The sequence below is a fragment of the Mya arenaria genome, chromosome 14 (assembly GCF_026914265.1).
Source record: "Mya arenaria isolate MELC-2E11 chromosome 14, ASM2691426v1".
Classification (NCBI taxonomy): domain Eukaryota; kingdom Metazoa; phylum Mollusca; class Bivalvia; order Myida; family Myidae; genus Mya; species Mya arenaria.
Window position 1 is genome coordinate 63089813 of NC_069135.1, and position 138697 is coordinate 63228509.

The following is a 138697-nucleotide window of genomic DNA, read 5'->3' on the forward strand; positions in this document are numbered from 1 at the left end:
CAGTTAGATAACATCAAGCTAAATCAAAATGATTGAGAATGACTTTATCGCTGACACCATTACATGTAGCGTGCATGTCGATGTGCCATAAAGCAGGTTAGCAAATGTGCGTGTATGTGCATGCGTGCACGTATATGTGCGTGAGTCACAGGGGTTGGTCCGGCATTGTTTTCGAGCTACACCTCACAAATGTATCACTCGATGTGAGAAATCGAATGGTGTCAGATAGAATCTTTTAGCACTAACCGACGACGCGTATATAAGTTATTTTAGCAAAAATGCGAAAACAAATCAGACACTTCCTTCTGGCCAATTTACAAAAATATTGAAATATATTTTATATTGAATGCCAATTAAAACTATGACAGCTGCACCTCTTAAACAAATGTTGATATATACTAGTAAACGGATTGTCTTTGAATTCCACGAGTTCCACATCCGTTACAAATTAGCTGTTGTGAGATTGGTTGATTGATATTATCACGCGAAGCTTTCAATTAATTAAGGAAAGGTTCGAAAATCCACAAACTTGTGAATGAGTTCGAGTGGCCAAATTATCGATTTTCTAAAAATATTTGGACTGTGCCAGCTGGGTGGGGGGGGGTTTTCACATTAAATATGCTGTCAAATAAGACCAGAATTTCTTTTTATACAGTCGAAGCCCGTTGGCTCGAACACCCAGGGACCGTCGAGAATACCTCGAAAAATTCGAGCCAAGCGGTAATGCTTTCGTTCAGTATAATGAAATCGGTCGTTTACATCAGTTTGAGCTAACAAGCGAGTTCGAGCCAAGCGAGTTCGAGCCAACGGGATTTGACTGTACTTTAATTGTATCTTTTGCTGTAATTAAGGTTTCAAACAGTAAATTAATGATACGATAACTCAGTTCAGATGCATTACTTGGGAAAATTGTTTTTTGCCATAAACATGAGAGAGTCCATTTAAACCCTTGTTTGACATATTTAGTTACATCTAGTACACCAATATTTGTATATTTTATTCAATAAATATATGAGGAATCAAGTTGCACATTGGTCAATGTCTGTTTAATCATTCAATACATATATGAGGAAACTATTTTAACTATGGTCAATGTCTGTTCAAACAATTTAATCCATCTTTTTGGAAACAATACACACTTAGGTCAATGTCTATAGAATTATTCACTCAATATACATATATAAGGACACGTACATGTATGTTTAATTTCAAAATAAACACATTATAAACAACATATTAACTAAATACAAACTGATTGAAAAATGACACAGCGTGTCTGTTACTCTATAATCTATATTCTGAATCATTCTATTACACACTTACATTGTTTGATTAAAGTAAGAAACCAACGTGTTGGTATATTTCATACACAATCAGCTACTAACATTTCAATTAATAATACACATTTTCATACTCGTATATCTAATGACACATTACTACACGACTTGTCACTAATGAAAACTGTAAGAATTCAAAATAATTTAAAAGTCAAGTTTCAGTCAATTACTTTGACAGTAATTGAATCGCGCGGTATGTGAATAAAGCATTGTGTATGCGTATTGTCAGTATAATATTATACAGTAGAATTATTCTTAAACATTACAATTACTTCACACCTGATACAAATTGCACTCATACTAACTGACTGACATGATCTATACTAAGTTGAATACTTCCACGAAATTCTTCAATTCAGGTCTGCGATAGTGCCAGCAGGTGACAAACATCATCTTCCTCAGTGAACAGTAAGCCACACTGTATGGACACTCTATCCCCTCTTCCTTCCCCAGTAGTTGGGTTATCTTGCCGTTGAGCGTGTCCAGTAACAGGATGTTTTCACTGTCCATCCCTCACACGAGCAGCTGGTTGTCCCCAATGGCTGCCAGACCACGTGGGTATTTCAGTATCGGGTCTTGGTATGACTGGAGCACCTCTAGCGACATGCTCAGCTTGGCTATGGTGTTGGTGCCTCTGTCTGAGACATATATGACTGGAGTTCGGCTCTCTCTGGTCACTGTCAGATAGTTGGGATACATAAACAAAGGTTTTCCACTGCTGTCTTTGTCCACACTCTTCTTCATCTTTCCCTTCATGTCCATCATCACAACCTTACCTGGGTTGGTAAAGGACACTATCAGGTTGTCATCACAGAAATCCATTCCAAAACAATGTCCATCTACTTGAACAACTTCCTGTAGTGTGAAATTTCCCTGAGTAGATACGAACTGTATCTTCTTCAAACCAGGCAGAGTGACGGCTGCCATATCCCCGGGCAGGAGACACAGGTCCCACGGCTCACCTGGCAGCTTCACATTGGACACCAGCTTGTTATTCTCGGTGTCCACCAGCTTCAATGAGCAATTAGTGTAATCTGCCAGTATGAGCCTGTCCCCGGGCAGGAGGGCCATACTGGTCAGGTAGCAGTCACTGCTATCACCTGATGTATTCACTGAAATGTCAGGCTGTCTGCTGAACTTGGCCCGGCTTAGGTCTGCTCTGCTGCTGAAGTGGGCTGAAAGTAAACATCACCATAAATAACACAAATAAAAAAATGTTTTGTTTCATCACATTTTAAAATGAATAATAATAATAATAATAATAATAATAATAATAATAATAATAATAATAAAAATAATAATAATAATAATAATAATAAATCCTTTTATTCAAAATTTCAAAATAAATCCTATTGTCGATAGTCTATATATTTTACCGCAATGATATACAAAATGACGTATAATATTATAAGTAGTTGCCTATCTATTTTTATACAAAATATAAAAGTATGCGAAAATCAATTTTCGCATAACGAGTTTTCATGGAATACAATGTAATTAAAAAAAAATCTTAAAGCACACTGGTCAGTCGAGGACATAACTATATAAGGTAACTAGTTAATCATTTTACTGAAAAAGATCTATAACATTACATTATTTTGGGGAATAGTTAGCACTCTTTTAAACGATGCATCCAACAATTCATTTCAACGAAACCTTCTTACAATAGCGCAAATGTCTATAAACATTCACTTTGGGACTGTGCAGTGTAAAATCGCTTTTGGAATGAGTTCTGTAGACTATTACCTTGTATACACATTAACTTTTTTATGTGTTTTTTACTTTTTAAAAAAGGTTTCAACAAAATAATATGAATAATCATTGCTGTAGCAGTTTTGGTATAAACTGATTAGGGTCAATAGGAAGCAATAAAAAGCAAATGTATTTTTCAAAACCTAATAGGTTTATTAGTGATGCGCTTTGGTCTAGAAGGTTGTATTAAAATGGAGCGGATATTTGCATATTTGGTTTTCATGAGGCGCAAGGCCACTGAAATTAATATCTGCAAGAATCCACGAGAGTCGAATACGATATTCCGGATCAAAACGCAATATAAGTTACACTAATCATATATATTACTGACTTAGTCACTTAAGAGACAGTTGTTTTTCATAATAAATGCAATATCAATTAAAATATTGCATCATGACGTCATTTCAGCATTGTCACATTTATTTATGATGTGACGTCAGCAGAGTAGAATACAGCCGTGTTGTACTGACAGAAGTTGAATACGGACAACCGAATTTTACGATATGTATAGCGCCTGGAATTATGACTGTTTTGTAACAATCACACAGCTCAGTATATAGCATTCAAACAGATACGCCTTAATGTTTTGTAAGTGAGCTATAACAACCCTTAACAAAAAAAAACTTATAGAAACAATTTAAAGTGTTCATTTATAATCAGTGCTATACTGATTAGATCATGTTTACTATTCAGATTTCAACAGAAACAATCAATGTTGAATTAATAACCTCACAAAAAAAAACAATAACTGTAACATATTATTTATCACTGGTTTAGAGCTGCACTCTCATAGATTGAAGGTTTGGCAACTTTATTTTTATTTTTTGTCTTTGAACGAGCCATTTTTTGCGAAAATGCATGGAAACCAGTTATATAAGACTGCTGACAAAAATTCAGTTGGCAGATTTTTATATTGAAATTTAAAAATTGAAGTTTTATGCATTTTTCTTAAACCGTTAGTAACGGTTTAAAACATAAAACCTTAATTTTCGAAAGGAAAAATGAAAATCTGCGATCTGATCTTTTGCCAGCAATCTTTTATCATTGGTTTGCAGATATTTACGCAAATATTTGCTCTTTCCAAGATAAAAAAAAAAAAAATATAAAAACGATAAATCTGTGAGAGTGCAGCTTTAAACAAAACTTAACTTTTATTCTACATAAACAGTTTTCGTAACGTCATGGTTAACGTTTAGATACAATGCGTTTAAAAATACGTTAGTTTATTTAATACTGCGCAAAAACGAAGTCGGTAAGGTACACTTTCGTTATCAAGCGATTTATAATAAAAAAAATGAATGCATGTATTTATAACAAAAAAAACTTAAACGAACAGTTTTGTCACAAATTAAAGAAATGCGCACTTTTTTCAGCGAAACACGACGGCGTTTTTCCCGCAAAAAGTGACGTTTTATACGAATTTCAGATAAAAAACGAAAAACAAGAGAAAGAAAAAATATATGTCCGTGAACGTTTTCACAAGACGTACTTGAGGTGGACATTTCATAGCGATGAACGAACACTTGATGAATATATCGGTTATTGTAGCTGGAACGCCAACAAAAAATGACAGACGTCTCAAAATTAACGTCAGTGGTATATTTTGAAGACTCATAGATTCAAAACGGTTCCGAATATTGAAAAAGTAAAAACAGTCCCTTACTGGACATATCCGTTACTGGACATATGTTCGTCTATTCGTATACCAATTTTCAGACACTGACAGTGTAGCATGAGTGACGTCAACACGATTTTGAAAACAGATTTAACAACTTCAATACGTAAGGAAATGTCAAATTAGTCGGTGGCTATACACAAACCTTTCTGTGATACACCTTGCATGTGTTTTTGTTGTTGCTGCATCGTCTCGAGTTGCCGTGGCTGCTGCTTATTATGTTGTTGTCGTTCTAGCTGCCCTACCGCCGAAGTTGATTCGCCTGCAAATATGATGCTTAGAAAATTTAGTAGAATATATATATATACCGTATTGTTATACCTACACAAGTTTATATTATTCAAAAATATATGCCTTAAGTTTATTGGTATCTCAATTTTATTTGCGAAATATTATTTGTCGAAGTTTCTCATTATGCCATTTTTGTAAAGCACTTGGTGAACTTTACAACATCGTTAACGTGACTGATTAACTAGAGCGCCGTCAACAGGCTTTTGAAAACAGACTAATAAACTGCATTACTTAGGAAATGTCAAATTAGTTAGTGGTTGTACCCATACCTTTTTGGGAAACAGCTTTCATCTGTTTTTGATGTTGTTGCATCGTATCCTGTTGCCGTTGTTCCTGCTTCGTTTGCGGTTGTCGTTGTTGCTGCGCTAATGCCGACGATGATTCGCCCTCGTCCAACCCTCCTACTGCTTTTTCAGAAGCAATCAACTGCTCAATTGCGGGGTCCCTATAAAACTTGTATCGTGGAACTTCACTCCTCCTGCTCACCTCTTCCATGGCTGCCTGGATACCTGTCAGCTCTTTTATAGCTCGCTTCCCTACTATTAATAGCTGGTTGCTGTTGTCGTCCTGCGCTTGTAGCTCCGACTTTAGTTTCTCAATGGATGATTTCATGTTTGTGCATTTTTATTTCAGTTCATTTAGCAGTGTCGTGGATGTTCGTTTCTTCTGATCAATTTCTATCAAGAGTTCGTTTTCCCTTTTATCCAGATACTGGTTAATTTCAGTCCTGAATGTGCGAATCTCATTGATATTGGTTAGGCTTTCTTCGTCAACTGATTTCCTGATCTCCTGTATGTCGTGTGACAATTTGCCAATGACTCTCGCCGTCTGGACAAGTCCTGTTTTCAGGCTGTTGTATTCTGCACCTTCTTTGTACCGCTTTGCCACTTGAGAAATCTTTTCAATAGTGCATAAGGTGTGTTCTTTCTCAGCCAAGCAGTCTCCACACAGAAGTGTCTCGTGCTTGGGACAATAGTATTTTATATACTCTTCGGCATGGCGCTGACATGTTTCCGTAAAATGCTTATTTTCACTCTCTGGTTGGAGTGAAGAAGGCATGGTACTCTTGTCCTGGATGGCGTGGCTTTTGGTAAACTTCATGTTCTTATGTACTCGGGCACAGTTGGAACACAGGAACTCCTTGCAGACGGTACAGAAGGCATCAGGTGGGATGTTCTTGCCATCGTTCGCACATGGCTGGCAGTAGGTGTGGTCAGTGACCGATCCTGTTCCCTCGAGTGCCTTTTTCCCTGAGACTGCATCCATCTTAAGTCTAAAATCATAATTTGATTGTCAAATATACACTCGGTTTACCAAGTTCTACATTTTGACATGCGTGAACCGAAATTTATTTGAATTAAATTGTTGACAGGGGAGATGAGGATACTCCCTACAGAAAGTTTTATAAATTTCAAAGCCGCAATGTTGCGTTATTTACCTTCTTCTCCTATATTGAAATAAAAAAGAAAACTTTGACAAATTAAGTGAGCACGCGCCCGGTGCTACCTTACCCAGGATGTGCTGGTGATCCCTAAATCTTTAACCTGCCCTAAAACTTAGTCCATACAAAGGCCAGGATTTCTTGTTAGCTTTTTTCGTACGGCAAACTGTTGGCAACATGGAAACATAAAAATGTCGGAATGAAATGAAAGTCTTTCTGAGTCCTGAGACTTTGATACCGGCCCTATCGATACCGGGATTCCTAAAAAGAGTATAATATTACCCAGTACCGACTGTGACGTAAAACCCGGTACCAACATAATCCGGAATCATAAACTGTGCCATTTTCAAGTTACTTTAACCTAAATAAATGTTGATATGAAGCCCCTTTATGACACGTTTCACACGTGTTGCCAATTAATGGATGTGTGAGCGCCAGTGTCGGGGTGTTCATTCCATTCTTTAATTGCATCAAACAATAAAATGTTTTTTTTTTAGATTTATTTATTTTACATAATTATATACCACTTTATAATAAAAAGTTCTGATTTCTTTTTGAATCTGAAGAAAATGTTTTAAAAAAATATTATGCTACACCGAGTTGTTTTTAACATTATAACAGTAAGCACTTAGCTAATGCTAAATAATATGCTTATATTATGAAAAATGTTTTAGATTTAAGTGTCTTTTTTATTCATTACAAAATATGTTGTTTTGAGTTTTTCTTAGTTCTATGTATTTTGGAAATACTTAAAGAGATACGTGTTCTGTTACAATTATGCACAATCACATGATTTACACAATATTTCATTTCTTGATGTATTTGAATATTTCTGTTAAGGGTGTAATTTGTGGATCGAAGACAAGGCATGTTGTGAAGTAAGTTTTCAGAACATAATTTTTGAATGAGTCAACAAATGACATAGGGTTTAAGGCAGCAATAAGATACACCAATAAGCCCTTTGATTAGTCTTTTATGAGATGTTCTTTCATGGGTCAGTATAACTGATTACTTCAGAGCCCGTAAACGTCAGATTATAATTGTGTATTTATTAAAACACTTATTTGTTTATAACTCTGATTAAGGTGAAACGCGACTATGATTTTATTTTCGAGTTACTGTCTGAAAATTGGTATACGAATAGAAGAGCATATTCCCAATTAGGGACTGATTTTATATTTTCAATATTCGGAACAGTTTTGACACTATGACTCCTCAAAATATACCACTAACGTCAATCTCGAGACGTCTCTCATATTTTTTCGTTCCAGCTACAATAACCAATAGTTTCACCAATTCTTCGTTTACCGCTAAAAAAAATAAACCTCAGGTGCGTCTTGTGGAAACGTTCACGCACATATATTTTTCGTCCGCTTGTTTTACGTTATTTATTTAAAATTCGTCTTTAATGTCATTTTTCGCGGGAAAAACGGCGTCGTGTTTCGCTGAAAAAAGTGCTCTTTTCTTTAATTCTTGAAAAAACTGCTCGTTTAATTTTTGATTTTTTTAAATACATGTATTCAATGTTTTATTACAAATAGCCTAATATCAAAAAAGGGTACCTTACCGAGTTCGTTTTTGCACAGTATCAAATAATCTAACCCCTATACCTGTTCTTTTTCATTACGTATTGTTATAAAACGTTTAGCATGACATAAATCGAACTACTATTTACGCTAATAAGATCTTAGTTTTGAATAAACCACTGATCAATAACATATAACAGTTGTTAATTTTAGTTAAATTGATAATTCAACATTGTTTTCTTCTGTTGAATTCCGAATAGTTAACATTATTAAATAATTGAAGCACTGATTATAAATGAACTATGGTTAAATTGACATGCTTATCCAAAATCCATGCATAAACATGTATAACAAGATCAATTTTGTCTAATAAAACTTCTTACTCAATTATGCATTTATGGAAAATATTAATTACTGGTTACAAGATTTTAACCGCGTGTTTAATAACAGAATGCACAAAAACATTAAATTATTGGTGAATGCTAAAATATTTACTGTGGTCTACTCTCATAATGTAAAAATACCATGTTTTATGCTCATTTCTTCCAAACCAACTCGGTTTTTCTTATAAGAACCTTTGTTTTCGACAAGATTTCTGCATCCAAGCGTCAGATCACATACGACCTTACTATCATGGAAGTCAAATAGACTTATTTTATTTGCATATAGAATGTAAGCTTTTTATTTATACTTATATATAGCTATATCCTACCTATATAAATATTTTGACAACAATATGCTATAATTTTAAACTGAAATATTATTGTATATAATATTATTTATGTTCTATGTCTATCAATGTTAGGATATATTATAAATATGTCCAGCCATGGGGAAAATTAAGATATTGAGTTGAGTTGAGATGGGAGAGTAAGTGTGCATCTTTAAATAGTTACTATAAGCTCATTTTATTAAGGGTTGTTATAGCTTACATACAAACACACGCACAAAACGTACAATAAAGTCACGTACGCACGCATAAAAACGCACCCCACACACCATCCCACACTCAAGCACGCATGCAGACGCATGCATATATGCGCACGCGCTCGCGCTCTCGCACACACACACACACACACACACACACACACACACACACACACACACAATCTTACGCACGCCCATACACACGCACACACACGCACGCGCACACGCACGCACACGCTCTCACACACATGTACGCTCTCACACGCAGACATATATGTTTATACGCACGCCCGCACGCACGCACGCACGCGTGTACAATACGCACGGCAGGGACATTGAGTGCGGGATAAGGTAGCTATGTTGGTTTCTGTATCATAGGCATTGAATGCATCGCCGGAAGTTGTCTCATGAATTTTCTTGAGCGCACGAGAAGCTTTGATTGCGTGGTAAAGTCAGAAAAACAAAATAACTCGTTATGGATTAAAACAAACAATGCATTGATTAACAAAATTAAACCTTTTACTGCACTAAAAACATTAACTTTAAAATCATCATTTGAGCCCTTTGGAACATATATTTTATCATAGTGTGTGTGTGTGCGTGTGTGTGTGCGTGTTCGTGTGTATGGGCGTGCGTGCATGTACGAGTATGTGGGCGTATACGTGCGTTCATGTGAGTGCATTTGTGTGAACTATAACAACCCTTAATAAGATGGGATAATAGAAATAATTCAATGTAATCATTTACAATCAGTGCAAACACAAGTATTAAACACAAATACGATTTACCACAACTAATACTATTGTTTTAATATGCCTTTAAGAATAAATACATATCGAAAACAATGGTTCCTATGAAGAATACCGAGTTTAATTTGAAAGAAATATGAGACCATAGTAAATCCTTTAGCATTCACCAAAAAAATGAATCATTTTTGTGCTTTCTACTATTAAATAAACAGTTACAATCTTGTAATCAGTGAATAATATTTTGTATGAGTTTATTATTTAGTAAGAAGTAAGGGTTTATCAGTCAAAATAAATGTTTGTTATACATGTGGAATATTGATTTGAATAAGAGTTTCACTTTAAAATTTTAGTGTGTTTTAAATTAACGCCGATTGACCCCGTTATGTATTGACCACATGAGTCATTTTCTTTCTGTTCAAAGAATGACCGATCATTTTTTAACGTCAAGGACTGACCATCCCCCACCCCTCCCCAAACCGTTGCGTAACAAATGACCACATGAGTCATTTTCTTTCTGTTCAAAGAATGACCGATCATTTGTTAACGTCAAGGACTGACCATCCCCCACCCCTCCCCAAACCGTTGCGTAACAAATGACCCTCGTTGAAATGTTCAAGAGTTATATTCACTACCAAACTCAATAATAAGTCAATAATATGGTTACCAATATTTATTAGCGGAATTCATTAATTGTATATGTTTTTATTCAACGATAACCGATTGACTACATCAAACTTATATTCAAAACACTGAACTCTATAGTCGCGTATTTTATAGATCTGAATACTATTACATTTTTCTCCGATAGTGACATACAGAAGAAAATTTGGATAATTTTAAGGGGGGGGGGGGGGGGGGCTGCACCCCCTCTACTGCCGGGATCCGTTTGTGCTTATTACAATGCAGATTTCTGTCGATTAACATTTTTTAGTTTGTTAGTTATATTTTGTGTATGAATTGTGTGTCACACACTGGATTTACTATGCTTTTGCTTAGTTTAGAGCCTTATAACTGCAGATCTCTACTGATACTTATTACAGAAATTGGTAACTAATAAAGTAGTAGAACCGTTTATTGTTGTGTTATTACTGTAGATGTATTATATAAAAAAACAAAGCACAAATCAGCATAGTCACAGCTCACAGCATAGTGACTGGAACGATTATTGATGTGTATTATCAAAATATTATAATTCGGCAAATGAGATTGCTTAATAATTAAGAAAGCCTCTCATTAAAATAGCCACCAGATTTAAGTCATTGATTTATAAAGCTGGTTATTCAGCGCCCGTCTTGTGTGGAATTAGATATTTTGTACAACAACAATAACAAATATCCCTAACATAAAATTGATCAGACACTCTAAGATTTCTAATCTTTCCATTTAATAAACAAAAGCAATTCGATTAATGTCATGATTAACGTTTAAATACACTACGTATTGAAAAAGAAACAGGTATAGGGGTTAGATTATTTGATACTGCGCAAAAACGAAGTCGGTGAGGTACCCTTTTCTTGATATCAAGCGATTTGTAATAAAACATTGAATACATGTATTTATTGCAGATATTTACGCAAATATTTGCTCTTTCCAAGATAAAAAAAAAAACAAATATAAAAACGATAAATCTGTGAGAGTGCAGCTTTAAACAAAACTTAACTTTTATTCTACATAAACAGTTTTCGTAACGTCATGGTTAACGTTTAGATACAATGCGTTTAAAAATACGTTAGTTTATTTAATACTGCGCAAAAACGAAGTCGGTAAGGTACACTTTCGTTATCAAGCGATTTATAATAAAAAAAATGAATGCATGTATTTATAACAAAAAAAACTTAAACGAACAGTTTTGTCACAAATTAAAGAAATGCGCACTTTTTTCAGCGAAACACGACGCCGTTTTTCCCACGAAAAATGACGTTATAGACGAATTTAGAAACAATGACGTTCAACAAGAGAAAGAAAAATATATGAGCGTGAACGTTTTCACAACAGGTACTTGAAGCTGAAATTTCATAGCTGTAAACGAAGAATTGATGAAAATATCGGTTATTGTAGCTGGAACGAAAAAATATGACAGACGTCTCAAAATTGACGTCAGTGGCATATTTTGAAAACTCGTAGATTCAAAACTATTCCGAATATTGAAAAAGTAAAAACTGTCCCTGACTGGGCATGTGCTCTTCTATTCGTATACCAATTTTCAGACAGTTACTCGAAAAAAAATTCATAGTCGCGTTCCACCTTAATTCATTTAGCTATGTTTATTGTTTATACAATAATTTGATGTATATAAGTCGGACAATGAGAGTATCTACTCTGAAAGTGTCAACTTTAAAAGGCCATGTACCAATTAACAGATACACAGGAAAATGACACCATGCTGTGAGACAAGTGCAATAAACAAGGGATGCACAGCGGGGAGTTATCATGCCGCATATACCTGAAGTTAAAATATTATAATATATATATATACATTCTCAACCGTTTCACTGTACTTATAGTTTCCTCATGTTTGGAATGAACAGAACCTTTCTCAGATAGGCATGTTTGTAGCTGTTATATTTGAAATCAGACCAGAACAGACTATTTATTTTGATCTAAGCATTACAAGCGCATTGTCATTATAACACATACACCAGCAAAGACATGTTTTTAAGGCATGTAGACAACAGAATTGCAAATTTATTGTATACCGTATTACGATTTTGCATACATATAAGACCTATTAAACTTTAACTTTAAAAGATCAACACACACTGGGTGTTCATTAAAATGAATTATTTCTTTCCAAATCTATTCCCCAAACAGGGCTTTTTCACCTTCTTTGATAGGGGCCGAAATTTGGCTACTTCACAATTGGGAAAAATGGCATATTTTCCCAATTTCCAGATATTTTTTTTTTCACAATTCCCAGATATTTTTCCCAAAAAGGAAGATCTTACTTAAGAAATTTACAATAATAATTGATTCTGTTTGAACAAATTCTTTGTATCTTTTTTAATTAACATAAGAAGAATGCTGTATAATTAAAACGTTATTTGAGGACCAATTAGTCCGTATATTGTTATAAATTCTTTAACTCGATTTAGAATCAACTCTATGAAGATTAAAACTAATCTCTCTCCCTCTTGTCATTGCGTCATGTTAAAAAAGTGAAGTCAAAGACATGATTTCTCCCCAATCAGATCTACATGTATATCAATTGGAAGTCCATACATTTTAGACCTTTCAAGCTTGACCCTGTGGAGTGTTTGTACACATTTCATATTAAAAAGGTCATAAATTTTATGAAAAAAATCAGCTAGAAGTAGACTCACATGTAAGATGTGAGCCTGTTTTTTGTAACATGAGTTCCAAGTTTCAGATGTAAACCTTGACCTATGTTTAAAAGGTGTCTTCAATCCGCATGTGGAATTTCCCATTTTGAGACGTTTACGCATTTAAATTTCCCAGTTTGCAGAATTTCACGCGTTTAAATTTCACAAAATGAAAAGGCTAGGCCTCTTCAAAATTTTTGGTGATAAACCCTGCCAAATATCACACTAGAATTAAAAGACAATTACTATTGAAATAAATTATATTGTATTTAAGATTTACAGCTTGATAAAAGTGTGTAAATTTAAGGTGACTGTCAACCTACTTATACATGTTAATTATACTATTTTTCGGTCTTGAAATCAAACTCTCTTTTCTGTTGTTTTTTAAGATATTCAAAGTCATAGCTGATTATTGTGGACATTGATACCGGACCTATCGATACCGGGATTTCTTTAGAGAATATTATATTTACCAGTATCGACTATGACGAAAACACCCGATATCGACATAATCAGGTATCATAAACTGAAATACCGGATTTTCCCAATATCGATACCGGGTACCGGGTTTAACCACCACCCGAAAAAATACTATTTTATACTTACTTTTGTTGACTGTTGAAGAAAGTCCTTTCCGATAGTTACTCGAATATCTTAAGAACACAAGTCATTACTTTCACATGTGGTTGTATTAATTAAATAGTTGCAGTTTGGATAGTCAGCGAATTTCAGGCGTCTTCAAAAACGAAAGTAGTAACTTCCTTGATAATAAATAAGGGAGGTTATCATGGTTGGTGCTAAAACCCGGTATCCGGGTTATGTTGATACCGGGCTGCGTGATCAGTAAGATCAGATGATAAATCCCGGTATATCATGGTCCGCTTTTTATTGCCGATTGAAGTAATGATGATTCGATTACAAAATCTGGTTTTAAAGGCATATGTTAAAGTTTTAGCACCTCCGTTAATCCTTATGAATCCTATGATACATTTAAGTGTCTATTTTCCTTATGCTTGTTCTATAGAAAATAATATTATTTAGAAGACATATTTAGCCTACCAAATAAGACCGACCCCTGCGCAACTCTTTGCAGACGGGACTTAATACATTAGGAAGGATGTTCTTTCAATCGTCTGCCAAGGCATGCAGAACGTGATTCCAGAAGCTGATCCTGAAGCCTGTGGTGCCTTCTTTCTGGGAATCTGCATCCATCCCGAATATCCCGCGGCAATTACAATTTTAAAATCTACATTTGCATACGTTTTACCATCTTAAGTAGGACAAGATATGAATCTCACTCATGACTTTTATCCGTCCGACCCGCTTTTGTCTCCCGTCCAAAACTTTGTCATTCGCTTAATACAAGTATGCGATTTGAATTAAACTTTCAATTAGTGACCACTGTAAGACGACACTTGAGTTCTTTTACTTCAAGGTGAAGGTCAATGTCAATCGCATTGCTGGGTCAAGATCTCTGCGCGAGTTTTGTTCTTTGATCTTTATCAATTTCTGAATTAAGAGCTTATCAGTAGATCTAAGTATAGCATATCAGCGGAATTAAAATCCCTCTTATGTTGAAAATTTGAGGTTGATCATGTGTCAAATAAAAATTAATAGCTTTCTTATTATCTTCAAACTTATAATTGCATTATGAATTTAATATCAAATATGTGTCTTAGTCAAGTATATGTACTATCATACTGTGTAAAGGCGGCGTGCGTATTTATCACTTCTGTGGTAGCTCTTGTTTATTTATTTTATAATATAGACTTAATTTTATTTTAAGGAAAATGTTTTTTACTTTGAAATCTTAATATATTACTGTCGAAATTTCTTTAACGGATATGTTGTTCACTCTCAATATTATTCTAAAAATTGCATGGACATGCCTGTTATTTGCAGACCTTCAGACAAATTTCGAGACAAATGTTCCATCAGCATACATGCGATATTTCTGAGAGGCTTCCCAGGGAATTTTGGTCTGAAATCCAGGGGATTTTGATATACGATTAGGGTATTTTTACGAAACGACATTAAGCAGACATTTTCAAGACTAAACACAGAAATCTGATTTACATTTATTTATATTCTAATTTACATACAAGAAAATAATTTGTGACACACTATAAAATCATAATTAGGTCAATTTATAGCATAAAACATCATCATTATATAAAGAAAAACAACACATTGTGAATTGATAAATTGATATATGCATTGATATTGAGTAATCACATTATCCAAGAAGGTGATAAAGCAACTGTGATTAATCAGACATGTTTTGTTGGCATTGTAAAGATAATAATATGACAGTTATCTCAAAGAGACACCAGATGATTCATATGCAAGGATTTTTTGTCAAACACATAAAATTCCATCGTTATGTATAATAATTGATTCCTACCACTGATGTATCAGATCGCTTACGAAACATGTTTCTTTCGCAGCTTTTGCGCTTTTTTTCCAAATTGAAATTTACTTGGGTTGTCTACCATGTTAATCTGAGTAAGTTTAAAAATAGCGCAGATATATTTTTCTTCACTCATAAACGCATATCCATGATCAGATTTGGAGTTATCGAAACAGACTTGGGCGGGGGGGGGATAATTGTTGAATAACTCTATTTTCTTTTCTATTAGGTACAATATTTTATTTATCTAACAAGTCTATATTTTAAAAGTCTTCAATAAACAGTCTGAAAAAGTAAGCTCTCAACACATGCTACTATGCTTATATTTGTTTGGAAAATGACAATAGCTAGGCAAGGATTTTCCGATATAGCCTGCTGTATTTTCACTGATGGATATAGAAAAGGAAAGTTATAGGAATATAACAAAATGATATATGCATATATATTGAGTGTTTATTTTATCATAGGTGATCAAGCAACTGCGAATAATAAAACCTTTTGTCGGCATTTTAAAGATAACAATATTACCGCTATTTTAAAGGGACAAGACACCAGTCCATACATTTGCAAGAAAAAAAGAAAGATGTCGAGCAAATAAAATTGCCTTCGTTGTCTACAGTGCATTGAAATTTACTTACTGATGTATTATAACGCTTACGAAACATTATCTTTGAATTCGAAGTTTTTGCGCATTTTCTAAATTTACCTGGATTGTCAAATCACAGTAAGTGTAAAAGTAGCGTGAATATATTTTTTCTTGACTCAAAAGAAGATACGATTTAAACTGGGAAACGATTATCCACTATTTCTAAACATGAAACTCAGATGGGACAGCAACATGATTGGTGCATTTATTGTTCGAATCATGTAAACTGGTGTATTATAAGCCTCCGTCTAGCTCGCATTGACAATTCCAGCCTGTTTTGATAAAATACAGTAGTTGCCGATTTTGGACCATCTGGTGTCTAGTCCCTAGTCCAAAAAAGGCATATTACGTTATAATACAATTTATACATCATCATCTATTTAAAGCTGCACTCTCACTGATTGGTCGTTTTGCCTTGTCGGAAAAGTAATGACTGCTGACAAAAGATCATAAAACAAATTTCTTTTACAATTACGTTCAAAAGTGTTCAATGCATAAAAGCATTACTAACGCTTTTATGAGTTATTTGGCAGTTTACCAAACAATTGTGATAAGTTTTATTGTGAGTTATCTTATATGTTTGAGTTGAAGGGATTAATGCAAAAAAATAGAATATTAGGAAAACATGTGAAAACGGTAATTCTGTGATAATATTGCAAGTTTAAGTGACATAGTCATTAAAGCATACATCAAATATTCAAAGTCGAAGCAATTGTTAGGAAACTTTGAAGATTTTCACGATTGTTTTCCAATTCAGGTCTGTCAAGATGACTGCATGTGACAAAAATCATCATCTTCCGTGAACAGTAAGCCACACTTGTTGACAGAGCAAAGATAACAGTATAACAATAATTTCAACTGTTCAACATTAATTCAAGTTATCGGCAAAGTAATTAAATAATAAAATAATTTATACATAAGTAACACTTGAAAACATGCATTTTCATAAAGCCATAAACCACATTTTAACAATGATATCAATTTATGTTTAAGTAAATGCTATTGGTACGTTACTTTGAATACTCTCATGAAATTCTCCAATTCAGGTCTGCCATAATGCCAGCAAGTGACAAACATCATATTCTTCTGTGGACAGTAACCCACACTGTGTGGCTTCTATATATCCTCCTTCTTCCCCAGCAGTTGGGTTACTGAGCCGGTGAGCGTGTCCAATACCAGGATGTTGTCACTGTCCCTCCCACACAGCTTGTTGTCTCCCACCGCTGCAAGGCAAGACCATACGGTGATCTCAGTATCGGGTCTTGGTAGGTCTGGAGCACCTCTAGTGAGATGCTCAGCTTGGTTATGGTGTTGGTGCCAATGTCTAGAACATTTAGCAAACTAAGATATGTTCATATTCCATATGCAGTCGAACCCCGTTGGTTCGAACTCAAAGGGATCCGCAAAGCATACATCGAGCCTCGGAAAATTCGAACCAAGCGGGAAAATGTACCTTCAGTTAAAGGAAATAGGTCCTTAACATCGGGTTAACGCCAACGAGGAATTCGAGCCAAGCGAATTCGAGCCATCGGGATTCGACTGTATTTGAAACTTTTCTTAGTTTTGGTGATAAAATATTGTTTTCAAATGATATAACAAAAATCATACTACAAAGTGTGTTTTGATTAATCCTCCATTTTGAATACGAATATGTACATAAACACACTTTTAGATTTTAATGGAATCAAAAGACTGTTACAGTAAATATTTTGCAACATTGGTGTCATAGTTTGTGAAACATCCAATAAGCTGTAACAAAACAGTCTGTTTCCGGTTTCCCGCCGTTCCCTGCTTATTTCCGCCCGTATTTTTTATGATTATCAGCTGCTTTGTCTAAACGCGCATGGAAAAAGTTATCTTAAGGACTATAAAAATATTTTCTACCACTCTTATTTGTTTATTTATCACAAACAAGTTTTACTTCTATCATTATGACGAAACAGCCTCCATAGAGGGTAGTATCAGCCAGGGAATTATACGGTGTAATCATATGGGACAGTGTTAGTCAGAGATGTACACAGTGTAACCATAGGGGGCAGTTTTAATCAGACATGTATATGATGTAATCATAGGGGGCAGTATCAGTCAGGGAAGTATACTGTCAAAACATAGGTAGCAGTATCAGCCAGGGAAGTATACGGTGTAACCATAGGGGGCAGTATCAGCCAGAGAAGTATACGGTGTAACCATAGGGGGCAGTATCAGCCAGAGAAGAATACGGTGTAACCATAGGGGGCAGTATCAGCCAGAGAAGTATACGGTGTAACCATAGGGGGCAGTATCAGCCAGAGAAGTATACGGTGTAACCATAGGGGGCAGTATTAGCCAGAGAGGTATACAGTGTAACCATAGGGGGCAGTATCAGCCAGAGAGGTATACGGTGTAACCATAGGGAGCAGTATCAGCCAGAGAAGTATACGGTGTAACCATAATGGCAGTATCAGCCAGAGAAGTATACGGTGTAACCATAGTGGCAGTATCAGCCAGAGAAGTATACGGTGTAACCATATGGGGCAGTATTAGTCAGAGATGTAAACTGTGTAACCATAGGAGACAGTATCAGTTGGAAATGATTATAGTGAAGTATACGGTGTAAACATAGGGGGAAGTATAAGCCAGAGAATTACACCATAGGGTGCAGTATCAGTCAGAGAATATTGTGTAACCATTGGGTGCCGTATAAGTCAGAGAAGTATACAGTAGCAATAGGGGAAAGTATCAGTTAGAAAAGTATATAGTATAATTATAGGGTGCAGTTTCAGCTAGAGAATAATACTGTGCAACTAGAGGGCACACTATCAGTTATATAAGTAAACAGTTTAACCATAGGGAACGATATCATTCAGAGAAGTATTATGTGTAACCATAGGGGGCAGTATCAGTCAGACAAGTGTATGGTATAACCATTTGAGGCATTTTCACTCAGAGAAGTATAAAGTGTTATCAAAAGGGACAATATCAGGAGGATATGTTGAAACCATAGGGTGCACTATCAGTAAAGAGAAGTATACAGTACAAACATATTGGACTGTATAGGGGGCAGTATCAGTCAGAGAAGTGTACGGTATAACCATTTGGGGCATTTTCAGACAGAGAAGTATAAAGTGTAACCAAAGGGTCATTGTCAGTAGGATATGTTGTAACCATAGGGGGCAGTATCAGTAAAGAGAAGTATACAGTGTAAACATAGGGGACAGCATTATTTAGAAAAGTTCTATAGCGTAACAAAAGGGGACATTATCAGTCAGAGAAGTACAGTGTAACCATAGAGGGCTGTATCAGTATGAGAATTGTACGGTATAACCATTTGTGGCAGTTTCAGTCAAAGTTTAAAGTGTGTATATACACTGTGTATAAGCGGTATCAGTAAAGAGAAGTATAAAGAGTCACTATAGGTAACAGTTTCATTCAGAAAATTATATAGTGTAACAATAGAGGGCAGAATCATTCAGAGAAGTATACGGTGCAACCATAGGGTTCGGTATCCTATCAACGTTATACAGTGTAACTATAGGGGAAAATATAATTTGAATAGTCTACAGTGTAACAAAAGGATAGAGTATCAGTGATAGAAGTATACAGTGTAACCAAAGGGAAGAGTGTCTGTCAGAGCATACTGTGTAATCATAGGGGAAAGAATCCGTCTAGGAAATTTCAAAGTATGAGAACAAGCTTTTCAGTTTCTTTTCCTTGGCTGAAATGGCTGAAATACCTATCATTGGGGTGTTAATATCTATTGCAATAAATCATGGCGGATAAAATTCTATACAGTTTTACTGATCACTGAATATAATGAAAATCAACGATTTCTGATTTAAATTATCTTTAAACTTTACATTACATAATTATCAGGACGTTGAATGAACCAATTCAGGTAAAAAGACAATTTTATTTATTTATTATTGATTTTGATGTTTAATTTGGATTTTATTTCTAAAGAATATTCTTTGTTTCGCTTTGGGAGTCGGTCCGATAGTCGGACCCGTGGGTAATAGTGAAAAAGGCCTGATATATACCAAACAATTAAAGGCAAATACTGCCGCCTATGATGGCAACGAGGTAATTTAAACTAATGTTTGAACCATCTTTAAAAGTAATAATGTACAACATTTTATGTTATGTTTGAAACGAACGCATTTAGTATTCATACTAAAGTCTGGGCGGGCAACGAAACACTGACTGTAGATGATTAAACTAATATTGAACAAAAAAAACACAACTGAATACCCTGAGTAGAAATTTTGAATTATCATTTAAACTTGAGATAAAAAAAAAAATTCTTGAAGACAACCAGTCAATGCTTTGCAAAAATAGTAAGGCTGATTTGAAAATGATGTCATTTTGTTCTCATTTCCTATATTCACATAGTTCAAATCAATACATACACATATCAATTTCTAAGTTAAAAATAGTAACAATTTTTAGAAGTTAATTTTAGAGCACATACACACCAACAAACGAAATGCACAAACACACACATGTACATGCACTCACTCAGAGACACATGACATCGCACATGACCACACATATGCACGTACATACACTCACAAAACACACATTCATTCACACACACACACGCACACGCACACGCACACACACACACACACACACACACACACACACATGTACATGCACTCACAAAACACACGTTCAAACAAACACACCCACAAACACATCGCACTCATCGCACAAACACTCATTCATTATATAGTGTTGTGCCGATGATCGATTATTATCGACAATTAATCGGAAAGGCTACGTCGGCGACAATCGATAGTGAAATTTGAATCGATTATAGAAACAAGAGACGTAATAGTTACAAAATAATACTTGTTTTTCTGGTTAGTGTTAGTTAACTTAATGTCAGAATGTTAAGGTGTTACTATGTTAAGTTATCTAGTCATATACTTATCATGTCAGTAAGTCACTACAGTAACTGATTACATATTTTCTTTGTACATTGTTATTCAACTGCTAAAGGATTGGTTCTAAACTAAACTACTTATGTTTGTCGTGTAACATGCCGGCTGAATGTTCAATCGGTGATGTAGAGCTTATATGGATCGCTCTTAAGTAAATTTTCCTTAGGCTACTTTGCCTTATGATTGAAAAAAAATGATTTGAAAAACGATTGGTAAGTTAATACATAATCAACTAAATAATCAGGGTTCAAAGAGTATGCATTGGTCTATTTGAAGATCAATCACTTTTATGATGAATGGCTTTCTCGTACGGGAGCTTGTTAATCTGTGTTTGCACATTACCTGCATATTATTTGAAGTTGTCTAATAACTGCAAATACAGGAAGAGGTAAACCCAAAATAAAGTGTGAATGTATAAATACTTTAATGGAGTAATGACCAAACTCTTGAATAGGAAGTCCAACATGTTACTCGACTTGATACGATTATTAGTGCTTCAGAACCTTGAAATATTATGTTCACTTGCAAACCGTAGTATTTGGGAAATAACAATACACGTTATGCAGTTTCAAATAAGTAATCATAGTTATTTTGTATTCGAACAGATTTTAGGCATACACCAAAAATAATTGTAATAAAATTCTTATATTAGTCAAGCTTGACAATTCTTTCCAATATGAAATAAGGTAATGTCAAACCCCTCGTGTGATGTCGTAGACGTCATGTTTATTCTGTAAACACTGATCATGAATATTTTGAGATATGTTTTAGACAAGTATTACATATTTTAGTGCTTCGCTTATTAATATATATCTTCTTTCAAATACTTTCAAATAACATAAACAATGTTTGATAAAACAGTTTTTTGTCACTTGAAGAAAGATGATTTCTTTAAAACTAGCTCAAGATAAAGTTCTCAAGACTATGCGAAGTTTGCATATACATTTATATATGTATTAAAGACCACACTCAATATTTGTTGCGCAATGTTTTGAAAAGCATTTACATTGCAGTTCTAGATTAAGCGTTGTTTTCAAAATATATACATATTACTCTTAGTAATCTTAAAATGTGGCCGTTTTACAAGCTTCTTACATACTTTCGCTATACGGTTTCATTAATTAAGCACAGGGCCTCTATAAATGAAACAAAAATCGGAAGCTTGCAAATACAGGAATGGATCTTGCGTAGAAGGTAAAAAAACTCTCTGTTGAGTACGAAATAAAGCATTTATGGAAAATATTAATAACATAAAAGAATATTATAACTGTGTATTTAATAGGTAAAAACGCAAAAGTATTAAATGACTTGTGAGTGCTAAAAGCATTACAATGATCAACTATAATCTCATTAAGAAGATATTCCGTATTTTGGCATCTTTTTTTCAAACTGAACACAGTACGTGTTCTTCATATGTACCGCGATTTTACATATTTACTAATCCGTTTTCATAAATTAAAAAACAATTGTATAAATTGTTTTAATTGTGGTACATTTTATTTGGGAGTTAAAAAGTGCATCTTTAATTGTATAAGATTCACCGAGCAGCATTGAAAATCCTATAAATATTCACATATTGGAATTTACAAATAGAGATATTTACTAGTGACAGGATAACCCAGGACAAACAAATGCATACAACTTTAATTCAATTTCCATTTTGTTAGGTTAAGTAGGTAATCCGATTTCAACTTTATATCAATTTAGTAGACTGATACTTTCGAGCATAGATTATTATGATAATTCTTTAAACGAAGTTCTGAGCTAAACCTTATTTATTTATTTTTATATGTGATCCTCATTGAAACACCAATATGTACAGTTCCATGTTTACCAGAAATTAATGTCCTGTTACAGAAGATTTCATGAGGCTGTCTGTTAGTGGCCTTTTTCTGGTTCAGCGACAATGCGTATCTTAATTATATACTAAAAACTAGTAATGCAATTTGTTCATATAAACAACATAAACACTGATGCCTATTGATTTAAAAGCAACTGCTAAGCATGCTAACGTCATATATATTAGAAACCCATACCGTATGGTATAATTCAGGTTACACACCACCTACGTTGAACCCAGAGAAAAGCACTTTTCATTCTTATTAAAAGTTGTGTGTTAAAATGAACTTTATTGGATCAATGTTTGCACAATACACTTTTACTGATTTACACACCAGGGCGAGTATGCATCAACACTAACTATTGGCGGGATTACAGCACCGCGAACCGTCTAGGTGATGGGTAATTGTGGTGAGCGTTGTCCGTATTTAATAGCATGAAAAAGCCGAACATGCAATTCAATTTCATTTGGCGGACATTATATTGCCAAACTGATAGTTATTTATGATTGTTTATTATAGAACGTTTAATGACTGTATGGTGGACCTCAGTTGCGGTTACTGTTTTAAGGATGATAATGGCACAACAATCAATAGCTCTTCCTGCCTACCGATTGGAACGGACAACCCCTGGGTTTCTTGGATTGACAGTGTAGCCAACAAACACTCCCGGGGAGGCTGACCTGGACTTATGACTACTGCCCACTTCCATCTTCCTGGATGCCCACGGTCGGCTTCAGTCTGTACCTTGTCACCTTTGCCCAACGTTTGCAGATTTTGAGCTTGTCTTTATGTATCTTAACACATTTGAATCATGTTTTGTGTGTCTAAGTGTACCATAAATCCAGGTCTGCAGTTGACACCATTGGTGGCAGTTTTGAGCGCTTTCAAGCCTGTTTTTAGATATGTATCTTATCGAAAAAGTATCGCGAATATTAACTAAATAGCCGGTAAATTATCGCGAAAATTAAGGTTTTAACACGAAACAATTCGCGAACGCTATCAGGTTATCTTACGGCAGTTATATGCCACCACAAAATTGTGTTAAATAGCGTATGGTTATTCTAAAATGTTCAAAAATTGATCAACCATTGTTGTGCTGTTTTAGGATAAAATATTACGAATTTTGACCATCATTTAATTTGCGTATTCAGGTTTAGCTAAAATGGACGTTGGTAATGCCTACTATGCCGGACAAACGCCCGTTGTAATACGCAGGCCGGACAACAAGTTTTATTTAAATGGGACTCGTTCATGGTTGAATGCACTTTTTCGGATGTTATTTTAAATACGAATATGAGTGTGTCAACTCATCAGGAGTTTAAAACTAAGACAGCTGCATCCCTTTAACAAATGTTAATATATGCTAAAATCAGCAAAAGACTGTAGCGATAATGGTTGAATGATATCATCACGTGATACTTTCAATGTATATAAGAAAGGTTAGACTATCCAGAGAATTGCGTATAAGTCCAAGTATGAGTCCCAGTGGTCGAAGAGTTAATCTATCGGTTATATATTTTTTCTTGGCTCTACAAGCGTAGGTTTTAGACCAAATTTTCTTTTTTTAATTTTAATTCTATTTGTTTGCTGCATTTTCGGTATCAAAAAGTAAACTAGTTATGATATAAGTCATTTCAGATGAATAACTTGGAAACTATTTTTGGTCCATGAATATGAGCGAGTTCCTTTGAATCGTTTATTACATTACATTATTTAAACAAAAGTGTGGCATCTAGTACACAAACAGTGGTATAATTTAATTAATTATTATATAAGGCCGATTATCGATTATCATTTTGAGGGCCGTAGACCGTTCGCACGTGAATTCCTTTTTTGCTTAAAATCAAATTTGGCGACTGTAAAATAATGTCTTAACTGAATGATCACATTTTATTGAACTGCTTGAACAGATTTATTATGAAAATCCTTAAAGAAGGCAAACTCGAACAAAGTGTCGGAAAATATGCAAGTATTTCATAACCAGTGTGGATTATTAGGGTGGCGTATATACATGTTGACATCAATAATACGAGGTATGTGTTAATTTAAGTACAAACAGTCGTTGTACTTGCTACGAGTTCATGATTTTTAAAAATAAATTGTGACATTCAAGACATGAAAAGACAGATGCCAATGATTCGTACAAAACAATCAGATATACCGTTATGTAGTGGAATTTTCAAGGTGATCAATTGAAATTGATGGGAACATGAAATGACAACAAACTGTTGTTTGTCTTTATGGCTTAATCTCAAAAAACTACTTACTCTCAAAAACTAAATTTAATTTGAGAATGAGTTTACTCATCGCAATGAAGCCAGAAGGAAATAAGAATGCACAACTGGATTTCAGGTGAACCTGAAAAAGATGACTTTAAACTTACGAAATAAAACAAACAAACATATGTATTAGACTTCGTCTCGGGCCATTATGAGTCACTCGGGCCAATGATCACTCAACGGCCAGGCTATTAACCTCTAAATAGTATACATCACATTTAGTAAATACAAATTGATAACAGAAATGACAAACAGTTTATATTATACTATATTATTTAACAATCATTACACAGTAACATATAAAATAGTTAAGCTTTATGACTTTCAAACAGTCCATTTAATTAAAGATATCACCATTTACGCACATTTCGTTCTCAAGCGGAGGGAAGCCAACTTGTGGTTATAATTCATACACAATCGGCTTGTTACATTTAAACTAATAATACACAAACATATATTATTTTCTTATAACAAGTTATTAAACGACGTGTCACTTTTAGAAATTGTTAGAATTCAACATAATTTAAACGTCAATTTTTTTAGTCAAACCTTTTAACGTGGAATTATTTAGAATATATTTAAAAATAATTAGCATTGCAATTGTTCCTACACACTCCAATTAGTTCACACATTACGTTTGCGTTACAAAACATCTAACGCATTACAATAAGTTCACATTGGATATATAAATTACACTTATATTAAGTTGAAGACTTGATAATAACCTGTACAAAGTTAAATACTTTCACGCATTTTTCAAAATCAGGTCTGTTGCGTGTGACTAACGTTCTATTCTTCTTGTTGGCATAGCAAATATAACAGTATACATAATATTTTGTTATTAAAATACTCTATTAAATAAGTAAAATTTGAAAAAGTATGTTTTTTCACAAAGACATAATTATACAATATTTTAAAATAAATAACTTCAATTGTTACACATTTTTGAAGACTTTCACGGAGTTATTCAACCCAGAGCAACATGCAATAAACACCATCTTTTGCTTTTGGCAGTAAGCCACACTATTTGGCCACTGTATCCCCTCTTCCTTCCCAAGCAGTTGGGTTATCTTGCCGGTGAGCGTGTCCAGTAACAGGATGTTGTTACTGTAACACACGAGCAGCTGGTTGTCCCCCACGACTGCCAGACCACGTGGTGATTGTAGTATCGAATCTGTGTACGTCTCTAGCACATCTAGTGAGATGCTCAGCTTGGTTATGGTGTTGGTGCCCCGGTCTGAAACATAGATGGCCGGAGGAGTGTGGCCCTTTCTAGTCACTGTCAGATACTCAGGAAACATAAACAAAGGTTTTCCACTGCTGTCTGTGCCCACACTCTTCTTCACCTTTCCCTTCATGTCCATCAACACAATCTCCCATGGGAAGGACACTATCAATTTGCCATCACAAAAATCTATTCCAAAACATTGTCCATCTATTTTAACAACATCCTGTAGTGTGACATTTCCCTGAGTAGATAAGAACTGTATCTTCTTCTTCCCACGCAGAGTGACGGCTGCCCTGTCCCCGGGCAGGAGACACAGGTCCCATGGCTCATCAGTCAGTTTCACCTTGGATACCAGCTGGTTATTCTCGGTATCCACCAGTTTCAACGAGTAGTTAGCGCAATCTACCAGTAGAAGCCTGTTCCCAGGTAGGAGGGCCGCACTGGTCAGGAAGCAGTCACTGGTATCACCTTTTGTCTTCACTGAAATGTCAGGCTGTGTGCTGAACTTGGACTGGCTTAGGTCTGCACTGCCTTTGAAGTACACATAATCATAAATAACAAAAAGAAAAAGAAAAGTTGTTTTTGTCATCACATTTGAAAAGGAATAATGATAATAATATCATTTAAACAAAATATTCGGGGATTTTTTAGCATGAGATCTTTAGACTACTTAATTGTATAAATATAGTATTTAAATTGTTTGTATTTACTTTTAAAAATACGAATGGATCAAACCTATCGCAACGGTTTATATATTTTTATGAATCATCATTGCTGTTGCGGTGTTGGTATAAAATGATTAGGGGTAATATTAAGTAGTACAAAGCAAACGTCCTTGCGTAGGAAAATAAAAGGGTAATAAGTGCTGCGCTTTCGTCTAGAATATTGTATTAAAATGGAGCGGATGTTAGCATATTGGGATTTTACGAGCCACTAAGCGATTGAAAACAATATCTGCAAAAATCCACGAGAGTCGATTACGAAATTCCTGATGAAAACGCTATATTAATTACACTTTTATAATATATATATGTGGCTAATACACATGTTTTCATAATAAATGCAATTTTGAATACGCAATGTTTTGTGTTCTGACGTCATTACAACATTGATAAATTTGTTTATGTTTTGTAAGCGGATTAGAAAACAGTCGTTTTGCACTAACATAAGTTGAATACCGACAACCGCATTTGACAATATGTGAAGTAAAGCGCCTGGAATTATAATGGGTATACAATAAGTATAAATACCGTATTATAGTACCCAAACAACATAACATTTATCCTTCCAAAAGTCATGCCTTGCGTATATTTGTATCTTAATTTTATTTGCTGAATATTATTTGTCGTATAATCTTTTTGTTTTGCTTTTGATTAGTACTGGTTACCTTGAGCGACGTCAAAAGGCTTTTGAAAATAGATTTATCGACTGCATCACATATGGCAAAGTCAAATTTGTCTTCGGTTGTTCACAAACCTTGTTGTTGCTGCATCGTTTCGTGTTGCCGTGGTAGCTGCTCCTTCAGTAGTTGTCGATCTTGCTGCCCTACCGCCGAAGCAGATACACCTGGAAGTATGATTGAGTATATATACCGTATTGTTAGACCAAAACAATTAAAGTTCATGTCATTCAAAAATTTGCTGACAATTGTTTGTCCAAGTATTTCATCTGTTATTTTTGTTAAGCACTTGGTGAATTTACAAAAAAATTTTTTTAACGTAACGTTAACGTGCCTGGTTAATTTGAGCGACGTCAACAGGTTTTTTAAATCAACCTTTTAAACTGCATCACTTAGGAAATGTCAAATTAGTCAGTAGTTGTACGCAAACCTTTAAATGATAAGGCTATAAAGTGTTGATGGAGTTGTTGTGGCAAAGTCCTCTGTTGTCGTTGTTGCTGATCTAACGCCGACGTTGATTCGCCCTCTTGAAACCGTCCTATTGTCTTTTTAGAAGCTATTAACTGCTCAATTGCGGGGTCCCGGTGAAACTTGTATCGGGGAACTTCACTCTTCCTACGCATCTCTTCCAGGGCTGTCTGGAGACGCGCAAGCCATTTTATAGCTCGTTTTCCTAATATTAATAGCTGGTTGCCATTGCCGTCCTGTGCTTGAAGCTCCGACTTTAGTTGCTCAATGGATGAGTTCATGTTTGTGCATTTTAATTTCAGTTCATTCAGCAGTCTCTTGGATGTTCGTTTCTTCTGATCAATTTCTGCCAACAGTTCGTTCTCCCTTTGATCCAGGTACTGGTTAATTTCATTCCTGAATTTGCGAAGCTCATTGATATTGGTTAGGCTTTCTTCGTCAACTGATTTCATGATCGCTTGTATGTCGTGTAAAAGTTTGCCAATGTTACTGGCCGTCTGGACAAGTCCTGTTTTCAGGCGGTTGTATTCTGCACCCTGCTGGTATTGTTTTGCCACTTGCATGATTTTCTCTACTTTGCAAGAGCGATGTTCGTCATTCTCAACTAAACAGTCTCCACACAAAAGTGCATCATGACTTGGACAGTAATATTTGATAAACTCTTTAGGATGAAGCTGACAAGTTTCTATAAACTTTTCATCTTCACTCTCTTCGCGAAATGAGGGAGGCATAATGTTTTTGTTTTGGAGGGCGTGGCTTTTGGTTATTTTCTGATTCCGGTGTACTCGGGCGCAGGTGGAACACAGGAACTCCTTGCAGACGGGACAGAAGGCCTCAGGGAGGATTTTCTTGCCGTCCTCCGCGCATGGCTGGCAGTAGGTGACGTCTGTCACCGATCCATACGCCATTTGTGCCTTTCGTCCGGGAACAGCATCCATCCTTATGAGTGCCTGAAATATTTAAGGAATATATGGCGTAGCTGCAGTTTGAACCATGAATCTATAATGATGGAAAAACTGTTTTTATTTCTTAGCAACATTAAATTCTTCCCTCTTTGTCCCTCCCTCCCAAATGTTCCTCCAGTCTCTTTTTGTCCCTCCCTCAATTACCCTTTCTCATCTTTTACCTTCCGTCTCTCTTTCTATGTCCATCCCTCTCCCCTCTGTCTTATCCACTATCTCTGTTCTTCTCTCAATCTCATCTCACCATCCATCCCTCCATCTCATCTCATCCTCTCTATCTCCCTATTTCTCTCTCTCTATCTCCCTATTTCTCTCTCTCTCTCTCTCTCTCTCTCTCTCTCTCTCTCTCTCTCTCTCTCTCTCTCTCTCTCTCTCGTGTGTGTGTGTGCGTGTGTGTGTGCGTGTGTGCGTGTGTGTGTGTGCGTGCGTGCGTGCGTGCGTGTGTGCGCGCGCGCGTTTGCTGTGTGTGTGCATGTGTGCGTGTGTGGGGGGAGTGTGCGTGTGTGAATTTGTGTGGGAGGGAAAGGGGATGCGTGTGGGGGGAGAGGGAGTGCGTGTGGGTGTCCCCGTGTGTGAATGAGAGGGGTCGCACGAGCTCGCACGTGTGTGCTTGTTTATTTACATCCCGGCAGAAGAGCGTTTTAAAAAGGGGATGCTCCGACGTGTATGACGTCGTCCATCGGGTGAAATCCAAACTGCCACCTGTGTGTATTATCTCAGATGTCAGGAAAATACACAGGAGATGCTCCGACGCTAGGTAAATACACAGGAGATGATCCGATACTAGGTCTATGCACAGGGGATGCTCAGACGTCAGGGCAATACCCCAGGAATGCTCTGACACAAGGGCACTACACAGGAGATGCTCAGATGTCAGGGCATTACACAGGTGATGCTCAGATATAAGGGCAATACATAAGGGATGCCCAGACGTCAGGGCAATAATCAAGTGATGCCCAGAAGTCAGGGCAATACACAGGGGATGCTCAGACACTTTGACAGTAAACAGGCGATGCTCAGACGCTAGGTCAATACACGGGAGATGTCCAGATGTCAGGGCAATACAATGAGGACGCTCAGACGTCAGGGCAGTACACAGGATATGCTCAGACGTCAAGGCAATACACAATAGATGCTCAGACGTCAGGCTCATACACAAGGGATGCTGAGACGTCAGGGCAATACACGGGAAATACCCTGATACATTAGCAATACACAGGGGATGCTCCGACGCTAGGTCAAAACACAGGGGATGCTCCGACGCTAGGTCAATACACAGGAGATGGTAAGACTTCAGGGCAATACACAGGAGATGGTCAGACGTCAGGCCAATACACAGGGGATGCTCAGACGTCAGGACAATACACGTGGGAAGCTCTGACACCTGGGTAATACACAGGGGATGCTCCGACGTAAGGGAAATACACAGGAGATGCCCAGATGTCAGGGCAATACACAGAGGATGCTCAGACGTCAGGGCAATACACAGGAGATGGTCATACTTATGTGCAATACACAGGGGATGCTCCGACGCTAGGTCAATACACAGGAGATACTCAAACGTAAGGGCAATACACAGGAGATACTCAGACGTCAGGGAAATACACAGGGGTTGCTCAGACACCTGGACAATACACAGGGATTGCTTCGACGTCAGGGCAATACACAGGGGATGCTCAAACGCTAGATCAATACACATGAGATGCTCAGACGTAAGGGCAATACACAGAAGATGTTCGGAAATCATAGAAATACACAGGGGATGCTCAGACATCAAGGCAATTAACAAGGGATGCTCAGACACCTGGGCAATACCCAGGAATTGCTCAGACGCTATGTAAATTCATAGGAGATGATCCGACGTCATGGCAATACACAGAGGATGCTCAGACGTCAGGGCAATACACAAGGGATGCTCAGACGTCAGGGAAATACACATGGGATGCTCAGACATAAGGGCAATGTACAGGGGATGCTCAGACACCTCAGCAATACCCAGGAATTGCTCCGACGCTTTGTAAATACATAGGAGATGATCCGACGTCATGGCAATACACAGAGGATGCTGAGACGTCAGGGCAATGCACAGGGGGTGCTCAGACGTCAGGGCAATACACAGGGGATGCTCAAACGTCAGGGTAATACACAGGGGATGCTCAGACGTCAGGGCAATACACAGGGGATTCTTAGACACAAGGGCAATAAACATGGGCTTCCCCGAAGCAAGAGCAATACACAGGGTATGCTCTTATACCAGGGCATTAAATAGTGGATGCTCAGAAACCAGGGCAATAACCACTGGGTTTTCCGAAACCAAGGCTTTACACAAAGGATGCATCCGACAACAGGGCTATAATACACAAAGTTTTCAAAAGGGCATATAATTATTATATATAAAAGAATATGCATAGCCAATGTATATCTTTATTTTCCCCATGTGAAATAAACAAATAAGAGTTATATAATAGTGATATAACTGCTATATTTCTAACCTTTTGGTACATGGTCAATATTGTAATATCCAAATTTGGATTCACTATGGTTAAATCATATCAATGAATGTAGGACAAAATATACCATGGAAAAAACGTCCATGTCATTTTTGATAAAACCTCCCCCTTCAGGGTGAAAAAAGCCTCCAACTTCATTTCGACAGGATGGAAAAAAAGTCCCAATTCACTCCCAAAAAACATCCAAGATCCATGATATGTTTTGTACGGCTTTCGGCTATTAAAAAAGACACTCAGATCTGTTATCTGATAGACAGCAGACAAAAATAAAAATTAAGATCAATACACATAAGTTGTGTAATATAAACGGGCTTGGGAGAGGGAAAGTCACTTAATAAAGGCTTAAATATGGTATTTTATGTTGTTTTTTTGTTGTTGTTTTTTACGTGAATTGTTGGTGTCTACTTCAACGAAGGGATCAAACAGAGCACAATGCAAATGTTGGTCGTTATGTTGAACGTAAGAATGGGCGTCCATTCTACAAAAAAAGCTACATAGACAAGCCATGTTGTCAAAAAATCAAATATAAACCCGGTTTAGAGGCAACAGTTTTTTAAGTATCGTCACCACAATAACTGTAAAGCGAATCAACGAAAGACGAATTAGTTACCGTGAACATTCAGCTGTAGCTGCCCGTGACCAGCTGTTTTGGGGGAGCAAACGGTCAGAAGATATCATGGCTAATAGTATGCTGACCAATAACCATGACCGTTCACTTATAGGAGCTTGTGACCAGTAATGATTTTGGAACCAGACGATCAGAAGATGTCAAATCACCCAACCTAAGCTTTCAATACACTTAAGAACTAATATCATGATCGTTCTTCGATCCAAGCTTATCGAAAATTCTCTGGTATATATTCTCAACCAAGCTCATCATTTATAATCGTAGTATAATGTTAGGGAAAAGGAACTAAAAGTTTCTTATAGCATAGTTTTTTATATATTATTTAACCAATTTCATGTACTTAGTAAGGTCGTTAAATATACAAAACAAAACTGAGTACTCAAGTACATTTCTTGCTCTTAAAGGCACACACTACAGGTTGATGAAAAACATGTTAGTTTTTAAATTCAACGCAATGTCGTGTTTAACTTATTTGAAATTAATACTAAAAATGCTTATGATTCAGGTACAGATAACAAAAAATCGCGAACGCTCGGTGATTTTTAACTTGGTTATTTTTGACCACGAAGCTAATAATTGAACAAAAGAATATTGATAAAGCTATTGTTTTATCTGTACCTAAGTCTTATGCTATTGTATTTCTATATATTTTGCATCAACCTATATTGTGTGCTTTAAACCCTTATTACTAAAACATTCATCAAGTTTTACAAAAGAACATATGTATAACAAAAATATGATAACTAAAACTATGCTATGATATAAACTAAATTAATTGCTTTAAGTAGTGATTGAGTTCTTTTGCTTGCAATCTTTATACTATTATGCCCATGGTAAGTTGATATCCCTATATTGTATTAAAAGCTAGCCACGAGATATAGCGTGTTTAACATTGTGTCCGTAAATAGAATCATATGACTTCAATAGGGCTGCCTTTGACAGTAGACGTAAGGTATTGTTTGTGTGATCGTGTGAAGTTACGGATAATAAGTGACTGAAATATTTTGTCAATGATAAACACACAATGATTTTATCAAAGGTCATAGAACTTCAGTTGCTATGAATAGTTAACATAAAGACAAAACTATTGTTTTATAAAACAGCATGAAAAACAGTGCGTGTTTTTTCCTAATATTCCTCTGCAAAAAAACTCATGGTTCGCTTCAAACGAAGTGGTACAGTTGCATATGACCATTAGCTGACCCATTTGGTTGTCACTGTCAGTAGGTCGAATATCAAGGTTAGGGTCAATCATTATGTATGCCAAATATGTCATATGTTAGGACACACTGACTGTACTGTGACACATTGTTTGCGCGATTACTTTAGGTTGATCTTGATCAGTAGATGACTAGGGGTTCGTAGGTTAACGCTGAAGGTCACTGACACCGTATTTGTGAATATTTATGAAAACATAGAGTAACGATCAATGGATTATGAATAGATTAAAACAGAAGTTGATTTGTTTAACATTTCACAACGATTGCAAAAAAATGATATTACCTGTGGTAAGTCAATGTCACTGGAACGATGCTGTACGAGAGTGTGGTCTTGTGTTGTAGAAGAAACCTGAGCGCCCGGATAAACCCGATTGTCCGGCTTGGTGACAACCAACCAAACTCACAAACGCACAGGCCGGATCGAGCCCGAGAGGCCTTGGTAAGAAGCGAACACTACCCGGAAAGCTGAAATAAGTATATTGTCCATGTATAACATTTACCTATGAAGATATTTCATAGATGTCTTATAGCCTGAAAAATATCTGTATATATATATATATATATATATATATATATATATATATATATATATATATATATATATATATATATATATATATATATATATATATATATTAACAACTATTTTTTTGAAAAGATTGTTATTATTTGTTGCCTTACATTGTTTTGTCTATCGGCTGTTTTGATGTTTGTATGTCCTAGATAATTGTGTCAATCAATCAGGATCTTGGTTACATTTAATGTTATTATAAAACTTACTTGGCTTGTAACATTTGTTTGTACTCGACCACCCTTTCTTAAACTTTTTTAATCCATTCTTAAACATAATTTCTACCTAGTATGTTATGTTCCATGTATTGTAGCATTTGTTTTCTCTCTTGCTTAATGCTTGTTTGACCTCGATCCTTTTGCTTTTGCTTTTTATCAGGATCTTGTTGAGGATAATGTTTTAGGCTAGGAGGCTTGTCTCTGTTATTACGATTGTTGTATTGGACGCAGAAATCATGTATAGTCTGTGCTCAAGAAGAGTGGTGCTCCAAGGTTAATGTGCACTACCAATGAATGATGTCATATGAATCGTTATTGGTCACATGTGACAGCGGCATTTCAAACAACTCGTACATCGACTCCTAAAAGTATGTTTTTTATACACGTTCTACTTAAAAATATAAATACACATGCTTCAACTATTTTAAATACGATATATTTAAGGTAGCACATCCCTTATGAAAGCATTCAGTTGAAACTCTTCAATTTGAATGAATTAGCCTAAGTTGTTCATTACATAACTACAAATCGTCTGAGAGTTTTAAGGTATAGGTTCGAATCCACCCAAAAGCACGAATATTATTGTTATTATTTGTTTTAGTTTTAAATTATCATTTTGAATTTTCATTAAACAGTAATTAAATATTGTAATATTTAATATAAATAATATATAATTTAATAATAAATTTGCTGGCTTGGCTTAAATAGGTATTTGGGAAATTCAAACTCTATAATATTTTAATCGAGACAGTAAAACAATATGTTAAAATTGTAAAACCATATTGCTATTTTTAGTACAGTTTGATTATATTTGTTGATGATGTGATCAACAATGATTTATTTAGGAAAAGAAGTGAACTTTTGCTACTATGATACCAAAGTATACCAAAATGTTGAAAAGGGTGTGGAACAAAGGATTCTTACTGTATCTTGCGTAATGATCTAGACTTTCGCTCTTCATCGTTTAGGTTACTTTTGGCTTACACGGTATGAATTCAAAACATGAACAAGACATGATTATATATAATTATGTATAACATAAATAACTGTCAAACGTCTTAAAATGAGGAGTGGTAAATGATATAATAAAACGATGTTTCATTCACTCTATATAAGAATATGTAAAGATGCATAGTTATCATACAGTATTATTCATTTGTATTTTATATAGTCATTCTTCATATCTTACATTTTCGTTTGTTCAATAAAATTAATGTCAAGTTTTGTTCTGTATGTTTTCTTTCAATTTGTTCTGATTATAATGTTCCATGTCTGTTCAGATCGGAAGAAATAAAAAATCTCTCTCTCTCTCTCTCTCTCTCTCTCTCTCTCTCTCTCTCTCTCTCTCTCTGTTTTAACAAGCATTTTGAAATGGGTGTAGGCTAATTAAAGTTCAAATAGAATTGTTACTTGACGAACAAAATCTTTTAAATTTTGGTTTTGAATTCAGTAAATACGAGTACATATAAATTATCAAAATGATCATAATTTGAAATAATGCCCATTAGGGTCTAACTACCTTAATTTTACGTTCTATTTAAAATGAAAAATGCATAATGCACTTGCCATAACACATTTCAACTTAAGTATCTAGTCTTTCTTTTCCCTGACTTTAATTTAGATGTATGCGTTTTTAATCCTGGCGTTTTAACAAATCATTCCATCTAAACTGATTTATTCTCTTACATCTCCATTCAAATCTTCAAATCACATTGGTGGGTATAGACATTGAAGGAGCTGCCAATCTTGTCAATCGTTGAATACTGCTGTATTAAGTTCCGTTTTAAATAATTGTATGTATTTTTAAAGACTTACTCAAATTTCATTTGATACTGAAAATATAATTTGCAAATGTTAAAACCTTCATAAATGTATATAATAAAATATATAAAGGTTAAACAATACATTTTGATAATGTCCACAAATAAACAAGCAGAATTAGATGTTAAAACGCGGGGTTTTAGGGCGTATCGTTTGATGTGCGCCCCTCCTACATAATTAAATAAATGATTTGCTGCATATGGGCGTGTCCGATATTGACTTAGATGCACATAGGCAATTATACGGGGTGGGGCTGTCGGGAACGTCCCTTCCCCTTAATTTGCTAATATTTTAGTGGTTTATATTTTTTCCCAAAAAAATGTTATCAAAATGCATCGCTTTATATGGCAAAACCATCATTTTCGTTAAGCGCAAGTTTCGAACAATTACTTTCATTAAGATTTTATTATGATATGTCAGACATTATGTCGCCTTATAAGCAAACATAATAAATATGAAGCGCAATGATTTCGAAAATTTATGCGGAAGTCAATTCTGATATTAAATTTCCTATTTCAAATCGAATTATACAATTTCAAACTAATCTAAACATAACGTTCACTAGAATATAAATGTAAAGTATACTTACAAATACTATTAGCCAATCTGATAACTGTCCAGTGCCAGATTTTATTCGGTGTAGTCTTTATATTTCTGCTCAACAAAACTTCTGTCATTTAACAGAACGTAAACATGAATTGACAAATATTTTTGAAACGAAACTAGTAACTTCCTGTTTTAGGGTAGAGATTACCTTTCAAGCTTAGTATTGTTTTTGTTTAGCTTTATCTTCCCTTAATAATTGTTTCAAACTGCTGACAGTATCAAAGGGTAGTGCAAACAATTATGTACACAAATATGCACCACTTACTTCTCATTGTTTGCAAATAAATTTAGTAAAACGTAAATTGATTCATATCAATCCGTTAAACAAAACACACCCACTTGACAGTGCTGCCTACTTTGAAAGCTCCGCCTTGTGTACTTAATGAAGTGATATGGAACGATGCAACTCTACAACAAACCCAAAACAAAACAAAAACAACTCTACAACAGGTTAATAACCCAATAAGGTAGGTGAATGAGAAATCTTAATAACTGGCCTTGTACAATTTTCCCACATACTTTCATAATACGGTTTCACTAATTAAGCACAGGGCAGCTGTATATGGACATCTGAAAAAAAGAAGCTGACCAGTGCAGTCATGTTTCGTGCGTTGAACTGTAAAACCTCTGTCGGAGTCTGATTACTGAGGGAAGCAAGATTGACAAAAGGTCATTCGAGGATCAAGGACTGGACAAACATTCATTAGAATTCCCCCTACGATGCAATAATACGAATATCACTGAATTATATATAATTCACCGAGTATCATTGAAATGTAACCATTCATAGCTGTGAGAACAATGTAGATATTTTCTTGCCACATTATGACTTAGGGCAAACGAATGCGTGTAGACTTAAATTTACTTTTTACTTTTGTTAGGTGAAATCGGTGTCAACTTTATTTATTCTGTGGACGAAAGCATAAGAGCATATATTATTATGCTACGTTACAAATGATTATTTTAGTAAAGGAGTTCTGAGCTAATATTTTAGAAATTATAAGTGATCCTCATTGATACATCATACGTCTACAGTATCAGGTTTACCGGAAATGTCCTATTAGGGCAGCATTCCATAACAGACACGCATGTGGGCTTTTGATGGCTCTATTTTCCGATTCTGCGACTCGAACAATGCTTACATTAACTCTAAACTAAATAATGTATCAGCAAATTTGTTCACATTAACATCATAACATTGATGCCATTTGGTTAAAGCGCACCTGATTAGCCAATCGTAACATCACGGTCATCTCCGGCCAGCTTCGAGATAGACAAACACATGCTTTTGCGTAATTTAAATGGCAGTGATTATGAAAGCATGCATGTGTATAAAGTGATTTATCAAGTAAAATATATAATAAAGTGTTATAAAATCTGCGTTTTGATTTGGAATGTTGTATTTGACTCTCTTATATCTTGCGCCTTGTACAATTCAATCTGCAAATTTGCCCGATAAACTGGTGAGGATGGGGGTTATCAATGTCCGGACAACCGCTGAGGATCGGGGTTATCAATGCCCAGGCAACTGGTGAGGATCGGGGTTATCAATGCCTGAACAGCTGGTGAGGATTGGGGCCGAAAAACTGGTGAGGATTGGGGTTATCAATGCCCGGACTACCTGTGAGGATCGGGGTTATCAATGCCCGTACAATCATTAATGATGCAGCATCTAGGTGGCGTACAATCATTAATGATGCAGCATATAGGTGGCGTACAATCATTAATGATGCAGCATCTAGGTGGCGTACAATCATTAATGATGCAGCATCTAGGTGGCGTACGATCATTAATGATGCAGCATTTAGGTGGCGTACAATCATTATTGTTGCAGTACCTAGGTGACGTACAATCATTAACGATGCAGCATTTAAGTGGCATACAATCATTATTGCTGCAACATCTAGGTGGCGTACAATCATTAATGATGCAGCATTTAGGTGGCGCTCAATCACTGATGATGCAGCATTTAGGTGGCGTTCAATCATTGATAATGCAGCATTGAGGTGGCGTACAATCATTAATAATGCAGAATTTAGGTGGAGTTCAATCATTGAAGATGCAGCATTTAGGTGGCGTAAAATCATTAATGATGCAACATTTAGAAAGTTTACAATCAGGGATGATAGGGGGCGTAAAGTCAAAGTTTCTGTAGCATTTAGGGGGGCTTACAATAATTTATGGTGCCGCGTTAAGTAAACGTACAGTTACTGAAATGTAGAGGGAGAACAATCAGTGATGATATTTAAGCGTTGAAGGGGCATACATTCACTTATGATGCAACATTTAGGAGCCGCACTATCACTTATGAATAAGCGTTTAGAATGCCTACAGTAACTGTGAATACTGAGATAGCGATTATTGGGTATACATTCACTGATAATGTAGCAGCTATGGGCTAAATCACTTACAGTCAAGCGTAATATAGGCGTACATTTACTGATTATGTAGTGTTTATGGGGGCATACCATCACTAATGATGCAGCTTTAGGGGGCGTAAAATCGCTGATAATGTAACCTTTAGCGGGCGTACACTCACTGGTGATGCAATATTTAAGAGACGATCATTTACTTATTATGTGGCATTTAGGGGGCGTACAACCGCTGATAATGTAACCTTTAGCGGGCGTACACTCACTGGTGATGCAACATTTAAGGGAAGATCATTTAATTATTATGTGGCATTTAGGGTGCGTATAGTCACTGACAGTGGAATGTTAAGTAGGCGTTCACTGGTGATAAGACATAACAGGGAAAAACACTCTCTAATTGTGTGGCATTTAGGGTGCGCATAGTCACAGATAATAAGGTATTAGGGGTGTTACCACTACTAATATAGTATTACGGGATGTTACATATGCGATAAAGCTGCGTATACACGACAAACATTCATTTAAATTGCAGCATTTAGGGGGCGAACAGTGATCGATAATATAGTATTTGGGGATGGTGTAACCACTGCTGATATCATATTTAGGGATGGTACAGTGATAAAGTATTTTATAGGCGTGGGTGGGGAGGGGCGGGTCATTTTTTTACTGTAGGTGGTTATATCGACACCTGAACTATTGATGTAAATGGGGTTGATATAAACGCCTGAAGAATTGGTTTGGTTGTGGGCATATATTGGGTGAGTTCATTATACCGACGACGCCTGGACAATTGGTTATTTAAATGCCTGAACAATTGGTTAAGAGGGGGTCATATCAACGCCTGAACGATTGGCGTCGGTGGGAGGATCATTTGTTGAGATAGGTTGATATATTGACGACGCGTAAATAATTGGTGCGGAAGGGGCATGATATAAACGCCTGAAAAACGGGTTTAGATGGGGTCATATCAATACTCGAACAATTGTTGGGGATGGGGTTGTCATATCGACGCCTGAATCAATTGTGTGCATGGGGGTTATTTCAACGCCTTAACCATTGCTGTGGATGTGGATATGCCAATGCCAAATCTACGCCTTAACAGTTTGTGGAGTTCCGTGGGTGGGGGGGGGGCGTCATGGGCAAAACCTGTCCGTGTTTTTGTGTAATATATACCATAATAAACAGTCTATCGGTGTATTTTGTTCTGAGCAGACACGTTACAGAGAATTCAATAAACTACAAAATCTATAAACAAAAAAATAAATATTGCGAAAACGCCCACTATTGTGGCAAGTGAAACTAATCATTTTATGATAAATGTATGGTAGACTTACGCGTTATATTATACGGTCTTCTTATTGTTGAATATCATTTCTTTCGATCGATTGTTTCGAATAGACTAATTTCCTCCGTTTTATTTGTTTTGTGCAAAGCAAAAACTTTATCAAAAAAGGGGGAGTAGACCAGTCACATGAATAAACAAATCTTTGCAACCGAAACTAGAAACATAACGTCAAAGAGAACTTACCCCGTAAGCAAAATAATGTTCCTGTTTTACCATACTTTCCCTTGACGGTTATTGTTCAAGTGTTTATATGAGAACAACAGTTACACTGAATAGATATGCGTATTAGTGTAATAGTCTAATTTACTCAACCATACGCTCTTATCAACCGTTTAAAGCACTTTTTGTTATATTACATAATGGTTGTTTAAGAGCATCCAACATGCACTTATGATGGTATATTTAGCGTGCGTACATTCCATGATGCATTGAGTTTCAAGTTTTAAGTTTCAAATTTATTCAGTAAACGCATGTCATACATGCATCACAAAATGAGAATTGCAATGAACATATTATACAGTTACACATAAAGAGGCTTTGAAAATGAACTTCAACCATAATATAATGATTAACATCATGGTATAAAAGGGAGTACACTATTTTCTGAAATTAACTTTTGTAATGATACATTTCATAAATTTACACAATTATGAAACATAATACATTGAGGGAGCGTAATGATCACATTCACTGATCTTATTTTAATTTAATTTGGAAGCGAACGACATGATCATTCTGTATTCAAGGGTGTATATTTACTGATAATGGATCATTAAGGGTAAGGATTTTGAGCCAAGGTTTAAATATTATAAAAATAAAATAAGAATAAATCAAAAAAGGAGTTAAATATGAAAAGTAGCATTATTAACAATTGAATATAAAATTGCTTGAACTAGAAGGCTATGAGGTGGGAGTTATGCACTGCCTGTTCTGAAATATGTTCATGTTTCACTGTTTTATTATCAGTTTTGACCAATAAACAAGTTGTGACATAGGTAGGGTGTGGTCATACGAGAAAAGGATAATAAAAAACATCTGTTTAGTACGAGGAAGTGAGGGTCATATCAATCCCTGAACAAGTTGTGTTAATGGAGCGGGGAGGGGGTGGGGTGTAAATCAACGCTTGAACAACTGATGAACTTTACAGGGACTGTGAATATGATTTGCATTCTTAATACACTAGGTAAGAGTAACTGCTAACAATTCACTTAGTTAAATGATTGTGTCAATCATTTAAAGCTAGATTACCAAACATTTCAATGTTGAATGTTATACCCACACGTGGCAGTTTTTATTACTATGATCAGCCCAAAACTCCCCCACTCATCTCTCACCCATTCCCCTTTCCAAAGCCTCATATATATTATAATGAATCAAATCCTGATGGTCAAGCACCCCCTCTACATATCTTATAACCAGAGATTGTGTAAAGTGTAGGGGCCTTTAAAAGTTCTGTACCTCGCCCCCTTTGCCCCAGGTTTACAGATGTTGACCTTGACTTTATGTACCTTAACACTGTTGAATCATGTTTGGTGTGTACAGTTTACATTGTCACACTTAATCAAGGTCTGCAGTTGTCACTTTTGGTTGAGGTATGTGTTTACCTTCAGTGTCTCTTTTGCTGCAGGTCTGCAGATGATGCATGTCTTTGTGTACCTTGTCATAATTTGTCTAAGCTTGTGTTTACCTAATCGCCTTATCCAGATCTGCAGATGTTGAATGTCGGTATGAATTTTGTTACCGGTGCACAAGGTCTGCAGATGATGTGTGGCTGAATATATCTTGCCACGTGTACACAAAATATACAGATACTGTGTGTGGCTGTATAAACCTTCTCACATGGTCTCCAGGTTTGCAGATGATGATGTGTGTATGTCTGTATATACATTGTCAGCTGAATACCTGGTCTGCAGATGATGTGTGTGTCTGAATATACCTCGTCACTATTCACCAGGCCTGCAGATGATGTGTGAATAAAAACACCTTGTCAACTATACACAAAGTCTGCTGATGATGTGTCTGAAAATATATTGTGAACTGTTCACCACATATCACATACAGATGATGTGTTTGTCCGTATCTACTTTGACACCTGTACACCAGGTCTGCAGATGATTATGATAACCGTATAAGTATGCCTTTTAACACTTTTAAAACAGTAATATTTTATGATTTACATGCAGGTATTGGTCCAATGCCATGGACTATCAACTCTGAGATTTACACTCCCAGATGTCGTAATACAGCTGTGTCAGTGGCAACATTCACGAACTGGATCTTTAACCTACTCGTCTCCATCCTATTTATAACTCTCACAGAAAACCTCACGTGATTCGGTAACAATGATATCACATGACTCTAACATAAACACACATAAAATTCAGTAACGATCAAATAACCCAGAAAAACTTTCAATGTTTTGGTAAGAAAGATATCACTTTTATAGCTCTCACTGGAAATATCACCGACTAATATTACCATTAACAGAAACATCCTCAATGTGAATTGTTCCTAGATTTTGATTGTAAGATAAAGATATACTCGTAAATGTACATTTCTGAGGCAAATGTATGCTGCGTGCGAGCGGGGCAGAGTTGAGGGGCTGAATTTTATACAATTTATCATTTCAGGCACTTTGCTGGCCTGACAGTGTTTTGGGCCTTAGTTCTCTTTATCTGGCTACCGGAAACCAAGGGAAAAAGTCTTGAGGAGGTCGAAGGTCTATTTGCCCAGTCTTGGTGTGGCACCGTTAATGGTGCGGACTACAATACCAAGACAATACAAAATGTAAACATCCGGGGACTCAATAGAGACGGCCGAGAGTCGGAACTTGACTCGCCAGAGTGACATGTCCATCCATAGTGTGGCGCGGTGAAAGTCACGGGTTCAAACATCAAAACAATACTGTATGAATTCGGGAACTTAAAAGAGACACTTGGAAGACAGAATTCGACTCGCAAGAGTGAGCTGAAGGAAATATAGAAATGTATGAAAACGTTAATACGATCTGTAAAAAGAATATAGGATTTTCCATTGAAAGGTGTCATCTTAATGAAAAGGTTTTTTTTTATTTAGTTTTTATTATTCGTATGATAATAGACAAAAACAAATTCAAAATGTGTTTACGATATTTTAAATGTTGACATTATGAATGTGGATATGTATGTATGTAAATGTATACAGGAGTGGTCATCTCATATGAAAACAAATGACCCAGTAAATTCGAATATATAAGAGATTTTTTTATTTATTTCAGTGTAAGACAATTTTCTGTTTCTTAATGCTTATTCCAGAGCTTTATTGATATTATAAAAAAAAATTCTAAATACCCTTTTTTGAAAAGAGTGTTTCTACGCCGCTACTTATGGAACGCCCCTCACTCAAGTATTGCTAATGACGTAGCTGTAAAACGAAATTCAAACGGTTACTTGTTGTTTCAAAGCATATATTTATTTAAACTTATGCGGCCTTTTTTAAATACACACTGTTTATTTTTAAAGTAGTTCTTCAAGTTGATATTTTAACTCATTAATTTGCAGTGAGATTGTTGTAATATCAAATGATCAAATGTAAAAATATGTTATTGTTAATTGAAATTTAGTATCGTTGCATTGCCAAAAAAAGTTATTTGATGCTTCAAATGATGTAACGCCTTTATGATGATTTTCAGATATGTGTGGCTAGTGAAGGAAAATAGTGCATGTACAGTTTATAATATGTCTGTTGATTAAGACGTCTTTTTCCTACTTTTTGAAAAAGCCGTGTTCCCTTTTCTGTATGTTAAAACCTAATATTGTTGTATTGTTTTGTCTTTTACGACATGTTGGAAAGAAACCAGTAAATCATGTAGAGTATTAAACAGGAAGATGGTAAAAAACTTATGTACGTTATTTTCTTCTTGTTAAAACCTATTTTTTCTGGGTTTTTTTTGTAAAAATGCTGATTTTCTTTCGAGATCTCTTGTTACCGATTGCCTATTTAGATTAAGAGTTGCATATCTATAGTCAATTTGATCCTTCCCAACTATTTCACTTGGCCTGATGGCTATGAACATTTCAACAACTAAACTGTCGTTCAAGGCTTAGTTAATCACAGGTTTGATGAAACAGAAAGACGCTATAACAAATATTTCTTAAGAAAGATTTTATTTTGTAAAATGATCTTAAACTGATGTGCAAAAGAATTTTTTTTGTTTAACCTTATGTTGCCAGCACTCCTACGTTTGCCTAATATTTTACCATAAAAGCTTATACATATTTTCCCACTTTTCCATGGGATAATAATGGAGAGCTAATAAGTGTATCTTTTCTTATTGGATATTTCCCATAGAACCAGAATGTTAAAATATACTAAATTTGATTAAAGGTAAAGTACCACAATGTTTTATTTCTGATTAAAAGAAACATGTTCATTGTCTCCTATTGTTACAATGATGAGATGTTCCTTTTCACGATGAAATGCACATGTAGGGGTGTCTCTTTTATCTCTGAATGAGATGCTCCCTTTAACGATGAGCTAAAGCATGTTAAGGTTTCTCTTTTATCTCTGAATGAGATGCTCCCTTTAACGATGAGCTAACACATGTTAAGGTTTCTCTTTTGTCACTAAAACTCACTTTGTTTTGATGTCCCCTTTGTTCGAAATATCAGATTTGAGGTGTTGATAATGTTAAAAGGCCCCCTTTCCCTGAGAGTGATAATGTTAAATTGACGCTGAGTACTGTATATAAAATTGGCCTTTTGTTTGTCTCTGATTGTGATCATTTTAAAATGACATCGTTGTCTTTGCATGTTCCCGTTTGTCTCCAAATATGATCAGTGTTTTATTACTCCTTTATCTCTGATTGTGTTACTGTTAAATATTCTCTTTGTCTTTAATTTTGATCATTGCAATTTGTCCCTTTGTGTGATACCGATGTATTTTGCTTAGTGTGATAAAGTAAAATTGTCCCCTATGTCTCTAATTGTGACCATGTTGAATTTTCAGCTTTGTCTCCGTGTGTGATAATGTGGTAATGTACGCTATATTTATGAGTGAGATCGTGTCGAATAGCTCGTTCTGTTTCTTATTGTGATGATGTTGAATTGTTCTCTTTGTTGCTGAGTTTACAACTATATACTTCTTCCTCTTGTCTCTGAATGTGATCATGTAATTTAGCTGCCTTTGTTTCTGAAAGTGACTCTTGTTGAATTGTTCCTATTGAAGATAGAGTTCTCCCTTTTGTCTCCGCATGTGATCATTTTAAAGTTGAATAGCTTACTTTGTTTCTAAAAAGTGGCTGTTGTTGAATTGTTGCATTATTTCTGAGTGTTATGCTATGTAATTATCTCCCATGTGCCTGAGTGTGAGCATGGTAATTTATTTTTCAATATTCTCTTGGTATGACTGTTATGTTGATGTGTTCCATTTGTCTGAGTGTTAATGGTGATGTGTTCCATTTGTCTTGATCTCATGTGATATTTGTTCTGGCATTAGTTTGTTATGATATTGTCCATTGTTTGTTAAAATATATATGATTTAATAGGAGTTGTTCAAGATTATCAGAATTTCATTGGTTGTGTCTTTGGCACAGAAACGTATCAATTATGCCAAAAACATGTCTTAAGACATAGGTTTATAATAGAGTACAGCAGAGTACGAATTATATAGATAAGCACCATGTTCATTAAAATAAATTTACAGTAGTTTTATCCCCCAAACTATATTTTAAATAAATAATGTAAATGTGATTTATCTAATGAGATGAAATGTGTTTGTTAGTGTATCAGTATTGTAAAATCTTCAAAAAGTTGATCAACCCTTGTTGTGCTATTTTTGGAATAAAATGTTGTGAAATTTGATCATATCATTTGTGTATTCGAATTTACCTGAGCTTAATAGGGTACGTTCCTAAACAAAATTTTGCCGTCAAAAATGAAATATTTTCTAAATGTACTGAAAATTGATGAGCATAAAGAGGTAGGCTTGCTTTAATCATTTATGTGAACAAATATCTTTCCGATGAAGGTAAGTGGAAAACCCCGTTATCATTAAAGGCACCATAATTTCTTTAATTTTATCCTGAATGGCGTCAATAAATATTAAAATTTTATAGAAAAAACCTCATGTTAATTGATAAAAGATATGCACTGAAAAAATTATAATGAAATTCAATTTTAAAATTTGTACACATACAAATTCAAAATATCAGAATAACTCGCATTTTGCGTATTTTATGCTCAACGTCAAATGTGTTCAGTGCTTCAGACGACGTCGCTCTCTATGACTATTTGTATCATATAGCCAAATGTTCAAACTTTCGATATGTAAAAACAATGAGGTTTCGGGGCTAAATTTTGTGTCATTAAACCTCAAATTTAAAACAACAAGTAACTTTCAAGTAAATGACGTTACGTTCCGTAACATCTGAAGGAGTTGAACAAGCTTAAGTAAATATTCGAATCAGTAAAATAAATTATGAAGGTGCAATTGGTTTAACCAATTTTACTATTCTGTTTTAGAACTACTGATAATCGCACCCGGAAGCGTGGCACGCTGCTTGGAGCAACTGCCCATGCAGTCCAGTACCGGCCTATATTTTAGCTTCGGAATTTATTTATAACTTCAAAGTTATAAACTTATCAAATTTCCGCAGGTGATTCTTTTCATTCTTAATTCTTGTTATTTTATAATGAGGGTCACGAAGAACGTAATCTGAAGCTTCTGCGGAAGAGCGTCGACTGTCTATTGCAGGGCTGCGAATGCGGCAACATCAGCGTCCGCGCTGTGAGCTTTTTAGTATATGTTCAATATATTTTGGTCGATTGCAGATAATTTGTAGCTTGTACATTCAGGAAAGATTACTTTGCATAGTCATAAACTATCCGCAAAACCATAAATGTGAGAATGGCTTAAACTATAGCTCAGACATTTATTTATGATTACTATTGTGTCAAAAGCTGCATCGTGTGCTGGGTGGGACGGGGTGGTTAAGGTCTTAACCACTCGGAAAACGAATACAGGCCAGTAAACACGTTTGCACACTCAACCAGTGTCTTGTAATAAAAAGAATGCTCTTCATGTATCGCAATTCCGGTAGTTACATTCTAAATCAGTTGGATAACATGAAGTGAAATCTAAGTTTTTGAGAATGGCTCTGTCGCTAACGCTCACTCTGCCCATTCCTTAGCATTATGATCTATCTGAAGGCCATCTAACTATTACATAGAATAATGGTTTTTGTAACTGGAATACATGCCATACGAATTCAATTCTTCAAATCATCACAATTTAACACCAGCATTACGACTACGTACATAAAACAATGTTGACGTCAACAACGTTAAAAATACATTTTTGAACGCTTTGTTATAAATTAATTGCCAAATTAAACAAAACTTTACCCAAATATCCATGTATTTTATCACATACCTTCCAGCGAAAAGCTGAATATCAGCCTAGAAAATAGTTCATAAAAATATAGGAAGTGCCAGGCATTTAACGAAGCTATCTTGAACACATAATTTAAAAATTGGTATTGATATAGTTATATGAATTTAGGCATCTCTCAAGGAATTTCCAGACCTTTATGATGTAAAACTATATTCAAGTGGCGCCAAATGTATCACTTGATGTGAAAAATGGTATGGTGTTAGATAGCGCCTTTTTGCACTAACCGACGCCGCGTATATAAGTTATTATAGCAAAACATGCGGACAAAAAACATCTGAAACTTTATTATGGCCAATTTACAAATTATTTGAAATATATTTAATGTTGAACGTCAATTGGACATGGGTGATGCCTTCGATGCCAAACAATTACCCGTAATGCAGGACACACAACAAAAGTTGTATTTTAAAGGGACTCTTCCATGGTTAAGATAATGCACTATTTCCTCATTTTATTCATACGAAATAAAGTGTGTCAAATCATCAGGACTGTTAAACTATGCCAGTTGCACCTTTTTTTTTACAAATGTTGATATATGCTAAACAAATTGTCTTTGAATTCCACGATTTCCATACCTCTTACAAATCAGCTAAAGGCTGTTTGTATAATTTATTCAATAGATATATGAGGAAACAAGTTGCACATTGGTCAATGTCTGTTTACTCATTAATATATAAGGGACCTTTATTACTATGGTTTATGTCTGTTTAAATAATTCAATCCATTTTTGGAAACAATTCACACTTAGGTCAATGTCTATAGAATTATTAATTCAATATACATGTATAAGGATACGTACATATATGTTTAATTTCAATATAAACACATTATAAACATCATATTTACTAAAAATAAAACTGCATGAAAATATGAAACACCGTGTCTATAACTCTATATTCTTGATCATTCAATTACACAATAACAATGTTTGACTTAACATTCAAACATTTTACATAAACTTCGTTTATATGTGGTAAGAAGCCAACTTGTTAGTATAATTCATACACAATCAGCTACTACCATTTCAATTACTAATACACATTCTCATACTCGTATATTCATGTCTTATAACAAATTACTACACGACTTCTCACTTATGAAAACTGTAAAAATTCAACATAAAAGTCAATTATCCGTCAAATACTTTCGAATGAATTTAATTACGCGATATGTGAAATTAAGCATTGTATAAGCGTATATTCAGTATGATACTATACATTAGAATTATTCTTAAACATAACAAATACTTCACACATGATACAGATTTAACTCATATTAATTGGCAAGCTTGATCTATACTAAGTTGAATACTTTTACGAAATTCTTCAGTTCAGGTCTATATAATAGACTGCAGGTGACAAAGATCATCTTCTTCTGTGAGCAGTAGGCCACACAGTATGGCTTCTCTATCCCCTCCTCCTTCCCCAGCAGTTGGGTTATCTTGCCGGTGAGCGTGTCCAGTAACAGGATGTTGTTGCTGTCCCTATCACACAAGAGCAGTTGATTGTCCCCAATGGCTGTCAGACCTTGTGGTGATTTCATAATCGGGTCTTGATAGGACTGGAGCACCTCTAGTGAGATGCTCAGCTTTGTTATGGTGTTGGTGTCCCAGTCTGAGACATATATGGCCGGAGGAGTCTGGCTCTCTCTGGTCACTGTCAGATACCACGGCTTCAGAAACAAAGGTTTTCCAATGCTGTCATTGTCCACACTCTTCTTCACCTTTCCCTTCATGTCCATCAATACAACCTTGACTGGGTTGGTAAAGGACACTATCAGGTTGTCATCACAGAAATCTATTCCACGACATTCTCCATCCACTTTAACAACATCCTGTAGTGGGACATTTCCCTGAGTAAAAACGAACTGTATCTTCTTCTCCCAAGGCAGAGTGACGGCTGCCCTGTCCCCGGGCAGGAGACACAGGTCCCACGGACCACCTGGCAGTTTCACCTGAGACACCAGCTTATTCGCGGTGTCAACCAGCTTTAATGAGCGATTGTAGCAATCAGACAGCAGTAGCCTGTCCACTGGCAGGAGGGCCATACTGGCCAGGAAGCAGTCACGGGTGTCATTCAATGCCTTTACTGGGACGTGATGCAGCTTACTAAACTGGGACTGGCTAAGGTCTGCACGGCTCTGTTTTAAGGCTGAAATATCGAAATAAAACTGTTGATGAACAACAACTTGCACTAGAGTTTATTTTTGCCCGCTTCGCTTGTCTTCAACATTTAGCAAACTTAGATCTGTTCATAATAAACACATATATCAATAGATGTGTCTATGACCTTGACAGAAAGTGCATGTATGAAACAATATACGAAATAAAGCATGGGCATGTTTACAAAGCTAATAATAAATTGTCTTGAATTGTTTTCAAATATGAACTAAGTAAATTGTTTAAACATAATTAATATGATACACCACAAATGCCGCGTGTTGTGTTTTCATATATCTGAAACTTATAACTAAGTTTTGGTGATAAAAAAGTGTTGTCAACTCAAATGATATTATAAACAAATCATACTCAAAAGTGTGTTTTGATTAATCCTCCATTTTGAATACGTAAATGTATATAAACACTATGGATGGCAACGAGTAGTAAAATTGGTACTCGAGTACTCGTACAATCTTTCGATCGAGTACACGGGTGCTCGATTACTCGGAAAAAAAATGAATTCGTTTTTGGGAAAGACAAGATCGTGTAAACATGAATATTATTGGTCATTTTCATCTTTAGATAAGACTTTTATTATGTACTTTAACAGACAATTAAATAAAAGGAAAACAAATGCTGTTTCATTCGTTTAATTTTGTCTTTTTTATTTCACTTTAATGATTATATATATAAGTATGTACTGCAAATTAGTTACAATATAGCTGGAAAGTTAAACCCGTATTTATTCAAGCGTTTAGATAGTCGAGATTTATAATGAACATCAATCAGAATTACAATGAACGAAAATTAACAGCGTACATAAAAATAATGAACGAAATACTTTGTACTGTATTACTGCTGTTTACCTCATTAATATTCATAATTCTTGAATTAAAATATCAACCAATCAATTGTGATAATCATTGCAAAAATAGTTACAATACGCCCATTAAGAAATCAATGCTCGTTACGTTAGCGTCCATTGTTTGGTGAAAGGTCTCTAATTGTTAAAAAATAGAATTGTGTAGGTGAAAGTACCGCTATCAAAACTTCGCTAAATGACATCAGTGCTAGGACGCTTTGTTGACAGTCTGCATATCCCAACTAATTTATTAGGGTCAATTGTGTACACAGCGGGGATAAGTGGGACCGTAAATTGTCCTCTTGGCAACTAACCAGACCTGTTACTTCGTCTGTAAATCGTGTATTTTGTGATTTTTGTAGATTGTTTATTTTTTCCGAGTACTCGAGTATTGATTTGGACGTTCGATCGAGTACTCGGGTATTCGTTGCCATCCCTAATAAGCACACTTTTGAATGAATTTAAAAGGTTTTTATAGTAAATACTTTGCAAAATCTTGGTGTCATAGTTTGTGAAACACCCAATAAGATGTAAAAAAACACAAGTTCGTTTCCAGTTTCCCGCCCTTCTTATTTTCGCTCGTTATTTTTAATGATTATCACCTGCTTTGTCATAACACACAAGTAGTGATCACACTGACACTAAAATACTTTATGCCACTCTTATTTGGATATTACTCACAAACAAGTCCTAAAGTTATTTTTATGAAGAAACATCCAGCATAGGGGGGCAGTATCAGCCAGGAAGTGTACGGTGTAACAATATGGGACAGTGTCAGTCAGTGAAGTACACGGTGTAACCATAGGGGGCAGTATCAGTCAGATAATGTATACAGTGTGACCATAGGAAGCAGTATCAGTCAGAGAAGTTACAGTGTAACCATAGGCGGCAGTATCAGTCAGAGAAGTCTACAGTGTGACCATAGGGTGTAGCATCAGTCAGCGGAAGTATACAGTGTGACCATAGGGGCAGTATCAGTCAGAGGAAGTATACAGTGTAACCATAGGGGGCAGTATCAGTCAGAGAAGTATACAGTGTAACCATAGGGGGCAGTATCAGCCAGAGAAGTATACAGTGTAACCATAGGGGGCAGTATCAGCCAGAGAAGCATACGGTGTAACCACGGAGAGCAGTATCAGCCAGAGAAGTATACGGTGTAACCATAGGGGGCAGTATCAGTCAGAGAAGTATACGGTGTGACCATAGGAAGCAGTATCAGTCAGAGAAGTTACAGTGTAACCATAGGGGGCAGTATCAGTCAGAGAGGTCTACAGTGTGACCATAGGGTGTAGTATCAGTCAGCGGAAGTATACAGTGTGACCATAGGGGCAGTATCAGTCAGAGGAAGTATACAGTGTGAACATAGGGGGCAGTATCAGTTATAGAAGTTACAGTGTAACCATAGGGTGAAGTAGCAGTCAGAGGAAGTAAACAGTGTGACCATAGGGGCAGTATCAGTCAGAGGAAGTATACAGTGTGACCATAGGGGGCAGTATCAGTCAGAGAAGTTACAATGTAACCATAGGGGGCGGTATCAGCCAGAGAAGTCTACAGGGTGACCATAGGGGCAGTATCAGTCGGAGGAAGTATACGGTGTGACCATAAGGGCAGTATCAGTCAGAGGAAGTATACGGTGTGACCATAGGGGCAGTATCAGTCAGCGGAAGTATACGGTGTGACCATAGGGGCAGTATCAATCAGAGGAAGTATACGGTGTGACCATAGGGTGAAGTATCACACAGGGAAGTATGAAGTGTTACCATAGGGGCAGTATCAGTCCAAGAAGACTACGGTGTAACCATAGGGGGCAGTATCATTCAGAGAAGAATACGGTGTGACCATAGGGGACAGTATCACTCAGAGAAGTATAAAGAGTTATCACAGGGGCAGTATCAGTCCAAGAAGACTACGGTGTAACCATAGGCGGCATTATCGGTGAGAGAAAAATACGGGGTAACCATGGGGGTAAGAATTAGTAAGGGAAGTATACGTTGTAACCACTTGGTAAAGTTTTTTATCAGAGAACAATACGGTGTAACCACACAGATTTAGTATCAGTCAGAGAGGTATATGGTGTAACCAGAGGAGACAGTATCTAGGCAAAGAAGAATACGGTGTAACCTCAGGGGAAACTATCACACAGAGAAATATAAGGTGTAACATTAGCCAGAAAAATATATGGTTAAACCATTTGGGTCAAAATCAGTCAGTGAATTAGTGTAAGTTATGCATAAGAAGCAGTTTCAGTCGGAGAAGTATACAGTGTGACCATAGGGTGTACGCAGAAACCGTAGGGGACATTGTCAGCCAAGGAAGTTTACGGTGTTAGGTTTATGGAAGTATTAGCTATATGAATAAACATTAAAGTCCTAGGGCGCAGTATCAGTCAGAGACGAGTACTGTTTAAGCATAGGAGGTAGTATCAACAAGAGGAGAATACAATGTAACCATTGGGGACACTGCAAGTCCAAACAGTAAACGGTGTTACAATAGGGAGCAGTATCAGTCAGATAAGTATACAGTGTTACCATAGGGGGCGGTATCAACATTAGAAGTAAACGATGTAAACAAAGGGGGCGCTATCAGTAATAGAGCAGTGTACAGTGAAGTTTTAAGGCATTAATATACAATTTATTTATTAGGGTCAATTGTATGCACAGTGGGGTTTAGAGGTACCGTAAATTGTCGTCTAGGAAATGCGTCAGATCGTATACTTACGTCTGTTACAAATCGTGTATTTGGTGAGTTTTATAAAAAAAAAATTAAAAAAAATTGAGTACTCGAGTAGTGATTAGGTACTCGGGTACTCTGTTGATTGATCTAGTACTCGAGTACTCTGGTACTCGTTGCCATCCCTAAAATATATAACAAATATAATAAATTTGTGACTGAAACTGCCGCCTATGCTAGCTATAATAATACAGCGACATTTTAATAATAGATAAAGATACATGAAATAATCTCTGACCGATACTGCTACCTATGATGACAACGCTGTACCATTAATAAGTGTTAATACCTTCTTAAATAGTCTAACAAAGTGAAATAAAGTGAATTGATGCAATGTTTTAAAACAACGCATTTTGAGGTCATGCCAAGACATACACTGTGTACTTTACACTGCGGATAATTAATTCAATATTAAACAGAACACATAGAACACTCACAGGCACAACACACATGAACACACACACACACGTTCAAGCACACGCTTCCGATTTTGGATTAACTTCTGTTTTAAAGGAAATTATACGAATCCCAAGTGACATGGAGAATGGAGGGCAATAAAGTCATATGGCGTAAAATAAAAGATTTAAATAAAACATGAAACCTAATTGTAATATAACTGCTTTGGTTGCTTACCTGACACCTGAGGTTTTGTCTGCTGTCCTGCCAAATCTGACGCCACCTGGTCTGCCAAATCTGACGCCACTTGGTCTGCCAAATCTGACGCCACCTGGTCTGCCAAATCTGACGCCACCTGGTCCACTCTGCCAATTGCTGTGCATGAAGCCAGCAGCTGTTCTGTGGTGGGGTCCCTTGTGAACTTGAAGTATGACACACTTTTTTTTACCTCTGATGTCTTTAAGGGCTGACTGAAAACCGACTAACTCCTGAAATGCCCTTGTTCCAGATATGAACAACTGGTTACTGTTGACCTCCTTGGCTTGTAGATCGACCTTGAGCTTCTCAGTGGCAGCTTGTATGTCTTGGCAATTTGATTTTAGTTCACTCAACAGGCTTTGTGATTTTTGTTTCTTCTGCTCAATTTCTTCCAGTAGCTCTTGTTCCCTCTTATCCAGGTATTGGTTGATATCATTCCTGAACTTTCGAAGCGCATTGATATTTGTAAAGCTCTCTTCATCAATATATTTCATGCTTGCTTGTATGTTGTCGGAAAGGTTGCCGATATCATTGACCACCTGGACAAGTCCTGCCTTCAGACCGTTGTATTTTGGGCCCTCCTTGTACCGCTTTGCCACTTGAGAAATCCTTTCAATAGTGCATGAGCTGTGTTCTTTCTCAGCCAAGCAGTCTCCACACAAAAGTGTCTCGTGATTTGGACAAAAGTATTTTATGTACTCTTCGGCATGGCGTTGACATGTTTCCGTAAAATGCTTATTCTCACTCTCTGGTTGGAGTGAAGAAGGCATGGTAATCTTGTCCTGAAGAGGGTGGCTTTTGGTAAACGTCATGTTCCTGTGTACTCGGGCACAGTTGGAACACAGGAACTCCTTGCAGACGGTACAGAAGGCATCAGGTGGGATGTCCTTGCCATCGTTCGCACATGTCTGGCAGAATGTGTGGTCAGACACCGATCCAGTTCCCTCGGGTGCCTTTTTACCTGAGACTGCATCCATCTTGAGTCTAAAATCATAATTTGATTGTCAAATATACACTCGGTTTACGAAGTTCTAAACGATTTACAGGAGCGGACCCAGGAGTTGATGTTCGAGGGGGAAAACAAAGGAACGTAATATTTAATATTCGCAACTCCCTCAGAACCGAAATTTATTTGAATTAAATTGTTGACAGTGGAGGTGGGGGTACTCCCTACAGAAAGTTTTTTAATTTGAAAGCCGCAATGGTGCATTTTTTGCCTATTTTATTACCTTCTTCTGCTATATTGAAATAAAAGAGAAAACATGGACAAATTAAGTGAGCATGCGCCCGGTGCTACCCTACTCATAATGTGCTGGTGATTTTTGCCGTCAGCCTGGCACCACCCCCACAATTAATTTCTACAAATAACCATAGTTGAAATCTAGTGAAGAAAATGTGCGAACATCACACAAGAATGCACCATTTCAAATTGAAGGTAGCTAAAAGTTTGGTTTGAGACCTCGTGGAAACACTAACAAGACTCGACTACGCCGCTTTAACTTAGAAGTGAATACAATAACGATGTAATATGTGAACAAGAATCGCGATGTGACAAAACCAGGTTTTTAATGATTGGCAGAAGAGATTCAGTTTCAACTGCTTTCTTTTATTTTTTTGTAACAGTGACCTTGATTCTAAGGGCCCAAACACAATCTCATAAAAATCCTCCATACACTCTTCCTACATATCAAGTTTGGTCACAGTATGTCAACCATAATTGAAACTGTAATCTATTTTTAGTAACAGTGACCTAGACCCTAGGGGGCCAAAAGGCAAACCATGAAAGCTCTGCATAAACTTGTCCTATATACCAAGTTTGGTCACACGTTGTCAACCCTTACTTGAGTTAATCAGTACTTACAATGTTTCTTTTTTAACAACAGTGACCTTGACCTAACCAGAGATCTCGGGGCCCAAAACACAATCTCAGAAAAGGTTTCTATAAACTCCTCCAATACACCATGTTTGGTCACAATATGTAGACCCTTACTTAAGTAATTCAATACCAACCCTTTTTCTATTAATAGTTACCTTGACCTTAATTGTAGGGGCCTCAAAAGCATTCTCATAAAAGGTATCTTCGTATATACCAAGTTTCGTCTCTTTATGTCAACCCTAGCTATAATTGTTCGATACATAAGATGCCTTTGATGCTGCCCTCCCACCAGCCCGCCCGAACAATGACGCAAGACATTCAAATAATATGTTTTCCCTTTATGAAAATGGGTTAAGAATATAAACATGTGTTTTTAGAAGGAAATTAAAATAAAATTTAAAAAATAAAAAAAATCAAGGGCCATAATTTGTATTCAGAGTTAAAATGGAGTTATGTTTCTTGTTGTAAGGTGGTCGTTAATAATTTTGAATTTTATTCCGTGCATTGAATGAAAGGTGTAGACGTTTTTTTTTATTAAAATCCCAACTTGCCCTTAACTTTAACTTGACCTAAAACTTTAACCGAAGTCAGGTAGGGGCAATTACTTGTATTAAGGATAATATGGTATAATGTAACCTCATTGTGTGATGGTCCTGAACAATTGTGTGAAGTATTAAGTCAATTGAATGAAGGTATAGAAGTTATTAATAGCTATCCCAACCTGCCCTAAAACTTAAACCTAAGTTTCATAGTCAATCAGGGGCCATAATTTGAATAAAAGATAACATGGGGCCGTATGCAATATGCATCTTAGTTAATATTTTCAACTTAGTGAGAATTTCGTAGCTTTTGACAAAGATTATTTTAAATACCCGCTCCTTTATATCAGATTTATTCATATGCATATATTGTTTAGACCATTTTCTTTCTTATTTTCAGATTTTTGTTGTACAAACATTGTTCGTTTTCTTAAAATTCAAATTAAAAAAATGGCAATTTTTCACTTAGTTGAAAAATATTATTAAGATGCTTATTGAATACGGCCCATGAAGTTATCTTACCTCCTTATGTAATGGCTCTGAACAACTGTGTGTAGTATTAAGTCAATTGAATAAATGGTATTGGACTTATAAGTGAAAATCCCAGAGAAAAAACCTGCCCTAAAACTTAGTCCATACAAAGGCCAGGATTCCTTGTAAGCTTTTTTGGTACGGCAAACTGTTGGCAACATTGAAACATAAAAATGTCGGAATTAAATGAAAGTCTTTCTAAGTCCAGTGACATTGATACCGGGCCTATCGATACCGGGACTTCTGCAGAGAGATTTATATATTACCGTGTACTGACTGTGACGTAAAACCCGGTACCAACATAATCCGGAATCATAAATTGTGCCATTTTCAAGTTACTCTAACCAAAACTAATGGTGATATGAAGCCCTTTTATGACACGTGTTACACGTGTTGCCAATTAATGAATGTGTGAGCGCCAGTGTCGGGATGTTCATTCCATTTTTTAATTGCATCAAACAATAAAATGTTTATAGCAATATTTATTTGCATATATACCACTTTATAATAGAAAGTTCTGATTTCTTTTTAAATCTGAAGAAAATGTTTTAATAAGATATTATGCTACACCGAATTGTTTTTAACATTATAGCAGTTAGCACTTAGCTAATGCTAATATTATAAAGAATGTTATATGATTTAAGTGTCATTTTTATTCATTACAAAATATGTTGCTTTGAGTTTTATGTATTTTGGAAATACTAAAAGAGAAAGTGTTCTGTTACAATTATGTAAAATCACACGATTTACACAATATTTCATTTCTTGATGTATTCGTATATTTCTATAGGGAGAAATTTGTGCATCGAAAACAAGGCATGTTGTGAAGTAGTTTTCAGAACAGCATTTTTGAATGAGACCACAAATGCCATAGGGTTTACGGCAGCAATAAGATACACCAATTAGCCCTTTGATTAGTCTTTCATGGGTCAGTATAACTGATTACTTCAGAGCCCGTAAACGTCAGATCATAATTGTGTATTTATTAATATTAAAACACTTACGAGTGTTAAAATATTTACTCGTATTTGTTTATAACTCTGATTAATTCATTTAGTTATGTATATTGTTTATACAATAATTTGATATATATAAGTCGGACAATGAGATTATCTACTCTGAAAGTGTCAACTTTAAAAGGCCATGCACCAATTAACAGATACACAGGAAAATGACCCCATGCTGTGAGACAAGTGCAATAAACAAGGGATGCACAGCGGGGAGTTATCATGCCGCATATACCTGAAGTTAAAATATTATAAGATGTATACATTCTCAACCGTTTCACTGTAATTTTCTCATGTTTGGAATGAACAGAACCTTTCTCAGATAGGCATGTTTGTAGCTGTTATATTTGAAATCAGACCAGAACAGTCTATTTTTTTATCTAAGCATTACAAGCTCATTGCCATAATAACACATACACCAGCAAAGACATGTTTTTAAGGCATGTAGACAACAGAATTGCAACTTTATTGTTAGTATACGATTTTGCATACAAATAAGACCTATTACACTTACCTTTTAAAGATCAACACACACTGGATGTTCATTAAAATGAATTATTTTTTTCCTAATCTATTCCCCAAACAGGGCATTTTCATCTTCTTTGCTATGGGCCGAAATTAGGCTACTTCACAATTGGAAAAAAATGGCATATTTTTCCAATTTCCAGATATTTTTTTCACAATTCCCAGATATTTTTCCCAAATAGGAAGATCTTACTTCAACAATTTACAATAATAATTTATTCTGTTTGAGCAAATTATTTTTATCTTTTTTAGTTAACATAAGAAGAATGCTGTATAATTTAAACGTTATTTGAGGACCAATTAGTCCGTATATTGTTATCAATTCTTTAACTCTATTAAGAACGAACTCTTTGAAGATTAAAACTAATCTCTCTCCCTCTCTTGTCATTGCGTCATGTTAAAAAAGTGAAGTCAAAGACAAAATATCTCCCCAATAAGATCTACATGCTTATCAATTGGAAGTCCATACATTTTAGACCTTTCAACCTTGACCCTGTGGAGTGTTTGTACACATTTCATATTAAAAAGGTCATACATTTTATGAAAAAAAATCAGCTAAAGTAGACTCACGTGTATAATATGAGCCTTTTTTGTAACATGAGTTCCAAGTTTCATATGGATACATTGACCCGTGTTTAAAAGGTGTCTTCAATCCTCATATGTGGAATTTCCCATTTTGAGACGTTTACGCATTTAAATTTCCCAATTTGCAGAATTTCACGCGTTTAATTTTCCCAAAATGAAAAGGCTAGGCCTCTTCACAATTTTTGGTGAAAAAGCCCTGCCAAATATCACACTAGAATTAAAAGACAATTACTATTGAAATAAAATATATTGTATTTAAGATTTACAGCTTGATAAAAGTGTAATTTTAAGGTGACTGTCAACCTACTAATACATGTTAATTATACTATTTTTCGTTCTTGAAATCAAACTCTCTTTTCTGTTGTTTTTTAAGATATTCAAAGTCATAGTTGATTATTGTTGACATTGATACCGGGCCTATCGATACCAGGATTTCTTTAGAGAATATTATATTTACCAGTATCGACTATGACGAAACACCCGATATCAACATAATCAGGTATCATAAACTGAGATACCGGATTTTTCCAATATCGATACCGGGTACCGGGTTTAATCACCACCCGAAAAAATACTATTTTATACTTACTTTTGTTGACTTTTGAAGAAAGTCCTTTCCGATAGTTACTCGAATATCTTAAGAACACAAAACTCATTACTTTCAAATGTGGTTGTATTATTTAAATAGTTGCAGTTTGGATAGTCATCGAATTTCAGGCGTCTTCAAAAACGAAAGTAGTAACTTTCTTGATAAGAAATAAGGGAGGTTATCATAGTTGGTGCTACAACCCGGTACCCGGGTTATGTTGATACCGGCCTGCGTGATTAATAAGATCAGATGATAAATCCCGTTATATCATGGTCTGCTATTTATTGCCGATTGACGTAATGATTATTCGATAACAAAATCTGGTTTTAAAGGCATATGTTAAAGTTTTAGCATCTCCGTTAATCCTTGTGAATCCTATGATACATTTAAGTGTCTATTTCCCTTATGCTTGTTCTATAGAAAATTATATTATTTAGAAGACATATTTAACCTACCAAATAAGACCGACCCCTTTGCAACTCTTTGCAGACGGGACTTAATACATTAGGAAGGATGTTCTTCCAATCGTCTGCGAAGGCATGCAGAGCGTGATGCCAGAAGCTGATCCTGAAGCATGGGGTGCCTTCTTTCCGGGGATCTGCATCCATCCCGAATATCCTGCGGCAATTACAATTGTAAAATCTACATTTGCATACGCTTTACCATCTTAATTAGGACAAGATATGAATCTCACTCATGACTTTTAACCGTCCGACCTGCTTTCGTCTCCCGTCCAAAACTTTGCCATTCGCTTAATACAAGTATGCGATTTGAATTAAACTTTCAATTAGTGACCACCGTAAGACGACACTTGAGTTCTTTTACTTCAAGGTGAAGGTCAATGTCAATCGCATTGCTGGGTCAAGGTCTCTGCGCGAGTTTTGTTCTTTGATCTTTATCAGTTTCTGAATTAAGAGCTTATCAGTAGATCTAAGTATAGCATATCGGCGGAATTAAAATCCCTCTTATGTTGAAAATTTGAGGTTGATCATGTGTCAAATAAAAATTAATCAAGTCTCATGTTTGTTGACTATTTCTGGCTCCTTTGGGGCTGTTTGTCCTCATTTTGGACTCGTAATGGGCCTTCGCGAATGTCAAATCCTGGTCCGCCCCTTAAGAAACTTACCTTAGTTTACGCTTCTATCGTATGGTCACACGAATATCTTAAGTGAACAAAATCAATACTTTAACTGTGAATATATTGTGATTAAAATATTTGCTATAATTAATAGGAGACAACATATTTCAGAAGATCTAAAAACGGAAATAATGACTTCCAGGTCAAGAAATAAGGAAATTAATCAGTTTAAACTCAATCTGTTCAGCGGGTTTTTTTTTCTCCAAAGTATGTTTGTAGAATCATATTCTTAGACAAGATCGACGTGTGCAACTGGTTTGCACCTCCAGTTAACTCGTGTTCCAGTAAACTCGTGTTTACTGAGTGTTTTAATACGATATTATTCCATCATTTATTGATGCAATAGTCGTCTATTTGTAGTGCTTTTACGGCTGTGTGGTTTCGACCCTTACCTTATTCCCCTTTTATTGTTTATTTTCGAAATTTTGACCACGGGGCTTGGCCCTGTATATATCATTGTATTGTATCATTTCTGTTCTGTTCATGTTATTGTGTTTTTAACTCGCGTGTGAAAAAGTTCCGAATTGGAGTTAAAACATTTTAAGGGTTTATGTAAAACTCCAATTCTGTGATAAAATTATAACATCTTGTACACAAACCATCAAGTGTTTTGTTTGTAAAATGCTTTTGGTAAAAGCCCTTGAATATTTCAAACAGCAATGCGGATAATTGTACTATTGTTTACATGGGGATTACAACAGAAGTCCTATTTATCATTGTTTTCATTCGGTTGTGTGCTCGTTTCCGCTCGAGTTGCACGGGTACTCCCTGATCGCGCTCATGGTTGATTGGTGTAGCACGTGCCCTCGAGCAACTATGTTATGATGCGTTCGTGACTATTCATTATGTTATAGAAAGTTTTTAAGGAATGATATGCTTAAGGGAAAACACTGGAATAGTTTAGAAAGACACAGTCAGCTAATGTATTGTTTTGCAATATAATATGTTTAAAAATGTTAGAGTCCTTAACATTTAACGTGTTTTGTGCGTGTTTTGCTGATCCAGATGTACATTTATTGCTGAAAGGTTGACAAATTGTTTCTACATGTATCCTAAATTTTACATATTTGATTCAGAGCAAATTGTTATGATCATCTGTAACACTGTTACATATATGCAACTTTTTTATTGGCCATATTTAAATGATGCAGTGCAAATTATTATGGCTGTTTGTGCAACTTGTTTATAGGTTTGGGTCAAGCAATATTTGAATGATGCGTTGCAACTTAATAAGACTGTATGTGCAACTTGTTAATTGGTTTGAGTCAGGCCAAAGTGATTCAATGTTTAGCATCATTGTATGGGAAGGACATTTACTTTAAGAGTGAGTTGAGCAACATATATCGAAATCAAAATTAAGCAAACAATTATGCGGGAGGTTGATAACTAGCATAACAATAATCTAGGTCAAAACTATTCTACACTGGGAGTCTCAGGTCTTCAAAACGTTCGAAATCTTAATCAGTCCCGGCTGAATAAAAAACCACTACACCGATTTCAAATTTTAATCTACGGACCAACTTTTTAGCCATTTTCTGTTACTGAAATCGGACGTCAAAGTCAAAATCGGTCCAGGCCGGCAAAAGATCGGTTTTTAGAAAGCCTGCTTGGAGATTTACTTGTTTAAATGTATAAACCTTCATATGTGTATGATGACTTTCATTGGTAAAATCTGCTATCATGTTAAAACATATATTTTACACTGGGAGAGGCTAACGTATTTAACTGTATGAACCTGTAAATGTATATGATGACTTTTAGTGAAGTCTGCTATCGGGATCATTTCGTTGTTAAGATATGAGATCTGATTTTTTGGCCATTTGTTGTTTTGTTCCTGCGCCTTGATTTTGAAAATGTAAAACTAAACATTGAATCAGTTTGGCATGGTCATATTTGATGTCTTGTATCTTTATTCTATGAAACAGATATGCAGGGCCCACCCAGGTTCTCGAACAATCTTATAGTCCCTTTTAACAGGAATTAATTTGAATTGCATACTATATTTTGTAAAATCGAATTATATCCTCATTATCTTTAAGCCGATCACAATATTTATTATATTTATTTTGTTTATTTTAAGTTTATGATGAATTATTTGGTTAAATGAAATAAGATACTAAGGCTGATCAGGCTAAAGATTTTTCGAGTAATTGGGGCCAGTTCTATACATTAAACAGTATCACAGCTGTGATGTTATAAAATATAATTTTGATATTCGTGATTTGAATAAATGTATATAAGAAAAATATTCAATTAAAATTAACATTTTATAATTGACTCATTTATATTTTTAAAGGGTCATACATCGAACAACATAATTTGTATGAAATGTAAGCTAAACGCTTGTAACATGATAAAACGTCATAACGAGCTCAAAGAAAAGCTCTTTCGTTAACAGATATAAAAAATGCAATACAGAATTCTTTAGTTTGGCAAAACATGTTAGTAACGCTATTGAACATTTAGTTACAGTAATATTTTTGTTGTACTCTGTTTATGATTCCTTTTGAAAAAAAAACACAACAGTATACATGCTATATGATTTATATGTATAATTATGGTTTGCATTTATTTGTTACTGATGCGGTATTTATATGACATCTTAAGTCGTTTTCAATACTCAAGTCATTTTCTTAACTCAAGTCATTTTCTTAACTCAAGTCATTTTCTTATCTCAAATCATTTTCTTAACTCAAGTCGTTTTCTTAACTCAAGTCGTTTTCTTAACTCAAGTCATTTTCTTAACTCAAGTCGTTTTCTTAACTTACGTCATTTTCTTAACTCAAGTCGTTTTCTTAACTCAAGTCATTTTCTTAACTCACGTCATTTTCTTAACTTACGCCATTTTCTTAACTTATGTACCTCTTATATAATATGATATAATAAGTTAAGAATATCTTAATGACTTTATTTTCAACCAATTTATCAAAAATATTTACTTACATATTAAAAACGCATCTTCTTTTCTTAAATTTGACTGCGAAAATTATCTTTAAAAGTTTTATGAATACTGCCGCTGTGTTTTTGTATGTAAGTGACTAGATTGTCACTACATACAAGATCATGGAAATAAAGTGGAATATCTGCCACCTTTAACTTTGTACATTTCGAAAAGTACTGATTTTTCAACAAAAGGCTGATTGCTTAGAACATTTTAACGAAAATGTTGTTCACTTTGAAATCTTAATATATTACTGTCGAAATTTCTTTAACGGAAATGTTGTTCACTTTCATATCTCAATATTATTCTCAAAATTGCATGGACATGCCTGTTATTTGCAGACATTCGGACAAATTTCGAGACAAATGTTCCATCAGCATACATGCGATATTAATGAGAGGCTTCCCAGGGAATTTTGGTCTGAACTCGAGGGGATTTTGATATACGATTAGGGTGTTTTTACGAAACGATATTAAACAGATAATTTTATTTATAATACAAGACTAAACACGGAAATCTGATTGAGATTTATTTACATTTATTTATATTCTAATTTACATACAAGAAAATAATTAATGACACACTATAAAATCATCATTAGGTCAATTTATAGCATAAAACATCAACATATATATAAAGAAAAACAACACATTGTGAATTTACAGCACTATTATTTATTTTAAGTTTTACAAGTCTATTATCTACAAAATTATGATTACATCATCAATTGTCATTATTGTATCAGTATCCACATCATTTGTCTTCAATTAAGGCAGTAAGCCCCTAATAGGCATCATTTCTGACTATGATCAGCTAGAAAAGGTCTTAATGTGTATCATTCCTTGGATTAAAATACAGAATTTAAAAGAAATTTACCGTGAATAAACAGTTTTATGTAAACCTGAATTACTCTAGAATCTATGTGCATTTCAGTTTTTTTTTTGAACGACTTTACATGAGCAACAAGAACAAACCTTGCATTTGCATGTTTTTAAACCGAACAAAAAGGGATACAAGTTGTCAGAAAGGAGTACTTTCGTAATAATCCACTGGTACTGTGTCAACTTTGATTATTCCCATGTTTAAACGCACAGCTTTTTAATAGTTTAAACCATCGAAACAGCACCTAGATTTTACCCGGCATTTCCCGGAATGTCAACGTCGGAAATGACTAATTAATGATTAGGTGCATTTTTTAAAATATAATACAAATCAGCAATTTAATACATTCAAATAAATTTGATTGGGAAATATAATATGTTCATGAAAAATATGTTTTTCAATGACACGTTTACATATTAAAAACCTTGAACAAACATCAGTCTGCAAAAGTAAGCTCTCAACACATGCTACTATGCTTATATGGGTTTGTCAAATAATAGTAGCGTGGTAAGGACTTTTCAATACAGCTTGCTTTCTTTTCACTGTTGGATATGGACAAATAAAAATTATAGGCATATGATAAAATGATATATGCATTGATATTGAGTGATCACATTATCCATGAAGGTGATAAAGTAACTGTGATTAATAAGACATGTTTTGTTGGCATTGTAAAGATAATAATATTACAGTTATCTTAAAGAGACACAAGATGATTCATATGCAAGGATTTTTTGTCAAACACATAAAATTCCATCGTTATGTATAATGAATTGATCCTTACCACTGATGTATCAGATCGCTTACGAAACATGTTTCTTTCGCAGTTTTTGCGCTTTTTTCCAATTCGAAATTTACTTGGGTTGTCTACCATGTAAATCTGAGTAAGTTTAAAAATAGTGCAGATATTTTTTTCTTCACTCATAAACTTATATCCATGATCAGATTTGGAGTTATCGAAACAGACTTGGGAGGGGGGGGGGGTATAGATTATTGTTGAATAACTCTATTTTCTTTTCTATTAGGTACAATATTTTATTCATCTAACAATTCTATATTTTAAAAAAATCTTCAATAAACAGTCTGAAAAAGTAAGCTCTCAACACATGCTACTATGCTTATATTTGTTTGGAAAATGACAATAGTGTGGCAAGGATTTTCCGATATAGCCTGCTGTATTTTCACTGATGGATATAGAAAAGGAAAGTAATAGGAATATAATAAAATGATATTTGCATATATATTGAGTGTTTATTTTATCATAGATGGTGATAAAGCAACAGCGATTCATAAAACCTGTTTTGTCGGCATTTTAAAGATAACAATATTACCGCTATTTTAAAGGGACAAGACAACAGTCAAAGAAAGATTTCGAACAAATAAAACTGCCTTCGTTGCGTACAGTGCATTGAAATTTACTTACTGATGTATCACAGCGCTTACGAAACATTATCTTTGAATTCGAAGTTTTTGCGCATTTTCTAAATTTACCTGGGTTGTCAAATCCCAGTTAGTAAAAACATTGCGTGGATATATTTTTCTTGGCTCAAAAGAAGATACGATTTATACTGGGAAGAGATTATCCACTATTTCTAAACACGAAACTCAGATGGGACAGCAACATGATTGGTGCATTTATTGTTCGAATCATGTAAACTGATGTATAATAAGCCTCCGTCTAGCTCGCATTGACGATTCCAGCCTGTTTTGGTAAAATAGTGTAGTTACTGATTTTGGACCATCTGGTGCTTAGTCCCTAGTCCGAATAAGGCATATTAAATTATAATACAATTTATACATCATCATCTTTATAAAGCTGCACTCTCACTGATTGGTCGTTTTGACATTTTTTTGGTCGTGAAATGGAAATGATCCTCTTTTTGTGTCAATGTCGTAAATGTAATGACTGCTGACAACAGATCATAAAATAAATTTCTTTTACAGTTACGGTCGAAAGTGTTCAATGCATAAAAGCATTACTAACGCTTTTATGAGCTATTTGGCAGTTTACCAAACAATTGTGATAAGTTTTATTGTGAATTATCTTATATGATTGAGTTGAAGGGATTAATGCAAAAAATGAACTGATTTTGAATATTAGGAAAGCATGTGAAAACGGTAAATCTGTGATAATGCAAGTGCCATAGTCATTAAAGCATAACCCAAATATTCAAAGTAGAAGCAATTGTTAAGAAACTTCACGATTTTTTTTCCAATTCAGGTCTGTCAAGATGACTGCATGTGACAAACATCATCATCCTCTATGAACTGTAAGCCACACTTGTTGACAGAGCAAAGATAACAGTATAACAATTGTTTCAACTGTTCAACATTATTTCAAGTTATCGGCAAAGTAATTAAATAATAAAATAATTTATACATAAGTAACACTTGAAAACATGCATTTTCATAAAGCTATATACCACATTTTAACAATGATATCAATTTATGTTTAAGTAAATGCAATTGGTACGTTACTTTGAATACTCTCATGAAATTCTGTAATTCATATCTGCCATAATGCCAGCAAGTGACAAACATCATATTCTTCTGTTGACAGTAACTCACACCCTATGGCTTCTCTATATCCTCCTTCTTCCACAGCAGTTGGGTTATTGAACCGGTGAGCGTGTCCAGTAACAGGATGTTGTCACTGTCTCTCCCACACATGAGTACCTTGTTGTCTCCCACGGCTGCAAGGCAAGACCATACGGTGATCTCAGTATCGGGTCTTGGTAGGTCTGGAGCACCTCTAGTGAGATGCTTAGCTTGGTTATGGTGTTGGTGCCAAGGTCTGTGACATATATGACCGGAGTCTGACTCGCCTTGGTCTCTGTCAGATTCCAGGAATACTTAAACAAAGGTTTTCCACTGCTGTCATTGTCCACACATTTTTCACCTTTCCCTTCATGTCCATCAGCACAACATTATATGGGACGGAGAAAGACAATATCAAGTTGTCATCCCAGAAATCTATTCCACGACAGCATCCATCTACTTGAACAGCATCCTGTAGTGTGACATTTCCCTGAGTAGATACGAACTGTATCTTCTTCTCCGAAGGCAGAGTGACGTCTGCCCTGTCCCCTGGCAGACGACACAGGTCCCACGACCCACCTGGCAGTTTCACCTGAGACACCATCTGTTTTGTCTGGGTGTCCACAAGCTTTACTGAGTAATTGTAGCAGTCAGACAGGAGAAGCCTGTCCCTCGACAGGATGGCCACACTAGTCAGGAAGCAGTCACGCGTGACAGTTGATGCCTTTACTGGGAAGTCGGGCAGCTTGCTAAAATGGGACTTGGGTCTGCTGGGCTCTGGTTTAAGGCTGAACAGTCGAAATAAAACTGTAAATGAACAAATACTTGCAAATAGTGCTTCACTGGTAATTAACATTTAGCAAACGAAGATATGTTCATATTCCATATACAGTCGAACCCCGTTGGCTCGAACTCACAGGGATCCGCAAAACATGCATCGAGCCTCGGAAAATTCGAACCAAGCGAGATATTTACCTTCAGTTAAAGGAAATAGGTCCTTTACATCGGGTTAAAGCCAACGAGGAATTCGAGCCAAGCGAATTCGAGCCATCGGGGTTCGACTGTATTTCAAACTTTACTTAGTGAAACACTGATCATGCTGTACATATATCTGGGGTTGCTCTAAATGGTTATTCGGTAAACGGGCATATTGTTCACATTTTGGCCAATGCATGTATTTGCTGATATTGTTAAAACACGTATATATATCATGTATATTTTGAGATATTTTTTAAGTCTTACATATTTTAGTGTTTCGCTTATAAATATATATCTTCTTTCAAATACTTTCAAATAACATAAACAATGTTTGATAAAACAGTATTTTGTCACTTGAAGAAGGATGGTTTCTTTAAAACTAGCTCAGGATAAAGTTCCCAAGGTTATGCGAAGTTTTGCATATACATTTATATATGTATTAAAGAACACAGTCAATGTTTGTTGCGCAATGTTTTGAAAAGCATTTACATTGCAGTTCTAGATTAAGCGTTGTTTTCAAAATATATACATATTACTCTTAGTAATCTGAAAATGTGGCCGTTTTACAAGCTTCTTTCATCCTTTCGCTATACGGTTTCATTAATTAAGCACAGGGCCTCTATATATGGAACAAAAATCGGAAGCTTGCAAATACAGGAATGGATCGTGCGTCGAAGGTAAAACAAATCTCTGTTTTGTACGAAATTAAGCATTTATGGACATAATAATAACAAATAACAATATTATAACTGTGTATTTAATAGGTTAAAACGCACAAATATTAAATGACTTGTGAATGCTTAAAGCATTACAATGATCAACTATAATCTCATTAAATAGAAATTCCGTGTTTTCCGCATCTTTCTTTCAAAATAAACACAGTGTTTTTCATAAGTACCGCGATTTTGCATATTTACTAATCCGTTTAATATATTAAAACAATTGCATTAATTGTGGTACATATTTTGGAGTAAAAGTGCATCTTTAATTACATAATATTCACCGAGTAGCGTTGGAAATCTAATAAAATATTCACACATATAAATTTATAAATGGAGATATTTACTTGTGAAAGGATAACCCTGGACAAACAAAAACTTTCAATAATTTTACTCTTAAGTTAAGTATAGACTGATACGTTCGAGCATAGATTATTATGATAATTCTTTAAACGATTTTCTGAGCTAAACCTTATTTATTTTTTTTATATGTGATCCTCATTGAAATACCAATATGTACAGTTCCATGTTTACCAGAAATTAATGTCCTATTACAGAAGATTTCATGAGGCTGTATGTTGGTGGCCTTTGTCCAGTTCAGCGACAATGCGTACCTTTATTATATACTAAAAACTAGTAATGCAATGTGTTCATATAAACATCATTAACACTGATGCCAGTTGATTTGAGAGCACTTGCTTAGCATGCTAACGTCATATATATTAGAAACCCATACCGTATGGTATAATTCAGGTTACACACCACCTACGTTGAACCCAGAGCAGAGCACTTTTCATTCTTATTAAAAGTTGTGTGTTAAAATGAACTTTATTGGATCAATGTGTGCATAAGACACTTTTACTGATTTACACACCAGGGCGAATATGCATCAACACTATAACTATTGGCGGGATTTCAGCACCGCGAACCGTCTAGATTTGGCGGGTATTATATTGCCAAACTGATAGTTATTTATGATTGTTTATTACAGGACGTGTAATGACTGTATGGTGGACCTCAGTTGCGGTTACTGTTTTAAGGATGATGAGGGCACAACATTCAATAACTCTTCCTGCCTACCGATTGGAACGGACAACCCCTGGGTTTCTTGGATTCACAGTGTAGCCAACAAACACTCCCGGGGGAGCTGACCTGGGCTTATGACTACTGCCCACCTCCATCTTCCTGGATGCCCACGGTCGGCCTCAGTCTGTACCTTGTCACCTTTGCCCAACGTTTGCAGATTTTGAGCTTGTCTTTATGTACCATAACACATTTGAATCATGTTTTGTGTGTCTAAGTGTACCCTTAATCCAGGTCTGCAGTTGACACCATTGGTGGCAGTTTTGAGCGCTTTCAAGCCTGTTTTTAGATATGTATCTCATCGAAAATGTATCGCAATATTAACTATATAGCCGGTAAATTATCGCGAAAAATAAGGTTTTAACACGAAACAATTCGCGAACCTATCAGGTTATCTTACGGCAGTTATATGCCACCACATAATTGTGTTAAATAGCGTATGGTTATTCTAAAATGTGCAAAAAAATGATCAACCATTGTTGGGCTGTTTAAGGATAAAATATTGCGAATTTTGACCATCATTTAATTTGCTTATTCAAGTTTAGCTTAAATGGGCGTATGTAATGCTTACGATGCCGGACAAACGGCCGTTTTTATACGCAGGCCACACAACATTTTTTTTATTTTAATGGGACTCGTTCATGGTTGAATGCACTTTTCCGGATTTTATTTTAAATACGAATATGATTATGTCAACTCATCAGGAGTTTAAAACTAAGACAGCTGCACCCCTTTGACAAATGTTAATATATGCTAAAATCAGCAAAAGACTGTAGTGATATTGGTTGAATGATATTATCACGTGATACTTTCAATGTATATAAGAAAGGTTAGAATATCCAGAGATTTGCGTATAATTCCAAGTATGAGTCCCAGTGGTCGAAGAGTTAATATATCGGTTATATATTTTTTTGGCTCTACCAGCGTGACCAAATTTTTTTTTTTTATTTTAATTATATTTGTTTGCTGCAATTTCGGTATCAAAAGTAAACTAGTTATGATATAAGTCATTTCAAATGAATTACTTGGAAACTATTTTGGGTCCATAAATATGAGCGAGTTCCTTTAAATCGTTTATTACATAACATAATTTATACAGTCGTTTGGCATCTAGTATATTTTGATTAGTCATCATAAGGAAACAAGTGGCACATTAGTAAATGTCTGTATACATATTATTATCATATTTGTGAAAACAATCACACTTAGGTCAATGTTTATAAATTATTCAAGCAATGTATGAGGATAGGTACGTGAAATTTCAATATAATCACTTAAGGGTTTTGCATGACTCAGCGATTATTAGTTTTGCGGCCCCGGTCGATTATCGATCATCATTTTGAGGGCCGTAGACCGTTCGCACGTGAATTCATTTTTTGCTTAAAATCAAATTTGGCGACTGTAAAATAATGTCTTAATTCGTTCTCATGCGGAAAGAAGCCATTCTGTGGGTATATTTCATACACAATCAGCTACTTACTCCTCAACTAAAAATACAAATACTCATTTCTTATAACAGAATATAACACGAGTTGTCACTTTTGAAAACTATTAAAAGCCAACATAATTCAAACGTCAAACATTCAGTCAAACCTTTCAACGTGGATTTGATTAGAATATATACAGAATTTATGAACATATTTGTCAGTATTGTACGACACATTGCATTGCTACATTTAGTTCACACAGGATATATAGATTACATTATAATTTGATAATAACCTGTACTAAGATGAATATAATCACGAAAATTCAAATTCAGGTCTATTGCGATGACTGGGTGTGACAAACATAATACTTTTCTGTGAACAGTAAGCCGCACTTTGTGGCATATAAAATATAACAGAATTACCATTATTTTATTATTAAAATACAACTTTAAAATTGAAAACGTTTGAATTTTCACAAAGACATTATTATACAATATTTGAAATGAATAATTTCAACTGTTACACAACTTTGAAGACTTTCACGAAGTTGTCCAATTCAGGTGTGTTGCCACAGCAGCATGTTACAAACACCATTTTCTTTTGTGGGCAGTAAGACATACTGTATGGCCACTCTATTCCCTCATCCTTCCCAAGCAGTTGGGTTATCCTGCCGGTGTGCGTGTCCAGAAACAGGATGCTGTGACTGTCCCTCCCAACCACGAGTAGCTGGTTGTTTGCGACGGCTGTTAGACCACATGGTGATCTCAGTATCGGGTCTTGGTAGGTCTGGAGCACCTCGAGTGACATGCTCAGCTTGGTTATGGTGTTGGTGTTCCCGTCTGTGACATATACGACGTTAGTTTGGCTCTCCCTAGTCACTGTCAGATACGACGGATACAGAAACAAAGGTTTTCCACTGCTGTCTTTGTCAACACTCGTCTTCACTTTTCCCTTCATGTCCATCAAAACAATCTTACCTGGGGAGGAGAAGGACACTATCAAGTTGTCATCACAGAAATCTATTCCATGACATAGTCCATCCACTTTAACAACATCCTGTAGCGTGACATTTTCCTGAGTAGAAACGAACTGTATCTTCTTCTCCCAAGGCAGAGTGACGGCTGCCCTATCCCCGGGCAAAAGGCACAGGCCCCACGGCGCACCTGGCAGATTCACCTGAGACACCAGCTTGTTATTCGTGGTGTCAACCAGCTTTAATGAGCGATTGTTGTAATCAGACAGCAGTAGACTGTCCCCTGGCAGGAGGGCCACACGGAACAGGAAGCAGTTACAGGTGTCACTTGATGCCTTTACTGGGACGTCAGGCAGCTTACTAAACTGGGACTGGCTTAGGTCTGCACGGCTCTGGTTTAAGGCTGAAATATCGAAATAAAACTTTTGATGAACAACAACTTGCACTAGAGTGTATTTATGTCCGCTTCGCTTGTCTTCAACATTTAGGAAACTTAGATCTGTTCATAATAAACGCATCTATCAATAGATGTGTCTATGACCTTGACAGAAAGTGCATGTATGAAGCAATATAAGAAATAAACCATGGGCATGTTTACAAAGCTAATAATAAATTGTCTTGAATTGTTTTCAAATATGAACTAAGTAAATTGTTAAAACATAATCAATATGATAAACTACAAATGCCGCGTGTTGTGTTTTTCATATATATCTGAAACTTATAACTTAGTTTTGGTGATAAAAAAGTGTTGTTAACTCAATTGGCATTAGAAAAATCATACTCAAAAGTGTGTTTAAATTAATCCTCCATTTTGAATACGTAAATGTATATAAACACACTTTAAATTTGAATGAAATCAAAAGATTATTACAGTAAATACTTTGCAAAATCTTGGTGTCATAGTTTGTGAAACACCCAATAAGATGTAAAAGCCCCCCAGTTCGTTTCCAGTTTCCCGCCCTTCTTATTTTCGCCCGTTATTTTTAATGATAATCACCTGCTTTGTCATAACACACAAGTAGTGATCATACTGACACTAAAATACTTCATGCCTCTCTTATTTGGATATTAATCACAAACAAGTCCTAAGGTTATTTTTATGAATAAACATCCAGCATAGGGGGCAGCATCACTGTACGGTGTAACAATATGGAGCAGTATCAGTCAGAGAAGTTCACTGTGTAACCATAGGGGGCAGTATCATTCAGAGAAGTATACGGTCTAACCATAGGAAACAGTATCAGTCAGAGAAGTTACAGTGTAACCATAGGGGGCAGTATCAGTCAGAGAAGTCTACAGTGTGATCATAGGGTGTAGTTTCAGTCAGCGAAAGTATACAAAGTGGCCATAGGGGCAGTATCAGTCAGAGGAAGTATACAGTGTGACCATAGGGGCAGTATCAGTCAGAGAAAGTATACGGTGTACCACAGGGGCAGTATCAGTCAGAGGAAGTATACAGTGTGACCATAGGGTCAGTATCAGTCAGAGAAAGTATACGGTGTACCACAGGGGCAGTATCAGTCGGAGGAAGTATACTGTGTGACCATAGGGTCAGTATCAGTCAGAGAAAGTATACAGTGTGACCATAGGGTCAGTATCAGTCAGAGAAAGTATACGGTGTACCACAGGGGCAGTATCAGTCGGAGGAAGTATACTGTGTGACCATAGGGGCAGTATCAGTCAGAGAAAGTAAACGGTGTACCATAGGGGAAGTATCAGTCAGAGGAAGTATACAGTGTGACCATAGGGTCAGTATCAGTCAGAGAAAGTATACAGTGTACCACAGGGGCAGTATCAGTCGGAGGAAGTATACTGTGTGACCATAGGGTGTAGTATCACTCAGGGAAGTATAAAGTGTTACCACAGGGACAGTACCAGTCCGCGAAGAATACGGTGTAACCATAGGGGGCAGTTTCATTCAGAGAAGAATACGGTGTGACCATAGGGGGCAGTATCACTCAGAGAAGTATAAAGTGAGATCACAGGGGCAGTATCAGTCCGAGAAGACTACGGTGTAACCATAGGCGGCATTATCGGTGAGAGAAAAATACGGGGTAACCATGGGGGTAAGTATTCGTCAGGGAAGTATACGTTGTAACCACTTGGGAAATATTTTATCAGAGAAAAATACGGTGTAACCACAACAATTTAGTATCAGTCAGAGAGGTATATGGTGTAACCAGATGAGATAGTATCTAGGCAGAGAAGAATACGGTGTAACCTCAGAGGATACTATCACACAGAGAAATATAAGGTGTAACATTAGCCAGAAAGGTATATGGTTAAACCATAGGGGTCAGAATCAGTCAGCGAATTAGTGTAAGTTATGCATAAGAACCAGTTTCAGTCAGAGAAGTACACAGTGTGACCATAGGGTGTAGTATCAGTCAGGGATACAAACAGTTTAACCATAGAGGGAAGTACCCATCAATCATAAAAGTATACTGTGTACTCGAGTAGTGATTTGGTACTCGGGTACTCTGTTGATTGATCTAGTACTCGACTACTCGGGAACTCGTTGCCATCCCTAATATATTTAACAAATATAATAAATCTGTGACTGAAACTGCCGCCTATGCTAGCTATAATATAATACAGAGACCTTTTAATAATAGATATATATATGAAATAATCTCTGACTGATACTGCTACCTATGATGACAACGCTGTACCATTAATAAATGTTTATACCTTCTTAAATAGTCTGAAAAACGGAAATAAAGTAAATTGATGCAGTGTTTGAAAATAACGCATTTTGAGGTCATACCAAGACATACGCTGTTTACTTTACACTGCAGATAAGTAATTCAATATTAAACAGAACACATAGAACACTCACAGGCACAAAACACATGAACACACACACACGTTCAAGCACACGCTTCCGATTCTGGATTAACTTCTGTTTTAAAGGAAATTATATAAATCCCAAGTGACATGGAGAATGGAGGGCAATAAAGTCACATGGCGTAAAATAAAGGATTTAAATAAAACATGAAACCTAATTGTGAAATAACTGCTTTGCGTTGCTTACCTGACACCTGAGGTTTTGTCTGCTGGTCTGTGTGACCATAGGGGGCAGTATCAGTCCGAGAAGACTATATACGGTGTAACCATAGTCGGCATTATCGGTGAGAGAAAAATACGGGGTAACCATGGTGGTAAGTATAGGCAGGGAAGTATACGTTGTAACCACTTGGAAAATATTTTATCAGAGAAAAATACGGTGTAACCACAACAATTTAGTATCAGTCAGAGAGGTATATGGTGTAACCAGATGAGATAGTATCTAGGCAGAGAAGAATACGGTGTAACCTCAGGGGAAACTATCACACAGAGAAATATAAGGTGTAACATTAGCCAGAAAGGTATATGGTTAAACCATAGGGGTCAGAATCAGTCAGAGAAATAGTGTTAAGTTATGCATAAGAACCAGTTTCAGTCAGAGAAGTATACAGTGTGACCATAGGGTGTAGTATCAGTCAGGGATGCAAACAGTTTAACCATAGAGGGAAGTACCCATCAGTCATAAAAAAGTATACTGTGTACTCGAGTAGTGATTTGGTATTCGGGTACTCTGTTGATTGATCTAGTACTCGACTACTCGGGTACTCGTTGCCATCCCTAATATATATAACAAATATAATAAATCTGTGACTGAAACTGCCGCCTATGCTAGCTATAATATAATACAGAGACCTTTTAATAATAGATATAAATATATGAAATAATCTCTGACCGATACTGCTACCTATGATGACAACGCTGTACCATTAATAAATGTTTATACCTTCTTAAAATAGTCTGAAAAACGGAAATAAAGTGAATTGATGCAGTGTTTGAAAATAACGCATTTTGAGGTCATACCAAGACATACGCTGTTTACTTTACACTGCAGATAAGTAATTCAATATTAAACAGAACACATAGAACACTCACAGGCACAAAACACATGAACACACACACACGTTCAAGCACACGCTTCCGATTCTGGATTAACTTCTGTTTTAAAGGAAATTATATAAATCCCAAGTGACGTGGAGAATGGAGGGCAATAAAGTCACATGGCGTAAAATAAAAGATTTAAATAAAACATGAAACCTAATTGTGAAATAACTGCTTTGCGTTGCTTACCTGACACCTGAGGTTTTGTCTGCTGGTCTGCCAGATCTGACGCCACCTGGTCTGCCAAATCTGACGCCACCTGGTCCACTCTGCCAATTGCTGTGCATGAAGCCAGCAGCTGTTCTGTGGTGGGGTCCCTTGTGAACTTGAAGTATGACACACTATTTTTACCTCTGATGTCTTTAAGGGCTGACTGAAAACCGACTAACTCCTTAATTGCCCTTGTTCCAGATATGAACAACTGGTTACTGTTGACCTCCTTGGCTTGTAGCTCAGCCTTGAGCTTCTCAGTGGCAGCTTGTATGTCTTGGCAATTTGATTTTAGTTCACTCAACAGGCTTTGTGATTTTTGTTTCTTCTGCTCAATTTCTTCCAGTAACTCTTGTTCCCTCTTATCCAGGTATTGGTTGATATCATTCCTGAACTTTCGAAGTGCATTGATATTTGTAAAGCTCTCTTCATCAATATATTTCATGCTCGCTTGTATGTTGTCTGAAAGGTTGCCAATGTCATTGACCACCTGGACAAGTCCTGCCTTCAGACCGTTGTATTTTGGGCCCTCCTTGTACCGCTTTGCCACTTGAGAAATCCTTTCAATAGTGCATGAGCTGTGTTCTTTCTCAGCCAAGCAGTCTCCACACAGAAGTGTCTCGTGATTCGGACAAAAGTATTTTATGAACTCTTCGGCATGGCGTTGACATGTTTCCGTAAAATGCTTATTCTCACTCTCTGGTTGGAGTGAAGAAGGCATGGTACTCTTGTCCTGAAGAGGGTGGCTTTTGGTAAACTTCATGTTCCTGTGTACTCGGGCACAGTTGGAACACAGGAACTCCTTGCAGACGGTACAGAAGACATCAGGAGGGATGGTCTTGTCATCGTTCGCGCATGGCTGGCAGAAAGTATGGTCAGAGACCGATCCTGTTCCCATGGGTGCCATTTTCCCTGAGACTGCATCCATCTTGAGTCTAAAATCATAACTTGATTGTCAAATATACACTCGGTTTACTAAGTTCGAAACGATTTAAAGGAGCTGATCCAGGAATTGACGTTCCAGGCGGCGTAATAAAGGGGCGTAACATTTTGACATGCGCCTCGCTTAGAACCGAATTCATTTGAATTAATTTTTGACGTGAGTTGGAGGTACTCCACCAAGAAAGTTAAATAATAATTTCTAAGTGAAATGGTGCATTTTAGCCATATTTTATTATCTTTTTCTCCTATATTAAAAAATTAAAAGCATTGCCAAATTAAGTGGGCATGCGATCGGTGCGCTCCCACCCAGGAGCTTGTGCTTGTGATTTTTGCTGTCAACCACACAACCCCGTAATCAAATTTTACAACTGACCATGGTTGAAATACAGTGGAGAAAATGTGCAAATATCTCGAAAGAATGCACTATTTCAAGCTGAAGGTATATTTGGCGCATATGTACATGTATGAATTCGTTTCTGAGTGAGCTGCGCGTTCTTATTTGTGCCCCCAGTTGTTAATCCATACAAAGGCCATGATTCTTTTTAAGCTTTTCTGTTTCGGCAAACTGGTGGCAACATGGGAACATAAAAATGTCGCAATAAAATAAAAGTCTTTCTGAACGCCACCTAGTGTGGCTACCTCAAGTGGGCACTCACTATCTTTAAATCCTGGCACCGCCCCCTATAAAAATACTATTTTAAACTAACCTTTGTTAACGCTTGAAAGCAAGTCCTTTCCGATAGTCGCTCGAATATCTGAAGAACACAAATCACTAATTTCATAAGTGGTTGTCTTCTATGATTTTAATATTTAATGTTTGGAGAGAAAGAGATAGAGTCAACGAATTATAGGCGTCTTCAAAAACGAAAGTAGTAATTTCTTGATAAGAAATGTTATCATAGCTGGTGCTAGAACCCGATATCCGGTACCCGGATTGAGTTGATACCGGGCTGCGTGATAAATGACATCAAATAATCAATTAAAACATGATCCGTAATTTATTGCCTATTGAAGTAATGGTTATCGTATAACGAACCATGGTTATATAAGCATATTTCAAGGTATCACCACCCGTTAACCATTTTTAATCATATGATACATTAAGTGTTTTTTTCCCTTTCGCTTAATCTCTAGAGAAGTATAATCATAAGCGACATATTAAGCGAACTTAATAAGACCAACCCAGCGAAAACCGAAATAAAAAATCACGTTCGAACTAAATGATAGCAATATGCCGATGATTATTTGCTGTAAGCGTTTTGCTGAACGAGAAGCCAGAAGCTGATCTGGAAGCCTGGGGTGCCTTCTTTCCGGGCACTGCATCCATCCCGTATATGCATTTTCAATTGTTAGATCTACATTAGCTTACACTTAACGAGGTAAAGTACGACAAGATATTAATCGCACTCGTCGCAACTTGTATACGTCTGGCTCGCTTTCATGTCCATTTCATAACTATGCCATTAACTTAATTTTCACGTGATTTAGAAGAAATTTATCAATGGTAATCTTTATCAATTATTTAAGTTAGAGCTTATCAGTTAATATAATTCTAGCATATTTGCAGAATTAAAATTCCTCCTATGTTGAATATTTAGGATTGATCGCGTTGAAAATAAGAATTGATACCTGAGCTTCATATTATTATATTTAAGGATATATCACTATTGTTACATTCAATATTTGCCTGATTCAAGTATATGTAATACCATCCTGTGTGTAGGCGTCGTGCGGTATTCATCACTTCTGTGATTGGTCTTGTTTATTTTCGTACTTAATTTATTTTCTTGCATACTTGATGTGTGATTCCGGTCATGTGACCGGTGCTGGAATAACTCATCTAACACCCCCATGTAAGATGAGTCACGCGCAACAACGCGCCACTTCTTATTTCTTTTATTGTATGGTTTATGAAAAGTTATGCAACTTCAATAAAGCGTAATCAAAAATATAGGTATATAATACTTAAAATTAAAATTGAAAATAAATAATCGTAAAGGCGCGATTTTAAAGAAACTATTTGAGGTCGATAGCACTTGATTTAAAATTACTGCGCTTTGTGACGTCAGTACACAATGTCGCACGCGCTTTTTGGTGAAATGTACAAAAGTGCGTTTTCTACGTCAATTTTTCAACAAATTTATTATTTTAGGTATGCAAGAAAAAATATTAATCATGTCTCCGGTCCGGATCGAAAAATCCGACCCTCGGGCACGCTGCCTGACAAGTAACTCCCCAGCAAACATGACCATATCGGGCCGATGTCGGCTGAATATCGGCATATCGGCCAGTGTTTGCCGATATCGGCCCCACATCGGCCCGGTATGGGCATATTGACTGAAACATTGTATTTGTAATACTACTATATGATTTAAATTCGAATGTTTAAACATTATAACATAAACAATAGCTTTTGTTTTTTTATGGACAAAAACCATTTTATAAATATGTCGATATCGGTCCGATATTGGCCCGATGTATACTCGGTATTGCTTCAAGGGAGAGCAATGCATATGTTGCAACTTTCACTAGCAGTAATTTCCCCTGGCGATTAATAAATATTTAAATTCATTATCATTAAATAATAAAACCAATTTAAGTTTTATGGTTATTTTTTAATTTATTCTGTAATTAATAGATTCAGTTCATGTTTATTTGATTTTTATCTACGAAATTATTTAGTTATATATTCACTGCGGTATTTGTGCCATTTCAAAAAGATAATGCAAGTCAAATCATACTTTTGGTATTTATCAATGGTAAGTAATCTTTGAATCGTTGTTAAACGTATGAATATAAGAAATTTTTATAGTACTATTTCGTAAATCTATAGTTTTATTCTCAAAAGTGATATTAATACTTTCATTTCGAGTAAATATGTTGAAAGGAATTCGTGTAACATATTTTCGTGACTAGTTCTCTTTGTTGTTTTATCAGTTTGATTAAAATCTACATTTAGGTAGCATGTGCACACAAAAGCAAAGTATTACATTGATGATTTGGTTGGGTTTGAACGATTAATTTATCTGCTTCCATTGTAGACAAATTTAAAAAGAACATTTTGTTATCAATTATGAATCATAATTGAGACATTGTTATTTACAGTATCGTATAATGTGGAAAGATCGATCAAAGTTGCAGAGAGCGGACAACTGCAAATTGAGACTCTGAAATAGAGGAATAAAGGCAATCATAGGGGATGTATGTCTTTACGTCCCAATTGTAATGCACCAGTCAATTGTAACCACGCCCCCCCCCCCCCCCAGGTCCAGGGAATAGCCTGGACTTTGGCTTTCGGTCCAGCCAACCCCGGGTAAAATGTCAACCATAACTGAAACTGTAATCTATTTTTAGTAACAGTGACTTTGACCCTAGGGGCCCAAAAGGCAAACCATGAAAGCTCTGCATAAACTTGTCCTATATACCAAGTTTGGTCACACGTTGTCAACCCTTACTTGATTATTCAGTACTTACCATGTTTCTTTTTTAACAATAGTTACCTTGACCTAGACCAGAGATCTCGGGGCCCAAAACACAATTTCAGAAAAGGTCTCTATACACTCTTCCTATACACCATGTTTGGTCACAATATGTAGACCCTTACTTAAGTTTTTCAATACCAACCCTTTTTCTAATAATAGTTACCTTGACCTCAATCGTATGGGCCTCAAAAGCATTCCCATAAAAGGTCTCTTCGTATATACCAAGTTTCGTCTCTTCATGTCAACCCTAGCTAAAATTGTTCGATACATCAGATGCCTTTGATGCTGCCCTCCCACCAGCCCGCCCGAACAATGACGCAAGACATTCAAATAACTTGTTTTCCCTTTATGAAAAAGTGGTTAAGAATATAAACATGTGTTTTTAGAAGGAAATTAAAATAAAAAAAAATAAAAAAAATCAATTTAGGGTTAAAATGGAGTTATTTTTCTTGTTGTAAGATGGTCGTCAATAATTTTGAATTTTATTAAGTGCATTAAATGAAAGGTGTAGAAGTTTTTTTTTATTAAAATCCCAACTTGCCCTTAACTTTAACTTGCCCTTAAACTTTGACCTAAGTCAAGCAGGGGCAATTACTTGTATTAAGGATAATATGGTATAATGTAACCTCATTGTGTGATGGTTCTGAACAATTTTGTGAAGTATAAAGTCAATTGAATGAAAGGTATAGAAGTTATTAATAGATACCCCAACATGCCCTAAAACTTTAACTTAAGTTCCATAGTCAATCAGGTGCCATAATTTGAATAAAAGATAATATGGGGCCGTATTCAATAAGCATCTTAGTTAATATTTTCGACTAAGTGAGAATTCGTAACTTTTGACAAAGATTATTTTAAATACCCGCTACTTGTCATCAGATTTATATGCATATATTGTTTAGACCATTTTCTTGCTTATTTTCATATTTTGTTGTACAAACATTGTTCGTTTTCTTAAAATTCAAATTAGAAAAAATGGCAATTTTTCACTTAGTTGAAAAATATTATTAAGATGCTTATTGAATACGGCCCATGGAGTTATCTTACCTCCTTATGTAATGGCTCTGAACAACTGTGTGAAGTATTAAGTCAATTGAATGAATGGTATTGGACTTATAAGTGAAAATCCCAACTTGGACTAAAACTTAAACCTGCCCTAAAACTTAGTCCAAACAAAGGCCAGGATTCCTTGTAAGCTTTTTGGTACGGCAAACTGTTGGCAACATGGAAACATAAAAATGTCGGAATAAATGAAAGTCTTTCTAAGTCCAGTGACATTGATACCGGGCCTATCGATACCGGGATTTCTGAAGAGAGTATTATATATTACCCGGTATCGACTGTGACGTTAAACCTGGTACCAACATAATCCGGAATCATAATTGTGCCATTTTCAAGTTACTCTAACATAAACTAATGGTGATATGAAGCCCTTTATGACACGTGTCACACGTGTTGCCAATTAATGAATGTGTGAGCGCCAGTGTCGGGATGTTCATTCCATTTTTTAATTGCATCAAACAATAAAATGTTTATAGCAATATTTATTTTGCATATATACCACTTTATTATAGAAAGTTCTGATTTCTTTTTAAATCTGAAGAAAATGTTTTAATAAAATATTATGCTACACCGAATTGTTTTTAAAATTATAGCAGTTAGCACTTAAATAATGCTATTAATATTATAAAGAATTTTATATGATTAAAGTGTCTTTTTTTATTCAGTACAAAATATGTTGCTTTGAGTTTTTCTTAGTTCTATGTATTTTGGAAATACTAAACGAGAAAGTGTTCTGTTACAATTATGTACAGTCACACGATTTACACAATATTTCATTTCTTGATGTATTCGTATATTTCTATAGGGAGAAATTTGTGCATCGAAAACAAGGCATGTTGTGAAGTAGTTTTCGGAACGGCATTTTTGAATGAAACCACAAATGACATAGGGTTTAAGGCAGCAATAAGAAAAACCAATTAGCCCTTTGATTAGTCTTTTATGACAAGTTCTTTCATGGGTCAGTATAACTGATTACTTCAGAGCCCGTAAACGTCAGATCATAATTGTGTATTTATTAATATTAAAACACTTACGAGTGTTAAAATATTTACTCGTATTTGTTTATAACTCTGATTAATTCATTTAGTTATGTATATTGTTTATACAATAATTTGATATATATAAGTCGGACAATGTGATTATCTAGTCTGAAAGTGTCAACTTTAAAATGCCATGTACCAATTAACAGATACACAGGAAAATGACCCCATGCTGTGAGACAAGTGCAATAAACAAGGGATGCACAGCGGGGAGTTATCATGCCGCATATACCTGAAGTTAAAATATTATAAGATATATATACATTCTCAACCGTTTCACTGTACTTATAATTTCCTCATGTTTGGAATGAACAGAACCTTTCTCAGATAGGCATGTTTGTAGCTGTTATATTTGAAATCAGACCAAAACAGACTATTTATTTTGATCTAAGCTTTACAAGCCCATTGCCATAACAACACATACACCAGCAAAGACATGTTTTTAAGGCATGTAGACAACAGAATTGCAAAACTATTGTATACGATTTTGCATACATATAAGACCTATTCCACTTTAACTTTTTAAGATCAACACACACTGGGTGTTCATTAAAATGAATTATTTCTTTCCAAATCTATTCCCCAAACAGGGCTTTTTCACCTTCTTTGCTAGGGGCCAAAATTAGGCTACTTCACAATTGGAAAAAAGCATATTTGTCCAATTTCCAGATATTTTTTTCACAATTGCCAGATATTTTTCCCAAAAAGGAAGATCTTACTTCAAAAATTTACAATAATAATTAATTATGTTCGAGCAAATTCTTTTTATCTTTTTTAGTTAACATAAGAAGAATTTTGTATAATTTAAACGTTATTTGAGGACCAATTAGTCCGTATATTGTTATCAATTCTTTAACTCGATTTAGAATCAACTCTATGAAGGTTAAAACTTGTCTCTCTCTTGCGTCATGTGAAAAAAGTGATTTCTCACCAGTAAGATCTACATGCGTATCAATTGGAAGTCCATACATTTCAGACCTTTCAAACTTGACCCTGTGGAGTGTTTGTACACATTTCATATTGAAAAGGTCATTTAGATATAGACTCACATGTATGCTATATGAGCCTTGTTTGTAACATGAGTTCCAAGTTTTATATGGATACCTTGACACGTGTTTATATCATATGTGGAATTTCCCATTCTGAGACGTTTACGCATTTAATTTTCCCAATTTGCAGAATTTCACGCGTTTAATTTTCCCAAAATGAAAAGGCTAGGCCTCTTCACAAGTTTTGGTGAAAAAGCCCAGTCCCTGCCAAATATCACACTAGAATTAAAAGACAATTACTATTGAAATAAAATTTATTGTATTTAAGATTTACAGCTTGATAAAAGTGTGTAATTTTAAGGTGACTGTCAACCTACTAATGCATGTTAATTGTACTATTTTTTGTTCTTGAATTCAAAATCTGTTTTCTGTTGTTTTTTAAGATATTCAAAGTCATAGCTGATTATTGTGGACATTGATACCGGACCTATCGATACCGGGATTACTTAAGAGAATATTATCGACTATGACGAAACACCCGATATCGATATAATCAGGTATCATAAACTGAGATACCGGATTTTCCCAATATTGATACCGGATACCGGGTTTAACCACCACCCGAACTATTACTATTTTCTACTTACTTTTGTTGACTGTTGAAGAAAGTCCTTTCCGATAGTTACTCGAATATGTTAAGAACACAACTCATTACTTTCACAAGAGGTTGTATTATTTAAATAGTTGCAGTTTGGATAGTCAACGAATTTCAGGCGTCTTCCAAAACGAAAGTAGTTACTTCCTTGATAAGAAATAAGGGAGGTTATCATGGTTGGTGCTAAAACCCGGTACCCGGGTTATGTTGATACCGGGCTGCGTGATCAACAAGTTCAGATGATAAATCCCGGTTTATCATGGTCCGCTATTTATTGCCGATTGAAGTAATGATTATTCGATAACAAAATCTGGTTTTAAAGGCATATGTTAAAGTTTTAGCATCTCCGTTAATCCTTATGAATCATATGATACATTTAAGTGTCTATTTCCCTTATGCTTGTTCTAGAGAAAATTATATTATTTAGCAGTCATATTTAGCCTACCAAATATGACCGACCCCTTTGCAACTCTTTGCAGACGGGACTTAATACATTAGGAAGGATGTTCTTCCAATCGTCTGCCAAGGCATGCAGAACGTGATGCCAGAAGCTGATCCTGAAGCCTGGGGTGCCTTCTTTCCGGGGATCTGCATCCATCCCGAATATCCCGCGGCAATTACAATTGTAAAAACTAAATTTGCATACGCTTTACCATCTTAAGTAGGACAAGATATGAATCTCACTCATGACTTTTATCCGTCCGACCCGCTTTCGTCTCCCGTCCAAAACTTTGTCATTCGCTTAAGACAAGTATGCGATTTGAATAAAACTTTCAATTAGTGACCACCTTAAGACGACAATTGAGTTCTTTTACTTCAAGGTGAAGGTCAATGTCAATCGCATTGTTGGGTCAAGGTCTCTGCGCGAGTTTTGTTCTTTGATCTTTATCAGTTTCTGAATTAAGAGCTTATCAGTAGATCTAAGTATAGCATATCGGCGGAATTAAATTCCCTCTTATGTTGAAAATTTGAGGTTGATCATGTGTCAAATAAAATTAATAGCTTTCTTATTATCTTCAAACTTATGATTACATTATGAATTTAATATCCAATATTTGTCTTAGTCAAGTATATGTACTATCATACTGTGTAAAGGTGGTGTGAGTATTTATCACTTAGAACTGTGATAGCTCTTGTTTATTTATTTTATTATATGGACTTAATTTAATTTGAATGTCAATAAGATCATTCAATCAGAACCACTAGCGGATCCGGATTACCCGTTGAATCAGATCACGCGAACCCGCCCCCTACCCAGTTGAAGACGGGTCGACGCAAACTTAAAAAGAAACAGTATGCTCAACTTAAATACAAATCCCATGTTTGGAGCCTATTTCTGGCTACTTTGGGGCTGTTTTTTTTCTTCTTTCAGGCTCTTAGTGCGCCTTCGCTAACTTTAAATCCCGGTTCGCTTCTAAGTGAACTATGCACTTTTACCGAACCTTATTTATTTCCTTTCCAATGGTCACTCGAATATCTTAAGGGAACAAAACTTTACTTTAACAGTGGATATATTCTGATCTAAATATGTGTTATAATGAATTGGAGAAAACATTTTTCAGAGTTTCTAAAATAAAATGAAAATAATGACTTCCGGGTCATGAAATAAGGAATTTAATCTGTTTGAAGTCATTTCGTTCATCGTCTATTTCCAAAGTAGAATTATATACAACGACAAGATCGACGTGTGCAACTGTTTGACACCTCTAGTTCCAGTCAACTCGTGTTTTTACTGATGGTTCCAATGCGATAATCTTCCATCATTTAATGATGCATGTGCCGCCTCTTTGTGATGTTTTTACGACTGTGTCGTTTCGGCCCTTACCTTGTTCCCCTTTTATTGTTTATATTCGAATTTTGACCACGTGCATGTCCCTGAATTTTCCATTGTATCATTAGCATGTAATAGTATTGTGTGTAATGTTACCTCATTTTAAGTGTCAAAATCTGTGATTATTATTATAACATCTTCCACACAAAACCATTATAGCTTAAAGTGGACACTCGAGTGGCTCCCTTTTGTGTTTTATTCGTTAAATCTTTTTGTTATAAGACCTTGAATGTTTGAAACAGCAATGCGGATGATTTTAATATTGTTTACATGGGGATTGCTACCAAAGTCTGACTTATTATTGTTTTATTGATTTCATTTGGTTGTGTGCTCGTTTTCTTCAATGTTTCACGGGTACTCCCTGATCGCGCTGTCGGTCGATTGGTTTAGCACGCGATCTCGTCAAACAATGTTGTAATACGTTCGTCACTGTTCATTATTTTATAGATAGTTTTAAAGATTGATATACTTAAGTGAAAACACGGAAATAGTTTTGAAAGACATAGTGAGCTAATGTTTTGTTTTGCAATGAAGTTGAGCAACATTTATTGAAATCCAAATTAAGCAAACGATTTTGCTGGAGGTTGAAAACATTAACTAGCATAAAAATAATCTTGGTAAACAATATGATTCACTGGGAGTCTCAGGTCTTTGAAATATTTGAAATCTCAATCAGTCCGGGCTGAATAAAAATTCAGTACACCGGTATCAAATTTCAATTTACTGACTAACATTTTAAGCCATTATCTGTTGCTGAAATCGGTCCGTCAAAGTCAAATCGGTCCAGGCCAGCAAATTGTCGGTTTTTAGAAACCCTGCTTGGATGTTTACTTGTTTAAATGTATAAACCTGCAAATGTATATAATGCAAAATTAAGGAAACCGACTTAAGTGAAGACATATCTTAAGAAGTTTTATGAATACTGACGCTGTATTTTTGTGTTAAAATGACTTGATTGTGAATCCATACAGGATGGAAATAAGGGGATTATCTGCCCACTTTGACTTTGTACATTTAGATAATTACTGAATTTTTGAAAAATGGACTGATTGCTTAGAACTGGACTCAAAAACAAAATTTAAAAGAAATTTACCTTGTATTAACGTTCATGTTAATTTAAACTTCAATTACTCTAGAATCTACGCCTATTTCAAGTGTTTTGATAAACACGCCATTTCCTGAGCAACATGAAAAGTCATTGCATTATCATGTTTTTACACCGAACAATATTTATATGAAAAAACTACAGAAACAAGCTAGCTATCAGTAGCCAAAAGTTAAAACATACGACTCATATAAGTCGTCAGTAAAGAGTACAATCAACTCAACTCAAAACTCGTTTTATTACTAATTCAGGTTACATGATATGTATCATAATACATCTTTTGCATTATATCTCCTTTGATAATTTCAGGACTTTTTCTGCCCATTTTTGGAAAAAGACCCTAGACATTTTGGGAAATTTTGTATCGTGAAAATGCCGAAACTGGGAATTTTTACAGTTAGAAGAAAAAGCTGTCTAGTCTCCTGCGAATTAGGAAAAGATTTAATATTAGTTTATTTCCCTTTAAAAGACCCAAAATGGCTGAAATATCAATCCTTGGGTGTAAATATATATTGCAATAAATCATGACAGATAATATTTCATACTGATCGATGAATGTGATGAAAATCAATGATTTCCGAGTTCAATTATCAAAAACACTTTACATCACATAATTTATTAGGATGTTGAAAATGAACCTGTACCGGTAAAAAGACTTTTTATTTTGATTTGGAATTTTTCCAAAGATTGGGAAAAATATCTTGTATTTGCTTTGGGAATGCTTAAACGCATAGCTTTGAGTTCAAACTGTAAAGACTGCACATAGATTTTACCCTACTTTTTCGAAATTTAGAAAATAACGGCATTATTGATTTAGTGCATTTTCTAGAATATAAAAGAAATTAGCTATTGAATACATTCAAAATAAATTCCTTAGGAAATATTATGTGTTCATGAAAAAGGGTCACTGAATGACATGTTAAGATTTTAAATCCCCTGAATAAACATCAGTCTGCAAAAGTAAGCTTTCAACACATCCTACTACGCTTGTATGGGGTTGGAAAATGATAGTACCATGGTAAGGATTTTTCAATACAGCCTGCTGTATTTTCAATGTTGGATATGAAAAAGGAAGTGTGTGTATATATATATATATATATATATATATATATATATATATATATATATATATATATATATTGTTTATTTCCGAAATGCTTTTGATTAAATACCTTGTTTTGTGCCTCATTATATGTTAAAAATGATAGGTTTCGTTAATGGTAGTAGGGTTTTATCTAAATATAATTTCAATTGCATAACCATTTCCATACAGTGTGGAACTTTTTTGCGGCTATGCCGCTTTTGTTATGACTACATGGAATTTTGAACAGGCTGAAAACGCCGCAGAATACATGGAGTCATCTCAGAATGTCAGTTCGAGGCCAAGTAGTTCTCAAACCCATGAAGGCAGTGTACACGAATTATGGTTGATCTTGTTTGTTTTTTTCGGCAGTGTTTTCTATCAATGAATGTTGAATGATCTTTTTTCTTTTAAATTCAATGAAGTAGTTAGGTACCAATTAAAATGAATATTTCATTCCGCACCATTATCAAAAGCCTAATTATTTCCTTAGGAAAAGTGAATTGTGAATCCGCCCGAAAAAGAGTTTCCACATTATACATTGTCAAAGCATCCACCGTTCAAGCGTTATTTGTGAAATGATGTTCGAATTTTAAGCTATACGACAAATTGAACACTTATTGTTGCTAAAATGACATGTATATGACCGATATTTAAATTTCCAAAATATTCAGATCTTGTTGCAACCGACTAAATCTTCGTAAATAGAATCAAGGTCCCAGCCTTAACTGTGTCGTCAGCTTTATCATGTACCATTTTCTGAATAAAACGGCAGCCATGTTGGATTTACGGAGAAAGAAAACAAACATGCATTTTAAATGATAACCAGCCTAGTATAATGATAACTTATTTGTAATTAAAGTAAACGATTTAATTTTAGAATTAAACAGCAGTCAATCAAGCTTGATAAACGAAAAATGTGTATAGCATGTTTATCAATGTTTATCAAAGTTCAGCCAAAAATTGGGAAAACAGGAATTCATAGAAGTTCCAGAATCAAGTGAAGTTTATAGCAATAACAGATACTGAGTTAGTCTGACCATGGAATCATTTTGACATTTTTATATGGATGATTTTTACCATAACCGTGAGTAACATGAAATGGGAATAAATGAAATATAATATGCAATACAATTTCGTGGCATGTCATTGCAAACGGAAGTCAAACGGAGTAAAATAGAATTAAACTTAGAATATGTACATACTTATGCATACGGTTTATTACTCAATGAAGCTAAATGTATGATTATAAGCAAAACTACATGACGATCAACATGTTCAAGTGATGCTGGTATAACTAAACATGCTTTAATATCTTCATTGTAAGTACATACTACATATAGTCCACCTAAATGGCCTTACACGAGTCTTTTGACGATTTTGTTTTACTATGGCAGACGCGTGACATAAAAAACACTAACATGTGTCGATTGTTTATGAAGTATCCCGATACCTGTAAATCTTGGACAAATCTGACTGGTTGTGTACAAGTTTAACCGTATTGGTGACCAAGAATATATTTATGTGGAAATAACGACTGTTATGACAAATGCAATCCAGTTTAGATTATTGTCGGGTATATATTGAACAACTTTGTCGTTATTATTAACATCGATGCATAATATTACTATAAATTCTTTCGCCCAGTGTTAGATGGTAGAGAGTTGTAGCGTTCCAGGGATACATAAGAAATGTCAAAATAAAAAAAGTATCCCTGATCGCTCATTATTGTAGCTAATACTATATACAGTACATGTTTTCATAGTTTGTTTGCGCTGTTTTGTGCTTCATCAACAGAAATGATGATGATGAAAACAGAATATTTATTGTGAACATGTAGAAACCGTACATAATATGAAATACTAAATTGTAACTTAATTCACTTAATGTAGGTGTTATCTGCACTGAGACAACCACTCTTTGCAAAGGTTTATATCTTTACATTGAAGTTGACACTTATAATCAGCTTGCAATTGATTCTTACAACACCTAACCAAGCAATTTGTCGGCATCATATATATCATCTTGTACACACGTTCAAACCCCAATAACAAAACTAAGTTCACAGTTGTACGTCTATTTTGGACAAAAACTCACTTGTCCGGCTCAGTGAACACCAACAAATGCAGCCTCATGTAGTGATCCTTCACTAAAATCAGAGCCTTCAGCAGAAGACATTTCAGGCGGGAGTGTTGGTGGGGTTGGGTGCGGGAGGCGTTGTAACCTGTCCCTGGTTTGCTCTTGTGTTGTGGAGAAAACTGTAGAAAACTCACTTGTCCGGCTCGGTAAACACCAACAAATGCAGCCTCATGTAGTGGTCCTTCACTAAAATCAGGGCCTTCAGCAGAAGATATTTCAGGTTCGAGTATTGGTGGGGGTGGGTGCGGGAGGCGGTGTTTCCCCTTCCGCGTGTCAATGTTTTTTTACATTTTCAATACCAATAATAAAAATAAAATAATGGCTCTGTGGTCAAAAGTGGCCCTGCCCAAGCTGTCCCTGGTTTCCTTTATACTCATATATAGAAACACGTTGAATATCTTCTCTAAAACAAGTCTTTTGATAGTTTGTATGTAGCCTCATGTAATAGCTGTTAACTTAAATTGTTCAAATTATGTTCCTGTGGCCAAAGCATGCCTTGCCCTGGGGGTTCCAAGATTTATATATAATGTATGAAGTAAAAGACTTCGATTTGTTTTCTCTGAAACCACAAGGCGCAAACCCTTGAAATAAGGTATGAAGCATAATGTAATGGTGCTTTAGTCAGTTTGTTCAAATAATGTCATTGCTGTCCAAACTGGCCCTGCACCTGTGGTTTAAGGTTTTCCATATACTTTTATAGACTTATTTAAAAAAACAAAAAAAAACATTTCTTAAACTTCATTCCCCAGCCCGGTCCAGCCTCATGTAGTGGGTCCTACCAAAATTGTTGAAATAACGCACCTGGAGTCAAAGCCGACCAGGTGCCTGTGCTGGTTTTCATAAAATATATTATGACCAGTAATATACTTAACTTTGAAATGATTTATGTGTGGACATAACTGAAGAAGTTTTATACCACTAAGGGATCCAAATTATATCTTGTCTAAAATAACCAAGCCAACACCGTAATATTGGTATATAGCTTCATGTTTGCTTAGTTTCACTAACTACAACCATATCAACCAATGTCTTTCTTAGCAACCAGTGACTTCATAAGCAGCTTTTAACCTCTCTCTCAACTACTCACTTAAAAAGAATCCAATGATTTTTTTAGAAACCAAATAATTTCTTTGCAACTAGTGACCTCCTTAGTAACCAATTGCATCCTTAGCAACCAATCACTTCCTTATCAATCATTAACTTACTAAGTAATGAATAATCTTTTTAGCAACAAATTACTTCCTCAGCAACCACTTTCTTACTAAGCAACCAATGGCCTCTTAGCAAGTTAAAACTTTTTAAGCAACCACTTACTTCTTAAGCATCTGATGACTTCCCTGGCAATCATTTACTAACTTAAAAACTAATGACTTTCTGAACAACCACTTGCTTCCATTGCAGCTACATTCACCAAACATTAATGAAGGCACAACTGATAATCTTCGCAACTATCAATATTTACAGCAACATATGACTTCTATAGCAACCAGTGAATTCCTTAGCAACCAGAACATGATCGAGCATCCACTTACATCCTTATTATACAATTATTATACCACATCATTGATAAACTTATGGGCGACCACTTACTTCCTAAGCAAGCAAGAAAAATTCATACTTTATGTAAGTCTAAGACTAATGTTTATGGAACTTTTAATAGCACACTTCACAGTTGTTTTGACGTTGAAATCTCAGCGTCTACAACACTTTCTATATCAATCATTATTCGCCCACGATCTTACACTGAATTCAACAAATTTTCTATGTATTTCATCCATTTATCGTGTGTTTTTGTTTTCAATATAACTCATGATCACAGAAAAATCATATTTCAACTCGTGGCTACGCCACTTGTGAAAATGTAGCTACGAGTGGAAATATTATTTTTCTGTGACCACAAGTGAAGTAAAATACGATCTTACACTAAATTCAACAAATATCCTCTATGTATTTCAGAAATGTTAAAATATCAAGAAAGTTATGTATGAGAACCAGTTGCCGAGTAATTTAGCTATTGTTTTGTGGGTTTTTTTTGTTTTGTTTTTTTTTTCAAATTGACTTGGCGGAACCAGCGTGGGCTTACTTCCGACTAAGACCAGATGTTTTTGATTTATACTTTTATTGTAGTTTTTGCTTAATTTCGGTATCAAAAGTAAACTTTTTATTATATACGTCTTTTCAGTTTATTATCTTGGACACATATTTGGTCCAATAATATGAGTGAGTCCGTTTAAATCGATTATTTCATTTCAACACAGTCGTATGGCATCTAGTACCCAATTGTTTATATAATTTAATCAATCAATATATGAGGAAAGAATTTGCACATTGGTTGATGTCTATGTAATTTATTGAATCATATTTGGGAAAACAATTTACACCTAGGTCAATGTCTATACAAATATTCAATCAATATATGAGGATACGTACGTTAACACATACTAAACATCACATTATGAAAATACAAATTGCTTAAAGAAATGACAAACAGTTCAGATTATACAATGCTCTTTCACTATCATTACACAATAACTCATAAAACAGTTAAGCTTAATACGTTTTAACGTTATAAACAGTTCATTTGATTAAAGATTTACCCATTTACGCATACTTCGTTCTTGTGTGGTATGGTGATAATTAAAGAAGTCCAATTTCGACACAAATTATTTATTTAATGTCTTGTGTGGTAAGAAGACAACATATGGGTATATTTCATCCACAAATTATCACACAACTTCAAAGTTTTCCGTCAAACCTTTCGACTTGGATTTAGTTGAGAAATATAAGTGAAACTATGTACATTCAATCATATAGAATTTATAAGCATATATGTATGTATGCATTACAATTGTTCTTACACACTACAATTCATTTACACAGGATATATAGATTTCACTCATATTAATTGGAAGACTTCATAATAAACTATATTAAGATAAGTACTTTCACATAATTTTTCAATTCCAGTCTTTTTAATGTACTGCAGGTGACAAACATCATCTTCTTCAGTGAACAGTAAGCCACACTGTATGGACGCTCAATCCCCTTCCCCTTCCCCAGCAGTTGTGTTATCACGCTGGTGAGCGTGTCCAGTAACAGGATGTTGTTACTGTACCTCCCACATATGAGCAGCTGGTTGTCTCCTACAGCTGTCAGACCCTGTGGTGATGTCAGTGTCGGGTCCTGGTAGGACTGGAGCACCTCTAGTGAGATGCTCAGTTTGGTTATGGTGTTGGTGCCCGAGTCTGATACATATATGGCCGGAGTTGGACTCTCTCTGGTCACTGTCAGATACAAGGGAAGCTGAAACAAAGGTTTTCCACTTCTGTTTTTGTCCACACTCTTCTTCACCTTTCCCTTCATGTCAATCAACACAACCTTAGCTGGGGAGGTGAAGGACACTATCAAGTTGTCATCACAAAAATCTATTCCATGACACTGTCCACCTACTTTAACAATTTCCTGTAGTGTGATATTTCCCTGAGCAGATACGAACTGTATCTTCCCCTCCATGGGCAGAGTGACGGCTGCCCTGTCCCCGGGCAGGAGACACATGCCCCACGGATCACTTGACAGTTGCACCTGCGACACCACCTTGTTGTTATTGGTGTTCACCAGCTTCAATGAGTAATTATAGCGATCTACCAGTAGGAGTTTGTCCACGGAAAGAAGGGCCACACTGGTCAGGAAGCAGTCACTGCTATCACCTGATGTCTTCATTGAAATGTCAGGCTGTCTGCTGAACTTGGCCCGGCTTAGGTCTGCACTGCCTTTGAAGTGGGCTGAAAGTAAACATCATCATAAAAAACAATAATAAAAAAAAACGTTTTGTTTCATCATGGCATTCAAAAATAATAATAATAATAATAATAATAATAATAATAATAATAATAATAATAATACTTTACCGCAACGATATACAAAATGACGTAACTAGTTTCCATTCTATTTTTATAAAAAAAAATATGAAGGTATGCGATAATCATTTAAAGCACACTTGTCAGCCATATAGATAAGTGTACAAATCAATCATTTCACTGAAAAAGATCGATAACATTTCATTATTTTGGGTGAGAGTTAGCCCTCCAAAATTCATTTCAACGAAATTTTCGTACAAAAGCGCAATGGTCGATACACATCAAGGTTGTGCAGTGTAAAATCGTTTTGGAATGAGGTCTGTAGACCATTAATTGTATATAAAGGAATTTAGTTAGTACATGTATTTGTTTTAACTTTTAAAACTACTGATGGACCCAACCTTAAGAAACGGTTTATATACTTATATGAATCATCATTGCTGTTGCAGTTTCGGTATAAAATTATTAGGGTTAATATAAGGTAATACAAAGCAAACGTCCTTGTATCAGAAAATAATAGGGTTATAAGTGCTGCGTTTGGTCTAGGCGGTTGTATTAGAATGGAGCGAATTTTTGAAGATTTAAATTAATGAGGCGCAAGGCGATTTAAATTAATATCAACGAGAATCGAATACGACATTCCGAATCAAACGCAATATTAACAACCCGTTTATTATATATATATATATATATATATATATATATATATATATATATATATATATATATATATATATATATATGACTTGCTAAATCACTTAAAAGACACATGTTTTCATGATAAATGTCATTTTAATTACGCACTACTTTGTATTATGACGTCATTTTAACTTTGTCACAATGTACAATGATACGATTATGATATGACGCCAGCTGAGTAGAATGCGGCCGTTTGGCACTGAATTGGAATACGGTCTATCGTATTGTAAGGTATGTATATAGCGCCTGGAAACTCACACAGTATAGTATATATAATTGAAAATATGTACCTTATGTTTATTTGGATCGAACATTCCAAGTTGAGAACAGTTCTGTCTTAATTTAGGACATATTAACATGACGTATTGATTGAACGTGGTCGATTCACAAATATACGGTTTACAGTCATTTCGTACCCTAGTCATTTCAAGCTCAAAACCAATAGATAATGATAACAAAAAGAGACAAGGGTAAATGACTGTGCTATTATGATAATGTATGCGATTAATTGAATTTACGTTGTTCACTATGTCTGGCAAACTGAAATGACTGTTCCGAAATGATCTTATGATACGATACGGTAAGTTTATTGCGTAAAATATTATACAATGTTCATAGCATATAACATACAATATAATGAATGGAGAAAGTACAGAAATACAATTTTCTGGAGCAATTTAACATGAATGATATAACATCCTATAGTTGTTAGAGTCTGGTTATAAAAATAGAAACGTAGCTAAATTTGTTAGTATAATTACATTAAATAGCAGCAATTCAGGTATAAAAGGAAATACGTGCCTAGTTATGTAAAACCTCCCTTAGCTGGTTAGCAAAATATATATATTTGCTTATCTATATGTGTTATGCATGTGTTACAACTTAACATGCACTCAAATTTATTTAACGTTGGCCATAGAAAAAAATAAGGCTTAACAATTTGTTTCTTAATTCCCTTTATCTTGGGCACACAAGTAGAAAGTGAAATTCAGATTCTACCAGATTCATATCACATGATATACATATTTTTTCGTTTACGGGTGTGTTAGTATATCTTTCCGTCTCGATTCCAAGTCTATGGGCAGAAGTTCTAAATCGTGCAAGAGCATATCGAAATTTGTTTTTATTGATTGTTTCTAAATATTTTTCTCTGATGAAAGCATGTTTAAATAATGCGTATGTTCTTAATCTAGATGAATTATTGATATCTGCGTACCAGCTTTGGCAATATGGGTCTATAATTCTCTTTTTGATTACCTTAAGTGTGTCAATATCAATACCTTAGGGTCGCCAAATATCAGAAAAACCATGTTTATTCAAAATATTTTTAACTTGAGTGGCCCAGTTTTTTTTATTTCTGTTTTATGTTTTATTATTTGAATCGTCTGTTCGTAATACGTTATACGTATGTTGGATTAAACTATTATCTCTTGAAACAATAACTTTTTTCCAATATTTGATTAAATTTATTTTCCTATATACTATCATTGGTACCCTTCCAAGTTCTCCGTATAATGCAATTAAGTTTGTTTTAGTTTGTTTGTATACTCAAAGTATAAAGCGAAGAAATATTACATGGATCAGTTCTATGTCGGTAGCTGGATTCATAACCCAGCTTTTTGAGCAGAATTTAAGATCTTAGCCCACTATCACATCAAACAGTTTAATTTTCAGTATTATTAAATAGTTGATATAATTTATACAGTGATAAAGATGCATGTTGAGCAAACAGTTTTTGAGACCTATTGAAGTTGCCATTTTTAAACAAATTGATTCCTAAGTATTTTAAGGAGTTAACAACTTCTATTGGGTTACCATAAATCTGTAAGTTTATTTGTGTTGCCCTTCCATTTTCAAAGATCATTGCTTTAGTCTTTGATACCTGTCGCAGAAATGTTCAACGTCATTTAACATTAACCTTAGAGTTTCAGCTGATTTTGCAAAAAGTACCATATCATCGACATAAAATAATAAGAATATTTTAATATCATCTAGAGATATCGCCCCCGGCAGATTAGAATTTACATTACGTATAAGGTCATTTATAAAGAACATCGCTAAAAGAGGAGAACTAGGATCCCCATGTTTAACCCCGAGAGAAGTTTCAAAAAAGGGAGATAAAACGATTGATATCTAACACACGACTTAACACAGTTACACATCGCTTTAAAAGCATCGACAAAGCGGCCACATATATTTTCATTTCACAACTTGTGCCATAGATATGTTTGGTGAATGCGGTAAAAAAAAATATTGATCATCAATAAACACACAGTATAGTTTTTCTTTTTCGCTTAGAAATTTTGAGATTATCGATTGTAAAATAAAAAGGCAGTCCAAAGGACGGCTTTATCCCCCGCCGTTGTTTTTAATATATTTTGTTTTTCTCGCAACCTGACTGGTACTTTGAATCCGACCAAAATTGTACTCAACCACTGGTCAAGATTGGGAATATAGGAAATACAAGTTGTTTGATCGGTAACCTAAATATTCTTGGATATTTAAACATATAATAAAAGGATGTTTGTTAAAGTTTTTCATATTGTGTGTAGTTTAGGTAAAATCAATGTCAAGGTTATTTTGGCTAAAAATAGGAAGTAAAATGAGTCCTTGATTTATAACATCAATGAAATAGCAAGCCTTAAGTATTTTTGATAAAGTGATACATATATATATTGTGGTGACGTCATAACATTGTTTTACTGCTTTTGAAGAGAAAACACATGTTATAAATATATTATCACATTTGTGTCCATTGTTTTTTTTAAATATTAAACTTGTTGCACATATTAATAATGCTTGGTAGAGTGCGCTAAGTATCAATCTGCGCAACTTGTTTAACACTTTCAATTAACATTTATATCTTATCCTAAAAGTACGTATAAGGTCAATAAATCCAGTTGAAGAATTGACATGTCTACACTGCTAAAAAGCCCGGACACAAGCATGTGTACTATGACCTTTAAATGTCAGATGTGACCATAACCATTGAGGTATGGACCCGGGTCAAGGTCACTGCAGATCGTCTCAATAAGGACAACATTTGTACCAAGTAATATGGTAATCCATCAATTCATAAGTAAGTTATAGCGCGGACACGATATGTTACAGCCAGATGGACGGACGGACAGTCGGACGGACGGACGGACGAACAGACAGACATACTGACAGACGGACGAAGTGCATTCCTATAATACCCTCCCCACTCCGTGGCGGGGGATTAAAAATAAAGTCAGATATAGATTTTCCTTTCTGAAAACCAAATTGATTTTTTGTGAGCTTTTTATTCACAACGGACTAATTTGTTAATCTATTAAGGAGTATTTGTGAGTAAATTTTGGCTATGATGTTTATTAGAGTGATTCCTCTATAATTATAAGTGTCGTTTATATCACCCTTCTTAAAATTGGTGCGATTATGCCTTTTCCCCAAGACTTTCGCATGGTTAAGAAATATGCGAATATATAATGTTTTTAGGAAAGGTAATATAATAGTGTAAAGTTTAAGTGCCGTTAATTCCTATTACTCAAGACGTGTGGAATCTTTCAATGATCGTAATACCTTACTGGAGTCAAGTCAAGTCAAGTTTTGACTGGAATTGCAATCAAGTGCTACAATTAACATAGTTTGTTTCAAACTGACAACATTACCATATTCTTTGATTATAACATGTTTTTCATTAACCAGTATCAGTAATAGTACCTCATTCGTCCAGCAACATGGTCACCAACCGTCAAAATGGTAGAAAGAAATAAGTGTAGATCGAGGAATTATATATATAGGAATTTCATGATGAATGTAAGTATGAATTAATAGATCTCTAGCGTTACTTTGGCTTGGAGTTACTTTCATTCTTATACGACGATATTTTTTACTAATTTTGGATCGAACTCAAACATCAGTCATATAAGATTCATATATATGTTACTTTAATAAGTCTATATTCTTAAGTATTGTAATTCATAACTTAAAAAATAAATAAATATGTTACGAAATGACCAAAATGGTCGGGTACGAAAATAATATCTAAAGGTTACGAAATGACCAAAAAGCGGAGGGTACGAAAACACTAGGGAACGAAATAACTTGCTCCAAAATAGACCAAGGCATCAAATATTATGTAACAACTGTAATAAAAGAATGATTAATAGTGAATATCAATGTAATTGCTATGCGCAAAATATTCAGAATTAAGAACCAAATATATAAGTATATATTATAGCTTGTGGCCAACAAAGCAAAAACATGTCAATTTATTATCCGAAAGTTCGAGAAAAACTAATTAACTTATTAAAGTTTATGTACAATGCAAACTAGTTGTTTCCCTTTTTCATCCTTAATATTGTTGTGCTCTTCTGTTAAAACAATTTCTGGCCTTAATGCATGTCTTTGCATATGTTGTAATTGCTATGAAGTTGTATAAATGTTTAATGCAATAAACAATGTTGAGTTGAGTTGGTGAGGATTTGTACAAGAATTTCATTTTTTTTTCTTTTTTAACCACTCGTTAACATAATTTTTAACGTAACGTCAACGTGCCTAGTTAGCTTGAGCGACGTCTACAGACTTTTGCAAACTGCATCATCAACTGCATTACTTAAGGAAATGTCAAATTATTCAGTGGTTGTACACAAACCTTTCTGTGATACACCTTGCATGTGTTTTTGTTGTTGCTGCATCGTCGCGGGTTGCCGTGGCTGCTGCTTCTTCTGTTGTTGTCGTTCTTGATGTCCTACCGCCGAAGTTGATTCGCCTGAAATTATGATGGAAATAAATTAAGTATATATGCCTAAACAATAAAGTATATATCAATCAAAAATATATGCCTTGAGTTTATTTGGATCTCAATTTTATTTGCGGAATATTATTTGTCGAAGTATTTCATTCTTTAACTTTTGTTTAGCACTTGGTGTACTTTACAAAATAATTGTTAACGTAGCGTTAACGTGTCTGGTTAGCTTGAGCGACGTCGGCAGGCTTTTGAACAGACTAATTAACTGCATTACTTAGGAAATGTCAAATTAGTCTGTGGTTGTACGCAAACCTTTTTGTGATACAGCTTTCATGTGTTTTTTATGTTGTTGCATCGTATCCTGTTGCCATTGTTCCTGTGTCGTCTGCTGTTGTCGTTGTTGGTGCACTAACACCGAAGTTGATTCGCCCTCTTCCAACCCTCCTATTGCTTTTTCAGAAGCTATTAACTGCTCAGTTGCGGGGTCCCTGTGAAACTTGTATCTGGGAACATCACTCCTCCTGCTCACATGTTCCAGGGCTGTCTGGAGACCTGCCAGCTCTTTTATAGCTCGTTTTCCTACTATCAATAGCTGGTTGCTGTTGTCGTCCTGTGCTTGTATCTCCGACTTTAGTTTCTCAATGGATGATTTCATGTTTGTGCATTTTAATTTCAGTTCATCTAGCAGTGTCTTGGATGTCCGTTTCTTCTGATCAATTTCTGCCAAGAGTTCGTTTTCCCTCTTATCCAGGTACTGGTTAATTTCAGTCCTGAATTCGCGAAGCTCATTAATATTGGTAAAGCTTTCTTCGTCTACTGATTTCATGATCGCCTGAATGTTGTGTGAAAGTTTGCCGATGTCACTGGACATCTGGACAAGTCCTGTTTTAAGGTTGTTGTATTCAGCACACTGCTTGTATTGTTTTGCCACTTGCGAAATTTTCTCTACCTTACAAGATCGATGCTCTTTATTCTCAATCAAACAGTCTCCACACAAAAGTGCATCATGACGCGGACAGTAATACTTGATACATTCTTTAGCATGACGCTGACATGTTTCTGTAAACATTTCATCTTCACTCTCTCCGCGGAAAGAGGAAGGCATACTGCTCTTGTTCTGGAGCGCGTGACTTTTGGTTATTTTCTGATTCCGGTGTACTCGTGCACAGGTGGAACACAGGAACTCCATGCAGACAGGACAGAAGGCCTCGGAGAAGATTTTCCTGCCGTCCTCCGCGCATGGCTGGCAGTAGGTTAGGTCAGGCGCCGACCCAGATGCCATTTGTGCCTTTCGTCCGGGAACTGAATCCATCCTCCTGAGAGCCTTAAATATTTAAGGAAAATAGCGTAGCTACAATATTAACCATAATGATATTATGACGTAAAAGAAATTGTATTTTTCATCACAAATTCCTAGATCCCCCCCGTCACCCCTTGGAACTCTCCCTCTTTACATACCCATTTCTCTCTCGCATTCTCTCTCAAAAAAACCACCTCCTTCCCTCTATTTTCTCATTCCATTCTTTTTGTTTCTCTCTCTCTCTGTACTAACCTTCGCCTCTCTCTCTCTCTCTCTCTCTCTCTCTCTCTCTCTCTCTCTCTCTCTCTCTCTCTCTCTCTCTCTCTCTCTCTCTCTCTCTCTCTCTATATATATATATATATATATATATATATATATATATATATATATATATATATATATATATATATATATATATATATATATATATATCTCTCTCTCTCTCTCTCTCTCTCTCTCTCTGTATCTCTCTCTGTGTCTTTGTCCCTTTCTCCATCCCCTCTCACCCTCTTTCTCTTTCTTTCTCTCTCTCTCTCTCTCTCTGTACTCCCCCTCACTCTCCTCTCTCTTTCCCCTTCTGTGTCCCTCCCTTCCCCTCTTTTACTCCCCCCTCTCTCTCTCTCTATCTCTCTATCTCTCTGACCGTACCTCTTCTTCCCCTTCTCTGTGTCCCTCTTTCACTACCTACTTCCCTCCCGACCCCTTTTCCTCCTCTCTATATATTTTTTTTCTCTCCCTCTCTCTCTCCATCCCATCTCACCCTTTCACTTTCTCTCTTTCCCCCCACCTCTTTTTCTATCTCCGTACCGCCCCCCCCCCCTTTTCTCCCCTTCTCTCTCTCACACTCTCTCTGTCCCACTCCCCATCCCCTCCGACCCATATATATATACAAATATATATACCATCCCCTCTCTCTCTCTCTCTCTCTCTCGCGCGCGCGCGCTCTCTCTCTCTCTCTCTCACCCCCCCCCTCTCTCTCTCTCTCTCTCACCCCCATCTCTCTCTCTCCCCCCCTCTCTCTCTCCCATTCCATCTCACCTAATTTTCTCTCACTCTGTTTGTTTCTCTCTCTCTCCCTCCCCCTATGTATCCCGTCCCTCTCTATATATATCTCTCTTTGTCCCTCTCCCCATTCCCTTCCATTTATCCCTCTCTCTCTCCCTCTCTCTATCTTTCTCGTTCTCGTTTTGCTGCATTTCCAGACGTTAATTATTGGCGCCGTACTGAAGTGCGCGCCTATTATAGAATGGGTATTTATTTTAGTTAGTGGTAGGAGCAGTTTTTAAGTTGATTGACAGTTGGGTTTTACTGTTATTTTATTATGATTAAAAAATGCAAATGGATGGCGATTGCATGGCTGTTAATGCTATTAATGGTTGAATAGATTGTCTTCAATTTATCTTCAAAACATTATATCGGAAGAACGACAAATAAGTTTAATAACTGTTCCCGATTCGTTAACGTTTTCCGATTGGTTACCTGTAATATCATGTGCCGGAAATGTAAACATTCGGAGGAGTTCCGAATGAAATGTAAAATGTGTGGACCGGTAATTATGGGAATGGGAATGATTATGTTTTATGTTGTTTTGTTATGTTTACTGCATTAATAAACCATGAGGTAAGCTGTTTTCTTTAATTTAATCGATATTGGAATTAAATGTTCACCTAACTTTATTTGTTAATGTGTTGAAGGTGACATTAGTAAAATTTTATTACGATTGCCCCCGAGTTGTTTTATTTTTAGAACACTACACATATCCGGATGTTGCTATTTTTAAGAACCAGAAGGTATTTCCCCGCTATTCATAGGTCAATAATGGAATTTCTACATCGTCGATTATAGTTGTAAACTCGGTGAAGTTTTCTCATGAATATTCGTTTAAAATAAGTAAACACTAAAAGTGCACACTGACAGTTGATTACGATACATCTAACACTTTGAGTCATTACAGTAAAACATGGATAATAAGACAATTATACGCGTAAGAGAAGATTTTCTGTCGAAAAGACTAATGTCAACAATCAGCATAGAACTGGGATATTCGTATCAAAGGGCTATTCATGTAAGTATCCTTGAGTAGTTGTGTACGTTTATGTGTTCAAAAATGTTTGTTTTTTAATTTATCTTTGGAATTCTTAAATCATTTTTATTTGCTAAATGTTAAGACAGCGCTTTTAATATTTCTACATGTACTATAAATATACATGTTACATACTTTACATCTACTTATAATGCACCAGTTAATTGTAACCACGGCCCCATGGTTTCGGGCTGGAAGCCACGACAGCTTTGACACAAGCGACATTCATTTGCTTGGTGTAGGTCTCGTTGAACTCCATACTGTTGTGAATCATTATCAACCATATGCACAACAACTGCACATTTGTGCCTACCAACCCTTACTCTTGGCTAAAATGGATATTAGTGCAGAATGTATAATTAATACATGTGCATTTGTATTTTACGGTTGTAGTTTCTGTTGGTTGATAATCAGAAGTCTAATTTCTTTCAGGCAGGAAAATGACTGAATATTACTATTATATGAAGAATTCCAGCCTGCATTAAATACTTTGTTGGATCATTGAGACAGATTTGACATCCATGTCTATCCACAAGGCAGTCACATCTGATAGAGATGATGTGAGTATTTCATATAAAACATATTTGAGTTGGTGTTTGTTGTTTTATAAACTCACTGTATCCAATAATCCAGTGGTGGTGGTGGTGATGGTGGTGGTGATGATGAATTTTATTGATAAATTTTGTAATTATCTTTATATTATATACATGTAGGTATCAGCTTATTGTTGTTGTTTTTAAATAATGTTGAGAAATATTAAACTGTTTATATTTTATTTTGTATATGTATGGCAGTATTATTATCTATACAAATAAGTTAGAAAGTACTTTTTTTCTTTTACAGCATTAAACATTCTAGATGGGTAAAGAACCTGAAGGGGCATGAAACCAAATCAGCATTGACTCAGCATTGAGTAATTATCATCTGTGCACACACTACAAGTAAAAACGCATGGGAACAAACCAAACTTCAAATGTTGAAGAGTGAAGAATGATTGTGAAAAATTCTAAATGTTAGAATACCATTGACTAAATAAAACAAATATACATCGATTACCAACAGAGACTGTTTACATGCTATAATATTAAAAAGACATTAGTTGAGAACTTTCACTCTGACATATTTGGAGGGGCATTACCGCCTACTTAGTGTTCTTGTTTCTTTACATATTTTAATTTAAAAGTACAGTCATTGTTTTTAAATCTGAATTCTGACTTAGTATCATAAGTAAAATTCATTTATTTGAATGATTACATTTTATGAATAAGTCCAATTAAGCTTTATCAATTTTTACAAGAAAAAGGTTTATTTTTAAGCATTTTATTAGTTATAAAAATGTATAGTTACATGACATTATGTATATTTTCTTCAAAACTGAACGGTAAACTATCATAAATTGTCTTTTAAATTGTTCATTAGACATCATTGAAAATATTTAAAATGATTTCAGCAGGTTGTCTTATTATTAACTATTTTTTTATGAATTTATAAAACTGCTATATATTTTCAAACATCGAAATACTGCTCTGTTCCGAAGACTCACAATATCAATCAAAATGATTTTTTTTCCATGTGTATTAATAATATGTTCGGTTGAACTTAATTTTTCTGTTAACTGAAGTTTATTTTACCAGATACTGTTGTGTTTATTTCATAATCTCTGATAATGTGAAAAAAAATCAAATATAGACAAAATATTTTTAATTCACGGTAAAAAAATCTTCAAAATTTGGATAAAAGTCCCATAGTGTACCATGATAATAACTATGTTGTCGGTAAAAGCTTTATAAAAGTGTGTATTACTTATACCTTAACTCATTTTAAATAATTATGGCCTTTTAGGATTTGGGTTTTCATATAGATTTCCTGTTATATTGAGCTTTGTCATTTTTTTTTGTTGTTTTGTATTATGTACAATTACTACTTCTATTTCCTAACATTTGTCTCATTCGTCAAATTGAATTGTTACATATTTAAGTGAAAAAACACACTATTTTTAAAGATGCACTCTTACTCCCAAATAAGACTTATCACAATTAATATTATTGTATTTAATAATTGTTTTGATTTTTTTTTTAAATGGATTGATAGATGTCAACAACAATGTTTCTAATGAAGGATCTTGAGTTCAATTTGCTTAATAAGAATGAACATAAAACATGGTACTTCTGCATTGTGATACTATAGTAGACCACAGTAAATCTTTTAGCAATCACCAATCATTTAATATTTGTCATGCTTTATGTTATTATAAACAGGGTCACAAGCTTGTTATCAGTAAACAATATTTCAGTAAATGCATTATTTAGTAAGTAGTTATTGTTTTATCATTCAATTTGATGTGTGTTATAAATACAATTATATGTATTGATTTCAAATAAGAGTTTCACTTTAATGATGCTCATTAAAAGATAATGAACATACACACAAAAACTAGACACATTTGATACTTATTATATGAATGATTATTGTTTAGGTGACCTCTTGATTTGATTTGGAGATATTCATAAATGGGTGTTATTCTTTATTGTCTTCAGTTTCTTATACATTTAAGGATTTTTATAATTGCTTTTCTGGTATATATTACAATGTAATTTAATGCAAATGAAAACACACTTTAAACTAGACACATTTGATACTAATGATATAAATGAGTATTGTTTACATGTACTCTGATTTGTTATGAAGATATTCATAAAGGGGTGTTCTTCATGTTATTATACATTTTGGACTTGATTTAGTATTGCTTTTCTGGAATATATTCATTTAATGCACAAAGAAATTATTTTAAGTGTTCAGTATCACTTTCACACATTGTTTACTATTATTTTTTTGCATATTTGGCCTATTTATGCTTATATGTACATTGTTGTATTTCAAAACCTTTGTGAAAAATAGAAACAGTATTATTTCTTTCATACATAGTCTTATACATATTCAGTTTGAATGCGTTATTTTTATCATATTTGAAAAATTTGCCATTGTCCAATAAGACACATGCTGTTTTTGTGTTAATATCAACTAAAAACATCCATTTTCAACTCTTCTTTACTATGTAAATGAAGAAATTAATATTATAACTCCATTGACCAGATTTTTATGCAATTTTACATTACATTTTAGTATTATAAAACAGCTAAAAACAAGGCATGTTATGTTATAAATGCATTTCATCTAGTAAACATTCACTTTTTATATAACATTTCAATAATTATGTTCTATTTATGTTTGCAACTTTCAGACGAAATGATAATGTTTATTAAAGTACTACAAAAATTGTTAAATTGTTATTTCATATAACTTTTTCATGATGAATGAGGTAACTTATTCCTCCCTACAAGTTGTCATTCCAGCATGGTGACGTTGCCCCCTCCCCCTATATGATTAGAACTGCAGTGTACATGAACAATAACCCTATTTCAACGTATTGCAAGAGTTATTCCCTTTGTATCTTTTCCTGTCCGGAGCATAACTAGAAAAATACTTTTTTGGAATTTCATTAAACATCATTCAATGGTATTAAGCACAACGAGAGGAAGTGCAGTGCACAATGACTAAAGCTGTTTTTAAGCTAATTACATAATTATTGCCCTTTGCCGCTTTTTCTTGACCAGAGCATTACTTTAAAACTACTTATGGTATTGAAATAAAACTTGGTATATGGGTAGGTGGCAATGACAAAAAGTACAGTGCACAAGCAACCTAATTCTGTCGTGTTCATTAATGTACTCCACCGCTAATGAAATGTTCAACTTGAAACTCTTCAATTTCAATGCTTTTGCCTATGTTGTCAAGCAGAATACTACAAATATTTTGAGAATTTCACAGATGCGGTTCAATGCACCATAATATGCTTGTTGGCCTTGACATTCCTTGTTTTTCAACATATAACAAATGCATAAACTATTAAACGGCGCCCTTTGATGCTTTGCATCAATGGTCTTTCTTGTACACTATTGATATAAGAGAGCACTACGAAGCAGCGCTATAAATGCACACCAAGAAACCACGTAATAAAATACATCAATACGACTTTCCTTTAAAAGGGTCACAATACAGGCTGATACAAATATATCTATTCTTTTAAATGTTACGCTTTATAATGTTTAACTTATTTGACTTTGATGATCAAACCAAAAAAAATGACTAAGATGTATGTACCGATAAAACAATATAATCCTTTTTAAAAGGGAATGTATAGCTACGTGGCCACAAATGGTCGATCCGTATTGATTTGAGTTTTAAAGATCAAAGGTCGAGGTCAAATGTCCTCTTCTACTAATACACAAATATTTGTTGGACTGTTGGGTGGTCGTACGGTACTGTAGACCATAAAAAATCCGCCTCATTGACTTTATGACAAAGTATGTATATGTTTCTTGTTGAACAAGGTTTCAAAAAATTAACTTGAAAGTAAATTTAACAGGGAAATCGAGTAAACAATTTTGGATAATTCAGATGAATACAATTGAGTTAAGTATTTCAAGAAATAGGTGAACAAAGAGATATATATATATCAACTTACAACAATGTGGAGAAATCTGTTTACTGCATTGTCCAATGCACGTTTTACGACAGATTTAGTGGCTACCAAATAATTGGTGTCCGAAAAACAGAACACAGGTCATGAATAGATAAACCTTTTGAAAACGAAACTAACAACTTCCTGTTTATAACTTCTTGATTGTGAATGGAAGGGAACTAAACCTTCAAGCTAAGTAATGTTGTTTATTCGCTTTACTTCCCCTTGAAAAATAGTAAAAGTACTCTCATCAAGGTCATACACACAGGTGGCAGTTTGCATCTCACCCGATAAATAAAAGTACTTTATCATAACACAGGTGACAGTTTCGCACCTTCATGAGACGACAGAGGCCATAAACCTATTTGTATGTTTCGCGTGATCCCCCCCCCCCATTGCTCAAGTCATACGGTGACCCAACGGCCGATGTCATACACACAGGTGGCAGTTTTGAACATTCATACTATGGCTGAAGTCATACACACTGGTAATAGTTCCGCACATTAGTCCAACAGCGGTGTTTATACACACAGGTGGCAGTTTCAAACATTTACTCGATCGCCGAGGTCATACACACAGGTGGCAGTTTCGCAATTTTACCCGATGGCCGAAGTCATACACACAACTGACAGGTTTGCTGGTAGTTTCCTACATTCGCGCGTTGGCCGACCACTCAGGTGGCAGTTTCACATTCACCAGGAGGTCGAGGTCATACACACAAGTGGCAGTTTCGCACTTTCACCAAACAGCCGAAGTCATGCATACAGGTGGCAGTTTCGTACTTTCACCCGACGGCCTACATCATACACACAGGTGGCCGTTTTGCACTTTCACCCGACAGTCGAGGTCATACACACTTGTGGCAGTTTCGCGCTTACATTGGACGGCCGATGTCATTCACACTTGTGCAAGTTACGCGCAATCATTAGATGGCCGAGGTTATACACACAGATGGCAGTTTCTTACTTTCATCGCATGGCCAGTGTTACACACTGGTGGCAGTTACGTGCTTTCATTAGATGAAAGATGGCAGTCCTCTATGTGGATATTGATAAATTCGGGTATATAATAACAAGAACATGATGTATTTTACATGTCACCTAATCCAATATTAAACGTGACTTAAGTAAAAAAAGAAATGTGTGTTTATCACATCATATCTGAACAGAAAGATAGGGTCGGCTTTAAGTGGTTATGTTCTGGTTTAAGTTAATATTTTCATATCATTTTTGAGGACTTTACTTCATATATTTGGGATTGTTCTGAATCGGGTCGGTTAGCCTCCCCATTTCGATTTGTTGGTTTACAATTTATCAAAAACGGAAGTTATTTTAAGGAAAGTGAGTACATTAAATAATCCTAAATAACAAATTTCAATTATTCCCGATACTCTGTGGTAATACAAATGAGAAGTGCGAAGGAGATAGAATTGTGAGGGTTTTAATCACCTTCTGTGATTGGCTATAGTAGCGATCATGAACAGAAGATAACGCATTTTGAACTTTTTAATCACCTTCTGTGATGTCATAAGTTGATCATGTATAGAAGATAACGCATTTTGAACTATTTAATCACATTCTGTGATGACATAAGTTGATCATGTACAGAAGATAACGCGTTTTGAACTTTTTAATCACATTCTGTGATGTCATAAGTTGATCATGTATACAAGATAACGCGTTTTGAACTTTTTAATCACATTCTGTGATGTCATAAGTTGATCATGTATACAAGATAACGCGTTTTGAACTTTTTAATCACATTCTGTGATGACATAAGTTGATCATGTATACAAGATAACGCGTTTTGAACTTTTTAATCACATTCTGTGATGTCATAAGTTGATCATGTATACAAGATAACGCGTATTGAACTTTTTAATCACCTTCTGTGATGACATAAGTTGATCATGTATAGAAGATAACGCGTATTGAACTTTTTAATCACATTCTGTGATGTCATAAGTTGATCATGTATAGAAGATAACGCATATTGAACTTTTTAATCACATTCTGTGATGTCATAAGTTGATCATGTATAGAAGATAACGCATATTGAACTTTTTAATCACATTCTGTGATGTCATAAGTTGATCATGTATAGAAGATAACGCATATTGAACTTTTTAATCACATTCTGTGATGACATAAGTTGATCATGTATAGAAGATAACGCATATTGAACTTTTTAATCACATTCTGTGATGACATAAGTTGATCATGTATAGAAGATAACGCATATTGAACTTTTTAATCACATTCTGTGATGTCATAAGTTGATCATGTATACAAGATAACGCATATTGAACTTTTTAATCACATTCTGTGATGTCATAAGTTGATCATGTATAGAAGATAACGCATATTGAACTTTTTAATCACATTCTGTGATGTCATAAGTTGATCATGTATAGAAGATAACGCATATTGAACTTTTTAATCACATTCTGTGATGTCATAAGTTGATCATGTATAGAAGATAACGCATATTGAACTTTTTAATCACATTCTGTGATGACATAAGTTGATCATGTATAGAAGATAACGCATATTGAACTTTTTAATCACATTCTGTGATGACATAAGTTGATCATGTATAGAAGATAACGCATATTGAACTTTTTAATCACATTCTGTGATGTCATAAGTTGATCATGTATACAAGATAACGCGTTTTGAACTTTTTAATCACATTCTGTGATGTCATAAGTTGATCATGTATAGAAGATAACGCATTTTGAACTTTTTAATCACATTCTGTGATGTCAAAAGTTGATCATGTAAAGAAGATAACGCGTATTGAACTTTTTAATCACATTCTGTGATGTCAAAAGTTGATCATGTAAAGAAGATAACGCATATTGAACTATTTAATCACCTTCTGTGCTGACATAAGTTGATCATGTATAGAAGATAACGCGTATTGAACTTTTTAATCACATTCTGTGATGTCATAAGTTGATCATGAACAGAAGATAACGCATATTGAACTTTTTAATCACATTCTGTGATGTCATAAGTTGATCATGTATAGAAGATAACGCGTTTTGAACTTTTTAATCAGATTCTGTGATGTCATTAGTTGATCATGTATACAAGATAACGCGTTTTGAACTTTTTAATCACATTCTGTGATGTCAAAAGTTGATCATGTAAAGAAGATAACGCATTTTGAACTATTTAATCACCTTCTGTGCTGACATAAGTTGATCATGTATAGAAGATAACGCGTATTGAACTTTTTAATCACATTCTGTGATGTCATAAGTTGATCATGAACAGAAGATAACGCATATTGAACTTTTTAATCACATTCTGTGATGTCATTAGTTGATCATGTATACAAGATAACGCATTTTGAACTATTTAATCACCTTCTGTGATGGCATAAGTTGATCATGTATAGAAGATAACGCATATTGAACTTTTTAATCACATTCTGTGATGTCATAAGTTGATCATGTATAGAAGATAACGCATTTTGAACTATTTAATCACATTCTGTGATGTCATAAGTTGATCATGTATAGAAGATAACGCATTTTGAACTATTTAATCACCTTCTGTGATGGCATAAGTTGATCATGTATAGAAGATAACACATTTTGAACTCAAACATAGATTAATGCCCCGTTTTCTTATTGTAATGTATTTTTTTCGGAATATCGGCAATATTGTAAAATAGTGAAGCTTGGAGACAAGTACGTGTTAGAGTTCGAACTGATTTGCTATTATTAAGTCAAGTCAAGTCAAGGTTATGGTCGCACTGACCTTTATTTTAAATACGGCTTATTATTGAATTTGAAAATGTACAATGCCAGAGGTGACTCTTCTTTCTTTCTTCTTTATATATGTATATAAAAAAATATTCTATTTATTATATTCTATTCTATTCTATTCTAATTATTCTATTATATTCTATTATATTCTAATTATTCTATTCTATTCTATATAAGTCTAATTTGTCCCGTTCTGTCATGTTCTGAAAACATTATAATACGCTGTATGTAATGTTCTGCCTGTTTTACTAAAAAAATGACAATCTTTTGCTGATTTGTATTGTGACGTTTACATTTATATCCCAAATTTGGCATTTTATTTGATTTTTTTCAGCTTGTTTAAAGCGTGTGGTGAATTTTTTCCAGCTCCGCAACAGGGATAAAAGCAGGGAATGCTCCGATATATAACGATCTTATATGAAAAAACAATTATCCTCTATATCTCTTTTTTAATTGGTGGTGAAAATGACATAAAAAAAATCATTAAGTAAGATAGAAAAAATGTGAATTGCACTTTAAGGACAATCTTTCATTATGACCAATATTGCTTAAAAGCGGATAATGCAAAATAAGTTAGTTTAAAAATTAAAAGAACGCACTACAGTAACAAAATGAAGAAGTTTGCAGATGTCGGCTGGTCTGTTGGACCACCGAACCTATCCGGTTATTCATAGAGATTAAAGAGTAAAATAAAAACCATATTTCACGGTTTAAAACAGTGAAATAACATTTTGATGTATTTCACTTTTTCGGAAATTAGCCCGATCTCAATTCCAAATCAAACTTGAACACAACACTCTCAAAATAGTTGTAAGAATTATAGAGTATATAATGTATCTACTTACACAATATGAAGAAATCTGTTTACTGTTTTGTCCAATGCACGTTTTTCGACAGATTTAGGTCGGTGTGGACCGGCTACAAAATGGGTTTTGACTGACAAATATAATTAATGAATAGACAAGCCTTTTGAAACAAAACTAACAACTTCCTGTTTATGACTTCCTTATTGTAATGGAAGGGAACTTACCGTTTAAGCTAAGTAATGTTGTAATTTTGCTTTACTTCCCCTTGATAAATAATAAAAGTACTTTCATCAAGGTCATACACACAGGTGGCAGTTTACATCTCAACCGATGGACGAGGTCACACACAAAGGTGGCATTTTTGCACTTTCAACCGATAATCGAGGTCATGCAAACATGTGGCAGTTTCGCACTTTCACCCTATACGAGGTCATACAAACATGTGGCAGTTTCGCTCTTTCACCCGATACGAGGTCATACAAACATGTGGCAGTTTCGCACTTTCACCCGATACGAGGTCATACAAACATGTGGCAGTTTCGCACTTTCACCCGATGATCGAGGTCATACAGACATGTGACAGTTTTGCACTTTTACCCGATAATCGAGGCCATAAAAACATGTGACAGTTTCGCCTTTTCACCCGATTATCGAGGTGATAAATCATGTGGCAGTTTTGCACTTTCTCCTGATAATCGAGGTCATACAAACATCACTAGCGGATCCAGGGGAGAAATAAATCATAAATTTTGCGCACAATGCACTATTTCTGACTCAAAATTGTTATTTTTATCTTTGGGTTGTACCTGTTTTTCTTCTCTCTCCTTTACTCCATCTCTCATCTCTCTCCTTTGTAAGAATATACAAATATTGGTTGGACTGTAGGGTGGTCGTACGCTTTATTACAAAGTATCTAAACGTTTCTATTTAAACAAGGTTTTAATAAATAAATTTAAAATTAAATTTAACTTGAAAATCAAGTCACCATTTAGGGTAATTGTGATGAATACAATTGCGGTAAAGAATTTTAAGAACTAGTTAGAAAAATTGAAGAGCATAAATCTACTTACAATAAATATGGAAAAATCTGTTTACTGTATTGTCCAATGTACGTTTATTCGACAGATTTAGTTCGGTGTAGACCGGCTGTCAGATAATGTGTGTCTGAAAAACAGAACAAAGATCAAAGATAAGCCTTTTGATAACGAAACTAACAACTTCATGTTTATATCTTCCTGATTGTAATGGAAGGGAACTAGCCGTTTAAGTTAAGGATTTTGCTTTAGGTCCCCTTGATTACTCTCATCAAGGTCATACACACAGGTGGCAGTTTGCATCTCACCCGATAAATAAAAGTACTTTATCATAACACAGGTGACAGTTTCGCACCTTCATGAGATGGCAGAGGTGCCATGAACCTATGTGATCCCCCGATTGTTAAAGTCGTACATACCGGGGACTTAACTTTCCGCATTTTAACCCAACGGCCGATGTCATACACACAGGTGGCAGGTTCGAACATTCAACGTATGGCTGAAGTCATACACACGGGTGATAATTCCGCACATTAACCCAACGGCGGAGTTCTTACTTACTTCGCATGGCCAAAGTTTAACACACATGTGGCAGTTACGCGCTTTCATGAAATGGCAGAGGTTACACATACAGGTGGAAGTCCTCACATTCATCAGCTTTTTGAGTTTTTACACAAATGTGACAGTTTAGAACCTTTATCAGATGGTCAAGGTCACAGGTGGTGACAGTTTCGGAAATTCGCGAACCCACACATTCTTGTTTGAAAGATTGATACCACCGGTACACTCTCGTCCGCTTACACCGCTCTTCATATAATCAAATATGCGTGTACTATGTGTATATAAGTGAAACTGCACCGCTATTGGGAATAATTAATTGCCGTATATGTATAATGAATCCGGAATATGTATCCATCATACTAAGTGATTCATGTTTCATGACGATTGGTGACACAATTTTTCCGTTATCTTAATTACTTATTATTACCATAAGTTACAGATAAGATGATACACTTTTCTTTATTTATGGTCGGGTATATGATAACAAGAAACATTAGCTCCATGATTTATTTTCCGATTTGATATGTCAGCTAAACACATACCAAACGTGGATTAAGTCAATAATGAAATGTGTGTTTATCACATCATATCTGAAAATATTCTGAAAGATAGGGTCAGCTTCTAGTGTTTATCTTCTTGTTTAAACTATGTTTTCCTATCATTTTTTAGGACTTTACTTCACGTATGTGGGATTGTTCTGACTCGGGTCGGTTAGTACGCCTCCAATTTCCGATTTGTGGGTTTATTATTTATCAAAAGGGTAATTTATATTACTATTACCATTTGCACTTCAAGAGAATGTAATCCATTAAATAATATTGAATAACAAGTTTAAATTATTTCCGATACTCTGTGGTTATACAAAGGAAAAGTGCAAATAGTGACAATTTTAGGTTATTACGGTTTAATTCACCTATGGTGATAACTAAAATTGATCATGTATAAAACATAACGCGATATACAGTTTAAACTGATCAAATAGTGAAGCGTGGAAACCCGATCTGCTGCAGTTTTAAGTGTTTTGCTTATATTCGCGAGGTCAATGATTTGTATAAGGTCATGGCCGAAATTACATTTATTTTAAATACGGCTTATGATTGAAATTAAGTCCATGTATGAACTGTACACGATCAGTGGTGACTGCTTCTTTCTACCTTCTTCATATGTTAAGTTATACTTAATTATATTCTATGCATTTATATTCTAATTTATCCCGTTCTGTTATGTTCTAAAACATTAATACGAATAGACTTTTATGCTATTTGTAATGTTCTGCCCTTTTTGCTAAAACAATGGCCATCTTTCGCTTTTTGTTTTGTGATTTATACATTTATACACCAAATGTAGCATTTCATTTGATTTTAAGCTGGTTTTAAGCATGCGTTAAATTCTTTTCAGCTATATATATAAAAACGATATTACGCTGAAACAAACCATTATCTTCAATATCATTATCTTATTTGTATTTGGTGGTATAAATGGCATAAATTAATCATTAAGTAAGAAAATGTGAATTACACTTAAAGAGCAATGACTCATTATGACCAAAATTGGTTAAAAGCGGATAACGCAAAATTAGTTAAGTTTTAAAATTAAAGGAACGCACTGAGTTTACATAATGTAGAAGATTGCAGATGTCGGCTGGTTTATTGAACCACCGAACATTTCCAGTTATTCATAGAGATATAAACTATGAAATATAATAAAAAATATTTTTCACGGTTTCAAACAGTGAAATGACATTTTGATATTTTTCTCTGTCTTGAAATTAGCGTGATCTCAATTCCAAATAAAAAAATATATTTAGCAGATCAAACTCAAAATAATTTATTAAAATGAAGTCAAAGAGGTATACATGCAATGTTTACATTCAAATAATGATATTATCTGTTAAAAGTATGTTTGTTTACATTCAAATAATGATATTATCTGTTATAAGTCTGTTTGTTCACATTCAAATAATGATATTATCTGTTTTAAGTCTGTTTGGTACAGAATTCCGGTTTTCCCAAAAAAAGAGTTATGCCTGAATTATTTTTGGCCTACGTGTTATAATTTATTTATAAGAGGCGATGGAGTTTCAACACTTTAACGTCTTCATAGCTTCATGGTCGATCCGTATTGATCCGAGTTCTGTACGTCAAATGTCGAGTTTAGGTGTCAACATTAAAGGATAAGACCTAAAGAAAATGTTTGTTTCGTGTAACCCGTCTACCAAATAAGGCCGCTAATCAGAGTAATTTGTCTCATTAACAAAAACTTTCCATCATCAGCACATTCTCTTTAAACATTAACTGTCAGTAATCTATGACAGAATAAAGCTCCATAACAACAGCAATGTTTAAGTGACATTTGTTTTATAAGAAATTGCGCTATTTGCAAGAAAATGATCTTTACACATAAAAGTATATATGCAGAATAAAAACATGAATATCTACCTACCCTACCGAGTTTTTCTATCTTACCCTAATCAAACAATTGTTTGGCCTAAGCAAGTATGTATTGGTGTAAAGGATGCATATAAAGTACTTTAGACCAAATATTTGTCCGCTATGGCGGCCCGCCTCATTCACTTTATTACGAATAATCTATATAGACGATCTTAAACACAAAGGTTTAACAAATATTTGTATGGGGAAGTTCTTTTAAATAGTCTCCGTTTTTGATCGTAATCTTTGGTTTAAACAATTTTTATTATGTATAAGGCCACAACAAACTGATCACTTGTTCGTCGGATTTGCCGCACCTAAAATTCGAAAAACGAAAAAAAAAAGTACGTTTTTGGCCGCGCATATTTTTTTTTGTTTACTTCTGAATTTTCTCTACTTTCTGAAGTTCTTTTACATAGAATTTAAAAGTGCAACGTCGACTTCGCCTTTTTTGAAGGTATTTCCATGCTTTACATTCTTTGCGAGCAAAATTTCCTCGTGTCAGGACAAAATCAGGTCCGGGTAACCGCAAAACAGCCAATATTTGTTGACAGTCTTTTTTGTAGGGAATGTTTTGCAGGACGCACCGTTGTTATTTATTTCCGGTATTATACAGATTACTTTCAGTTTTCGTAATGTAAAATCAAGTTTTTAATGAAAATCAGTGTCATAGTCAATGGATTATAGTCTTCAGTAAACAACAACAGTTTCACAGCGCCGAAGTCAATAATTATTTATGTGTGTTTTAGTAATTCATTGTTTTGTACTCAAAATTAAATGTTAAATAATAACTAAATCGGATTTTGAGTGCAAAACTTAAATTAAAATACACGGACACACGACTTACAACAATTGAACATGTTTTCGTGAGTATTTTTAAATTCTAAAATGCATTTCTCAGTTTTCATATACTCATAATTGTTATAAACAGATATAAATAGTAGGACTTGTAAATGTTTTAAAAATATTCCCCCTCCCCCCTCCCCCATCCAGGGTCCGGGGGAATACCAGGGTTAGCCGGGTGAATGCGTTGGATGACCCGGGGTTTGCTGGACTGAAAGTCTAGTAAAGTGGCCTGTGATTAAAGTGGCCTGTTTCTTACGGGCATTAAAGCTATGGAGGCCGTCATGATATTCTTTTATTAAGGCAAGGACCTTTACCCCGCAGGTTCATGGCAAAGGCGAGGTCTTGAAAGGAAAACGTCTTTAATCCACCACCTGCTCTTATATAATGACCGGTGTCTTCCGGTTTGTTGAAAAGTAATGGCGCGCAATTTTGGCGGAGCAAAATTTATGTGATTTTTAACAATCAGCGGATTATTTATGGGTAACATTAGCCTGACATACTAGTCATACGGCGGCGTTAATTTAACTGCCTTTGTGGGTAAATATAGTAACTATAGTGTTTGAGAAGTCCGTTCCATTATCCCGATACCCCACCCTCTGCTAATGCAGTATCCCAAGCCGAATGCCACCAAAGGTTGAAGCTAGAAGAAAACGTCATCGGTCATCTCCAAACCAGAAACTCCTGCATAGTAAATTCTACAAACGCTACAGGTCAAACAACGCCTCAGACTCGGAGCCTACGAGCGACACTAGCTTTTTTAGTACTGGTTCGGACACTGATTCGGATCCGGACATGTGTTCAAAACAAGATCTCGAAGCCATTGCGGCCAAGATGACACAGTCATTGAAGGTAGAACTAGTACGTGAGTTTGAGTCTATAATCGAAGATAAATTCAAAAAGATTCACGACGAAGTCTTAGCTCTCCGAAAGGAAAATAGCGAGCTAAAAGCCAGTATAAAGGCGGCCAACGATGCCAATGACGAACTTGAGCAGTATAGTCGGCGAATGATGCTGGATATATCAGAAATCTCAGGTGATACAGGCGATAACACTGAGAATGTCGAACAGAAAATTATCAACCATGCTCAAAAGTTGAAATTAGACATCAGCCCATCGGACATAGACAAAGCGCATAGACGTGGCAAGTTTCCCGCAGGATCTACGAAATGTAGAAGAGTGATAATTAAATTTACCAACTCAAAGGCCCGTGACCGTGTCTTTAATGCAAGAAAGTCCTTCGGTGCTGGAATATTCATCCAGGAATCACTTACAAAACTCCGCGAGCATCTATCATACGAGGCCCGCAAACTTAAACGGGAGAATAAACTCATTAACACTTGGGTTATTGGTGGTAAAGTTTGGGGTCTCATGTCCATCCGCAACGACCAGCTTAAAGTACATATTCGTGACATGGAGGCAATCCAGTCCGTGAGAGATGGAAAAGTCCCTTCAAACTAATCCCAACATCATGATCAAAATAACTGTCTGATGTTTACATAACTGTCTGATGTTTATATTTAGTGCAATATTTTTTGAAACTATAAGTTTGGACTCACATTTTCTCGTTAACCTAATATAAAGCGTTCAATTAAGTTAAACTCTTACCTGAACATGAGATAATCCAGAGCCTGTGTGCAATTTTATTAACCTTGCGGTATATAATCCGATCTAAATATCATTTGAATTTCTAAATGGATATACAGATCTAAATAACTCACATCACTTTGTTCACACTCGTTTTAGTTTGTTTATTTACAAAATGAAATAAATAACATTTTTTTCTGCCACAAAGTAATTCCTTTTAATATCCACTGCAATATATCTAACTTCTTTAACAGTTAAACAGTTTTGTGCTTTTTAATACATGTTTTTTTCTGAAATGTGTGTATACCTTATAACGGGTCGAATCTGTCAAATTATTTTTAACTTTCACGCAAAGCTCGTGAGTCATATTATCTAGCTACAATACTGTCGGGGTGCGATTACAATAGGGATAAACGCGCACTGTTTTGCCAACATTCTTATGTCAATATTTTTAAATTACTAAATTTGAGTTATTCTGGGCGTCACACGCTTTACTTTGTAGTAATTTGGTTTGATGCTTTTACATGCAAATACATTAGTAGAAAACAATTATTGTTAATCATAAATCTAATCGATATGTTAAACCTCAACTCTACCCCGACAGTATTTTTCACTCGGCATACAGCACGCACGTATTTCTCTGTCGTAAAACCAAATTTCTATAATATGTTTAAACATAACACTTTTTCATATTTGTTTATGCCACTGAATAATTGTATAACACAGTTTGAACCCACAACCTTTTATCTGTTTATCGGGTTTATCATGTTATTTCTTGCTTTGTGTTTCATTTTTGTGTTTTTGCTATTCTTGATAGCTCTTGTTGAAGTGTACAATTTATGTTTACACTCTTTTTTCATTGTCATATTTTTCTTCGTTCTCTCTATGTTTTTGATCTGTTTGTCGCTTGGTCCACTTTGCATTTATACCCCATTACCGTTCGTCCCACTTTTGTTGATTATTGTGTTGCCTAATAGGTAATGAGCTAATGGCGTGGCGGGCAGCAGTGGGGTTATATAATAGCTGTAGGCAGCAAAAGTCTTTCAAAACTACTATTTCATTTAATCCAATTCGACAATTCATTGACCTTGCATTTTCTATGATACTGTTACTTAAAATGTCCTTACACTACATAGTCAAGTACGAATTGGCCCACGGAAGAAATGAACTTTTGAAACTCGCAACAATACTGATCATTGATCAGTATCACAGTTCATTGAATTCACACCCTCATAATAGATCAGTATTACTAACGGATTTATTCACGCCTCTCGATCTGGTGTATTTATTAACGAGTCGTATATTACTTATTCGTTCGGGTGATATTGAAACTAATCCTGGTCCACAAAATGATAAAGATGGGTGTCTTTCCATTTTTCACCAAAATATTAGAGGCATTAGAAATAAATTAGAATATATTAAGGACAATTTCTTAGATCACGATATTTTATGCTTTACAGAGACAAAGTTAGATAATAATATCACAGACGATTTTTTAAAAATAGAAGGTTATACCTATATGTTAAGAAAAGACTTTACCAACCATTCTAGTGGCTTCCTAGTTTATGTTGCACCGCACTTGCGCCCTAAGAGAGTACTTGATTTAGAGAGATTATTACCGGAATCTCTATGGATTGAGATTAATGACCTGAACACTTGCTACTTACTTTACACTATTTATAGACCACCTCATTATGCAATAGATTTCTGGGACAAACTCAATGTCTGTTTAGAAAAGGCATTAGAATATTAAGATAAAATGATCATAGTTTGAGACATTAATGAAGATCAATTAAACATAAATAATCACAAATTTCGAGATGTTTTATCGTTAAATAACATGACAAACTGCATTTACGAACCGACCAGAGTCAACGAACGTACTCAAACATTAATCGATCCAATCGGCATTACAAACAATATATCAGTTCTTCATTCAGGTGTCTTTAAAACAAATCCAGACGTAAGTGACCATTATGGCACTTACATATTTAGTAAAATCACAGTTCCAAACTCATTGCCTTACAAGCGGAAAATATGGAGGTATAATAGAGCAGATTTCGATCAATTGAATGAATTAATCAGAACAACGGATTGGTCATTTATTAACAACGAGAATATTGACAACTCGTGTTTAATATTTTCACATAAACTTATTGAACTTTGTACAAAATGTATACCATTCGAATTTGTAACTATACGACCAAACGATAAACCATGGTACAACACAGATATTCGACGTACAAGTCGCCAACGTGATAGACATAAACAAAAGGCAATACATTCGGGTAAACAATCTGATTGGCTAACGTATAAGCACTTAAGGAACAAAGTTAATAATATGAAAAAATATGCTAAACAAACGTTTTACTGTAGCCTTGAAACATCTTTAAATGACTTAAGCACACTAGATCCTAAGAAGTATTGGAAAACTGTAAAACTTTTAGTTAAAAATAACTCGCAACAAACTGATGTCATTCCTCATTTGAAAACAGCGAATGGTAATGTTGCTACTACTGACGAGGAAAAGGCAAATTCGCTTAATGATTTCTTCGTGTCAATATCTAAAGTCGACGACTCAAATGTAACTCTCCCCTTGTTTACTTATAAATCACACTCGCGATTATCTAACTTCGTAATCACAGAACGGGATGTAACTGATGTTTTAGAAAACCTTAATGTTAACAAAGCTATAGGCCCAGACGGAATAAGTCCCAAAATTATGAAAGCTACATCAAAAACGCTATGCCTTCCCTTGTGTTTATTATTTAACAAGTCTTTGGTAGAAAGAAAATATCCCGAGTATTGGAAAACTGCTAATGTAATGTCTCTTCTAACTATAGACCGATCTCCTTAATAAGCTGTGTTGGTAAAGTCATGGAAAGAATTATGTTTAGAAATATTTATAACCATCTTAATGGTAATGACTTAATATTTAAAAAGCAATCTGGCTTTTTACCAGGTCATTCGACTCAATATCAGCTAGTTGACATTTATAACCAAATTTGTAAAGCGTTTGACGACAAAGAATCCACTTGTATTGTATTTTGTGACATATCTAAGGCCTTTGCCAGAGTGTGGCACACAGGTCTCATTTTCAAACTAAAGCAATACGGTATCAATGGAAATTTATTGGATTGCCTAACTGATCACTTAAAAGACCGAAACCAAAAGGTCTTCGTAAAATCATCCTTTTCAGAATCAAGATTATTAGGAGGTGGTGTCCCTCAAGGATCCGTGTTAGGGCCTCTACTTTTTCTTATCTATGTAAATGACATAGCAGATTCTCTACTAAGCATAACTCGTCTTTTCGCAGACGACAGTTCTTTAGCTATTTCCTCCCGTGACGTAAATATGATAGGAGACACAATAAACTACGATCTAAACTCAATCTTAGCATGGTCTAAACAATGGTTGGTTAACTTTAATCCCGCTAAAACAGAAGCTATGTTTCTGACATACTGTCAAAGAAATAGTCCAAAACTTCTTTTCGATAACACCGTTGTTCAGTTTGTTGATCACCACAAGCATCTCGGCTTAACACTCAGTAACGATGGGTCTTGGCACCAACATATCACTAATATCATCGCAACAGCATCAACAATTCTTGGAACAATGAAAATGATGAAATTCAAACTACACAGAAAAAACACTTAACCACATATACCTATCATATCTCCGTCCGCATCTAAAATACGGATCACTTCTATGGGATAATTGTGCCCAATTCGAAAAAGATACACTAGACAAAATTCAATATGACGCTGCTCGCGTAGTTACCGGTCTTACACGATCCGTATCAATAATCAATCTACTAAAAGAAATTGGCTGGGTGTCCCTTACGGATAGAAGAACAATTCAAAAGCTGACATTAGTATATAAATACAAACACAACATGTTACCACCATATCTCGAACAATTATTTCCTCCAAGTGTGCAAGCTTTTAGTAACAACACGTACTATTTACGAAACTCTGATAACTTTTAAACATTACCTAGAAGAACTCAAATTTATGCACAGTCTATACTTCCATCCGCATTGTGAATGTGGAACGATCTTGACAACTCAATTAAAAATGCAGTATCTTTGCCCGCGTTTAAAGGTAAAATGAAATCTATGTCTACTGTTCCCAGTCCCTACATTTTATATCGAAGGCGAAAGATCCGCTTCAGTCCATCATGCTCGAATGCGTAACAATTGCAGCAACTTAAATTCTGTTTTTTACAATAATCATATCGCAACGTCTTCTAACTGTGTTTGTGGTACTGAAATCGAAGATGCTGAACACTTTCTTTTCAAATGTAGTCGTTTTACTACACAAAGGCGTCAGTTTTTCCTTCAGACTAGGCAATATCACCCACTGAGTGCCTATAAATTACTACACGGCTACAGTAATTTAAGTGACGAACAGAATTCATATATTTTTCAAAGAGTGCATACATATATTGTTGCATCTAAAAGATTTAAGACAACTGAAGTTCAATAGGATGCCTGTCTACTAAACACTTGTAGGTTTAGCCAAAGTGGACTTGGCGACAACGGATTCGTTTCAGATACCATTTCCCTTCCTATCTTTCTCTCTCTTTCTCTCTCTCTCTCTCTCTTTTCCGCTTACCTATTTCTTAAACCAATCTCGTACTTATTCGAACTTTAAATATAGAACCATTATAAGTTACTTATGTATTCTCATGCATATTGACATTGTCATAACTTTTCAATTCTAACAATAGTCTGACACATTTCGGGGAGGGCCAATTTCTAATGTTGTCATAACTTGTGGCCCAACCCAATTGTACAATAATATTGTTTGTCGAATATATGTATACCACGTGTGTTTATTATTTACAATAAACTACGATTAAACTATATAATGACCGGTGCAACATTTGCAGATTTGTTTGGTGCTGCTTTAATTATGAGGTCCCGCAATTTAATCCACAATGTCTTTATTTTTAAAAATGTTCTCTGTGTTACATTTACATGTTCGATCTTCTGCAATGTCAAAGTCACTACAACCTTATCATATGCTTTAAGAGGTTCAAATTTAGACCTGACCTGACCTGAGTTTCGGAATGAATACAAAAAGTTTTGTCTTCGAATAATTGCATGTTACTATGAGGAATGTTGTCTTTACAATATATCCACTTTTAAATTGAAGTTAATAGTAAAGCACTGGATCTTATTGCCATTTGTTAAATATTGAGACAGATTTCATGTGATACAATCAAAACCTTTTCATTTATAACTGAGAACCTTTGTTTGCAATTAAAAAGCATTTCTTGACATAATTGTATGATAAATTTGGTAAGAAATAAACTTTTGTTTTATTTTTTTTAATTTTTCGCTTTGCGCTCGCCTCTGAAATGCCTTAAATTTAAAAAAAAGTATTTTTTATTTTTTTTTCGCTCGCTCGCTACTACTTTTTTTTGGCAAAATCCGTAGAACAAATGATCAATTTGTTGTGGCCTAGGTACATTTAGCAAAACCATAAATTACATACATGACAATTAAGGATTGAGGAGATAGCTTAGAGTTAATATTTATACCTCTCTCCTTAAATCGTAACCTTTGGGTCAAGTCATTCGAGAAATAGTTGCAAGAATTCTATATAATGTATCTACTTACACAATATGAAGAAATATGTTTACTGTTTTGTCCGATTCCCCTTTTTCGACAGCTTAAGTTCGGTGTGAACAGGAAACCAAATGAATTTTGACTGAAAAGCAAGCCTTTTGAAAAAAAAACGAAACTAATAAATTCCTGTTTATAACTTACTGATTGTAATGGAAGTGAACTAACCGTTTATGCTAAGTAATGTTATTATTGTGCTTTACTTCCCCTCGATAAACAATAAAAGCGCTTTCATCAAGGTCATACACACAGATGGCAGTTTCTCACTTACACCCGATGAAGGAGGTCATACACTCAAGTTATAGTTCCGCACTTTAACACAACGGCCGATGTCATACACACATATGGCAGTATCGTACAATCGTTCGAAGGCCGATGCCATACACACAGGTGGCAGTATCGAACAGTCGTTCGAAGGCCGATGTCATACACACAGGTTGCAGTATAGTACAGTCGTTCGAAGGCAGATGTCATACACACAAGTGACATTTTCGCACTTACATCCGATGAAGTAGGTCATACACACAGGTGACAGTTTAGAGTATTCACCTGGTGGCCGAGATCATACACACAGGTGGCTCTTTTGCACTTCTACTCGATGGCCGAGGTCGTACACACAGACGGCAGTTTCGCAGTTTCACCCGATGACCGAGGTCGTACACACACCTTTCATTTTGAAGATTTATCCGATGCCCAAGGACATACACACAGGTGGCTGTTTTGCAAGTTTACACGATGACCGAGGTCGTACACACAGAAGGCAGTGTCGAATATTCACCCGTTGGCCGAAGTGGCAGTTTCTCACTTTTACCGGGTCATTCACACGGTTGGCACTTTCATCAAACACAGTTTTAACACAGGTGGTTGTGTTGTGTGTTTTCATGCAATGACATACATTATTCACACAGAAATCAGTTTCCAAGTTTTATCCGATGGTCGAGGTCATGAAAACATTGCATTGTTTGCTCTTTTAATCAATGGCTGAAGTCATACAAAGATGAGATAGTTTCGCAAAATCACTCGATGGCCGACCACACAGATGGAACTTTTACCCAACAGCCGAAGTATTTTACAGACTTGGCAGTTTCGCACTTTTATCAGATACCAAAAGTCATACACACGGATGAGAGTTCTTCACCATGATCTGATGTCAAAAGTCATACACACGGATGGCAATTTCGCACTTTCATTAGATGGCCAAGGTCATACACGCAGGTTGCAGATTTACACTTTTATCAGATGGCCGAGTTTTTTAACCCAGGTTGCAGTTTCTTAATTTCAAAAAAACGACCGAGTTCTAACAAATAGGTGGCAGTTTCCGACGGTCAAGGGTAAACACAGAGTTGGTAGTTTCGCATTTTCACCTTACAGCCGAGTTCATACACACAGGTGGCAGTTTCGCACTTTCGACGGCCGATGTCATACATAGAGATTGCAGTTTTTCATTTTCACCAAACAGCCGATTTCAAACACACAGATGGCAGTTCCGCACATTCAACCGACGACCGATGGCATACACAGAGTTGGCAGTTTTGCATTTCCATCTTTATTTAAAGTCGGTTATATGATAAAAAGAAGCATTAGCTCAATGAACTATCTTCTGATGTCAAATGTCAAGTATACCAATATTAAACGTAGCCATAGCCAAGCAAATTTTATGTGTAAGTATATCATAACACTTCATATAAAGATATATATACGGCCAACTTTAAATGTTTATTATATTCTATTATATTCTATTTTATTCTATTCTATTCTATTCTATTCTATTTTAGTCAGATTTAGTCAAATTTGTCCCGTTCTGCCATGTTCTAAAAACATTAAAACGGGTCAGTTAATAGTGCTATATGTAATGATTGCCTGTTATAAAACATATGGTGATAATTAAAGAAGTCCAACTTCAACACAAATTATTTATTTATGAAACAACGTTTCGGCCATTCGTTGATAACGTCAAAATATAGCATACATTTTTGCGCAAAATAATGTCTTACAGGATCTATAGAGATACAATTATACTGGTAAAATGCAATATAAAAGCATAAACAAACATCAATAAACCAGTATAAACTCTCCTTTAATAATCGTTTCCAATTGTTCTCAATTTTGTCAATTGGCATAAAAGAAAAATCGTGTAAACATGAAAAAAATTCCAGATTCATATACAAATGTGTCTGAACATTTTAATGCTCCTGACCACAGTATCAATGATTTTTCTTTTATGCCAATTGATAAAATTGAGAACAATTGAAAACGATTATTAAAGGAGAGTAAATGGATGCACATTCTTGGCACAGTCATTCCTAATGGTATGAATTCAAAAATATTATTTTAATTCTTCTTGCAGAATGAAAAAAATCACAAAATTAATCTGATTTATAACTGTTTTTAACCTATTTAATGTTGCATAGTTTATACTGGTTTATTGATGTTTGTTATAAAACATGAAATAAAATATTTCGCTGAGTAGAATTGAACGTGTGACGTTAACGTTTATACCTACAATATGGCAATTCATTTGATTTTAAAACATGTTTTATTATGTAATGAATTCTTTTCAGCTCCGCAAGTGAGAAAATATCAGGGGATACTCTGACGCCATATTATGATTTTATACTGAAACGACCAATAATCCTCTATATCTTAGTTTTAAAACTGATGGTGAAAATGTCATTAAAACTCCTCAAGTAAGATGGAGAAATGTGAAGAGCCAAGACGCACTATGACCAATATTGGCTAAGAGTGGATAATGCAAATTTAGCAAAATTGGAACACAGCATATGAATTGACCAGTTATCAAAATTGCAACTAGCAAACCTCTTTGGTTGACTCTGTGCGACTATTGAAGGAGTATACAATGAAATTTGATATTCAATATTCCAAATATCCATGTCCACTTCACAGACGATGGATATGAAATAACTCAATATCTGCTTTTATTTCCATCGACTAGCGTGACGATATGAATAAGTTTCCACATATTAATCGTTCTATTGTCTCGCCAAACAGTAAATCAATAAATCGCACATTAAGTTAGAATACTAATTTACAATGTATCATAGGCCAGTGGCATATGCTTTGTTTTCTGTGATATGGCAAGCCCTTGTTACTCAAAATCAGTTATGAAAAAGAAGGTTTAGAGGTGTTCATACACACACAAATACACATATTGCAGTTTAGTCTAACTTCCCTGAATCTTGTTGTCCAAAATGCTTTAAAACAGTTTTAACATTACTGTATTTTTAACCTTTCTTTTACACGCACACGCACGCACGCACGCATGCACGTATGCTAGTACGTACGAACACACGCACATACACATATCGTGATAAAATATCACCTTATTGTGAACTTTGAGATAAAATTAAACTTTTGCCTGATGATACATATGCATGTTTATGTAAAAATGCATAGAGTGTGGAGGACTTCATTTGCCCTTATGGGTACTTCATGTCATATAAACGCAGCACTTCAGCTACCCTGGTGGGTATTTAATGTCATATAAACGCAGCACTTCATCTACCCCTGCGAGTATTTCATGTCATATAAACGCAGGATTTCATTTGCTCCAGGGCATATTTCATGTCAAATAAACGCAGCACTTCATTTGTCCCTGAGGATATTTTATGTCATATAAATGCAGCACTTAAGCTACCCCTTAGGGCATTACATGCCATATAAATGCAGCACATAATTTTCCAATATGGGTATTTCATTTGATATAAACGCAGCACTACATTTGCTACTCTGTGTATTTCATGTTATATAAATGCAGAACTTTATTTGCCCCTGTGTGTATTTCATGGCATATAAACGCAGCACTTCGTTTGCCCCTGAGGATTTTTCATGTCATTTAAACGCAGCACTTCATTTGTCCCTTAGGGTTTTTATGTCATTTAAACGCAGCAATTCATCTTCCCCTGGGGGTATTTCGTGTCATATAAACGCAGCACTTCATTTGTCCCTTAGGGTGTTTATGGCATATGAGCGCAGCACTTCATTTATTTCTGGGCATATTTCATGACATATAAACGCAGCATTTTTCCCTGATGGTATTTCATATCATATAAACGCAGGACTTTATTTTCACCTGTGGGTATTTCATGTTATATAGACGCAGCACTGCATTTACCCCGGTGTTTTTTATGGCATACCAAAGCCGCACTTCGTCTGCCCCTGAGGGTATTTCACGTCATTTAAACGCAGCACTTTGTTTGTCCCTGTAGGTATTTTATGTCATATAAACACAGCACCTCATTTGCCCCTGAGAATATGACTGGGTTTCAGTGACAATTAACGATTGTAAATGTCTGATTTAACTTTTATGTTTCCAAGTTAAGCTATTCGGTATTTCAAGGCCTCATATCCTTTCAAAAGTGCTAATACATTTTATTTAAAGCTATCGCATTCCTATTTCAGCTGATACTTTGGACATTTTAACTTTAAATACATTAAACTCAAGCTATTTATCGCATTTAATCAAAACTATTCAATGGTCTTAATTACAATATGAACGCGCCCATAACTATACCCCAGGTGCAAATAAATCAGAAATATAATATCTTAAACCATGCTACGATATAAACCTGTATAAAAATTTGAGTTAGTGATTGAATATTTTGGGTTGCATTTTTTATTTAAGGAATGAATTGCGGGGTTGATGTCATTATCGGGGTATGAACGCAATTGGGTTGGTCAATTTGTGTGGAGTCCGAAGGTACTTTAACCAACCCAATTGCGTTCATATCCCCGATAATGACATCAACCCCGCAATTCATTCCTTATATTTACACCAATAGTTCATTATTTCATTCAAGAATTGTAAAAAAAATGCTTCATTTCATTTAAGAAGACCTTTCAGTAATCCGTTCTTACCCATTCTGTAAATAAAACGACCAACTGTAACCGGAAACAAATTTAAATTTTCAAATGACGTCACAATAACGCGGGAAAAGATCAACCACTTGAAATAACTTTAAAACGTAAAATTTAAACACTTGTGGCAACAATACATTTTAAAGATAATAAATTAACACTTTCTAAAATGTTGATTTATATTTTACGGGACCTGCTGACACAATACAAACACTAACAAGATCAATATTTTTCATGTATATTGTTATGCGATGAATTGCGATCCGAACATATCCGCAGATGTTGCGTTCATCGATTGATGAACGCAATTGCCCAAAGGCAGTTCATTGAAGGAATGGAAGTTGAGGTGTAAATATTAAATGATAATTTTATGCTATTTTGCCTTTTGTATTAAACGCCGCCGATATTTTCAGCATTTTTAACATTATGTCGATTATTATAGAATCATGAATCTTTAACAGGGTAGCCTTTACCTGTATATTTTATGTATTGTTTGTGTTATTTGTCTGATCATTTTATTCAACAAAGCCAATAAGTTTTTGAATGAATTTGCCAACAGAGAACACACTATTATTCCATCAAAAAACACTGAACTTCAATTGATATGAACGTTTAAAATGAAGTTAACAATATATAAATCAGTGATATAACAATAACAACAATAATATAAGTCAGTATGAAAGGAGTGTGTGCTTTTTCTAACGATCCTCCTCAGAAAAACTTGTGATTGACTTTAAACTGACTTCTCCAGTTGCGTTTGACAAGTAGCTATCACATTTTGTCAGAATGTCGAATATAAAGGCTACGGTCAATCATTATGTATGTTATATGCTAGGATCACAATGACTATGTTGTGACAAATTGTTAAAGGTGGCCTTGATAAGAAGATGATCCTTATATTGATTTGGGATAAGCAGGTCAAAGTCGCAGACATAACATTTGTGAAAGTTTATGAACAACTGTAGTAACAATAAATTGCTTAATGATTATTGATCAAGTTAGTTTAACATTGTTCATTTTTACAATGATTGTGAACAAAATAAATTAAATTATGCTTAATTACTGAATTTGACGCGATATTGTACGCGAGTTTTACCTTGTGTTGTGCAGGGTGCTCGAAGATAACTATCTTGCCCTGATTGGTTACACCTATACCTAACCCACAATTGCCAAATTCGGGAATCGAACACGGGACAGCACTAACCTGACAGCCTGACAAACGAAACAAGAAATAGCTATGTTTAACATTTACAAACACGATATTTTGAAAGTGTGAAAATATTTTATTTTGTATTAAAGTGTTTTGACTTTTGTCTGTTTGGGTGTTTGTTTTGCCTCGTTTATGTGCTTTAAACAAAATGTAGGGTGCATGTTTGCTACGGAAAATTTGTATTGTAGCACCTGATGTCTTTTGTTTGGTATTTGTTTAGCCTTACTCATTGCGCACAGGATCCTGGTTGCATTTTGCGCTATGGGGCTTGAATTGTAGCATTTTGTATATTTTGTTTGGTGTTTGTTTGGGCTTGTCCCGTGTGTCTTTAAACATGATCTTATTTACATTTTATGCTATCGTGCTTGTTTTACCTCGATCCATGTGCTATTTGGTTTTTATCAGGACTTTTGACATGATTTAGGCTACAGGGCTTGTCTCAGTGATATCGACTGTTGTATTGTTGCAAGCAGAAATCATATATAGTCTGTGCTCAGTAAGAATGGTGCTCTAAGGTTTATGTGCAGTACCAATATACAGCGTGATGGGAACCCCTTTTTGGTCACATGTGGTAGTGGCATGTCAAACAACTATGTACTCGTACACTCATTGATGAATGTTTTTTATACGAGTTCTACTAAAAGTTAAAACTACACATACAATCAGCTATTTTATATACGATTTATTTAAGATACCACACCCCTTATGAAAGCATTCAATTGGAATGTTTTAGCCTAAGTTGTTCATCACATAACAAGAAATCGTTCGAGGGTTTCAAGGTAAAAGTTTGAATTCACCACAAAGCACAGACTAGCATTGTTTTGATTTTTGTTTTTCGTTTGCTATCCTATTTACAAAAATTCATATTGAATAGTCATTTAAAAAGTTATTTAATAATTTGAAACACATCAATATAAGCTTCTTAGAATATTTCATTACTTGCTGGCTCGGATTCAATAGGTATTTCGGAATTTCAAACTCGATTCTAACGAGACAGTAAAACATGTTCACTTTTTGTTGCCTAATGTTCCAAAAACTTTAAGATATTATAAGTAAAGAACCTTACCTCAGGTATCTCAGAAATTGTTGATTTATGCATTAAACCTTCTTGATTCCAATTATTACTCAGTCAAAATAGTATGTTAAAATTGTTATACCATATGGGTTTTTTCAGTGTATTTGCTTATGATATGATCAATGTTCTACTCAGGAAACAAATATAGTTGTGTTACTATAATACCAAAATTTTACCAAAACGATGAAAAATATATATGAAATAAAGAGTTTTTTTACTGCTCTCGGGTAAGGATGACTTCCGTAAATAAGAACTAGACTTTCTCTTTGCGTCGTCTAGGTTTGTTTGGCTTACACGATATAAAATTAAAATATGAACAAAAAGTATGTTATATATGTATAAAAATAACAATAAAACGTCGTAGAATAAAGAAAGAAAACTAAGTTTCATTCACTATATATAAGGACATGAACAGATGCATAGTTGTCATACAGTGTTATTCATATATAGTACATATAGTTATCCTTAATACCTTATAAATTCGTTTGCTGTATAAAATTTATGTCAAATTTTGTTCTATATGTTTCCTCGTAATTTGTTCTGATTATAATGTACAATGGCAATATAGGAGGAAATTTTAAAATGTGTGTAGGATAATTCAAAAAAGTTCAAATAATTTTGTAACGTTCAAATTATTTTAAATTTTGTTTTTGAATTCAGTGAATAATACATATTCAGGAATTATCAAACTGATCATAATTTGAAATAACGCCCATTAGGGTTTAACTACCTTAATTATACGTTCTACTTAAAATGAAAAATGCACAATGCACTTGCCATAACATTTTTCAACTATAGTATCTAGTCTTTCTTTTCCAAGACTTTAATTTGAATGTCTGTGTTTTAAATACTGGCATTTTAAAAAACCTTTCACCCAAATTGATTTATTCTGTTATATCTCCATTCAAATCTTCAAATCACATTTGTGGGTATTGACATTGTAGGAGCTGCCAATCTTGTGAATCGTTGAATACTGCTGTATTAGGTTTCGTTCTAAACAATTGTATGTATTTTGAATGACTTACGGTTCAAATTTCATATATTAACAATTTTCATGATATTGAAAACCTATTTTGCAAATGTTAAAACCTAAATCAAAACAATCATCAATGTATATACGAAAATTCGTACAGGTTAATCAATACATGTTGATGGTGTACACAAATAAACAAGCAGCATTAGACGCAGATTAATACAAGATTTGAACGGCGTTTATGTTTAAACGTTCGAATACTGGACATGTGTCGGTATTCTGTATTTTTTCATGTACATATATTGACGTTCAAATGCGGGCGATTAAGGGCGCAGCGTTTGACGTGCGCCCCTCCTCCATAATTATATAAATGAAATGCTGCATAGAGGCATGTCCGATTTTGACATAAAAGATTCATATAGGCAATTATACGGTGGGGGGGGGGGGGTCGGGAAAGTGATTTCCCCTTAATTTTTTTAAATCTCAAGTGGTATATATTTTTTCCAAATATAATGTTGTCAAAATGCATCGCCTCATATGGCCAAACCATCATTTTCGTTAAGCGCAAACGTTTCGAACAATTACTTCCATTAAGATTTTATCATGATGTGTCAGACATGTGTTGCCTTATGAGCAAAAACATAACGTTCACTAGAATGTTAATGTATAGTATACTTACAAATTCCACGAGGCAATCTGATAACTGTCCAGTGTCAGATTTTATTCGGTGACAACTTTTTATTTCTCCTTAACAAAACTTCTGTCATTTAACAGAACGTAAACAGGAATGGACACATCTTTCTGAAACGAAACTAGTTACTTTCTGTTTCAGGGTAAAGATTACCTTTCAGGCTTTGTCATGTTTTTGTTTTGTTTAGATTTACCTCCCCTTAATAATTTTTTAAAATTGTTTAAAGCATCTTGAGGTAGTGCAAAAAATAACTTACACAAATAAGCACTACTTACTACTCTTTGTTTGGAAATTAATTTCGTAAAACGTTCTTATCAATCGGTTAATCAAAACGAACTCGCGTGGCAGTGCTGCCTGCTTTGCAAGCTCCGCCTTGTGTGCGATATGAATTAATATGGCACCATCGAACTGTTTTCTACTTAGCCGTAAAACATTTTTATATGAATTAATATGTAATATGGAACCCTACAACAGGCCAATAATAGTTCATTTTAAGGCTCGTGAAATTCAGTAATCCGAAAAATTGGCCGTTTTACAATATTTCCACATTCTTTTACAAACCGGATTTATTAATTAAGCACAGGGCAGCTGTATATGAACATCTCGACAAATAGAAGCTGGCAAGTACAGTAATGTTTCGTGCGTTGAACGAAACAAACGTCTGTCTGAGTCTGATTACTGAGGGAAGCAAGAATGACATAAGGTCATTCACGGATCAAGGATTGGACAAACAGTCATTATAATTTCCTTCTTCGATGTAATTATACGAATATCACTGAATTATATATTATTCACCGAGTAGCATTTGAAAACCTATGTAAACATTCATAGCTGTGAGAGCAATACAGATAGTTACTAGCCACATAATGACTCCGGGCAAACAAATGCATGTTGACTTAAATGCACGTTTCTCTTTTGTTAAAGTAAAGTCGGTTTCATTTTCATTCATTCAGTAAAAAAAATCATTAGAGCATATAAAACCATGTTATTTTTGAAAATGACAATTGAAATAAAGAAGTTGTGAGCGAATATTTTAGAAATTATAAGTGATCCTCATTGATACCCCAGTCTGTACAGTTTCCGGTTTACCGGAAATGTCCTATTGGGGAGCATTCCATAACAAACAAGCATGGGGTCTTTTGATGGCTCTATTTTCCGGTTTTGTGACTTGAACAATGCTTACAGTAACTCTACACTAAATCATGTATAAGCAAATGTGTTTACATCAACAACATAACATGCAAATACTTAAATTATATTTAACGTGTATTATATGTATATAGAGATATGTTGAATAAAATATGTTTAAACCAACATAACATTGATGCCATTTGTTTTGACTCGAATGCACCTGCTGAGCTAATCGTAACAACTAGGCCATCTTTGGAAAGCTTCGAAACTTCTACTGGGCGAGGTGTTTCGATTGCTGCTTAGCCAGCTAACGTTTATTAGAAACCCATACCTTGTGGTATAATTCAGGTAACACAAGACCTACATTGATAACAGAGCAAAGTTATCCAATTTGTATGAAAAGTCTTGTATTGAAAAATGAAGCAATGCGTGCAGAAGACAAATTTTATTGATTTACACACAGAGGGGTGTATGCATCAACTCTATAAAACATAGTTATCGGTTTTGGATATTCACGGGCATTCAGTGCCATCTAGGTGATGGCAATTGTGCCGAGCGTTGTATTTCAAAAGAATCGAATATATCCGAATTCCGTAAGTTAGATATGTTATTTCTGTACTGTGAGTTCTTTTTTATTGTTTATTACAGGACGTGTAATGACTGTATGATGGACCTCAGTTGCGGTTACTGTTTTGTGGATAATGAGGGCACAGGAATCAGTAACTCATCCTGCCTACCAACTGGAACGGACAATCCCTGGGTTTCGGGATTGGACAGTGTAACCAACAAACACTCCCGGGGAAGCTGACCTGGGCTTATGACTACTGCCCATCCCCATTTTCCTGGATGCCCATGGTCGGCCTCGTTCTGTACCTCGTCACCTTTGCCCCAGGTCTGCAGACGTTGAGCTTGTCTTTATATACCTAAACACACTTGAGTCATGCTTTGTGCGTCTAAGAGTACATTGTCACCATTAATCCAGGTCTACAGTTGTCACCTTTGATCTAAGTTTGTGTTTACATTCAGTGTCTCAATTTCTCTATGTCTGCATATGTTGGATGTCTTTGGTAAATTGTTGTCTGTTGTATAAATTTGTGTTTACCTAATCACCATATCCAGATCGGCAGATGTTGCATGTCAGTATAAACCTTATAACCGGTGCACCAGGTCTGCATATGATGTGTGGCTTAATGCATCTTGCCAAGTGTACACAAAATATACAGATGATGTGTGTTGCTGTATAAACCTCTCCTGGTTCCAGGTTTGCAGATGATGATGTGTGTATGTCTGTATATACATTTTCTGTGGAATACCTTGTCACTATTCACCAGGCCTGCAGATGATATCTGACCGGAAACACCTTGTCAACTATACACAAAGTCTGCAGATGATATGTGTGTCTGAAAATATATTTTGAACTGTACACCACATATGCAGATGATGTGTTTGTCCGTATTACTTTGACACCTGTACACCAGGTCTGCAGATGCTGATGATAACCGTATAAGTATGCTTTTTAACACTTATAAAACAGTAATATTTTATGATTTACATGCAGGTATGGGTCCAATGCCATGGACTATCAACTCCGAGATTTACCCTCTCTGGTGTCGTAGTTCAGCTATCTCATTGGCAACATTCACAAACTGGAACTTCAACCTACGCGTCTCCATCACATTTATAACTCTCACAGAAACCCTCACGCGATTCGGTAACAATGATATCACATTTATGACTCTAACAAAAACACTCATACAATTTAGTAACGATCAAATAACCCAGAAAACTTCCAATGCTTTGGTAAAAAAGATATCACTTTTATAGCTCTCACTGGAAACATCACCGATTTGGTAACAATAATATTTCCATTTAAAAGAATATATCCTCCATATAAAGTGTTCCTAAATTTCGTTTGTAAGATAAAGATAAACACCTTAAATGTATTTGTTTGAGGCTCAGGTATGCTGCATGCGAGCCGGGCAGAGTTGAAGGGCTGAATTTTATACAATTTATTATTTCGGGCACTTTTTTGCTGTGACAGTGCTAGGGGCCTTAGTTCTATATATCTGGCTACCGGAAACCAAGGGGAAAAGTCTTGAGGAGGTCGAAGGTCTAAATGTCCCTATTTTGAAAAAGAGTGTTTCCTACGCCGCTACACATGAGACGCACCTCACGCGAAATTATAGCTCATGGCGTGGTAATCTTATTAAAAAATAAATGACCCAGTTAATTCGAATATGTAAACTATTTTATTGATTTTAGTGTCAGATCGTATGTTATTGCACGAGTGATAAAAAAATACGATCTTATACTAAAATCAACAATTTTCTGTTTCTTAATGCTTATTGCGGAGTTTTATTGATATAATAATTTATCTTTATTTACACCCCTTTTTTAAAAGAGTGTTTTCTACGCCGCTACCTGTAGGAGGCCCCTCACGCAAAATAATTGCTAATGACGTAGCTGTCAATTTTTTTTCAAACGGTTACTTGTTGTTTCAAAGTATAAATTTATTTGTAACTGATGCAGCCTTTTTAAAATACACACTGTTTGTTTTTAAAGTAGTTCTTCAAGTTGATATTTTAACTCCTTAATTTGCAGTGAGATTGTTGTAATATCAGATGATTAAATGTATAATATGTTGTTGTTAATTGAAATTTATTATTGTTTTATTGCCAAAACATGTTAATAGATGCTTCAAATTATGTAATGCCTTTATGATGATTTTCAGAAATGTGTGGCTAGTGAAGGAAAATATTGCATGTACAGTTTTTTATGTGTCTGTTGAATAAGACTTCTTTTTCCTACAAATGTACTTTTCGAAAAGGCCGTGTTCCCTTTTCTAAATGTTAAAACCGAATATTGCTGTATTGTTTTGTCTTTTACGACTTGTTGGGAAGAAACCAGCCAACAATGTATAGTTTTGAACTGGAAGATGGTAACAAACTTAAGTAAGTTATTCTCTACTCATTTAATCCTATTTTCCTGTGTTTTTTTAAATGCTGATTTTGTAGATCTTTTTATCTCTATTCGTGATCTCTGGTTACCGATTGCCTATTTAGATTAAGAGCTGCATATCTATAGTCAATTAAATCCTTGCCAACAATTTCACTTGGCCCGATGACTATGAACATTTCAACAACTAAACTGTCGTTCAAGGCTTAGTTAATCACAGGTTTGATGAAACAGGAAGACGCTATTACAAAAAATTCTTAAGAAAGATTTTATTTTGTAAAATGATCTTAAACTGATGTGCCGAAGTGTTTTTTGTCCAACTTTATGTTGCGAGCACTTCTACGTTTCCCTACTATTTTGCCATAAAAGCTTATATATATATTCCTACTTGTCCATGGGATAATACAGGACAGCTAATAAGTGTATCTTATAGGATATTGTCCATAGAACCAAAATTTGATTTAAGGTAAAGTATCACATTGACCTGAAATGATTTTAGTTTTTTTCTTGATGTGATAACAATATGATATTTCTGGTTTTAAGAAAAAATGTTCCTTGTTTCTTATTGTGACAATGTTGAGATGTTCCCTTTCACGATGAAATACAAATTAAGGGGTGTCTTTTTTATCTCTGAATGCTAACATGTTGAGATGCTCCCTTCAACGATGAGCTTAAACATGTTAAGGTTTCTCTATTGTCACTTTTGTTTTGATGTCCCCTTAGTTTGAAATATCAGATTTGAGGTGTTTTCTCTCTCTTGATTAGAAACGGAATTGTCACTACTAAATGTTTAATGTTTTTCTTTTCAAT

At 35.1% G+C, this 138697-nt stretch overlaps 5 protein-coding genes across 7 annotated transcripts; all 5 read right to left on the reverse strand.

Annotated features, from left to right (window-relative positions):
- Positions 1-1004: 1004 nt before the first annotated feature.
- Positions 1005-13762, reverse strand: LOC128218319 (uncharacterized). Its single transcript, XM_052925970.1, has 4 exons — positions 13625-13762; positions 5325-6328; positions 4910-5026; positions 1005-2512 (listed from the first exon to the last, which is right to left on the reverse strand). Exons 2-4 carry the CDS (start codon positions 5665-5667, stop codon positions 1851-1853), a joined length of 1122 nt encoding a protein of 373 aa, XP_052781930.1. The 5' UTR covers positions 5668-6328; positions 13625-13762; the 3' UTR covers positions 1005-1850.
- Positions 13763-25366: 11604 nt separating this feature from the next.
- LOC128218489 (uncharacterized) lies at positions 25367-36809 on the reverse strand. The gene is made up of 5 exons (XM_052926166.1): positions 36731-36809; positions 33815-33996; positions 28174-29161; positions 27821-27910; positions 25367-26875 (listed from the first exon to the last, which is right to left on the reverse strand). The coding sequence occupies exons 3-5, from the start codon at positions 29147-29149 to the stop codon at positions 26052-26054; spliced, it is 1890 nt and encodes a 629-aa protein (XP_052782126.1). The 5' UTR covers positions 29150-29161; positions 33815-33996; positions 36731-36809; the 3' UTR covers positions 25367-26051.
- An 11575-nt stretch (positions 36810-48384) lies between these two features.
- LOC128218175 (uncharacterized) lies at positions 48385-60095 on the reverse strand. The gene is made up of 3 exons (XM_052925757.1): positions 59952-60095; positions 54279-55283; positions 48385-50045 (listed from the first exon to the last, which is right to left on the reverse strand). Exon 3 carries the CDS (start codon positions 49939-49941, stop codon positions 49189-49191), a length of 753 nt encoding a protein of 250 aa, XP_052781717.1. The 5' UTR covers positions 49942-50045; positions 54279-55283; positions 59952-60095; the 3' UTR covers positions 48385-49188.
- An 11239-nt stretch (positions 60096-71334) lies between these two features.
- Positions 71335-85103, reverse strand: LOC128217599 (uncharacterized). The gene is made up of 4 exons (XM_052924848.1): positions 84951-85103; positions 78438-78485; positions 76768-77723; positions 71335-73036 (listed from the first exon to the last, which is right to left on the reverse strand). Exons 3-4 carry the CDS (start codon positions 77714-77716, stop codon positions 72180-72182), a joined length of 1806 nt encoding a protein of 601 aa, XP_052780808.1. The 5' UTR covers positions 77717-77723; positions 78438-78485; positions 84951-85103; the 3' UTR covers positions 71335-72179.
- An 8272-nt stretch (positions 85104-93375) lies between these two features.
- On the reverse strand, positions 93376-133903 carry LOC128217596 (E3 ubiquitin/ISG15 ligase TRIM25-like). 3 transcript variants are annotated; one of them, XM_052924844.1, is made up of 6 exons: positions 133790-133903; positions 130949-131064; positions 113987-114055; positions 100715-101726; positions 100307-100423; positions 93376-94896 (listed from the first exon to the last, which is right to left on the reverse strand). In XM_052924844.1, exons 4-6 carry the CDS (start codon positions 101712-101714, stop codon positions 94040-94042), a joined length of 1974 nt encoding a protein of 657 aa, XP_052780804.1. In that variant the 5' UTR covers positions 101715-101726; positions 113987-114055; positions 130949-131064; positions 133790-133903; the 3' UTR covers positions 93376-94039. The 3 variants fall into 3 exon arrangements, with proteins under 3 accessions (XP_052780804.1, XP_052780801.1, XP_052780803.1); XM_052924841.1 differs by having other exon boundaries at positions 113962-114055; XM_052924843.1 differs by lacking the exons at positions 113987-114055; positions 130949-131064; positions 133790-133903 and adding an exon at positions 108311-108446.
- Positions 133904-138697: the final 4794 nt, after the last annotated feature.

What these genes read in the sequence shown, in the direction of transcription:
- LOC128218319 (XM_052925970.1), bottom strand. Translation starts at nt 5,667, where the DNA reads ATGAAATCATCCATTGAGAAACTAAAGTCGGAGCTACAAGCGCAGGAC. An exon ending in GAAAGCTGTTTCCCAAAAAG is followed by an intron (nt 5,027 to 5,324) that starts GTATGGGTACAA and finishes TCATATTTGCAG; the next exon opens with GCGAATCAACTTCGGCGGTA. An exon ending in GCAAGGTGTATCACAGAAAG is followed by an intron (nt 2,513 to 4,909) that starts GTTTGTGTATAG and finishes GTTTACTTTCAG; the next exon opens with CCCACTTCAGCAGCAGAGCA.
- LOC128217596 (XM_052924844.1), bottom strand. Translation starts at nt 101,714, where the DNA reads ATGGATTCAGTTCCCGGACGAAAGGCACAAATGGCATCTGGGTCGGCG. An exon ending in GAAAGCTGTATCACAAAAAG is followed by an intron (nt 100,424 to 100,714) that starts GTTTGCGTACAA and finishes TCATAATTTCAG; the next exon opens with GCGAATCAACTTCGGCGGTA. An exon ending in GCAAGGTGTATCACAGAAAG is followed by an intron (nt 94,897 to 100,306) that starts GTTTGTGTACAA and finishes GTTTACTTTCAG; the next exon opens with CCCACTTCAAAGGCAGTGCA.
- LOC128217599 (XM_052924848.1), bottom strand. Translation starts at nt 77,716, where the DNA reads ATGGATGCAGTCTCAGGGAAAATGGCACCCATGGGAACAGGATCGGTC. An exon ending in GACAAAACCTCAGGTGTCAG is followed by an intron (nt 73,037 to 76,767) that starts GTAAGCAACGCA and finishes TCGATATTTCAG; the next exon opens with CCTTAAACCAGAGCCGTGCA.
- LOC128218175 (XM_052925757.1), bottom strand. Translation starts at nt 49,941, where the DNA reads ATGGCCCTCCTGCCAGTGGACAGGCTACTGCTGTCTGATTGCTACAAT.
- LOC128218489 (XM_052926166.1), bottom strand. Translation starts at nt 29,149, where the DNA reads ATGGATGCTGTTCCCGGACGAAAGGCACAAATGGCGTATGGATCGGTG. An exon ending in TATAGCCTTATCATTTAAAG is followed by an intron (nt 27,911 to 28,173) that starts GTTTGCGTACAA and finishes TCATACTTCCAG; the next exon opens with GTGTATCTGCTTCGGCGGTA. An exon ending in AACGATGCAGCAACAACAAG is followed by an intron (nt 26,876 to 27,820) that starts GTTTGTGAACAA and finishes TGTACTTCAAAG; the next exon opens with GCAGTGCAGACCTAAGCCAG.